Source organism: Lutjanus erythropterus, chromosome 11 (assembly GCF_056507025.1).
Source record: "Lutjanus erythropterus isolate fLutEry1 chromosome 11, fLutEry1.hap2, whole genome shotgun sequence".
Taxonomy (NCBI): domain Eukaryota; kingdom Metazoa; phylum Chordata; class Actinopteri; order Lutjaniformes; family Lutjanidae; genus Lutjanus; species Lutjanus erythropterus.
Genome location: NC_139327.1, coordinates 24,043,872 through 24,181,770, shown reverse-complemented (window position 1 = coordinate 24,181,770; position 137,899 = coordinate 24,043,872). Strand labels below are relative to the sequence as shown.

At 38.9% G+C, this 137,899-nt stretch overlaps 17 protein-coding genes across 20 annotated transcripts; 5 read left to right on the top strand and 12 right to left on the bottom strand.

Annotated features, from left to right (window-relative positions):
• Window positions 1–37,095: 37,095 nt before the first annotated feature.
• Window positions 37,096–40,969, bottom strand: LOC146319161 (uncharacterized). 2 transcript variants are annotated; one of them, XM_084729765.1, is made up of 7 exons: window positions 40,577–40,969; window positions 40,299–40,382; window positions 38,667–38,750; window positions 38,313–38,375; window positions 37,939–38,022; window positions 37,704–37,832; window positions 37,103–37,617 (listed from the first exon to the last, which is right to left on the bottom strand). In XM_084729765.1, exons 1-7 carry the CDS (start codon window positions 40,851–40,853, stop codon window positions 37,337–37,339), a joined length of 1,002 nt encoding a protein of 333 aa, XP_084585891.1. In that variant the 5' UTR covers window positions 40,854–40,969; the 3' UTR covers window positions 37,103–37,336. The 2 variants fall into 2 exon arrangements, with proteins under 2 accessions (XP_084585892.1, XP_084585891.1); XM_084729766.1 differs by lacking the exons at window positions 37,939–38,022; window positions 38,313–38,375 and having other exon boundaries at window positions 37,096–37,617.
• A 1,623-nt stretch (window positions 40,970–42,592) lies between these two features.
• Window positions 42,593–46,447, bottom strand: LOC146319160 (uncharacterized). The gene is made up of 6 exons (XM_084729768.1): window positions 46,245–46,447; window positions 45,455–45,538; window positions 44,805–44,888; window positions 43,275–43,358; window positions 43,016–43,144; window positions 42,593–42,917 (listed from the first exon to the last, which is right to left on the bottom strand). The coding sequence occupies exons 1-6, from the start codon at window positions 46,441–46,443 to the stop codon at window positions 42,637–42,639; spliced, it is 861 nt and encodes a 286-aa protein (XP_084585894.1). The 5' UTR covers window positions 46,444–46,447; the 3' UTR covers window positions 42,593–42,636.
• A 4,375-nt stretch (window positions 46,448–50,822) lies between these two features.
• On the bottom strand, window positions 50,823–61,597 carry nf2b (NF2, moesin-ezrin-radixin like (MERLIN) tumor suppressor b). The gene is made up of 17 exons (XM_084729764.1): window positions 61,245–61,597; window positions 60,806–60,921; window positions 58,825–58,950; window positions 58,140–58,262; window positions 57,907–57,990; window positions 57,429–57,497; window positions 56,334–56,416; window positions 56,127–56,202; window positions 55,891–56,028; window positions 55,449–55,523; window positions 55,234–55,347; window positions 54,963–55,085; window positions 54,353–54,570; window positions 53,718–53,820; window positions 52,655–52,794; window positions 52,405–52,573; window positions 50,823–51,339 (listed from the first exon to the last, which is right to left on the bottom strand). The coding sequence occupies exons 2-17, from the start codon at window positions 60,893–60,895 to the stop codon at window positions 51,292–51,294; spliced, it is 1,779 nt and encodes a 592-aa protein (XP_084585890.1). The 5' UTR covers window positions 60,896–60,921; window positions 61,245–61,597; the 3' UTR covers window positions 50,823–51,291.
• A 2,051-nt stretch (window positions 61,598–63,648) lies between these two features.
• Window positions 63,649–68,063, top strand: mettl27 (methyltransferase like 27). The gene is made up of 5 exons (XM_084729761.1): window positions 63,649–63,812; window positions 64,516–64,644; window positions 66,391–66,526; window positions 66,921–67,013; window positions 67,839–68,063. Exons 1-5 carry the CDS (start codon window positions 63,693–63,695, stop codon window positions 68,039–68,041), a joined length of 681 nt encoding a protein of 226 aa, XP_084585887.1. The 5' UTR covers window positions 63,649–63,692; the 3' UTR covers window positions 68,042–68,063.
• A 2,396-nt stretch (window positions 68,064–70,459) lies between these two features.
• LOC146319157 (uncharacterized) lies at window positions 70,460–74,127 on the top strand. Its single transcript, XM_084729763.1, has 5 exons — window positions 70,460–71,230; window positions 71,412–71,474; window positions 72,428–72,511; window positions 73,428–73,556; window positions 73,645–74,127. Exons 1-5 carry the CDS (start codon window positions 70,942–70,944, stop codon window positions 73,923–73,925), a joined length of 846 nt encoding a protein of 281 aa, XP_084585889.1. The 5' UTR covers window positions 70,460–70,941; the 3' UTR covers window positions 73,926–74,127.
• Window positions 74,128–77,051: 2,924 nt separating this feature from the next.
• On the bottom strand, window positions 77,052–78,566 carry LOC146319156 (claudin-4-like). The gene has a single exon (XM_084729760.1). It carries the CDS (start codon window positions 78,070–78,072, stop codon window positions 77,107–77,109), a length of 966 nt encoding a protein of 321 aa, XP_084585886.1. The 5' UTR covers window positions 78,073–78,566; the 3' UTR covers window positions 77,052–77,106.
• Window positions 78,567–80,009: 1,443 nt separating this feature from the next.
• Window positions 80,010–81,496, bottom strand: LOC146319155 (claudin-4-like). The gene has a single exon (XM_084729758.1). The coding sequence runs from the start codon at window positions 81,345–81,347 to the stop codon at window positions 80,733–80,735; it is 615 nt and encodes a 204-aa protein (XP_084585884.1). The 5' UTR covers window positions 81,348–81,496; the 3' UTR covers window positions 80,010–80,732.
• Window positions 81,497–84,464: 2,968 nt separating this feature from the next.
• Window positions 84,465–85,372, bottom strand: LOC146319154 (claudin-4-like). Its single transcript, XM_084729755.1, has one exon. The coding sequence runs from the start codon at window positions 85,255–85,257 to the stop codon at window positions 84,625–84,627; it is 633 nt and encodes a 210-aa protein (XP_084585881.1). The 5' UTR covers window positions 85,258–85,372; the 3' UTR covers window positions 84,465–84,624.
• A 2,437-nt stretch (window positions 85,373–87,809) lies between these two features.
• Window positions 87,810–90,665, bottom strand: LOC146319153 (claudin-4-like). Its single transcript, XM_084729746.1, has 3 exons — window positions 90,396–90,665; window positions 89,890–90,135; window positions 87,810–88,769 (listed from the first exon to the last, which is right to left on the bottom strand). The coding sequence occupies exons 1-3, from the start codon at window positions 90,591–90,593 to the stop codon at window positions 88,329–88,331; spliced, it is 885 nt and encodes a 294-aa protein (XP_084585872.1). The 5' UTR covers window positions 90,594–90,665; the 3' UTR covers window positions 87,810–88,328.
• Window positions 90,666–91,522: 857 nt separating this feature from the next.
• LOC146319152 (claudin-4-like) lies at window positions 91,523–95,168 on the bottom strand. Its single transcript, XM_084729747.1, has 3 exons — window positions 94,912–95,168; window positions 93,455–93,682; window positions 91,523–92,312 (listed from the first exon to the last, which is right to left on the bottom strand). Exons 1-3 carry the CDS (start codon window positions 95,044–95,046, stop codon window positions 91,863–91,865), a joined length of 813 nt encoding a protein of 270 aa, XP_084585873.1. The 5' UTR covers window positions 95,047–95,168; the 3' UTR covers window positions 91,523–91,862.
• A 1,179-nt stretch (window positions 95,169–96,347) lies between these two features.
• LOC146319151 (claudin-4-like) lies at window positions 96,348–97,400 on the bottom strand. Its single transcript, XM_084729759.1, has one exon. It carries the CDS (start codon window positions 97,174–97,176, stop codon window positions 96,619–96,621), a length of 558 nt encoding a protein of 185 aa, XP_084585885.1. The 5' UTR covers window positions 97,177–97,400; the 3' UTR covers window positions 96,348–96,618.
• Window positions 97,401–99,952: 2,552 nt separating this feature from the next.
• Window positions 99,953–100,749, bottom strand: LOC146319150 (claudin-like protein ZF-A89). Its single transcript, XM_084729756.1, has one exon. It carries the CDS (start codon window positions 100,712–100,714, stop codon window positions 100,082–100,084), a length of 633 nt encoding a protein of 210 aa, XP_084585882.1. The 5' UTR covers window positions 100,715–100,749; the 3' UTR covers window positions 99,953–100,081.
• A 2,395-nt stretch (window positions 100,750–103,144) lies between these two features.
• On the top strand, window positions 103,145–104,269 carry LOC146319149 (claudin-4-like). The gene has a single exon (XM_084729757.1). It carries the CDS (start codon window positions 103,206–103,208, stop codon window positions 103,836–103,838), a length of 633 nt encoding a protein of 210 aa, XP_084585883.1. The 5' UTR covers window positions 103,145–103,205; the 3' UTR covers window positions 103,839–104,269.
• A 2,049-nt stretch (window positions 104,270–106,318) lies between these two features.
• Window positions 106,319–108,934, bottom strand: LOC146319148 (claudin-4-like). 3 transcript variants are annotated; one of them, XM_084729750.1, is made up of 4 exons: window positions 108,885–108,934; window positions 108,676–108,786; window positions 108,320–108,588; window positions 106,319–107,985 (listed from the first exon to the last, which is right to left on the bottom strand). In XM_084729750.1, the coding sequence occupies exons 3-4, from the start codon at window positions 108,559–108,561 to the stop codon at window positions 107,592–107,594; spliced, it is 636 nt and encodes a 211-aa protein (XP_084585876.1). In that variant the 5' UTR covers window positions 108,562–108,588; window positions 108,676–108,786; window positions 108,885–108,934; the 3' UTR covers window positions 106,319–107,591. The 3 variants fall into 3 exon arrangements, with proteins under 3 accessions (XP_084585876.1, XP_084585875.1, XP_084585874.1); XM_084729749.1 differs by lacking the exon at window positions 108,885–108,934 and having other exon boundaries at window positions 108,689–108,798; XM_084729748.1 differs by lacking the exons at window positions 108,676–108,786; window positions 108,885–108,934 and having other exon boundaries at window positions 108,320–108,669.
• Window positions 108,935–111,060: 2,126 nt separating this feature from the next.
• LOC146319147 (claudin-4-like) lies at window positions 111,061–112,244 on the bottom strand. Its single transcript, XM_084729754.1, has one exon. The coding sequence runs from the start codon at window positions 112,055–112,057 to the stop codon at window positions 111,413–111,415; it is 645 nt and encodes a 214-aa protein (XP_084585880.1). The 5' UTR covers window positions 112,058–112,244; the 3' UTR covers window positions 111,061–111,412.
• Window positions 112,245–121,704: 9,460 nt separating this feature from the next.
• LOC146319146 (claudin-4-like) lies at window positions 121,705–123,153 on the top strand. Its single transcript, XM_084729752.1, has one exon. The coding sequence runs from the start codon at window positions 122,060–122,062 to the stop codon at window positions 122,729–122,731; it is 672 nt and encodes a 223-aa protein (XP_084585878.1). The 5' UTR covers window positions 121,705–122,059; the 3' UTR covers window positions 122,732–123,153.
• A 6,521-nt stretch (window positions 123,154–129,674) lies between these two features.
• LOC146319145 (claudin-3-like) lies at window positions 129,675–131,538 on the top strand. Its single transcript, XM_084729753.1, has one exon. The coding sequence runs from the start codon at window positions 129,832–129,834 to the stop codon at window positions 130,480–130,482; it is 651 nt and encodes a 216-aa protein (XP_084585879.1). The 5' UTR covers window positions 129,675–129,831; the 3' UTR covers window positions 130,483–131,538.
• The last annotated feature ends 6,361 nt before the right edge of the window (window positions 131,539–137,899 follow it).

Below are 137,899 nucleotides of genomic sequence, written 5' to 3'. Positions count from 1 at the left end.
TGGACCGCCTTGCGCTGAGAATGGCTGTGATTGGTGTGTGACTGATTGGTAGCAATGATTCAACTGACAGCTGTCAGCTGATTACAGCTGAGGCGCCTGATTTCCATGTCCTGCATGAAGTAAGGCAAAACTTAATTTAATCAATAGTAAATTAAATTTTGTTTTACCTTTTGCTAAGTTATTTTATTGGTAAAAACATTAAGGTTATATTTATATATGCTTTACAAAAACATTTATTAAGCAATTTTAATGTTATTTAAAGATTAGTTGCAACTTTACAATAACCATCCAGATAATGTTTGCATCTGCAGGGTTTTGCAGTCAAGTTAGCAATAATAAAAATGCAATGTTGGGTAGACTTTGTAAATAAAGGCACAAAAACCACTTGGGTTGGTTTAGATTGAGCTGTGGGTAAGTTCATGTACATAATATAACATATGTAAGTTACATATATAAATACATGGAGCCTTATTATCATCAGTTGAAACCTTATAATAGCTCTCCAAGTAATGTTTATAAACAAACTGATTTAATAACTTTACAAACTAATTATTAATCATTAACAAAGTGTTACAAATATCAAGACATTTTTATTGTGACATTTGATATATTACAACATACCCACCCAAAACAAAAATCAAGTCAGATTTATTCCATACTAAAGTAAAATAACAGTATTAACTAGTCTGCAGTAAAATCAATGCAGCAGCAGATCAGAAAGTGGAATGGGCCAGACTGAATATATAGACTGAAAGAGTCTCTGTTGAGGTCAGGCTACAGCAGCCGTCTGAACAAGAGCATTAGCATTTCAAAGTCCATGTCCAGATATGGCAATTTATTTCCCCCATACACTGAAAGGTGACGATAATGTGCTGTTTTAATAGTCCGTTTCAGAGTAGTGTATTTATCAAAATGAAAGGATTATCTTAAAGGGCAGCAAAGTTTGTGATTTCAGTTGAGTCTTGTGATGATAAAAGTCAAACTGAAGATAATGGGAAACGAGCTGTAAGTTTCTGACTTTATACTGCAGTATACAGCTGTAGGAGACACAGCCCTCTACTGTACGTACGTCTGTGGTGTAGTTCACTTCTCATATAAACGCTGTTGACGTTGTAAAGTTGCAACTCTGCGGAGGAGCGGTGCCTTGATCCTGTTTCTTGCTCTCTCGTGAAGTGGAAACCTGGCAGCCACAGGAACATGAGAAAGCAGATTAGGGTTTCAGATCACAACTCTGCTGTATAATACATTCAACAGCTCTCCAAATCCAACCTCATTTTCATTAGCATTTAGATATTGTCATCATCCATTCCACTCCACATCCCTGCCATGCCTATTCCAAGTCCTGCAGCAACGATGACCTTCCATGGGGAAAAAAAGCAGGATCCTGTCAGCCAGAGTTTTGCGCCGTAGGCATCATTGGAAATTACATTTAAATTCCTTGAGCAGGTTAATTCACATTCACCATATGTATAAAGGACTATAATAGTAAAACAATCAGCAGATAAGTGTGATACAGTGCATTTTATGTGCTTATGTATCTGCTTATGTGAATAAGTATGAACATGAGAAAAAGTGAGCAAGAGACAGAGATCAAGAGAAATCTGTGTTAAACAGGTGAATTCTAGTGGTAATGCTAGATTGCTAATGTGGACCAGAGATAAATATATAATTTATACAAAAGATTACGGCTTAAAGGTCATCCAGCGAAACATTAAACTTGGCCATCCTGAGCACTTATGAAAGCTCTTAAAATGTTCCTCACGCACAGAAATGAATACGTGTCCTGCAACATATACCATGGCCTCAACAGCTGGGGTTAAAACTTAAAGTTCCCTCTAGGAAGGTTATGTCTGCAACACAACATGAATAATGCAGCACTGAGTGGATTTAACATCCAGACCTTTGGAGCAAAGTGTGTGTGGAGACACATGCATGTGACAGAGAGAGAAAGAGAGGGACAGAAAGTGGCCAGCTGCTCACAGATGTGCCATAGAAACATTAAACAAGATAATGAATCACAAGACATTATTATTATCAAATTATTATTATTATTATTATTATTGATGCTTTGGTTTTATTGTTCACCTGACAGTCATGCCAAATAAAGCATACTGAATTAAATCAAATTGAATGGACATTTAGCTCCACTCAGTAAAAATGAGACTGACCTAATGTCTGTTGTGGAAAATCTCGGCTGAATAGAAAATTAAAATGTACTTTTTTGCCTCGTTTTGCCAGAGGCACTAGGGCCAAGGCCAGAGGCATCCTATCCTTGGGAGGGTAATTATGTGTAAAGCCACTACATATTCCAAAAATACACATAATGTGCTGTGGCTGCTAAAGTACCTAAAAAATCATGAGCTGTGATGAAAAATTCCATCTTTTTGGCACATCAAAGTGAGTGCTAGATAGTCAAAAGAATGTATAAGCAGTGGCACACGTTCTAAATAATACATTTCAGTAAATATTTGTACTTGCATGCAAAACTGAATACATTTTAAGGCTGATAATGTCAAAACATTTTCAGCTCAGCATTTAACAAAATTTCCCCATGAAGCTGATTGGCAAACTTAGCACTCTGGGCTTGAGCGTGCCAAGAAATATAAAGGAATGTCATGCGATAAAATGTCTTCAAAAGGCTGTATTTCAAATTTTATGATGATGTCCAATGGCCGCCAAGACAGCCCAAGACTCAAGTCACACTTATTCTATAAATAATTGAAATAACTGTTTTAAATCGTGCACAGTAAAAATAAAAAAGAACAAAAGAGCTCTGCAGGGGCACTAAGGTCAAGTCCAGAGGGATCCTGTCTAGCTTGGGCAGTTATGTGTAAAGGCAGCACGTTTTACAAAAACACACATAAATGTGTTCTACTACTTTCCCTGAAGTTGTGACTGGTGTGAAAAATTACACCTCCTTGGTACACCAAAGAGAGAGCAAGATAGTCAAAGGAAAAACAGTTTTAAATGTTTAATTTCAGTAAATATTTGTACTTGGAGGCAAAAGTGAATACATCTTTAATGTTTTCTAATGTTGAACTTTTTCAGTTCAGAATTCAACACACTCTGCAGCTGGATACTGGATATCCACACAAACAGACCTAAGACATTTTGGATTGGCCGTCTCACCTCCTCCAGTCTAGTGCTCAACAGCTCCCCAGGGCTGTGTGCTCAGCCCCCTCCTTTTTCCTGCTGTACACGCGTGACTGCAGCCCTGAACACGGAAAGAGGTCTATAGTGAAGTTCATAGATGATACCATATCAGGAGGAAATCACAGAGTGGTGTACAGCAAACAACCTACTGCTCAAAATCAGCAAAACCAAGGAAATGATGATTAAGTTTCAGAGAAAGGAGGCAAAGCCACACCCCTGCCTACATCAGAGGAGCTGAGGTGGAGCAGGTGAACAGTTGTAGGTTCCTGGGAATCAGCATCACCGAGAACCTGTCATGGACATTGGACATTGGACATTAATGAGGCAAAATTCCTGAGCCAAGTTCTTGTTAAAGGAATAGTTAGGATTACTTTAAGTGGGGTTCTTATTCATACTTATGCATAGTTAGTGTATTACCTAGAGGAAATGCTGTTAGACACACCAGCAGTTTAGAGAAGCAGCAGGAATACTTGTAGGAAGCTAAGCAATGTACTGCTGTGGACGAACCTGACATGCCAGATGGTTTGTTACATAGAACCATCTGTAAAGTGTTCGGAAAAGGGCAGGCACTGTCTCCAGACTAACCAGGCTCTGTTGGCAAAATCAGTCATTTTACCTCGCAGAACACAGGAGTTGTTGGTCTGCTGCTGCCTCCATCTGTTAGTTTATTTTTGTTATTATGTGACTTAAATGTTTTAAAAGGTTAGTTCAGATTCATCAAAGTCACACAATAACACAAACTAACTGACCCATAGAAGCAGCAGGAGAACATGTTCTAAAATTAAAGAATTAGTCTAGGGTTGTGTGTGTGTGTGTGAGAGAGAGATTTGGCTAATGTAAAACTGCAGTTACTTATCAGTAAAGGTTGTCTGATTGCAAGATAAAGCTGTGAAAATATTATAAATATAGCAGACACTTAGTAGGGGGGAGCACCTTTTTTTTTAAGTGGCTAAATACATTGTGTTGCCAGCCCCCATTCACAGCAGTACATTGCTTCCATGGTGATATTTCTTCCTGCTCGGGGCGTTCCCTCAGACAACCCCACTTTAAATAACCTGTACTATCCCTTCAAATGTAACAGAGGACCTATAGAAGGCCTCCTATCTGGAAACATCACAACCTGGCATTAGGGGTCCACAGCCCAGGACAGGAAGACATCATTGGTGCCCATCTACTGAGCATCTGTGATACTGGGGAGGTGAGGTGCCAGCGCAAAGGATACTGAAAGACAACAACCACCCAAGCTCCAGCCTGTTCACCCTGCTGCCATCTAACAAGAGATACAGAAGTATCTGCTGCCTTACAACCAGACTACAGAGCAGCGTCTTCCCGCAGGCTATGAGACTGTTTAATTCATCCTCAGCGCTCCATTATGCAAAATACATTTTTTCTTGTGACTTATTATTTATTTATACAACCTACTGTATATAATTGTAACACTCCTCTCTGTGAGAAGCAAAAGGGAACTACATCTTAATCTTGTTATTCAACCCTGTGTTTTGTACTGATAAATAAATCTACCTTGTGGCTTTTTCTGTTCTGTTATGCCTCAGATATGATCGTCCTGAGGAGGCTCATATTATTTGATCAACCTTGATAAAATATAACTTTATAAGGCTGCAGTTTCCAAAAGAAGCAACTGTTAAAACTCTGTCCAGCCAGTGAGATATTTTGGCACAACCATTACACCACCATCCACTATTTCTCCCCTGAGTTTTTTTTCCCCAGCTGCAAGTAGCTCCTCCATATCCTTTGCAGATTAAATTATGGGGAAATGGTCTCCATCAACACCACACTCAAAAATGGAGCAATTTCAGATTGCATGGTCACATTAGTATGTATAAGCATTTTTCCCACTAGGAATGTGCTCTATTTGCATAATGAAAACACTGTCTCTTGAGTTAGTATACAGTATGCAACTAGGGCACAGAGAGTGCATTTAAGGGAGTCAATGATGCTTTACCTGCTAACTGTGTGTAAGCTGTCAGCTAAATAACTAAAGTAAAGTGTGTTTGACAGCCTGTAATGACATTAGCCACGGTAACTTTAACATAGTTTTGTCGCCCCTGCTGTCCACAGACCATAAAATTAAGAATTACTGCCAGTGCCGGAGTGGTGACAGAGAAAGTGAGAAGCTGCTAGAACTGCTAACGAGTTAGCTGTGTACCGCGACTACCCCGATGACCTGTGTGCACCTGCCGGAGAGATGATGGATGTACCCTCAAAATGTAACAACGCTTCCATTTGGAGATTACTGGGTGAGTCATCATCTCCCTTAAATAGATGGATACACTCAGGAATACACGTGCACATAAACACCACACACACATGCACTGTACTCCAATATATCATCTTGCCGCTTGTCAGTCAGTCAGTGTTATCCATCGTGGACATGACTGAGCCACAGACCCACCCTTTGCAGATTTCATTTCCTCATTTAATTATCTAGTAATGTTTTGGTAAATTAAAAGCTCAATTTATCCCAGAGTTTCCCCTAGCATTCAATCGGAGCTGGAACAATTAAATTTTTAATGGCTTTCAGGGGAAGTTCTAGTGCGACATGATGGTCTAAATGCTATTTTAGAGGCTGTTTCTGCCTGAGAACTTCAAAAAAATGAGGCGATGGATACACTCTTAGAATTAAAGGTGCTATAAAGGGTTCTTTGGCACCCTTATTTCATTCAAAAGTTCCACTTGGAACCACTTCAGAGAGTTCTACCTAGAACCATCTGTGAAAGATTCAATCCTGAACTTCCTACAAGGGGTTCTATAGAGAATGCTTTTATGGTGTAATAGTTCCACCCAGAACCCTCTCTGGAAGTTGTATTCAGAACCTCGGCACCTTTTAAGGTTGTTAACAATAACCCACCAAGGGGGTTCTACTGAGAACCTTTTTATATTCCACAGGTTTTATCAAGTACACACCCAGGAGGTTCAACTGAGAAACTTTTTTATCTTCCAGGGGGTTTATCTAGAACACACTCAGGGGGTTCTTTTGAGAACCTTTTTATATCCTAAGGGTTTTATCCAGAACCTACCCAGGAGGTCTACCAAGAACCTTTTTATAGTCCAAGGGGTTTCAGGGGGTTCAACTGAGAACCTTTTTATTTTGTGGTACTAAAAACTCTTGTCGAACCCTTGATGAAAGAATTCTTCTCAACAATCCTTGAAGAACTCTTTATTCTAAAAGGGTTCTTTGGATGAAAAGGGTTCTTACAAACAACCCTTGACAAACCCCTTATTCAGAAAACAATTCTTCAGAAGCAAATGGTTCTGGGTAGAACCTCAGCCCTTCAGGAAGAACCATTTTTAAACCCTCATATCCAAGAGTGTAGAAATCTTGTCATTTTTGGCAAGAAAATGCTCAAATGCAGAGCACAAAATATCAGCTATAGGAGCATCCAATACAAAAATATCAGATTCTGCCTTCAAAAAAATCCCATATCAGCTGAACCCGAGCATGCACACGCACATACACACACTCCCACACACGCACAGCATGAATAAATCTCACACCTTGGTAGGTTTAAGCTGTTCTAGTCTGTTTTCTCTTCTGAGCCAAGCAGCTGCCAGTCCATCATCCCTCCAGACACCCTGAATTCAGCAGCAGCAGTTTTCTTCTTATCCTGTCTGGTTCCAAATGGTTTGAGTTTGAATCAGCCTCAATTTATACCCAAAAGGCACACATGCAGGATGTGGAGGAAGTCAACAAACTAATAAAAACATTTCACTGGACATATTTTGTGTGAACATCTCTGAATCTCTGTGTATCTGTGTATAACTGTATGAAAAGCGACAGTAAAAGGCGCACATCTAAACCTCATTTTATTTAGGCCTTGGAAAGGTAAATACAAACCACAGTAATAGTGACGAGAAGAAAAATGAGAAGAATAACTGAATCAATGAGATGAGATGAAGCCGAGAGTGCAGCACTGTATCCTGTCTGCGTCTGAGTAGCATTATGAGCACAAGTACGAGAGGGGTTCCTATAAAAACTCAGAAAAAAGCCTCATGCTGGAGTTACTCGTGTGCACCACTCAAACAAACAACACCACACACTCCCTCTAATAGGCACACACAAAAACACACAATAAAACCCCATCATCCTCCCACCCACACACACACACACACACACACTATACCACATGCTGGTATCAGACCCAAATGAGGTTTAATTAAAACACGATTACATTACTTTTAATTCATGATATGGTAATGTTGTTGGCATCGCTGCTGCTCTCTGAGAAAGTCTAAGGGATCAAATTAACAGGATTACAAGTTCATCCGAGCTCAAAACTTTAGGCATTACAAAGTAAACAAACAATTCAGAGAAGAGGTTTGATTCTGACACAAAACAAACGCTCCCCGTCGAAGCAAAAACCATCAAATGCTACTTGGAGCCACAAAAAACAAAGCCCTACAGTAAAATCCTGTATTTTCCTAACAATGCTGCATAAAAACATTTCACTGTGTTGAATTAGCAAATACACGTACAGAGCAATACCATAAATCACATCAAGAATATGAACAGACATATCAACAAATGTCCAAAGACACACATATTAGCATGGGTGGAAGTAAAAAATTCAACTACTCATATTGCTGTAATTTGTTTGGAACGTTGTATTTTTCTGAGAAGTCTGTAATTTCACTCTTACTTAAATAGGCTATGCATTACACCAGTGGTTCCCAAACCTTCAGTCTTCACCATCCTGGGAAAACCTGGGAAAATCACATGCAGGAAGAGAGAAATCTGACTGAGGTTCCACTGGGTACCAAGCTTGTTCAACTGTATTTGGAGCACAGAGCAAAAAAGGGGTGGGATTTATTTATGGTCAGTTATCTGTGTTATATAGTGTACTGTATAATATATGGTATATATGTTATACTGTAAATAATATCTAACTTTATGTTAAATAAAAAGTGAGATATTTGCTGCTACAATATTTTTCAACTTTTTTTTTTTTTTTTACAGAAATATGACTGGAGCTGCAGGTTCACAACATTTATAAAACAGCTCAGTGTCTGAGGAATCATATATCAGCAGATACATATCACAGATAATACTGCACAGACAAGATTTCACTTTATCTCAGGCATTTGGATCTGTCCTCTGCAGCATGGAGTAGGTCCTTTGGGCTGAATTTTAATGGGCACTACACTTTTGTCTTCATAGCCAGTGTCTATAGCAGCATGTCAAAACAGTCTGGAGATTATTGCAAGTGAAGACCATTCCCTGCAGCTAATAATTCCCTTGTCAATAATGCATGCAGTCATATAAATCACAATTCGTTTGTTTATCTGGCCTCTCCAAGGTCATTCCTCCTCTTCCTCTCCTTCGTCTTCTCATCTATTTCCTCCTCAGCTCTCATTTCTTCCCTACTACAGCGATCTGAACATTACCCCTCATCATCCTTTCAATCCGGCTCTTCTTACCATCTCCCAACTCTTACTCAGCCGTGTAAATAAGTGATGACCATCTTGGCATGATTGTAAGTTAGTTTGTTTTCTCTGAGACAAACTTGGGCTGCAGAAATCAAACATTTTCTGCTCCGCCGAAGGGCACATCTGTTCATGTGTGCACACTGCAGACCTGTAAATGCACGTACAGGCACGTGACCGTACACACACACACACACACACACACACACACACACACACACACACACACACACACACATACACGCATGCGACAGTGCAGCTACACCCCTGAATCCCTGCTGAGCCATCACAAGTCACGGCTCTCTAAATTAAATAACATCAAATTAGATTAAAGTAAATGAAACATCACTGAGGAGCAGAGGGACGAGAGGATGGAAGAAGGGTTGTGCAGGGATAGCGAGGAGGGAAGGGGAGCGGAGGAGAGGTGGGAAAGAGAGGCAGCAGAGTAGTTTATGTAGATCTAAGGTGAAAGAGAGGTTGTGAAAAGAAAGAGTTGAGGGAGAGGAGGAAAAAAGGGGAAGGTGAAGTTAAGGGGACAGAGGGAATGATGGTGGAGCAAAGACAGAGAGAGAGGGTACAGTAAACAAACACTTGATGAGGAGCCAGGAGGATCGTTTGTGTGTGTGTGTGTGCATCGGTGTCATCTATAGGGGGGCATTGGGTTTTATGCTCACCCAGAGTTAAAGATGAGGATGCAACACCCTCCCAAGTCTTAAGGCAAAGCAGGAAAACACAGCGGTAAAATTGCCTAGACTAATAAATTTCACTGGTGTTTGAAAGGACCACAAATAAAGTCACATATTGTTATTCATAATTAATTTACACGATGAGGCGTAGTGTGTGTTTTCTTGCTCTTATGTTTGCTTTAATTAATCAATTTAATTAATTTGATTAAATGAGGCGACGCAACACGTCTGCCACCAGCTTTATGTGGAAATCAGAGGTGGGAGTAAGTCACCAAATGTGCAAGTCTCAAGTTACAGAGAATCCGGCAAGTTGAGTCACATCATTACTCAGATCAAGCAAGTCAAGTCATATGAAATTCCAAAAATCCCCTAAAATTAGTTAAAAGACAGCGTTCATGAAAAGTTTTATTTGCAGCATTAACTAAAATTGCTGCACCCTGCTTACACCTTATAAATCTTACAGATATTTGATATTTTGTGTCAATCAAGAAGCACAAAATTTCTGTCACAGTTTGGGATGCATGATAGGGATTTTTTTTTCAGCTGATAACCCATAATTACCTCATTACTGATGCAAATAAGATAACTGATAGTTTTGCGTATGTATTTTAAAGGAAGTTTATATAACCTGTAGTTTCTGCATACCTGAGAGTAAGAAAGGCTAAGATGTGGTGAGCAAAAATGGGTGGTTTAATATTCCACAGATGGAACCATCAAAAACAAACATTAAACATTAATAAACATAACATAACACAACACAACATAAATTTTAAGTGGTACTTTTAATAATTGGCCTAATATTGAATGATAATCAATTAGCACCAGTATTTATTGCACATCCCCAACATTAGGTTTAGGCTATGAGGGCATATAAGGTGCTTACTGCTGTTTTCTTCTTTGTACTGTCACTGACAATATAATTATTTTTGGACTGACCCCAAGCTGTTTCATGCATTGGCCTCTGCTGCTCTGCCTAGAAGCAATAATATTTAAATAAAGTAAATACTTAACTAAAAAAGTCAAGTCCTTTCAAGTCATCTGTCTCGAGTCTAAGTCAAGTGGAATCTTTTATCAGTCTTAGTCAGGCAAGTCTCAAGTCCTCACATTTGTGACTTAAGTCAAGTGATGTGACTGTAGTCCCTCACCTCTGGTGGAAACACTTCAAAAGACTGAACAATGAAGGTGCAAAGTCTGTGCCCTGTGAATGAGGGATTAAATGTGTTGGACTGAGGCTCAACAAGAAGTCTGCTGCGACATTTGAAATCTCCGATAAATTCCAAGTGAACGCGTGCAAGGACACTGATATTTTATCCAAAACACTTCAGGGTAAAATACTGACAGAAATGGCAACATATTACAGATTTATATTCAACAGTTGGCTGTGGTGAAACTATCCCCTCACTGAAGAGAGACGGCCCAAAACCTACTGAACCATCAATCCCAAATCTCCACCAAGTGAGTGAGAGCTTTTTCAGAGCTTTGGTTTTTAACGTTGAGTGATCACTGACTTTATTAGGCTGACCAAGCTAACATTGCAGCGTACATGGTGCCAGCCTTCTGCTGGAGTCGCCTCTGGACATAAACAGATTATGGAAATCAGGCACAGCGCTACACCGGGGCTGGGGGAGGCTATAGCATCATCACAAATCTGCATAGCCCCAGTAAAGCCCCTTCAAGAATTTCAGTTTTTACTTTTAAATGAGGAAATATGTAAACGTTAATTGCCAGTCAGCTCATTTTACACTATGTGTGCACAGCTGACAGGGACAAAGAGAAAGTGCATTTAAGCCCCACCCACACCGGAGGGGAAACCAATCAGTGTCTCTCCATTGACTTGTATTGTGTGACGGTGCCTCTTTTCATTTTCTGTCTGCTAGCAAACAACACAAAAATGTCTAAAAGCTGCTATGTGCTGAGATGCATTACCAGTAAGTTAAAGAATCCAGAGCTAAGTTTTCAAAAGCTGTCGAACCCAAAAAAAAAAAAAAAGTGTTTATGAAGACAAAATGGGAAACAGACATGAGGTGTCAGCAGGATGAATGGAGAAACTGTGGGATCCTGATACTCAGTAACTTTGAGTCCAGATTACAGTCGCTAATTTTACCAGACAAATTCTGTAAATTTAAGATAACTCGACTGTGCAGGGCTAGGTTTTGATCTTTGTTAGTTTAAATGAAGATCTTGCCTGGTGATGTGATCAAATAGGTGTTCATACTAAAGTTTTTCATCTCTGGCCATTCAGTGGGATAATTTCTCACAGAAAATCAAGGTAAGGAGGAGGAACATTGAGACATACTGGAAATACTGAGTTTCTCAGTTTAACTTTTCCTCTCTGGCAGACCTCGTGTGCCAAAATAATCTGTTGACGTGTTGAAATGTAATATTTATCACTTATCACTTTGTGACTATGGATATGATTAACATTAGCTCCTTCGAATTGTGAATTTGACTTTGCAGGAGTTTTAAAAGCTGCAGTCTGTCTGCTGGACCTCTGTTTCCCTCACTGTTTTTCAGAACAACAAAAAGTGTAAAACAAACTCTGGATCAGAGAGTTTCTGAAACAATCAGGAGGTGACATGACATCATCATTATGATGTCAATCTCCCTGTCCCAGGAATGCAGGTACAGCATGTCGTTCCTTTACTGTAATGTGTACACTAGCTCTGTCTTCTGTCTGTTTTGGCTAAAATGGAGAGAAAGTCTGGTGCACTAAAGGAGCAGGAGAAGAGAAAGAATCTCTGCTTAAGCTTCTTCTCACTCTCAACAACTCAACCATTTATGTGTCCCTGGTGTCCTGCTGCTGTTGGAGCCACACAGGACGAGTGTGTGAAAACGTTAGCGGTAGCACGCAGCTAGCTAGGTGTGGTGTTATCATAGACTTATAATAGAACTAGACAAAGCTTTCCTGCTCAGTCTTGCTGCCAATTATTTCCAGTGGCCACTCGTGGCATTGCAGCAAAAAAAAGAAGAGCCCAAAAAGCATTTTGCCTCATAGGCCACCATTGAAAAAGAAGTGTCTAGAGAACTGATAACAGGACACCACGAATTGAAAACAAGATTAGTTATAACTCTTTTGATTATGAATTTTTGCTCCATGCAATTTTTATATTTGTAAAACTTTCCTTGAGCTGAGGAGGAACTCACGGGTGCGAGCAACAGGGTGAAACATTACTGCGCATATTCAGTAGGCCAAATAAACAGGAAGTAAACCTGGAAGCTAGAAAACTTTTTTTTACTTATGCACCAGGTGAGCAACTCTCACTGGACTGAATGGATGCCATCTTTGCATTCGCTGTCTAGTTCAGAATAATATATCATCGGGTGTTATAAGATAAAGTGACAAATGATAAAATGACAATGACACATTTTGGACATTTATACCACAGTGGATTCTAAATGATTTTTGCAAGACTGGATTCAAACTGACAGTTGCTGATGAAACAAATCATTGGTAAGTTGTTTCTGATTTATAAATTGTGATGATAAAGGCTTATATAAAAAAAATACAGGCTAAAGATAAAGGCTTATAGGCTGCAGATCACCGTGTCTGCTGGTTATTGTAGTAATAGCACATGCAGTTTGTCGTCTGTGTTGTTAAATATGTACTTTGTGTAGGCTAACTGTTATCTGGCTGTGAATGTCTATTTATTTAACTGTTTATTTACCTTTTGTCACTGGTTGCCTGCAAGTTTAATCTGCCTCACTGTTTATCCTTTATCTGACTGAGGTTTGAGCACATCATTGAGATGACTGTGGTTTTGAAATAGCCTATCAGCAGTTGTGTTGCTTTACTATCAGCAGGTTGAAGTTTAATGATGAATCCATGGTGCTGTAAATGCTGCTGAAATAACACACCTCATTTCTCTCCGCTCCCTTGATATTATTCATTTCATCTCTGACGTTGTGATAGCCATTTCATCTGAAATATTACAGACCGTTTATGCGTATGGAATGAAAGCACTTCTTCTTGTTATTAATTGTGGCTGTATGCGCACAGTTTGGTGCTGAAGTTTTTATCATTGCCTTGTGGTCAGTTGCATTCGGCTCAGCCTGTAATTGTTTTGTTGAACATCCTTTGTCCAGATTCAGTGAAAAACTACATTTATGTCATTTGTGCTGCGTGCCATATCTGCTTTTACTGAAAAGGGGAAAAAAAGAGAACTTCCCTATAAAGCAACTCTGCAGTCATGAAAATGGACTATTTCCTTAACACTCCACATATAGGTCAAGCCCCCCTTAACCCTAAAAGAAAAAAAATCTTTGTGCGTCCAGGATGAAAACACCAAACTTTAACAAATGTTTTTGTTTAGATGAAGAAATATCACTTCCATGGGTCTGTTCACTCAGACAGGGACATATAATCAGGTAATAAACTTGGCATTTCACCCTCCACGCTATAGCGAAGCTCAACCTGCATGTACAGTTTATATTATGTTCATTATAATGTTGATTAATGTTGAAATGGAATTCTTCTGCCTCAATTATTTTCGATACCAGCAGATAATACACTAAAGTAGTCAGGTGTGGAACCCATATTTCCCCTTCTTACATATAGTGTTAATCCCTATTCCTTACCACATCATAGAATTATGTAGGTCTGCATTTTTTACCCCCTCCAGTGTTTTACCTAAGTCAGCATCCATATGTGTAGGTATGTGTGTGTGTGTGTGTGTGTGTGTGTGTGTGTGTGTGTGTCCAGATCTGTACAACATAATATTTCCTTGTGTTAACCCAGTCTGAATTACAAATACTAAAGTGATGGAAACGCATGTTGTTTCATGTGTGGCCAGACTCGAGTGACAGTAATATTCAACTCAGCTGCCATGGGAATTGCCATGGCAACATATTAGCTTTCCAAATCATATGTTCATTGGAACGAACTTAGAGCTGAAACCAACGCTTTTATTTCCATGATGACATTATCAAACGTTTCACAGTAAATGTACCAGTCAGACGGCCGCTTAAACAGTGCAGCATAACAACAAAAGGCTGTTTTGTTCCATTCAAGTTCTGGTGAAGGGCCATAACAGCACTATGGAGTGTTGCTATTGCGAAGCAGAGAATATTTTGCAGCTACAATAGCGCCCTACACTTTTTTTTGTGAGTAATGCTCTGCCTCTTCGGCAGTGAAGTGCCCTATAAAGTCCCCGCTGCAGCAGGTGAATAGAAGCTCCGTGTTTCCTCAGGTATTAATATCACCCCTGGGAAGGAGCACTAAACTGGAGACGGAGGCAGACGACCGTGGAGGGGATCTTCATTCGGTGGTGGGCAGTAAATCAACTCCTGCTGGAGGCACAAGGAGGCAGAAATCAGAGAGTGATGGAGCTCTACCTGCCCCCACATCCCACCCCACCGCCACCCATTAGCTGTAACCTGTTCCATTCACCCCAATCGCTCGACCTTTCTTCCCCCTAAATTTACCCCCTCTTCCCTCCACTTCTCCAGCTCCCAGGCGTTTCTCTTTCGCATGCACGCCCCCTCATCTTTTTCCACTGCTCCCACCTTAGATTTAATTTAACTCCTTTACTTCACCTCTGCCTCCACCAACCCAATTTTCTCAGTTCATCAGCGACAGTTGCTTTTTCCCATCATCCACGTCTCCCTCGATTCCTCCTCCAACCCTCTCTTTTCACCTCCTGCTGGCTCAATCCCCAGAGAACGGAAAAGGAGGTCAGCTTTGTCACAACATAGGTTCACATTTCATTGCCACCGCGTTCGGGCTGCCAGGATGCAGGATTGATGGTTTGGGGGTTTTCTGCTGGCCCAGAGAGGGGCTGCACGGAGCAGATGTCATCTACCGGGACAAGAATACACAGACAGATAAAGATAACCAGGTGAAGTTAAAATGGAGAAAAATAAAACAGGCCATATGGAACATTCTGGTTATAATGATGTCAACCCCAAATGCAACACATTAGTTGTAAAAGAAGTTAGGTTCTTACTTCTTCCAATTTGTGTTTTTTAAAGATTATTTTTAGGGCTTTTTGCCTTTATTATGATAGGACAGCTGAAGATATGACAGGAAGGGGGGCAGAGAGAGAGAGAGAGAGAGAGGGGATGACACTGACAGCCTCAGTACATGGTGCACATGCTCTACCAACTGAGCTACAAGGGTGCCCCAATTTGTGTTTTTTAATTCATAAAATCTTGAAGCAACTATCACCATATGAAGACATTAGTTGAGGCTTTAGTATTCTTACACCATGTATCCATGCTTTCCTGCTTTCTCTTACCTCTGCGATGTTTTTACCCCTTTTTGCAGACATTTCTTATAACACAATATTAAGTGTTTATTGTTTCATATTCTGTTTTATGTTTACTGGCTTATACATATGGGGTAATGTATGCATGTAATGAAGCAGCTAGTGTGTGAAGTAGTTAGTGTGTGATTCATTAATATTGATGAGTAAGGCGAAGACTAGCAGCATCAAGTAGGTGTGAGCTCTCTCTCACTCTCTCTCTCTCTTTCTCTGTCTCTCTCACACACACACACACACAGACACACTTGCACAAAGTAAGAGGGGAATAATAGGGCCAAGCCACCGACAAAAAGCAGGGTATGATATTTGCCCTTGTTTGGACTAGAACAGCGGGCAAAGGTCTCCATCTGTTGCCAGTTTAATGCCCCATAATAAACTGGCCACTCTCTCTGTCAGTAATGTCTTCATAACACCACTTTTATTGGTGCCTATGCCACCAAATAAGACACTCCTGAATCACCAGTGTCTGATCTCTGCTACAATAATGTCTGACCAGGAAGTCTCATTATGATAGATGTTTGTTCTGTAGTGCTCATGGTGAAATCGAGTAAACATGTAAAATACTTTTGTGCGTGTCTGGGTTGACATTGAACCTTGCCACCTCCTGCATGTCACCATCTGTCAGCAGCTTGTGAGGAATAAACAGACACACATGTAGGCTACCATCTCCTCTGCAGGAAAACATGCACAGATGCTCATAAACACACCGGCTCTCCTGTTACATTCAATCAAATATACATGAAATGTCGCATTTTAAATATTTGCTCAGTCGGTTCAGCTGTTGTTAAAATCAAATTTTTTAGTGATACAGAACATTAATATTTTGTGTGCTACAAGTTCAGTTCTGAGGTGGACCCAAATTCAAACACCAGGCAAGGAACACAAAACAACAAAAGGTGGCAGGGAAGTCCAGATTTAAAAATAACTATGTTCCACAAAAAGTAATTCAAATCAGAGTGCCCCAAAACAAGACATAATAATCCAAAATGTAACCAGCAGCAAACAGGAACATTGGGAACAGACACAGATAACTTGACAACTGAAAGTTGGTGGGGACTAATGAGGGCTGGTGAAGTGAATCAGAAATCAAAGGGATGGGAAAACAGACAAGGACAGGAAATTAAGACAGCAAAAACTACAAAATAAAAGAGGGAATGACATAGACCCAAAACCATGACATTATGTGGATGTTAATAGTAAATGTAGTCAATGAAGTTTTATGTTGTTTTAAGGTTTATTTTGTAGGTTAGCCTGTTGAACTCAGTGTAAGCATGTTGCAAAGCTAATGGGGCAGGCATCTATTGTCATCCCACAGGCTGGGGCGATGTTGAACGTTAAGGGACAGTCTGTGTGAACGTGAAGCCTCATTTGAAGCCAAATAAATAATCAGAGTAGGTTGTGATGCTGATAACAGTTTTTGTTTGTGTTGTTATTGTGGTCCTTTATCGCTCAGCTAGTGTTAACTTTGTTGTTATACGGAACAGAAGCTCCATATTAAAGGTCCATATTAAATTGTTTTGTTACATTTTCCAAGAAAATAGCAGATGAATTTAATGCTGTTTGGAAATCATATGTAAATCTTATTGTTACGCCCATGAAAGAGGAGTGAGCTCACATAATCACCACATGCTTTATGTCCCAGAGCTGTAGCCGGTGACGGAGACTGACACATGAGCAGGGTGGGGTAGGCGTTCAGGGACAAGCTCACCTTGATGTGGGACAGCCAATCAGAGGCGAGTGTACGTGTGTCCATGTCATGTATAGCAGCTCTATAAAAAGTCCTCCACCCGCCCTGGAGCGTGGAGCAGGAAACACAACAGGCAACAGAGGAGATATAATCTCTGTGTCAAACCATCACACACTCAGACACACACACACACACACACACACACACATCAAAACACGGTGACACACACCTCAGCTGACATCCATCTGTTGTGGGCCTGAATAAAGAATTACCTGCAACTCAAACAGTTCATTTTTTCCCTTGTATTGAATCTTCTTGAAAGTCAAACAAAACACGGAGAAACTCTTTGCAGCAGCTCGCGCTGGTATGAGAAGATTGAATGTTCCGATCGATTTCCTGCGAATATCAGTGTGCGTGTGTGTGTGTGCCTTTGTTTGTGACTGTGTGCACGTGCATGCGAGTGTGCATTCACGTGTGTCTGTTCACACAGTATTGATTCTGCAGGAAGAGGATCAAAGACATGTGGGAAGAGAGATTTCTAGCGAACAATTAAAGGCTACTTTGTGTCACTCACTGGGTTTACATGGAGCTTCACCCCTCTTACCGAATGTTTCCTCTTCTTCTGTAATATTCATTCGCTCTTTTCATGTGAGGCAGACGTAGGAAGAACATGAAAGACTGCTTGGATGAATGAAATGATGAGGAGGAAGAGAGAGAGAAACATCAATCACTTGTTCTTTTCAGGGGATCGGACTTAAATGGAGCATGTGAGGGAGAAGAGACAGCAAGGTTTTTCTGCAATTACAATGTCGCTGGTGCTGTGAATGGAAATAATGAGGGTTGTGTCTAAACTAATTTTTTTCATTTCCTCTGTCTTTGTCTGCTTATTAGCTTCGTCATGAAAGGGAACGCGTGAGCCAGCGATGTAATGAGGAAAGAATTGGAAAATGATAAGAGTGAGGATACGATTGAGTTTGAGTGAATGGGGTGTTTGGACTTTGGAAAATATAAAACAAGGCTGGGACAAATCTGTCTGTATATGTTTTCTGGGGGCAGAGGTGGCAAAAGTGCACACACTCTTTACTCATGTCAAAGTACAGATACCTGTGTTAAAAAAAAGTAGGAATTCTGATTAAATTTCTTTGCTAAAGTAAAAGGGAAGAAGTACAGTTTCTGAAATGTATGAGTATAAAAATAAGGACATTTCTACCAAATGTTTCTGTGCAAAACTAACTGTACCTCACGTTTTCTCCACACTAAAGTCTCCCTCTCCACAATTCATCTTATTACATGTTTTAAATTGTTTTTGTATTGTGTAATTTTCACCTTGTTACAACTTTTTTGTTCTCTTATATCTTTTTAGGTCTATTTTGTCTTGTTACATCTTTTACATTGTTTTTGTCTTGTCACATCTTTTACGTCGCTGTCTTCTTGTTACTTCATTTTTGTAAAGCTGTTTTTAACATAGTTTTTGTCTTCTTACATTATTGCATTGTTTTCATCTTGTTACATTTTGTCCTTGTTACTTTACATCTCTTTTCCCTTGTTACATTTTTTACATCGTCTTCTTTTACATCCTTAATGTTGTTGTTTTACATCTTTTTTATGTTGTTACATCTTTTATGCCATTTTTGTATTGCATCATTTTTGTCTCGCTATGATGTTTTTGTTTTGTTACTTGTATTTTGTGTTCTTACATCTTTTACATTGTTTTCATCTTGTTACCTTAAGTTTTTTATTTACTTTTCGTAACCTTGTTACCTGTCTGTTGTGTGTAATAAGCACTGATGAACACATTAAAGAATCATTTTCTGTCATTTTCTGAGTCACTGTTCCATCCATTTTATTTGAAAACGGTCATGATGTTGGGAAGACGGTGCACAATGATGCAAAATAAAAATATTCAATAATTCCCCTTCAGTGCATTAGAACTAAAGCTACAAGCCTGTTTTGAAAATGTAAGTACAGATATTTGGGTTCAAATGTAGGAAGTAAAAGTAAAAAGGAATACTTAAATAAAGTACAAATATCTGAAAACTCTACTTAAGTACAGGAATAAAGTATTTGTACTTTGTTGCATCCCACCTCTGTGTGCCAGTTTGTATGTTTGCTATGCATGTGTGTGTAAGCGAGTGTATGCATAATGGGATGCAGGACCACATCAGTAAAAGGATGGCGAGATCAAGGACGTACTTAATATGGAGTGGTGCTCCCCATTAACATGACAGCTAACTGCAGAGTAACAAAATAAGAGCACCTGAACATCTCGTGTTTTAACTCACTTGTTAATTGCAACACTTTTGTGAGCGTTTTTGTTTTTAACAATCAGCTCTGTTTAGCCATTAAGAGACGACTGAGAATGTTTTTAGTGATTCCCAGCTCAGATTTGCATTTATCCAGATCCTTATTAATGCAATCCACTCCCCACTACAACCTCTGTGTTATACTGTGAAGCTTTACTGACTGGATTGCTTATTCTGTGTTTACAATATGTTTCAGTGTAACCACTTTTTCTGAATTAAAATAAGATGTTATCTTTTAAATGAAGCCACTGGACAGTGTGTAATTCCTCACTAGTTAACTAGTGAGACTCTTATCACACATGAAGTTTGGGCTGTTTCATGGAAAAACATCAAAATTCAACGCCATGCCGCAACCCCACCATTCAACAAAAACAGAATCTTTTAATAACTTTTCATCTGAAAGGTCTCTTGATTGTACACACCAATTTTGATGTTGATCTGATTAGTTCTGTGGGAGTTCATTAAAATACAACACGCGCAAATGGTATAGAACGGGAAAAAATAAAATTAAAAATGGCTGACTTCCTGTTGGGTTTAGACTATGACTTTTGTACTTTTTTGTGAAATGTACCAGCAGGGCTACTTTGTTGAAATTTTGTAGGGGGTGCCACGCTCATACACATTTTTCAAAACAACTGATGTGTGTGCCAAATTTCATGTGCTGTTGTACACCTTTCAGCCCTCATAAATTTCCTAAACCTAACCAAGTAATTGTGGTGCCAAAACCCCACCATACTGCAACAGAAAAATTGAAAATAACCTCTGTGGGAGGTGCTTCGGGAGTATGGAGTTCGGGGCCCTCTGCTAAGGGCCGTACGGTCTCTGTACTTGGTTCGCATTGCCGGCAGTCAGTCAGACCTGTTCCTGGTGCATGTTGGACTCAGGCAGGGCTGCCCTTTGTCACCGGTTCTGTTCATTATTTTTATGGACAGAATTTCTAGGCGCTGCCAGGGGCCAGAGGGAGTCCGGTTCGGGGACCACAGGATTTCATCTCTGCTTTTTGCAGATGATGTTGTCCTGTTGGCTCCTTCGAACCAGGACCTTCAGCTTGTACTGGGGTGGTTTGCAGCCGAGTGTAAAGCGGCTGGGATGAGAATCAGCACCTCCAAGTCCGAGGCCATGGTTCTCGACCGGAAAAGGTGGCTTGTTCCCTCCGGGTCAGAGAAGAGTCCCTGCCTCAAGTGGAGGAGTTTAAGTATCTTGGGGTCTTGTTTACGAGTGAGGGGAGGATGGAATGCGAGATTGACAGATGGATTGGTGCGGCGGCAGCAGTAATGTGATCGTTGCGCCGGTCTGTCGTGGGAAAGAAGGAGCTCAGCCGAAAGGCGAAGCTCTCGATTTTCCGGTCAATCTACGTTCCTACCCTCACCTATGGTCATGAACTTTGGGTCATGACCGAAAGAACAAGATCTCGGATACAAGCGGCTGAAATGAGTTTCCTCCGCAGGGTGGTGGGGCGCTCCCTTAGAGATAGGGTGAGGAGCTCTGTCACCTGGGAGGAGCTCGGAGTAGAGCCGCTGCTCCTCCACGTCGAGAGGAGTCAGCTGAGGTGGCTTGGGCATCTTTATCGGATGCCTCCTGGGCGCCTCCCTGGGGAGGTGTTCCGGGCATACCCCACTGGGAGGAGGCCCCGGGGAAGACCCAGGACACGCTGGAGTGACTATGTCGCTCGGCTGGCCTGGGAACGCCTTGGGGTCCCTCCGGAACACCTGGAGGAAGTGTCCAGGGAGAGGGAAGTGTGGGTGTCCCTGCTCAGACTGCTGCCCCCGCCACCCGGCCCCGGATAAGCAGAAGATAATGGATGGATGGAAGTCTTAAAAGTCACAAAATGACATTTAGCTTCACATGGAATGTAAACCCCAGTCTCCTGGACAAATAGTTCTGTGTGCACCCTGTTCATCCACTACAATATCCCTTCTAATGTTTTCCCAAATGCCAGTATCTGCACACCTGAGACCTGTGCTCACAGCAAGTACCAGGCATCCAGTACTAGCCAATCACAGTCCTGTAGTAGAAGCCAATCGCAGCACATTAATATGGGAGTTTGTTTGTTTTTTAAAAAAAAACTCTCAAACTGTTTCCTCCCAGTTTTAGCAACAAAAGCTGGGAGGTTGTCCCCAGTCTCTATCAAGTGAAGCATTTAGAAACTGACTTGTGAGTGCACTGCCGTCCCTACACAGTTCTACGCCCTTGGGTTACAGGTCATTAAGTTTCCGTAGTGGAAGAGAGCTATTAGTTACAGTCCTCCTGCTTCAGATGTGTGCAGTTAAAAGATGATGTGAGAGAGGTCATGATGAGGGATTGTTTGCAATGACGAGGCTGAAGAGCAACAGAGTCCCTGCACAGAGTCCCTAATTTCCTTAGAAGTCATGAGTCCTGCCAAAATGCACTTTAGCAAGACACCAAACACTCTTTTGAAATTGGATGGCAGCGCCGTCAATATGCCATAAAGAGAGAGGACAGAGGTACATCTGTAAAGGATAAGCTAACATGAGTAGACTGAGATCTTGTTATCAGACTCCAAGTGTTTAACATACAAATAAGCAACGACTGGAGGTTTAGACTGAAAGCAGCAAACAGCTCATCTCAAAATATCCTTTCTTACATGTGTAAACAAAAATCTAAAAACACAGTATCCTCACACGCACACACACACACACACACTGACACCGACACAGGCACAGAAACCAGAGGCGGTGTTCGCTAATTACTGACATGATGATTCTCAAGGGGGCAAGCAAAACAGAGAGGTGCCCCTCAGCATCCTGGGACCTGTAGTGCCCTCCAGCGCTGTTGGACCTGCGGTTCTCCCACTTAATCACCGCTGCTACCAGCCGGTCACATGATCAGGGAGGAAGTAGGCCATAGCGGTGTGTATGAGAGAGGGTTGTGTGTGTGTGTGTGTGTGTGTGTGTGTGTGTGTGAGAGAGAGAGAGAGACGGAGAGAAAGAGGAGGAAAGAATAAGATACTGTATTAGCATAGTTAGACTTCCAGCACATATTAACTCACACACACACACACACACACAAACACACACACACAGACACACACACGCATTTTAATATCTAAATATACATACACAAACAGGGAGAAGCTGCCAAATCTCAGATGATAAGATGAACAGCCTGAGGATTTAGGAGGTTGAGCCAAAACACACACACACACACACACACACACACACACACACACACACACACACACACACATACACACACACTGTTCCTTGCTCTCACTTTCTTAGTTGAATCCATTGAAATCAATACAAGATAAAAGCTGCAACCTGAATGTATTTTTTTCATCTATATTTTGCATATGCTTTTGAAAAGAGTGGCATGTTAGATAAGCTCTTTTGGAACCTTTGGCACAAATACACACAAACATTTTCTTGTTTTACAAAAAAAAAATCCTTTACACACGTCAGCCTCTGACAATAACCGAGACCAGAGCTGCAGCTTGTTGTTTTGTGTGTAGACATCTATCATTGTGCTGTGTGCAGTTTCCTCTGCTGAGTCATCTTCAAATTGTCTTTGTTCATGCCAAATCATGTTTTTAGATGAAACAACTTAGAGTTGGAGCTCATGGAGCCGCTCAGGTCAGCTCCTCCCGATGATTCCCTTAATGTAATTGTCACAGTGGAACTTAAAACTTGTAACCCTTTTTACAAGTTAAAGACAAAAAGTTCCAACAGACTTTGTAATTAAAGTGGTACATTGGCTGTGTTTCCGTGCAAATGTATAGCAAACTTTCACCAAGATTTGACAAAATTGTCAAAAGAAAATGTGAACTAATGCTTGTTAGCATCAACTACTTTTACATGATTATTAGGAGTTAGAAGGTCATCAGAATAAATAATAAATGACATCAGTCATCCTGTTGGAAAACTATTATATCAGCAACAAGATGATGTAACTGACCCTTCTTAAATCCCGCCCATTTTCATTCTGTGCTTCATGACAAATGAGCTGGCTTGGTACCTCATCTTTTTCTTATCTTTCCTGGTCTTAGATAAGCTATGTGCTTGGAACATTTACTTTGACAAGAAAGACAAATTTTGAAGATGGTTAAAAGATGTTACTGGGGACCAGTAAAAGTGGAATATAGTCCTATCTTACACTAGATAATATTAGCAAAACGCCACCTAGCCTACATCAATCATTAGCTACCTAGTTAGCTCGCTTTATATGCCAGTTTGTTAGCTACCTTTTTGCTGACATTTGCTAACTTGTGACTGTATGTGTCGCTTATCCAGGAAAAGGAGAAAGTTGACCGAGGTATCAAGTTTGCTCAACCGTTATTGGAGCACAGAGCAGCAGGGGGCGGGGCATAGGCAGGGTCAAACCTCAACTTATGAAAACAGTGTAGAAAACAGGATGGAAATATTACATTTCTGTTTGATTCATGTAATAATGTGGGGAAAACTACATCAGATCTGTGTGGAATGATAATGAACGTATTATAGGGCCGTGGGAGCCATGAGAAGACTGTTGGCATGGAAACAGCTGATCAGTCATGTGAGTTAAATGTCCACTACGTCAGAACTTATTTGGAAAAAGTATTTCCATCTCCCATTATGTGTATTAAATGCCAGTTATGTAAGGTCTGCCACTAGAGGTCTCTCTCAAATTAAAACAATTACAAAGAATGTAGTCTGATGACTTTGTGCAGTAGAGTGGGATCATGGGAGTAGTTGTTTTCTACACTGTTACAACCACCATCTGACATGACTCAGGCAGAAATCATGTTCACTGAGTGAGTTAATATATTTTTTTAAAGTCATGTTTGCCTACGTCCTTCCTCTCTCTCTGATGTATCCCATGTATACTGTGTTTTCCCAGCAGTGAGCAGGAAATGCACTGTTACTTTGAAAAAAAATTACAGATTCTCTGGGTTTGACTATCGTTGTAAACATCTGTGGTAATGTAAGAACACAACTCGACAAAATATGTAAGGTCTCCACCCACTCCTGAGGGAAATATTTGGCTCTCTAGCTGTTAAATGCTCCTGTGTTCACCAGATTGTCAATTTACTGAGTCTGCCTGCTGTTTGGTGCTCGGTAAGTACAGTGTACGGCGGGTTTTTAGGTTTTAAAACATCTGCCTGCTGTGGCTGAAAGCAGAGTGAGTGAATCAAAACAGGGAGGTTGCAGGCCGGACAGCGGAACAATGAGCTGAAACCCACAATAAAGCTGAGCGGAGCTGCAGATTCAGATGTTAATTCTCTGGAGGTTCATCACTATGAGTGACCCCATTTCACAATGTCCCATTGTTTTTACAGTCTTTCTTACATTGTTTGAAAAAAATATCGATCATAGATTCCTTAATATGAAACACCATTCAGAGAGGCCAGAACACACCGTCCACAATCAATACCATGAAAATCTCTTTTAATCAAAGCAGCTCAGTAGAGAAGTGTGTTAACTAGAACCCTAAAGCGTTCTTCCCCTTTTTGGATCCTGGTAGAACCTTCCTATAACAGTACCACTGTTAGAGTTCTACCTAAAACCAAACATAAAAGGGTTAAACCTAGAACCATCTGTGGAAGGTTCTAGAGGAGAACACTTAAGTAGTGCTATTGTTCCACCCAGAGCCCTCTCTGGGGGTTCTACCACAAACCGTATTATATGCCAATGTATTCATCTGGAACCCACTCAGGTTTTTACGTTCTAAGGGTTTTAACTAGAACTCACCCAGGGCGTTCTAACAAGAACCCTTTTATATTATGGTAAAGACTTCTTGATGAACCCTTTCTTCAAAAAAGTGTTGTGGGTAGAACATCAGGATATAAAGAAGAACTCTTTTGGAACCCTTATTTCTAAGAGTGAAAGGAACCTTGATAATCATATCTGAATGGTAATAAATAAAATGTTCCAGACCATTGCACCTGGGAAAAGAGAAAGAAGTAAAAGTCAAAATGTGTATTTTACTGCTGAAATTGTAAGGAGAGTGAAATAGACTGTAAATGTGGAAACAGAGTTAGTTGTGAAGTGATAATAAAGCACAATAGTAAAAAAAAAAAAACCTTATAGGATATTAGACAGGAGGAAAAAGACATTTACATCTTCAGTGAGATTTGCAAAAGTGATTGAGAGATAAAAACTTTTACTGAAAGCGAATTGAAGTCTGAGACTGTGAAGTCAAATAAAGTTTAAATTAGCTTTTATATCCAACTTACAGTAAAAACTATTTGCAGTTAAACAAGTTCATAAAGATCCTCATTCTTGTACAAAATTACAGTGCAGGCCGAACAAAACACATTCAAAATGGCATCAGTAAACACATGACGCTGTGTGCTGTGAGCGATGTCGCATTATTTCCTGGTTTGACGATATGCTGTCCTATTGATCCATCCTCAAATCAACAGTGTCACCTTATGTTGGTGAGCTGCATAACAGATAAAAGGAGGCCCCAACCTTCACATTCAGGGTCTGTCCACACAAATGAGAATCGATCCTCTAATATTTGTTGTATGCATAACACGCGCACGCACATTTAAAGAAGGGAGAGGACATCAAATATTCAACAAGCCGCTGGCTAATTACCAACATGCCCCGAGGAGCTGGATATCAAAGAATGACCGCAGTTCACAGATGCTTAAAGCTTTTAGATAAATTGACTATAGGGAGACCGGAAAAAGAGGACTACCCACAAACAAGCTCACACTCATACTTAAGATCAATATCTAATTTGACACAGCCGTCACCTTCACCAGATCTGCAGTGCAAAGCAAAATGCAGAGTGACCTCCGACTCCAATCAGTGAGCGGCGACAGGACCGTATGGCTCGACATGTATGACCAAGACCCTTCCCGTCCCAGACTTATGTAGGATGACCTGCTGTAAATATGGTTTGATGGCATGAATGTAGCTTTGGTGGCAGATTATGATGTATCATAAAGGTGAGACTGAAGACTAATGCTGAGGTCAGACTACACAGTGTCAGCCTGGCAACTGTGCATGTTGGGAGTGGAAATAAAAGTTGGGCGGGACAATTGTTTGTACTGTCCTCTGAAGTGTGTCATAAAGTTCGATTTAGGATTTATTGGTCATATGTAGGTTAAAACAGGGTAAAGTTGGTGGAAAAGTTAAAAGAACAGTTTTCCCCTTTTATGTCTGACTGGTACTTTTTAAATTACATCATAATGTTGCATCCTCTTCTTCTGCAATAGTTAAATCACATTACTGGAGAATTAGTGCCACCAACTTCTAATCTTGATGTGCTCAACTTCAATATTTGAATACATCAAGTGGCGACAACCCGCCCCCCCCACATCTGTGTTTCACGTGGTTCATTCGCACAGGATGAGCCAAAAGTTTATTTTACTCAAATTTCCTGACGTTATCCCCCAGATATGATGTCATCAGTGTGTCAGAAGAGGAGCATCTGTTCTTCAGCAGCAACGTTTAGTTGTTTTTCCAAATCTCTGTCACTATTATTGTAACTAATAGAACTAATATCATCACAGGACTTCTGTGTTTACTGAAATACGGCAGGTAAATTTCAGTGGAATTTTTACTTTGCAAATTACAGACATTAAGATCACAGATGACAATAATAATTGTTGACATAATTATTTCTGTGCTACATTTCAGTGAAGCTTTACCAACTGACTGCCACCCTCTGCACATTATATGCTACAAGGAAGGAAATGACAGAGCCCAGCTTCACCACCAAGACAATAAATTGTTCCAGGTTTACTTTCAATCCATATAACCATGATTACATGCATAAACATTCAATTTTATGCTCTCAGGTGGAACAGTAACATCAGAGTTAAACGCCGGCACCTTCCTAATCGCCTGATTGGAAGATCGGATTCCAGCATGACATCTGTGATGTGAGTCACGGCAGGGATTTCTGTCTCTCTGATGACCTAATCTGACACACTGACCGTCTCAGAAAATATTGTGTAGTCTAATCTTGGTATTAGTCATGCGTCAAAAGTAAATGTCAAAATGTTTTTACTCACCTTGTCTGTTCAAGACAAAATGGCACAAAGTCATGGATTTCACACATTTTTCTTTTTTTACTTTTCAAGAGATTTTACGTCATTTACAGTAATAACTTTGGGCACAAATCCCAGGTGAGATGCAAGATATGAATCCCCCAACTTCTGAAAAACATGAAATTGCCCCCACCCCAAATTGTTTAAATAAATAATGTCATTTAAAATATATGTTTAATAGAAGCCGACACCACTTTTAAAACAATTCTCACATAAACAAACCACTTTTGGAAGGTTTTCTTTATGTCCCCATTCTGCTCAGGGATCTGAACTGCATACATGACTTTCTTGTTGTGGGGTGAAAACAAGTGCTGTAAAAGTGTCGGGCCAGTCGATCCGTGTTCGTCTGCTGCAAAAAAATTGACTAAAACAGGTTGGTCAATGATGTGTGACACATGTACTGTTTACTGGAGAGTATTTAAATGCCAAGAATTCAGATTAATTGAGTGGGCCTATCTTCTAATAATGAACCTATGTGGAGATAAAACCAACCTGTCTTCTAGTTCTCTCCACTATAAGCACAGACGGCTGTCAAAATATCCCTCTAACAGAGAAAGAAAAATGTCAAAATCTTTTTCCTCTTTTTGTCCATTGAAGATGAAATGGCACAAATTCAGGAATGGCACACACGATTTTAGGCAATTTACACTTTTATCTGCTTCTGTGACTATGAATCTCACCCAGATTCTCCTCGTCAGAATAAAAGTCCCTGTATGTACCATTTACCATTGATTATTAAATCCCATTTACTTCAATCAAACTGAATCAACCAAAAACTCTTGGTTATATTTTAAAGCTGAAATGGTTATATAATGTTTTGGAATACATTTTTTCTGTTATTAAATAAAGGCCCACATGGAATACCTATATTGCAGAATAATTAGATTTTGTGAGGATGATTGGCTTGATTCAATTTGTGCACAGGATTGCCCAGGCGGCTCTGTGTGCTGCAGCTGACACTGGTGGTGTGTGAATCACTAAGTGACTGATCAAGAGGACGTTTTTACGATGCAGTGTCTCAGCGTATGCATGCATGTTTGAAGCATTTGAAGGAGAAACTTTGGCTTTAATGTTGTGTTGTGTTCTTGTGTGTGTGTGTGTGTGTGTGTGTGTGTGTGTGTGTGCAGTAGCCCAGCTCCGTTGGCTCTTTCCCTCCTCAGTGCTGCATGGATTTGCATCTCATTGACAAAGTTTATCAGCTAAAGGAGCCATTCTCTCTGTGAGTTGCACCAGAAAGACTCTGTAACAGGCTGTTTGAACCAAAATAAAAGCGTCTGTCTTTCGTCCGTTATTCTCACTGCGTCGAGACAAATGGAGAGGACAAACAATAAAAAGATGAAGTTCTCATATTGCTGCCTGGTTAGTTCCCACCGAGGCTGCATAGCGATCATAGTATAACAAAAGAAATTCCCATATATAGGTTTGTCTTGACAAAGACAGAAGCATACGGATGTAACACACAAACACACACACATGCACACACACATCACACACATATAAATTGCATTGAAACAAGCCCTGTAGATATAAAACAGTCAGTCTGCATCTGTCATTTGTTCCGTGCAGTCAACTGTTGACAGATTTTGACAGATTAAAGGAATCCGATCGGCCTAGATGACTGATGTGAGGCATTGACCTTGCCAGGTACAGACAAGTGCACACACTCACTCCCACACACACACACACACACACACACACACATGCACATACAGCATGAGCATATGCAAACACTCTCAGATGCAAGCACATAAATGCTGTGGGTGACAGGAGGTTGTGTCATCCTCCTAAATGTATAAAATATGGAAATTTGTCCTCCCCAGAATTTGTAATGGCCAATCATCAAATAAATGAATCAAATAAAATGCTTCCAAAGGCTAAAGGAATGCTAATGGAGAACATGGATGTTCACTAAACTCTTAGTGCCTCATCTTGGTGTTCATTTCACAGAGTAACAGTGAACACAACTGCTGTAAGCGGGGCTCCCCGAAACATTCGGCTGTTCTGTTGTTCTGTACGTTCCACATGCTATGCAAGGAGCTCAGGAGTGGGGGGAAAATTATTCCTAAATGAATCGCAATTGATGCAGAAATGTCAACAGTTAGAAATTTAAAACCCAATTTTCTGCACCCCTTGCATGGATGGCCACAGCAGGAATAAATAGCACTGTAATTATGCAAATGATTGGACAATATGCACAAATATGCACATATAAACACACACTTTGACAAGGGGTCAAAAGGATAATTCTTTTTAGAGCTCTCCCCAAATTTCTCAAATGAGGCTTTCAAGGGAGCCCTGTATATTTGCATGGTTCTTATCACTCCAGGAGCTGCGTTCTGTGTTTTACTGAACATCCAAAGCTGATAATACTCAAAAATACTTAGTGTTTGATTGATTTTTTATGAACTAAACCCCACCGACACCACCACCCTTTAACTGGGGGATATTGAAGAATGAGAAACTGAAAAAAGTTTTAGAAACTTAAAGATTTGGTTTTGTATTGGGAATAGAAAATCTTTACAACACTGCTCTTCAACAGGGGTCTAAGACCCCTAGGTAGTCCTCAGTGTTACTGCAGGAGCCCTCTTAAATTATTGTTTGATAAGTTTTTGTTGTTGTTGTTTTATTTTTTAAATAAAAATATGTGTGAAAGAACACTTTAACATTAATCCAGCATAGGTAGAAGTGCTTTGCCAAATAATGTATTTCTATTTAGTTGCAGTCCCTACTTCCCACCTATTGTTGCCCCCCGATGCCTGACTGAAATGTTCAGGCACACTCATTCCTTTGCATGTGTGTGTGTGTGTGTGTGTGTGTGTGTGTGTGTGTGTGTGTGTGTGACTCTGTTTGCTGTGGCTTTGTGGAAATCTGTGCATTGTCTGTGAAATTCTGCTTGATGCTGATAGGACTGCATGGGTTCACAGGTCCAGAGGGGCAGCCGTCTTCAGTTCAATGGCTGTTACAAGTCAACACCAAAAAAAAAAAACAGCTAAAGATACAGTAACATCACACTGAACACAAACCAACTGAAGTGAAACGCACAGAGAAGCTAGCTTATGTATTTGCGTTGTGAGCACAGCTCGTGTCTACACTCATAACTTCCTTGACTGTCTCTATGTGGTGCACAGTGAATACACAAACCAACATGTGCCATCATCACAGTGCAAACCACGTAACTATACTCCCTTTTCTCCTCATCCTTCAATTCCTGAGGTCAGAGCTGGGAATGACATCACAACAGAATTAGCGATGTTCTACTAAACAAGTTGGAAAGTCAAAAAAAAAAGGAAAGAAAATAAACAAGTTGGGGTTTGCGCTAGCCAGGCTAGCCATTGTTAGCAATAACTATTGATAACAATGCATTTTGCAGTATTTTGCACATACAAACACCAATGCAACATGTCCACAGATGGAACTTGGACTGTACTGTGAGTACAACTGATTTAATGAGACACAAATAAAGGCAGAAGTGCGAATAAACAGCATGTACCACAGCTTTCACTTACTGTTGATGCACTGAGGCAACCATCTTGAATTCTGAGGTTGGGATTGGTGAGGTTTGTCTGATTTTTAAAATCAGAACTCCAACTTCAGGGGGTGTTGCTGTTGAAATTTTCGAATGGGAACCAGGAATTCCAACCAGGCCAGATCTGAGACACTGCTGACTCATCAGGTACAACCTGGTTCACTCCGCTGCTGCTTTACAGTTAGAAAAAAGACATATCATCCATAAAAAAACGTCTGATGTAGTTCAGACAGTGCAACTCTATGCTGCCATTCCTCACTGTCTACAATCATCTACCAAAAACATCCTCCCAAATTGGCGGTCAGCTGCAAAATTTCCCATCTCTCCCTCTGCCCTGTACAATTGACCTGCATCGGCATTGCTGCCTGTTCTTTCAGATCCACCACCTCCCCAGCATCCACCTGCAGGCTGGAGTGCTGAGGTCAAAGCCTAGACGCCAGACTTTAACTAAGCTCTGCTGCTGACCTGTTGTATTAAATATTTTATTTTTGAGTTGTCTGACTGAACCTCTGTTTTTCTGAGCTGCAACCTTCCACAGTGTGAATCAGTTTATTGTCATTCTGAATTAGAAAATTGTTTGAGGGCCACCTGGCACACCACTGGGGGCCAAGTTGAGCATCACTGTCATACACTCTTGTCAGAGATATCACTGGTCTAAGCTGAGAGCTCCAGTTTCAGTGGTGCCAATTAGCCCTGCCCCCTGTACCTCGCCCCCTTTCATAACACATGAACTGTTTTAGACACTAACTGGAATTATTATTGCACAGATTTTTCATTGGTGACAGCTTGCCTTGCCCCCTGCACTTTAGTATAACTCATCAACCATCTGTCATAGAGTCTGGATTCTCAAACTGTGATACGATGACTACCGGTGGTACTCCAGCTCCCTCCAGTGGTACTTGGAGGAATCTCAAAAAAAAAAAAAAAAAAAAAATTAAAAACAAATACGCAAATTACTGCAAAATTTCAAATGAGATTACTAAAACTTTGAGATGTCTGGGGGAAAAAAAATAAAATACGTTTTGCCTTTTCTGTAATATTTTTGTTTCAATATCAACCTGCTACTCAGTCAAATTCATGCAAGTGGCAAGTAGAATATAAAAAGGTTCTCAGTAGAAATCGCTGGGTGGGTTCTTGTTAGCATCCATAGATGGTGGAAAGGTTCTGGATAAAACCTTCAGTGAGTTCTTTGCAAAAGAATTGCATCACAGAGGGGTCCTTTCATAGGTGGTTCTGGGTAAATACTTTCAAAGATGGTTCTAGGTTGAACCCTTTATGCTGGGTTCTAGGAAGAACTCTCTGAAATGATTAGTAGAACCTCGTATAAAAGGTTATAAGAGAAACCAAAAAGGGTTCTCCCATGGGGACAAACCAAAGAACCCTTTATGGTTCTAGTTAGCGTCTCTATTTGTAAGAGTGTAGATTAACTGTGACACGTTTGAATGAAATATTAGTGACATAACCTTAACTCAGCTCCAGCCAATTACCATAATCTGAATGAGGATGAATGAGGATAAGCCTGCCCAGTCCTTGTCCTATTGTTCTTTAAACCACAGCCCAGTGGCAGTAAGAGTAGGAGTAAGAGCAGGGATTACATTCAGCTGTTCTGCCTCTGTTTCTTTCTCAGCCATTCATTCATTCCTCGCCAAGTTCACCGGGGTGATACCAAGCAGGGAAGCAGCTCACTTTCATCTGCAGTGTAGCAGAGTAACCATGAAAGGATCAATATCTCTGAAGAGGCAATACAGTGTGTAGATCCCCTGGTACCTGTGTATAACTTGGCTTCTTCCCAAGATACAATTGTGGAGAAAAATGCCCTAATTCTGTTTATATTGAATGTATGGTGTAGTGTGAAAGAAGAGATATTAAAACCCCTTGGTTGTGATTTTGCTGGATGACAACCTGTGTCACCCGACTTTACCTCCTCCGCATGTCTCACACTCGTGGAAAGAATGGGGTTTGCATTCTTGCTTTTGCTGAGACGAGGCCTCCGGCATCCAATTATTTCACTCCTTTAAATGCCTTCACAGCAAAACCCCTTCAAAGGCCTATTCTCTTCTTCCCTCTGTGTGTAGGACGTGATTTTACTCCTTTATGTCTTTGTAGCCCTTCCTGTCCAGTCAGCGGTGCCTAGAATGTGATTCACAGTCTCTAAATGTACCCCTGCCCCTTCTCTCCTCTTACTCTAATCTGTGTGCCAAATGCCATAGGACAGATCACAGCTGAAACAGATGGGAGGAACAGTCTTAGGGTTTCCATAGATAAAGAGGTAGCAAACCCATCTCCAGGCAAAATGAACCCTCTGAATGATACTCATTCTCCTAAATCTGATATTCCTGTGGCTGCTGGACATCACGCTGTGATGAGTCCCTGTGAGGGAAACCCTCTCCCTCATCCACTTATCTCCCTCACTCTTCTTTAGTTCTTAGAAAATCCTTTTTTGTGTGTAATCATAATCTCATCCGAGCAGATCCATCATTGCCATTGAGACAGTTTATGCAGCGAAGGGCCCTTAAAGTGATTCTGTAACGGGGAAAGTTTCTTTTTTATTACTGTGGAGCACCCAGTCTGCCTCATTTCAGCTATTTTTCTCTGCAAATTAAAAACAAACAAAAGTGGGAAGCCGCTAAGGCAAAAATGGAGAATCTGTCATTTAGGTGCAGTGTTTCCAAACAGTAGTGGTTTTCCTGTTGACCCATTTCTATTTTATTTTTCTGTAAGGTGTTGGACAGTCCACGCACTACTAAGGCTGAGGGCTTCATTCATACTAACCTTTCTGTCCTACACTGTTTTGTTTATTTCTTATATATCACAGCTCCATCTCTTCATACTATCAGCACCCCACTGCTTTACCGTTCATTCTGTCCTGAGCATATTTACCTATATAACGAATGCATTTTTCCGCATTTGGTTAGATGCTAAATTGCATTTTATTATCTTTACCCTTTTTTTGTGCACATTCATCACTGCATGTTGCATCAGTATCACCAGTCTAATGATGTCAGATGTAATAATATAACAGTTACTTTGTGTATTGTCATCGCTTTGAAAATAAAATTTTGTTGTTGTTAGGGATTGACTTTAAACAGTTACAGTATGTAAGACCTTCACTCAGTGATAACAAAGAGAATCCAGAACGTCAATGCTTCTTTGATTTATTTGAATGTTGTTTTCATGTGACGACACAAGAGGGAAGTCAGATTCAGATCCACATTATCTGAAAAACAAAAGAATCAGTGCGGCCAATAACAACAAGGTTTGTGCCAAATCAATCACACAGCAGCCTAAACAACAACATCCTTACAGCGGGAAGAGGAGGGCGCCACTGAAGGTGCTGTGGTTATTTGGATCATCAATAAGAGAAAGGCCTGATGGGAGAACCAGGTGAATTTTATCTCCTACTGCCAGCTCCAAGATAACAGAGTTAGTGATGTACACAAAACCCAATTCTTTGTGGAACTTCACATTGAACATAATCCTTTGGTTGTTCTTGTACACATATGCACCCATATCACCTTCTAGTTCACTACTCAAAGTGAACTGGAGATAGTAGACCCCTTTGACTGGTGCTGTGAAGAAACCTACAGAGAAGAAAAAAAAAAAACCAGTAAGTGATATATGGAAATTAACATGACCACACTTGCTCCTGTGACCTGCAGTATTTTACCTGTAGATGAACTGTAAGCATTGCCAATGTTGGTGAAGACTTTGCTGTATTTCAGTATCCTGTCTCCGTTGTATGGTCCAATATGTCTTGCATTGGTTAGACCTGCGTAAAAGGCCACCTTTGGTTTCTCTGTTCACACAAAAAAGTTAATGTAGAAAGGGGTTAACTTCAACCTGGGCTGAATATGTGATGTATGTGTGTTGTGGATGAGTAGATACAATCATCACCTGCATTTTCTCTCTCCAGCTGATCAATCCTGGACTTACTGATGACAAGTTCGCTCTCACTCCTGTTCAGTCTGATCTGCAGGTCTGGAGTTAATGCACAGACATTACAGAGAAGAACATCAAAATATCAAACAGTTAACATGCACAACAGCTTTCATACAGTATGTTGACATCTTAGCTGTTAAACTAATGTTCAAAATGCATTAGAAATCATTGTAAATATCAATGACAGGATTTAACAATATAATGACAAAATTTGTTGGTGCCTTTCAAAACAGGTAACATGCCGGATACAAAAAACGATTCACAGAAGTAATTTCTTGGGTGACATTTGTGTGGTTAAGGTTCGGTTACATCTGGGTAAGTAAATGATTTGCTAAATTTTAGGGGAAGGTTGTGGTTCTTAGCCACAATCATCACCTGCATCTGCGCTCTCCAGCTGGTCAATCCTGGACTTACTGACGACAAGTTCATTCTCATTGATGATCAGTCTGGCCGTCAGGTCTGGAGTTAATGCAGTGACAGAATTAAAGAGAAGAATCAAAATATCTATATATGAATGGTTAAATGAACAGTTTAATTACCTCACTGGGATCTGTTATTACATGAAATGTAACTACATTATCCTATCCATACAATATTGACTTTATTTGGAGCTCACAATAAGACACACTTCACTTCATGGAAAACAATGCAGTCAACAGGAAAAGTAGACAGTCTGTACCAGTATTCTCTGTCTGCAGCATCTTCACAAACACTTCGAGTTTCACCACCTTGTCTCTCAGTGCCCTCAGCTCATCCCAGATGTCAGGGGTGGTTTGCTTTGCGGTCTGTTTGGTCGATTCTTCTCCGAGGCCTCCATCCTCCCCCTGAGTCCCCGACCCACACAGAGCCAGCAGCAGCACCAGCAGACCAAGATCAACCCTCATTGTCCACGTCCACGTCTTCACAAAGGTACAGTGGGAGAGCTGACCTGTCTTATATAGTCTCCAAACTTCAGCTGGCTGAGTTAATGGGAAAAACAACATGTGTTTGAGTTTGATAGTTTGATTCAAGGCCTCAGACGATTCAATACGATCTCTGTGCTGGTGAGAAAATACAAGCTGCTGCAGGCTGCTGGAACACTTTGACTGTGAGACCCTCTCATGCAGTCTCAACTGTCCACACACTGTGTTTATTAATACACACACACACACGGACACACACTCAGAGAAACACACTTAATGTTAAGGTGTTTTAGTTTGACTGAGAGTTTAAAAATTAAATTCAGTGAAGTGAATCAAAGTTTATTCTTCACTCTGTCTCACTTCTTATGTCTTTCTCTCTGATATTTTATAAATTCCTATATAAACTGTCCTCTTTTAGAACATTATGATTGATTTTACTTGTTATATTTTATTTTATTTTATATTTTTTATCTTACGTCCTCTGGTGGCAAACAAAATATTTAAACTCAGTTTGGACAAAAACAAGCATCCTTTAGATTACTGTTATGTTCAGGGGTCAGAAAATCATACATTCAGTATTTGAGTGACTCACACTGTTAAGGTTTTGTTTGGATTGCTGATTATACAACATTTTATAGGATACATTTTGTGCTTTCTGTGGTGAGTTTTTTCTTCAGTTAAATCACAGTTCATGTTCATGTGTATCAGCAGTTCACTGAAAAAAGTTTAAGACAACACTATCTGAATCACTTTGAGGTCTGTGCAAACACTTTGATGCATTACTAAACTTTTATCACCAGAGGACAGTATTTCTCTGCAGTATGAAAAGTAAAGTACCTTTAAAAGAAGCAGTGTGTATCTGGAGCCACATTTCAGATATTCCAAGACATTCCAAAGAATATTTATCAGAACATTTTCCAAAGAGACATTTCCCCTTTAAACTTCTCACATGGGTTCATTTAAATAACTGTGAGGCCCGAAAAAGTAAGATTATCCAATAATTCACGAAAAACGTAACAACTAGAGAAAAGTTCCAAACTGATTAGAAATTTGTTTAGCAGAACTTTTTTATTTTCTTCTTTTCTCTGTCATCAATCATCTCGTGACCCCTAAGATTTATCTTCTGACCCTTTTAAAGGGCCCATACCCTAGGTTGGAAAAAATGGATTAAACCCTCCACTTTTGGTTATTTAAAGTAGTTTAAAGAGTTGACTTTAAACAGTTACAGTATGTAAGGCCTTCACTCAGTGATAACAAAGAGAGTCTTTAATTTATTTGAATGTTGTTTTCATGTGACGACACAAGAGAGAAGTCAGATTCAGATTCACATTATTTGAAACATGCAGTAAATGTACAGAAATTGATCTTGGAGGCAGCGGTGCTGACAGGGTTTGTGACAAATCAATCACACAGCAGCCTAAAACACAACAACATCCTTACAGTGGGAAGAGGAGGGCGCCACTGAAGGTGCTGTGGTCATCGTGATTGTCAAAGAGAGAAATGCCTGATGGGAGAACCAGGTGAATTTCATCTCCCGCTGTCAGCTCCAAGACGGCAGAGCTAGTGATGTAGTCAAGTCCAAGGGGTTTGTTCCACTTCACATTAAAAATAAGCCTTTGGTTGTTCTTGTACACATATACACCCATATGACCTGCTTTTTCACAACCCAAAGTGAACTGGAGATAGTAGACCCCTTTGACTGGTGCTGTGAAGAAACCTACAGAGTAGAAAATGAACATCAGTAACAACTGATGTATGTAATTTACACAACCACATATGATCATGTGACCTGCAGTATTTTACCTGTAGATGGATTGTAAGCATTGCCAGTGTTGGTGAAGACTTTGCTGTATCTCAGTATGATGTCTGTGTTGTATGGTCCAACATGTCCTGCATCAGTCAGAGCCGCGTAAAAGGCCACTTTTGGTTTCTCTGGTCACATAAAAAAGTTATTTTAAAAAAGGTTTATTTACTTAACCTTGACCTGCACTAGATATGCGATGTATGTGTGCTGTGGATGAGTAGATACAATCATCACCTGCATTTTCTCTCTCCAGCTGATCAATCCTGGACTTACTGACGACAAGTTCACTCTCACTGCTGCTCAGTCTGGTCTGCAGGTCTGGAGTTTATGCAGTGACAGAAAGTTATAGAAAATAATAACAAAATATCAAACCGTTAACATGCACAAGAAATTATGCAGATTAGAGCTTGATAAATCCTACTGCCACCACGAGACTGACATTTGTGGTTTTGATTGAAATGTCCCAACAGATATTGGATTGATTGTCTTGAAATTTGATCCACACAGTCATGTCAAAAATTTGGACAATTACCTAAATATATTCTTAACAGCACAAAAAACAGCAAGCCGTTAAACTTATTAAACCATCATGTTTGTCAGTGAAATACCTGCATTCTCTTTTTCTATGTCATGTGTTTTGCTCTCGGTGGCAGTCAGTCTAGTTTTGTGGCCTGAAAAAAAGAAAAGATTTAATTTTTGCTTGTGAATGGTTACACTAATTTTCGAAACAGTATACATTTTATTTCATAAAATGTGGCTAAATTACCCTAACTGTACAATGTACAAGGTAAATTTATTTATTATTATACAACACAGAGTTGTAGTATTAAGATTAAGTTGTCCTTCTCATTTTGCTAATCACACAAAACAATGTTAAAAAAAATATACAGTAGATTGTTTTTGATTGATTTTTAAAGATTCATTCACAATAAGAGCATCAGTGCTCTGACACACTTCATCACCTGCATTTTCTCTCTCCAGCTGGTCAATCCTGGACTTACTGATGAGAAGTTCACTCTCACTGCTGCTCAGTCTGGTCTGCAGGTCTGGAGTTAATGCAAAGACATTACAGAGAAGAACATCAAAATATCAACGCAATAAGATGCACAACAAATGATAGCATCTTGACCTACATCTTATCTGTTTGTCCAGTGCTCAAAAATGTATTAAAACTACTGTCCATGTTCATGACGAGATTGAACCGTATTTAATTCTGCATTAATGTCTAATGCTTGAATAACAAAATGGGTCAAGCGTCATACTGCTGCGTTCCAGGTTGTCGAATAAACATCGAAAATCTGGCAAATCATTATCATTAATGATTGATCAGCAACTGAAAACACATCTGACAGTGAAAGTCTGGATGGACATCAGGCCATATTTCAAAGTAAAACAACATATTTGATAACTCATTAGCGACTGTACAACATCTGAGCTTCACCTGAGTGTGGCGTTGGAGGAAAATGGCCGCCTTGTGAATGTGGTGAATTAGCTCAAGTTGGCTAAACAGCTCAGCCAATCAGCTGGGGGAAATTCTTTGTGGTCAATGGTCTGTATTGACACTGTGAACATTAACCTGGCTATTCTTGAAACTGTGTGCGAACATGGGTGTTGTAATAATGTGATGTTTTTGTTTTATCCAAACAAAAAAATAGATAATAAATAGAAAATAGAAATAATATAGAAATCCAAGATTTATTTCATTATGTAGAAAATGATGTACTTTTGTTTGCAGTCTTGAGATAAAGGAAAGCTTTGTAGGTCTTGTTAGTGTATTGTTGGGTGTATGGTGATATTCTGGCTTGTTACGTCTTACTAAAGTACCGTTAAGTATATGGTATTTAATTAGTCACATGACTTCACCTAATTCAGACTTCAGTAACACTTTTGATGACTTAAGACTTGCTTGACAAACACTGAGAAAAGATTTGACATTGACTTGGGATTCATGATTTTAGACTTGACTTAGACTTGAGACAGATGACTCAGTAGACTCAATGATCATGTTGTCAATGACGCCAAGGAGAAATAGTGTGAAATTCTCTTTATGCTAGTCAGAAAAACAGAAAAAAAACCACAAAAACACAAAAAACTAATTACAGAAAATGTGTGAATAAATAATAAATACATATAATAAATCATTAAAATAAAACTATTTTTCATGTGGAATAATGAGGATGAATTAAAGAGTTTCACAGCCTGAAGATTCATCTACAATGGAGGTAAAATTTGTTTTTGAAGACTTAAAGAATAAAGTATGGAAGCTTTATATTATATTTGAATGGTGCAACTTTGTTGTGTCATGATTGGTCTGACTAGTTACCTTTTAAATCCATATTTTAAACACAAGAATGTGAGAAACTGTAAGTTACTGTAATGTTAGTAATTAAAGCAGATATGAGAAATAGTACAGTAATGCTATTCCAACGTGCGCATATACATGTCCATACAAGCGCATATGCGTACCTGCTTGGGCATGAATGTACTTCATACCACCACTGCATAAATCAGCACGCCACTTGGGCCACCCCAGTCAAAAAAGTCTGGACACGCCCCTGAAACGTATTAAACCATCATGTTTGTCAGTGAAATACCTGCATTCTCTTTTTCTAGGTCACTTGTTTTCTTCTCAGTTGCAGTCAGTCTTCTGTCCAAAGATGTCAGTTCTGCGGCTTGTTCTGAAAAACAGAGGTTTGATTTGAGTTTGTGAACAGTTAAATTATTTTCTTAAACAGTTGGATTCTATTTTATGTTGCATTTAATAAAGCTGGATTGTCGTATGTATCCATACCATATTCATTTTTAAAGATTCAGTCAAGCTCTTAAATCAACACATTATCAACAGTCAACAGGAAAAGTAAACAGTCTGTACCAGAGTTCTCTCTCTGCAGCATCTCCATGTGCATCTTGGTGACGATCAGCTCAGCCTTCAGTTCATCCACCTGGCTCTCGCTCTCCTTCACTCTGACCGCCATGTTCTTCAGCTCGACCTTGAGCTCCACCACCATGTCTCTCAGTGCCCTCACCTCAGCCCAGATGTCAGGGGTGGTCTGTTTGGTCGATTCTTCTCCGAGGCCTCCATCCTCCCCCTGAGCCCCCGATCCACACAGAGCCAGCAGCAACAACAGCAGACCAAGATTAACCTTCATTGTCCACGTCCACGTCTTCACAAAGGTACAGTGGGAGAGTTTACCTGTCTTATATAGTCTCCAAACTTCAGCTGGCTGAGTTAATGGGAAAAACAACAAGTGTTTTTGTTTGATAGTTTGATTCAAGGCCTCAGATGATTCAATACGATCTCTGTGCTGGTGAGAAAATACAAGCTGCTGCAGGCTGCTGGAACACTTTGACTGTGAGACCCTCTCATGCAGTCTCAACTGTCCACACACTGTGTTTATTAATACACACACACACACACACAGACACACACTCAGAGAAACACACTTAATGTTAAGGTGTTTTAGTTTGACTGAGAGTTATCTGATTAAATTCAGTGAAGTGAATCAAAGTTTATTTCTTCACTCTGTCTCACTTCTCATCACATTCTTTCTGATATTTTATAAATTAATATAGAAACTGTCCTGTGCTAGAACATTGTGACTGTGTTTTACTTTTTATATTTTATTTTATGCTATATTTTTTATCTTACAAATTCTCACTGAAGCCCAGAAGTTAATATCTGTTCTCTTAAGCCCAAAGAACAAAATACTTAAACTCAGTATGGACAAAAACAAACATCCCTCAGATTGCTAATATGGTCAGGGGTCAGAAAATCATACATTGAGTATTTGAGTAACTCAAATTTTGTTTGGATTGCTTATTATACAACGTTTTGTAGGACTTTGATTCTGTTGTTTTTAACTTTAGATTAGACTTAATTTTGACATAAAACAAACATGAAAAAGCACTTTTTATAGACTCTATAGACCAACACTTGGTTAGATTTCTTGTGGCTGTGATTTATTTGACATAAACTCCTGTTAAGTGTTGAACACACTGTGCAGTTGCATCATCCAGTCACCACGATTGTCTTCCACTATGTTTATTTCGATTTGGATCAGAATGCAGGAAAAATATCATCTTTAGTGGACTGTGTTGGTTTTATGGAGGTGTTGCTCTTTTAATGTTTTATTTTAATGTATTTCTATGTTCTTGTTAAGCACCTTGAATTGAACTGTGTCTGAATGGTGCTATATAAATAAACTTGCCTTGCCTTGCTCTGCTGTTGTTTCCTGGGTGTTTTATTTAACACCATTGAATATTTTCAGTGTTAATTGCAATGTTAACTAACTGTTGATTGGAGTAAAAGTAAAAATAATTAAGGAATAATTAAGATGGAAATAAATAGCTCTTAAAGACCGTATCTTCTCACTGAAAAGTCAAACTACACCATGGTTTGTGCAAACACTTTGATGTAGAGCTAAACTTTGTGCCCTTTAATTTAACTAAATATTTTCACAATTCATGTCTAGGTGTACCAACAGTTCATTGAAGGCAACCCTCTGAGATCTGTGCAAACATTTTGATGCAATACCAAACTTTTACCACCAGGGCAGTACTTCCCTGATGCATGAAAAGTATCTGCTGCAGCAGATCATCCAGACTCTTGTACTTTACACTCCACTACACTTATAAACCAGTTATTCCCATCTCTTTTGACTTGTGACCTCTTACAAAGAAGCAGTGTCTATTTGGGACCCTTTGCCACATTTCAGATGCCAACGAACATTTATCAGAACTTTCTACCAAAGAGAAACTTCTCATGTTTCATGGTTTCGTTTAAATGAACTGTTCACTCGGAGAAGACAAACAAAATCCAAAAATCTTTGATTTATTTGAATGTTGTTTTCATGTGATGGTACAAGAGGGAAGAGGGAAGGATTCAGAATCACATGATTTGATACATGCAGTTCAGAGGCCTGAACAGCATCCTTACAGCGTGAAGAGGAGGGCACCAGTGAAGGTGCTGTGGTTATTTCCGTCATCATAGAGAGAAATGCCTGCTGGGAGAGCCAGGTGAATTGTATCTCCTGCTATCAGCTCCAAGATAAGAGAGTTAGTGATGTACTGAAAACCCTCAGCTTTCTGCCAGTCTGCATTAAACATAATCCTTTGATTGTTCTTGAACACAAATAGACCCATACTACCCGCTTGGTGACTACACACAGTAAACTGGAGATAGTAGACCCCTCTGACTGGTGCCGTGAAGAAACCTGCAGAGTGGAAAATGAAAAAAGTAACAATTGATTGGTACATGACTACACTTTGAATTACTGATTATTTCCAGATCATGTGACCTGCAGTATATTACCTGTGGTTGGACTGTAAGCATTGCCAATGTTGGTGAAGACCTTAATGTATTTCAGTATGATGTCTGTGTTGTATGGTCCAACATTTCCTACGTTAGTCACAGCTGTGTAAAAGGCCACCTTTAGTCTTGCTGTTGACACAAATAAGCAAATAAATAATGATAATAAATACATTTAAATATAAGAGAGATAGATATAGATAGATAAATAGATATATACAGATATAGAAATAGATATGTGTGTCCACGCTACAATCATCACCTGCATTTTCTCTCTCCAGCTGGTCAATCCTGGACTTAATGATGAGAAGTTGACTCTCACTGCTGCTCAGTCTGGTCTGCAGGTCTGGAGTTTATGCAGTGACAGAGAATTACAGACCAGAACATAAAAAAATATCACACTGTTAATAAACGCAACACATGTATTACAGTATCTTGTAGAGGTGCACAGAGACATCGCTGTTTGCATTTCCATTTCCTCAGCCAACAAAACTACCTTTATCTGTATTTGTATTTGGATAAAGGGCCAGAAGTGGGCGTGGTTTATATCAGAAGTCATGTTAAATTGAGCAAATGTTTTTTTCTTACCTAATATTCATTGGCAATGCAATTATTGTGCCTTCAAAGCATCAAGTTGATTTAATATTGGCATAGAATTAATTACGAAACAGACCTTTACTGTACTTTTACTCCCTCTCTCTCTCTTCTATTTTGTTTTTATCTAAACTAAATTCTATGAACTGAACCCAACCACCATCACACATTTAACTGGGGGACTGAAAAAGGCAAAAGACTGTTTTAAATTGGAAATAAGAACTCTTTACAGTAAAGATATATAAAAAAATACCCTTCAGTTGAAGCGAATAATCTGAAATTTTAATGCTGCTGTGTTCATGCTTCTTGATGTTAATCTTACTGCAGCTGTCACTAATGTTATACATATACATTTATATTTATATTTTCTATTAAATTTTGCACAGACGTTATGATCTCCAAAAGATTAATCCTACTGATGTTGGTGATCCCCTGATTTTTCCTCTGGAGCCTCCAAGAGGCTGACATTTGTGGTTGTGAGTGAAACGTCTCAACAGCTACTGGACACAGGGCCTTGAAATTCACACATTCATGCCCCACTCATAAATTTTCCTCTAGCGCCATCATCAGGTCAGAATTTTGTCAAACACTTTGGTCATAAGTAGGGCTGTGTACCAGTAATCAATATCTTTAAGGTAAGGGACCAAAACAACCCAGGACTCAGTAGTATCAAAACTTTTTCAGCCAAATGATACCCTTTTTATACCCTGATCTAGAAAAAATGCTATTGGTATGTTTTCTCTCGCAGCCAATCACTGCAAGTGCTCCTCTATTTAATGCAGAGTGTGATTGGTAAACCAAAGTTAAACACAGTGTAGTTGACAAAAATGACAGATCAGCATGCTGACATGCCTTGATGACTTTCAAAAGTATGGCCGTACTACACACCTGTGGTGTCTGATAAGAATAAATGCATAAAATGTAGAAGGATTATTTCAGGAACGAATCCACTGACATGAAGGAAGCAGAAAAAAGGTATCGAATAAGGTTGTCTGTTTGTATCAGTATCACTTTTAGGGCACTGCTATCGTAATATTTAAATGATACCCAGCCCTGTTTATAGGTTTGTTAGTTTTCAGTAAATCCATTCAATTACTTTCAAAGATATACTTAAATAAACTTTAACATACGTTAAAATAATAGCATAGAAAATAACAAACCATAAAACTTCTAACCATCATGTTTGTCAGTGAAATACCTGCATTCTGTTTTTCTAGGTCACTTGTTTTCTTCTCAGTTGCAGTCAGTCTAGTTTCCAAAGAGGTCAGTTTTGTGGCTTGGACTGAAAAAAACAGAAGAGGTTTGATTTTAGTTTGTGAACAGTTAAATGAATTTCTAAAACACTTTAAGTAACGCAACAAGCTCTGATTTCATCAGATGTAGTTGGAACAGCACATCGATACACTTCATCACCTGTGTTTTCGCTCTCCAGCTGGTCGATACTGGATTTAATGACGAGGATTTCTTTCTCACTGCTGCTCAGTCTGGTCTGCAGGTCTGGAGTTAATGCAGTGACAGAGAGTTAAAGAGAAGAACATCAAAATATTAAACTGTTAACATGCACAACAACTTTCGTACAGTAATGTGAGCCTCATTTTATCTGTTGAACCAATGCTAAAAAATGTAGTTTAAATTACTGTAAATGTTCAGGACAAGATTAAAAATATAATGACAAAATAGGGAATTTTGGGCCTCTCAAAACAACCAATATGCTTGTTCCAAAAATGATTTTTTTTTTTTTTTTTTCATGTGATACCTGTGTGGTTAAAATTTGTTTATGTTTGGGAAGCTGAAACGATTTACTTAATTTTAGTGAAAAGTTGTGGCTCTTAAAACTTCAATCATCACCTGCATTTTGTCTCTCCAGCTGGTCAATCCTTGACTTACTGACGACAAGTTCCCTCTCACTGATGCTCAGTCTGGTCTGCAGGTCTGGAGTTGATGGAGTGACAAAGAATTATAGAGAAGAAGTTTTTTGAATTTCCCTATAAAAGTTATTTACAAAGCATCTTAGCCCTTAAAAGAGCTCCTAAGGTGAAAAACTGTTAGGAGTAGGGAGGTGGAGGTGACTCCAGCAGTGTTTTGTGGACTAAAAACTAAACCGGGACTTCAGTTGGCATGAGAGTGAGTAGATAATGACTGAATTTAAAGTTTTGGGTGAACTATCCATTTAATATCATTTGAGTTTCTGTCCCATCCTGCTCAGAGCTGTTCTGAGAGTTTTCCTAAGGACTTCTTGATAGTTCTGTGAGAGCATTCTCATGATGTTTGTGAAAACAGGCCCGAACCTTTATTCATTCTGACTTCTGCAGATGCAAACTGGCAAACCATCATATTTGTCGGTGAAATACCTGCGTTCTCTTTTTCTAGGTCATGCGTCTTCCCCTCGTTCACAGTCAGTCTACTTTCCAAAGATACCACTTCAGTGGCAAGGACTGAAAAACAGGAGTTTTGTTTGTGAATGGTTCAATAAACAGTATAAACAGCAGGCTGAGCTCTTGTTATTTCACTAAATAATCTTGTCCATAAGATACTGAATATTAAAGATTTATTCTGGAGCTCACAATAGTGCTTCAGTGCACTGACACACAAAGAAAAACATAACTATCAGCCAACAGGAAAAGTAATCCGTCTGTACCAGTATTTTCTTCCTGCAGCAGGTCCACGAACACCTCGAGCCTCACCACCATGTCTCTCAGCGCCCTAACCTCAGCCCAGATGTCTGTCCTCTGAAACTCGTTGATCTCACCCACCTCACCGACGCCTCCATCCTCCCCCTGAGCCCCCGACCCACACAGAGCCAGCAGCAGCAACAGCAGACCAAGATCAACCTTCATTGTCCACGTCTTCACAAAGGTACAGTGGGAGAGTTGACCTGTCTTATATAGTCTCCAAACTTCAGCTGGCTGAGTTAATGAGAAAAACAACAAGTGTTTTTGTTTGATAGTTTGATTCAAGGCCTCAGATGATTCAATACGATCTCTGTGCTGGTGAGAAAATACAAGCTGCTGCAGGCTGCTGGAACAATTTGACTGTGAGACCCTTTAATGGAATTTTCTGATCTATCTTTGACATTTTCACTTAATTCTCCAAATAATCCAAAACAAAAAACATAAAAAAAAAAAAACCTCCCTCCTCCCACGTCCCCCCTCAGGCCTGATCCTAACACCCTTCTTTAATAAACCTTAATTCATCCATGACACACAAAGGTTCAGGAAAGTCAAAATGACGTGACAATTTTATGGACACTTGACTTGAAACAGACATACTTTTCATGTTAAGTCAACAAGCTTTGATTTTTGTTAAATTTTACAAACATTTAAAAAGCTGATACAGCCTAACTAGTTCAAGATAAATTAATAAGACATAGATTGTGTATTAAGCATATACTATTTTGATAGCTGAAAAAAAATCAAGTTCTTCAAAACTCAACATGACAAAACATATTAACAAGAGTTTCAATGTTATGTTAGACACAACAATCTTTTGCTTTCTCAACATAAAAGTGCAGCAATTTCCTGTTTTTGTTTTTACCAACTTATTATTTTCTTGTATACACACTTCAGTGAAAATGAGTCAACATAAACAACATAAATGGCAAACTTCCCAGCATCCGTTGTTCAGTGTGTACTTTGGCATTGTCTTGCTGAATGGGGCTGTCACAGATGACAGTTACCCACGATGCCATGGGCACCAACACACCTGCTTATCATCACAGATGCTGACCTTTGAAGTTGGAGCTGGTAACAATCTGGATGAGCCTTTTCCTCTTTAACCCAGAGGTCACGACGTCCATGATTTCTGAAAACAATCTGAAACGTGGACTTGTCAGGCCACAGCATACTTTTCATTTTTGCGTCGGTCCATCTCAGATGAACTCAGGCGCAGAGACGTTGGCAGTGTTTCTTGGCTTTTTCTTTGCAGTCATTTGCATTTGTAGCTGCAGCAACAAATTGTTTCCTGACAGTGGATTTCCAAAGTGTTCCCGAGTCCATGCAATGTCTTTTATACAATTACATTGGTTTTTAATGCAGTGCAACCTGAGGGTTCAAAGGTCACAGGCATTTGATGCCGGTTTTTAGTCTTGCTCCTTATGTGCAGAGATTTCTTCGGATTCTCTGACTCATTTAATGAAATCATGAATTGGAGATGGTGAAATCCCTAAATTCCTGCAGTTCTGTGTTGTGAAATGTTCTTAAACTGTTGGACTATTCCCACTCAGTTTTTCACAGAGTGTTGAACCTCACCCCATACAGATTTGTGAATGACTGAACCTCTCGAGGATGCTCCTTTAATATGACTGAAACAGATGTTTTTTGTGCTTTCTGAATCACATGATATTTTGCACAAGTCATCCTTGTCAGCCACATCAGACATCAAGATTGTCTGGTGTTTTAATTTATTCCAAAGCAGGTAACAAATTCCTAAGAATGTTCTATGATTAAAATGACATAATTAAAAGATTGCATGGCTTCGATGGGCAGTTCACTCTGTAGTTAAGATGACTGCATTTTACTGACTGATCTACAGACAACTCCCACAAACATCAGACAAAACAGAGACACTGTTGTATGATCACTGTTGTAATTGAAATGATATACACAAAATAACTTGAGGATACAAATCACTGACAGACTCAGCTGTGCATGTGAATTTTTGTCACTCCAAAGTAAACCTAATCCTATAAGATACAACATTATTTCAGATGTGAAATTATTTTCTTACACCGGACTTCACAGGAAAATCCCAGTATAAAAAAATAAAACAAACATTAAATGACAATTAAGTCCCCCTCAATGATAGACCTCAAGAAAATGTGCACGCTGGTGTTATTTAAGGATTTATAGCACAAATAAATAAGATTAAAGATGCAAACTGAAGCACTTAAGCAATGTGTTGATGAAAAAAAAAAGAACATTTCTACTTTGACATTTGACAAAATACCATTTACACAGGACTAAGGTTAGCATTACTCATTTACAACCTAATCCAGAGGGCAATAGTGAACAAATCGTTTGTCACTGTTCAGTCCATAGTGAAGTCAGTCCGGTCCAAATACACAAACATGCAGAATCTCTGGCTGCACATTTGGTGTCCAGCTTCTCCCTTTTTGAGGATGTACTGAGGAGTGCGGAAGAATTAAAGTTCCCTCAGGTTACCATATTATATTAATATGAATTACTGTTGCACTTGTGCAAGGTAAATGACGATAGGCTGTTCAAAAAATTAGGCATTAATGGATACCATACTGTAGATCTCTGGGGGGAAAAAACAATGAGATTCTACCTGCAGTGATTGTCTCCAACACTAACCCTGAGAAGAACATGAGCTGAGGGGAAAAAAATAAAATGGGAAAAGCCATCAATCTGCTATTCTGTAAGTCAGTCAGGGTTTGATGTTGCTCCAAAACATACAGTAACCCTAATGCTAAGACACATGAGCACAATGATACCAAATAAAACCTTAGTAACTCAAATCTTAATAGTACAAAATAAAGTTCAAGGCACATCAACAGTCTAGAGTAAAAAAAAAAAAAAAAAAACTTGAAATGACAGAGCTCAAGCTTGTAACTGTATATTACATTTTCTATTAACTACCACGATGAGGCACTAGAAACAACAAAGGCACCTGTGTGCTGTTATCAGTAAAGGCAGTTCATGAACCAAGTAACAGCAAGAAAATACAAATCAAGGAGCAAAACAAAGATCAAACACTGCATTTAACATTTTTATGGAGTGTCACATGTGGACACTGTCCCTGCACACGTCTGCTCGTCAAATTTAGACTTATCTGACTATGAGTCGCAATTAATACTTTAATAAAATACTTTTATGATTACATGTTCTTTTTCACATTGCATTGAGCAACAGTTATCTTGAGTGTATTTTTAGTGTACAAGGCTACATTCAACAATACCTTGTTAAAGGCACAGTTCACCTCAAAATTAAAAGTACATATTTTTCCTCTTAAGAGGTATTTATGTATCTAGATTGTTGTAGTATGAGTTGCCAAGTTTTAGAGATATCAGCTGTAGAGATTAGGGTTGGGTACCAAACTCTGTACACCGAATTAGGTCAGTACGACGAGTACTGATTCACGCTAAATCAATCAGTACCAAACTCTGACACCTGGCATAAAGAGAGAGGCAATATCAGAGCGACCAGGAAAACACATCAAACTAAACACAAACTACAGTAAATCTCAAAGCTACAGAGTGCACTGTTTTCATAGCCTGAAAGACAAGCCCCCCCTCTAGTATGTAAGAACAGCGAGTGACATTTATTAGTATGTCTGAAACCTCAGTATGAAACCACTATTTATGGACTGCAGACTTTTAACAGGAAAATAATACAGTAACACAGTGGTGGTAACAACAACAGCATGACAAGAAGGAAATCACATGTACTGCCCTGCTGACAGACTGACAGGCTGCAGGTTGTGGAGATGCCTTTTGGACGGGACACGCTTAATAAATAAAATATTCAAAATAACTTATTTTTTACAATAGAAATTATGTTTTAGTTATTAGAGAGAGAGTAAAGTACCAAAACTAGTACTGTTGGGTATCAGTATCTGTGCTGTATTGTGTAATGTGAAAGGAACCCAACCCTCTGCCTTCTCCTTAATAGAATAGCACTCATCTGTGGTGCTCAAAAACACCCCAAAAAATACAACTGAAAATCTCTACAGTAAAATCTCTTTCCAGGTTACTGCACCAACCACCATGCTGGCTAGCGGACTAGTGCCAACTCAACTGAGGAGGACGCCATTATTATTGACATCACACACCATCAATCAAGAGATGCCTACATGACTACAAGGATTATCTAGAGTAACTGCGTCATGACTTCTAGAAAAAGCCATTACTGGTGAGTTTTTCAAATGTATTTTCTGAAGCACCACAAGCCGAGTACTATCTAGTTCCATTATATTTAAGAGAGAGCAGACATCTCCATAGCTGATACCTCAAAACCTCACACCAGGAAAATCTAGATGGATGAATAGCAATATGGGCCAGAGGAAAAATATGTATTTTGGTCTGAACTGTCTTTTTAAAAGTATGAAGGAATTTGGGCTTCTCTGATGTATGATTTTCATAATTTTGACACAACCTTTGCCTACTGAAATCTTGAAGGTTATTTATAACTTTTAATAATTTCCTCCAGCCTGAAAGTGATAATTTACCTCAATACATCCGATGCAGGGACTTTACCTAAAGCCAGTTTGTGACAAACTTAACTTAATCCCCAAATGTTGTTAAGGCATTAATGCGTAACTTCGTCATTAAGGCATGATTCTATATCTGACCATCTTACAGCTAAGTATCCCTTAAAGCCACAAAAAAAGAAACATCAGCAAATCAAAACTCATCCATACATCCATCTTCAGCACCATACCTGAAATCAGTGTTACACACGTTCATGTGTTCATTATATAGAAAAGACATGTGGAAGGTGCTGTAGTGTAGCAGGTGGTACAGCCTAGATATGACAGACTGTGCAGGCAGTCAGACTAGTGGCTGTTTGTTGAGGATGGATTAAGTCTTTCCAAAGCACACAGTTCTGGTGTATGTATGTGTGTGTGTGTCTGTTAGTTTCAGCCAGGTAAAAAATTAACCAAACATTACGAGAAAGCACAGAGACACAACAGCCGGTGCCTTCCCTCCTCATCTGGCACGAGTAGGATCACACTTCTTCAAAGTAGGCCATCTGAGACATGTACGCAGAGTTTCGCTGCAAAACAGGACAGATACGAGCAGTTTGAGAGAGGAGCACACATGGCTGAAATCAGCGCAGAGGAACATGCATTCGTGGTGTAATTAGAAACTCAAATACAAGTATTTACACTGTTATGTAACGATCCCTACTGGTGCAATTACTATCTTCCATAATTAATGCTGTTCATATGCTTTTCACCCTACAATAAAATATTTAAAAAGGAACCCTTTAAATTGTTGGCTGTCTTGGCAAACTTTTCTCTGTATTTCAGGGTTTCTGCAGGTTTCAGTCAGTGAAATTTAAGACTTTTTATGACCTTTTTAATGACCATTCTGATTTAAATTTATGACCTGCATTGATTAGTGAAAAAAAACAAATGATTAGCAAAAATTATGTCATTAAAAATTTACTTGAAACATTTCTTTGTATTCATCACACATTTCAATCCAGCGTTTTATTTGGACCTGCCGGAGGTAGTGCTGTCGATGTAGTAGGCCTACAAAACCGTGTGACTGCCTGCCTCCATTGTGATGGAATATTCCACATTTTAGTTGAATATCTTAATGTCTAAAAATCTACTAATAGTGTAAAATGATTAAAGAAATATATATATATAATGGATTTAGACATTTTCTTTTCTTTATATCCATGTGGGCAGAATGTTTGGCACTACAGCTCATAGTCAGTTGGCTGTTTTTTTTTTTTTTCTTTAAAGATTATTTTTTGGGTTTTTTGCCTTGATTGTTATAGAACAGCTGAAGATATGACAGGAAAGGGGGAGAGAGAGGGGGGGGGTGACACGCAGCCAATGGACTACAGGCGGGAATCGAATCAGCAGCCGCTGCAGAGGACTGACAGCCCCAATACATGGTGCATATTCCCCACCAACTGAGCCACAAGGGCGCCCCCAGTGGGCTGTTTTTGAACCACTTGTATTATTACCCACAATAATAGAAGGATTTACTTGTTTATTAACTCTTATTGACATTCTGACAAATAACACGTAACCTATCAGCAATAAAACAAATATTAGTAATGATAATACTACTAAGAGCACAAACGTGAAGTGATGATACGCACATTGCTGTGAGGTATGTAGACGGGCTCCGGGACATATCCCCTTGCCTCACTGCGGAGGTTGTAGAGGCCAGCCTGCTGCTGCTGCTCCTCCAGCTTCAGGGACTCGATCTCAGTCTTCAGCTCCTTCAGCTGGTCCTGCAGGTGTTTGCTCTTCTCCATGTACTCCAGCCTGTATCAGTGCATGACACAATATGAACCAGCAGATCTAAGCTGTCCTTTTAACATATTGCTGTGGGAGATTTAAACTAACCTCTCTCTCTCGATCTCCATAGACAGCCTTTTCATGTCAGAGTCCTTGAAGTCCAGGCGCATAGATGCCGATTCGTAGCCAAGGTCGGGTGCTTCAGAAGGAGCAGGGGGAGCAGGTGGAGTAGAGTAGGCTGCTATGAGCTGGAAGACAGACAAATCAATGTCAAGGACATGGTTACACTCATGAAGGCAGAGCACGTTACATGTCACACTGCTACCTTGAAAAAAACTGAAAGCAATGAGAAGCTTAAATTAACGTACATTATAAACAAGTCTTTTTATTGTAATCTCACAAAATGAAAACAAACCATTCCTATCCAACTAAATCCACCCTAAAAATAAAACAGACAGCACACAACAATGATCCTGTCTAAAAATGACTGCTGAAATGCACTGAACATCAGCGGAATCTAAAACTACAATTCCAAAAAACTTGGGACGTTGTGTAAAACGTAAATAAAAACAGATTACAATGCTTTGCAAAATCTTTTTGACCTGTATTCAAATAAATACAGTACAAAGACAAGTTAGGACAGGAGCATGATTACCACTGTGATACATCCTCTTTCCTTCTAACAACACTGCATTTGGGAATTTAGGACACTACACATGCCGTTGTAACACAATCTGGATGGTCCTTTTCCTCTTTGCACTCCATAACTTTCCCAGTCTTCTGATGCCGCTGTCCCATCTTTTTTGAAACATGTTGCAAGCATCAAATTCAGAATGTGTGAATATTTACAAAAAACAATAAAGTTTATCAGTGTGAACATTAGAGATCTTGTCTTTGTCATTTATTCAACTGAACACAAGTCGAAAATCATTTGCAAATCATTGCATTCTGTTTTTATTTGTGTTTTACACAGCATAGGGGTTGTAATATAATTACCTTTGAAGCACAGCAGGTTATCAGTGGCCTTAGTTAAGAAAATTTAATAGCCTTAATTTATATTCACAGATATTCAATCATTATGTTCTAAACAAAAAGAAGCTGCATTCATTCACAAAAACAAATAAAAAGTATCACAGTGAGGACAAAAGCAGCAGTATCATCATCACTGTACCGGGTATGTTGTTTTGGTGATCTCCAGCAGCTTCTGTTTGGCTCTCCGCTCAGCGTCCTTTGCCTCAGTCAGGTCCTGTTTGAGGTGATCTGCCTCCTTCAACCTGGAACCAGAGTTACCAACATTTCCAAATCCAAAATTCACTTTTTTTTGGTAAGACCAACGGCAATGCCATTGTCAAGTCTTGATTTGTAAAGATCAACAGATTATTTGTTTCATTATTATTTTCCAATTCTTCTTTAAAAGATTTAGTCTACAAAGCATCAGGTGGAATAAAATGGAAATAAGCTACACTGTGTCGTCTCTGAAGCATTTTTCTTTTCATTGGATACATGAGAGGCCCCAAGTAGAAAGAGGGTAGAGAGAAAAGAGAGTGTGAGGTTCATTTCTTTGTTTTGACATAAGCGACTAGACTACTTTTTACTAAAATATCCTCCATTTATATTGATTTCTTTTGGGTGGACAAGTATGAGAAACTTGGGTTATGCAATAATACTACTATAGATATAATTATACTGTTTTATGGGGAAATCACATTTAATGAACAATAAGATATAAGTAACGCATATAGAAAAGCTAGAAGTGAATAATAATTGAGTAAAACAAATACAGTACTAGTCCAGGTAATTCCAGACCTTCTCTCAGACTGCTCCACCAGTTTGACAGCCAGCTGCTCTGCCTCCCTCATCTTCTGCTCCATCAGTCTCTTCTCCTCCTTGGTCTTCATGGCGGTGACCTCTAACCTCTGCCTCTCCTGCTCAGCTTCTGCAGCCTTGTGGGCCAACAGCTTGGCCTCCTCCTCAGCAATCTGGGCCTTCTCTGCCAGGAGGTCCGCTGTCTCCTCAGAGCGCAGCTGGAGAAAATGCATCGTAACATTTACAAAAATATATACAAACTAGTATGAGACAAACTGTGGATGAGTTCAGGGCTTGGCATGATGGAATCTGGTTCTATAACATAGAGGACATAATTATATTACCATCATATTGTTTATGCCACCGTTAGTGTCACACAATGAACAACAGGAGTCTTAAAGGGACAGTCTGGATTATTTGAAGTTGAGTTGACCAGCATCTACTGTAGGTAACACACTGACTGTTGCACCTCATACAACCCCACTTCGAATAATTAAAACTATCCCTTAAAGGTAGTTGCTGACACAGGAGCTCACTCAAAAGTCACTCAAAAGTCTGGAAGACTCATCAATTATCTCACGTCACGTTATCTCACGGATGAGGCTCTCACCAGTGCCTCGTTGGCCAGTCGTGCCTCGTCCTGCAACTGGAAAAGTCTTCGTTCCATCTCTTCTTTTGCTCGCTCTGCTTCCTCCCTCATCTGTTTTTCCCGCGCCAGGATTTGACGTTCCATCTAGATGACAGCCAAGAAACCCAATTAAAGGTAGAACAATCAGTCATGGTCAAATAATTACGACTGTAGTATCAGCATGTACAGATATACATGTATATCCCATCTAATCTGTTAATCCCATTGCTTCAGTTGATCTGAGAGCGCTGACCTTCTTGCGGGCCTTCTCCTCTTTAGCTTGAGCCTTCATCTGCTGCACTTCAATAGAGTCCACCTTCCTCCTCCTCATAAACAGATCATGGTTACCAATGCACAGCTGCAGGATCTAGACACAAAAGCGATAAAAAACCAGTGACATCTTCATTCATGTAAGTCTCATAACTTTGTCACAGTTGAACATTTACATGAACAAAGAGAAAAACCAACCAGCTTGTTGACCCGCAGTTGAGATGAGTAGAACTTGAAAACATCTTTCTTCTTGTCCAGGGGTTTGATTGTGAACTGCAGAATTAGGAAAGTTACAGAGTTCAGTTCTTCTGCAGTACCAACACAATTTTTTTGTGACAAACACCACAGCCAATGGATTAGAATGAAAATTTTATACTGAAAGATTGTAGGATTTATAAGCAGCTGTATGTGTCAGCATGAAAATACTAGAAGTGTCTCAACTCAGGAAGCAGGACAGTAATGAGGCCCACAAAATAAAAATGACACTCTTGTCTTTTACAAAGCAATTTATGGATAAAAATATTCAAGCATATTTAAGCCTATTTCCTCTCTTCCTCTAAAGTGAAAGGAATTTGACAAAAAAATCAGAATGTTGTGACCTAAGAAAGACAGCAAAGCACAGCCCACTACTTGCATTTACCTCCTTTTCACTGTAAGAGATGTTGCGGATGCCGCTCCAAGGAAACGACTTGTTGGGGTTGAGTTTGCTGTTGGGACTGTAGATGTGAAGGCCCTGAGCATCTACTCCAAGTAGCAGGTCTGTGTCCCTCTTATTTTGCTGTCAATGTCATGTATAAAACAGATGTATAAACCAAAAACACCATGAAAAACTTATTTGAACTGACAGAACATCAAGGCACAGTGATTTATACTCACAGTGATGGCAAAGTAGCTGACACCGTACATCTCAAGGTCCTGAGCAATTTTTAGGTACTCCATCTCAGCCTCGTCCCTGTATGGAATATCAAAACCAGGCTTTATTAATCATGCTTACACTACAGAAACTAGCACTAGACATTTAGTAAAGGTGTTATTTTTCTCTTCATATGCTGGATTTCAGCATTCCTCCTGGGTCAGTCTTACCTGGCAATGCCTCTGTGCTCTGCGTACCAAGCTGTGATCTTCTCTTCCCACATGTCAACTGTCATTTGATATTGCATCAAAACCTGGAGCGCAGACACAGGGTCACAGGACAGACATTACACACACACACACACACACACACACACACACACACACACACACACACACACACACACACACACACGCGCACACACACACAAAAGCACATAGAAATTACCTATCAGCTGCTAGCAATTACAACAAGAGAACAGCATATTATAATGTCAGGGCTCAGTGGTTAACTAATGTTAGCTAGCTTTCGCTGATGAATAATTTCAGTCTATCCTTTCTAAAATCCTAAGAACCAGCTATAACATGGGGTAGGTGGCTAGCTTTAGCAAGAATTCATGAGTTTTATCAATAGAAATGATATAGTGGTTTTATTCATTATGTAAAGACATAACAAGTCGTACTTTTTATTAAATTAGAAAAAAAAACTAGAGATAATATGTTCTTTATTAGACCCTTATAAAACATTATTAGAGGGTAATTTGGGACACATTACAACAGAACTGCACTGTAAACTTAAGTGTATTATCTCCCACTGTTAAACCTGTATTAGACTTTATTACAGGATGATTGGAGACATATTTCTACAGAAATGTACAGTAAACTGAGGTGAAATCACAAACCTGCTACTTGAGACAATTGGCAAGACTGGAGTAGGCAAGACTGACGTTTACTTCTTGGATCAAATCACATTATTTGCCTACAATACTACAATAAGTCTCTGCAGTCACCCATTGACAAAATATTCATCTGCCTCTACAATTTTTGGCTTTTACTTAGTTCACTTAGTTTTACTTAGTTTGTTTTTAAATGGCAGAGTAGCAGATACATTATTTTACTTTACAGTACAGTTCTGTTGTAATGTGTCCATAATTACCCTCTAACATATTCTTATACAGTCGAATAAAGGACTTAATGCCATCTAATAGAGAACAAGAAAAACAACATGGTTCTAGTTTTTGTGTAATTGAATACACAGGTTGTTTTGTCTTAGTAGTGCACTGTACAATAAACTGTGACCATCACGACCACCTTGTGTATACTTACTCTTTTTGGCAAAAGCTCATCTTGTGCCAGGAAGCCCGGCTTGTGGAAGTTTGGGTCGTAGTCCCCATACTGTGATTGAGATTAAGAGGAGAAAGTGGGAAACAAGCAAGAAATGTTGCTGTTAATATTGCTGATCTGCTAAAAGTCTAACTGAAAAAAAAACACAGATTGTTTTTTTTTTCACCATCATATAGACCTGCTCTCCCAGCTGCCCTTTTGAGGACAAAAATTAATACCCCAAAAGCACAAAGGTTTATTTTATTTGGTTAGTCTGATGAATGTGTCCTGTCTGTGTGTTTTTTTAAATGTATGTGTTCCTCAGAATTACTGACACTGTTTAGTATCTGTGAGAGGTTTTCTGTGTAAAGGACAAGTTAAATGGACGACATGTTTTGAGATACAGGTAGGACAAGAATACTTCAAGTGCAGCAAACGACAGCCAGAGACCACTAACCTTGTATGTATATATATTTCTTACCTTGGCTTGGACAGCATATGATGCCAACAGAACAGATGCTTCTGGGGAACAGAATATTTCTTCATCTAATATCTGTTTCTTCACCTGCAAGAGTTTGAAGACATGAATGGACAAGTATTGGGTCAAGTAAAGGTTTTTCATTCAGTTTTATAAAACAAGGACATGAATTCTACAAAAAAAAAAAAAGATCGTGTCAAAGGTTATTTAACAAGAAATATCAACCAATAGATTACCTGTAAGAAGAAGAGGTGCTGAGTTATTTCTTGGACGAGCTCTTCTTCTACTTTTTCTGGGAAGAATTTAGCCAGGAAATGAAATGTTATGGGAGAGTCTTTAGGAACCTCCTGGTCCAAGACCTTGGTGAAAAAATAATCAGTAGAAGAAAAGGGCACAATGATATGTTTGTTAGACCAGATTCTCACTAAAACCAGGATGTCATGTCATGATCAGTGTCTACTTAAGCAGTTAAGGTAACAAATTACTTAAGACTTAAGTTAATTATTAATTAATTACTGAAGTAATCTATCAAAGAAATGAGGCAAACATTAGCTTCTTCCAGCCTCTCAGAGGTAAGGATTTTTTGTTTTATATCAAACTGAATATCTTTGGGTTTTGGAGTGTTTGTGGGATAAAATAAGAGATTTAAAGAAGTCGCTTTGGATTTCGTGATAAGCTTTTTTTTTTTTTTTTGCTATTCTGACACGTTACAGACTAAATGATTCATTATTTAATTGAACAATAATGCAATAATTGCACATTTATGAAAACTTATTGTTACTTGCAGCCCTATTATCCACCTTACCTTTCAAATCATATGCACTGTGCAAAATGTTTTAATCACATGGTGTATGACGTAAGTCTTGTGTTTTTAATCCTCATTAACCAGTTTGACCTTCACAGATTCACTCTTTGACTCACCCGCTTCTCTGGTTTCAGCCAGGCGTAGGTGTCCTTCACTGTGTACCTGAGTCCAAAGAACCAGGTCTCCCTCAAACCAACTGTGCGACACACCAGGTCAAACAGGTCTTTACCTTTCCACTTGACCTGAGAAACAGTGAGTGATAAAGGCACCAGTGAGTTAAAGTTACAGTGACAGTATGGTTTAAAAAAATGATTATTTTAACAGATAATGTGATTATGATATGATTCCCAATTACTGGGAATGATAATTTTTCCATCTCAATTTTCATTTTAGTAAAGAAAGAAACTGATTAAAATCATGATGATGTGACATGAGCTTCTGAAGCTTATTGCACTTAGTCACGTTGCAATTTTGATAATTTTTTTGATTGACTGTGCAGCCCTAGCTAAGATGCTGAAAGAAAACGTGATGGTTTGCAGCTTTTGTTAAAGAACAACAAAATAAAAAACAACAACAACAAATAAAAAACAATTTGCTCACGCTCTCTTAGTATAGAAGAGAACAGCACTTTAAACCTTATGGTAAAATCCTGATGTGACTGATTTAGGCTACATTCACACTGCAGGCAAAAGATCTGAATTTTTAGCTGGGACCAGTCACTCATCTGTCAGTTGCCCAAAATTTTCACCTGAATAGGCTGAAGTTTGGTATAGAAGTCAAGTGTGAGTCTGCGTATGTGTGAAGGTGTTAGTACTCAGGCCAACCGTTTAAAAGGGTGCAGGTTAATGGGAGTGACCTATCACAATAAAGTGCATAGCTTTTAAAGACAAAAAAGAAACTAATGAACTAATTGTCATAGACTCTGTCTCTCTTGTCATAGAAGGTTATTTATTTACTAAAACCTTATTTTCAAACTATGTATTTTAAGTGTTTCAATTAAGAATCATATGACAAAACCAGTCAAAATATCAAACAGGATAACTTTCACGAATCTTCAAAATATTATCAAATTAGAACTTTTAAAATCAGTGATACATAATACTAAGTATAAAAGTGAGACAGTCAACATTTTTTAGAGCTCAGAAAATAAAACGACAAAGCAATTAATTTTTCTCATTATAATGTGTTTTTAAAATTCTGGATTTAATTTTTTTTTGTACACAGGACATCTATTGCATGTCTGTCCATTCTGGAAGGAGGATCCCTCTTCTGAGGCCTTTTGAGGGTGTATAAGACAAGGGGTGTCACTCACTGTACAAACTGCAAAGCCCCCAGAGGCAAGTTGTGATTTGTGATATTTTGCTATACAAATAAAATTTGACTTGACTTCTTTAGACACTTGTCCAACCACTTTACCCACATTTTAACATTGCAAAATGATTTAATCATCTTATTATTGTTTTCTCAACTCCATAAAATAAAATTAGTGTTACCCACCTGACTGAAACTGTTACTTGGTGTGACACCCACATGAATTGTCATTTTAACACAAACCTAATTGATGTTCATAAATAATTCACGTTTATATTATGCAGAGGGAATCACATTGAAAATTGTTTTTTTTTAGCTGTACAAAAATAATGTCAAACGTGTCAAAATTGATAACAAGACGAGATGAGTCAATGTCTAACCATCTTATGTCTGCAACACAATATACTGACGAACACCCTGACTAATGCTTTTCAAGAAAGTTGCATGACATCTTCAATTTGTTATTTGTCTCAGATGGCAACGATGAACTTCAGTCAAATTCCTTGTATGTGTACACATACTTGCCTAATAAAGTCGATTGTGGTTCTGAATGGTTACAATGGTTGTACACAAAGAAACATGCTCAACTCTTTTGTCCTTCTGTCTTACTGTATTGAATGGGTGCTGGAACTTCAAAACAGATAAACAAGGCATGAGAAAAGTCTTAACAACATGACGAGTGATCCAGAAAATAATCGTCAGTTGCAGCCCTATCATATACTTACCTGGATATGGAAATACACTCACCCACACAGAGGCTTAAAGGCTGATTAAATAAATCCATACCTCACAGCTGAACTCCATTTCAGCATCCATGGTGATGACTTTGACTTTGAAAGTCTTTGGCTGTTTCTTCTTTAATCCCAGGATAGACATTTTGACGGTGTTGCTGTCAAACAAACCTGTGAGAGAAAAAACACAATTTAATAATTATTTCAAGAGTCGAACCGATTTCAGGACAAAACTTGACATTTTACAAGACATAAGACTGATGCACATAGGAACCAAAAATGCAGATTTTACTTTAATTTGCAATTCTAAACTTTTAGAGAACTGAGACACGGTTCAGGCAGTTAACCTAACTGTTATTGGATGTGGGAACTGGCGATCATGCGCTAAAAATTTAATGTTTCAAGCAGTTTTACGGAAAAAAAACATATCAGTTAACTGGCAATTCTTTGTTGAATAAAACATGCAGCTGTAATGTATAGATGAGGCCCATTACCAGCGGGTAAAGTTGTAGACTTCTGCCGTCCAACAAGGCTCAGAAGAGGCTGGGCTTTTTTTGTTGGGAAGACCAATGCTAAGCTAACTGATATTACTAGACAGCGTTAGCTTTCCAGCTATGCCACGAAAACGGACCAAAACAAGTTGTAGAAACAACGGAATTTTTTTGAGCTCTCCATAATGAAATGTGTCGAACAAAATAACTTTGTAACTATATGAGTTGTTTCAAATATCACTTGGAAATAACTTTGCTAATGTTATCGGTGGCTACGTGATTTAGCTGGTTAGCTTGCTGTTGAATATCAGCAGGACTTTCCAGAAGATTTTTTGTTTTGACTCCTAGCCACTCTACAGGTGGGAACACGAATAGCAGCTTGGGATAACGATACTGCGCATGTGCTTAAATTCGGGTCCTGTCTAGAAGAGAACCCTTGATTTGCGAAACTCTCGCGACATTTGTCCGAGAGTGTGCCGAAGGTGTGCAAACTAATTGTGTTTAAAATGTGGCAACGCTGTGGTTGAAATTTGGGTAGGGTTAGCCACAGAAAACACTTGGTAAGGGTCAGTGAAACGTCATGATTCGAGTTAAAATAATATTCTCTCGCGAGATTTTTCTTGGATCTAGGGTACCATTCTAGACACTACCACGAACTTGGAAGGACGAATGATCAACGGTTACCGGACATACTTTTCCCAGGCGTTTTGTGACAGAGCTACGGTTTAGTCTGGCTACTGGGTATAAAAAGTGCACGAATGTGACAAAATGAACAAACGCGTGGGGGGAGGGGGGGGTCTTTTTTTTTCTTCACAAAAGGGGCGTAAATGTGCTATGCTATGTGCTATGTTCCCTCCCCTGACAATCTTTACTGAGGGAATACCGGACCAGGGACTGTGCTATTACTTCCTGGTTCGTTTGATTTGGCCAACTACTAACCTCAGTGTCTGCAGCAAGTCCTTAGTGAACTTGTAAAGGAGAAGCATCGAACAACCGAGGCTACTATAGGTAAATATATCACCACTTTGCATGCTTATCTCTTGTGTAATTAATGCACACAGAGGTGTAATGGTGGTTAACCCAAATAAACTCAGTTTATCCACCTTTTTGAAATGAGGCTGAGAGTTTAGTCATCTATGTTCAGGTCACCTATCAATGAATGCATTTATCCACGGTTTATCCACCTCTGTATTTACCACTGCACCACTGGTTGTACAGTAGCAGCAGCAGCAGCAGTCTGTATGTTTTATAGTTACAGGAGAACTTAGACAAGCACAAACTCCCACAAAGTGCAATTTAAAGTTTCAAGTAAATTATTGTTATTTACTAATGCTAGCATTAATCAGAGAAAACCAAACCTAACAGTTGCTTTCACTGTAGTAGTTGCACCATGTGTTAAATGGTTATGTCTTCCATATTTGATTGTTTAGTAAAAGATTTGAAATAAAACTCATGAAACATACTTGATTGTCCCTGAGTTGTTGTGTTGCTGTTGCGTTCTGCACTATGCTTGTTGTGTATGTTCTGGTGTTTATATGGATCTTGGTGTGAATGTCATACTGCTGCTATGTCGCCTGTGTTCTCTCAAATGCCCAGGACAAATTTCTCATAAATGAAATATTATCTAAATCGCAATATGTCCAAGTGCTATACCATAATCACGAAAGCTGTCATTTTTTAATAAAGGAAAAATGTGTGACAAGACAGCATTATGATGAAGTATTGTAGTGCTACAGAGATGCCCTGGCCAACTAATGTTGTTCTTCAGATGTAAGAAAACGTGTCTTTGGTACAGATCCCAACAAATACCACTCATTAGGATTCTAATAGATTTTTTTTTAGCTAAATGAAAACTGTAATTATCATTCCTGCTAATCATGAACTATATTAAAATTGCAATATCTGTCAAAATAATTGCAGTCTGATTTTTTTTTTTACCATATTGTGCAGCCCTAAAGGCTCACCTCACCTAATCTTATGTAAAACCATGAAACAAGGTTACTCAGGTCAGCTGTAATTTAGAGATTTCACCATCTACAGTCCAACACTGAATGCCTGTGAGCCTTGATCCCTCAGGCGGCGCTGCATCAAAAACCTACATGATTGTAGGCTATAGAATTTATAGTGTACAATCATGTCGTATATAAACAATATGCAGAAATGCTGCCGACTTTTATGGGCCAAAGCTTATCCGACATGGACTAATGCAAAGTGGAAAAGTGTGCTGTGGCCTGATGAGTCCACATTTTAGATCTTAGATTTAATAGTCTTTGGAAATCATGGACGTTGTGACCTGCAGGTTCAGTTTTACACGGCGTACTAACTTTTTTGGAATTGGGGTCATGAGCACGCTGAGCTTCAGTTTTAATTCACTAATAAATGTTCTGATATACGTTATTATAATAATTTATCGTCTCTGGTTCTTTCTCCCATTGAACAGGTTTTTATACAATGTCAGCTGTCACTAAGACATTTGAAAATGTCAAAGCAAAAATCTTATCAGCTCACAAGAGCTGCACACCGAGAGAAAAGCTCAACTTCTACGACTCCTGGGCAGAGAACTATGATCAGGTGAGAAAACTGAAGTACAATGAGACAGATATCAGCAGAATATTCACATTTTTTTTTAAATCCAGTTAGATTTTAGGAAAGGTACTTTAAGTGATATTATTGTACAGAAATTAAAGCTACTACAAGGAGATTTTTACTGGTTATGTAACAGTCTCAGTTTATTACTGATGCCTCTATATGACTCTATATTTGAAAAACAATATTTAAAAAATATAGTCCAAAATATATTAACATTATGTGGCTCTGTATTGTGTATTTTATAAAATAAAAAATAGTTTCTATTTTCTTTATATGGAGCCAAATGTAGTTTTACAGTGCCAAGTTCAATTCTACAGCATATATCTGATAGTGTGAAGAGTTTAAGTTAAGTTTTTAGACATAATTATTACATGGCCTTGTTGAACACTGGTTGATCAATAATGACTAATGAATTTTTTAATCAACAATTTAAAAATCTAATCAAATTATTGATTTTTTTTTAGTAAGTGCCCATGTAATAGGCTAAATAAATCCCTTCAGAGTGATCCAGCATGACCCCGTCAGAGTTTTTTTTTTGTTTTGTTTTTTTTTGTTTGTTTTGTCATAATGACACGTTTGCTATACATTATCCCTTTCTGCATAAATATATTCAGATACATTTCCATATTTACCTTCTTTATTTGTGTTAATAGCCACTGTTTTCTCCTGAAACTTGTTGGATTAGGATGTGGCTGTTCTGGAGTACCGTGCACCAAGTCTAGCAGCAAACTGCATCTCCTCCCATTTCAGCAGCGACCGTGAAGCAGCCGTCGTGTTGGATGTGGCCTGTGGTACAGGACTGGCAGCCAAACAGGTAAACTCAAGATAGAGATCAAAGTCCTGCCAAATCAAATATTTGACAAAAGCCTTTTTTGAGACTGTTTTCCTCTTTTTCTTCTCAGAGCAACAAAACTGAAAATATTTTCTATAAAATATGACCTCTGATGTTAATTTAATTGCCAAAAAGGTTTGACTTTCTCTGCACTTTTACTTCCTTTTCCTATTCCCTTTCTTGTTCCTGCAATTTAGGATAGCACAGACCATATCACCAACTTAAAATCCCCATGTTCAATTGATTTGACCAGTATAAATGGGGCAATTCACCCCAAAATCAAAAAATACATGTCTTACCTCTGCAGTTTTGGTGTGAGTTGCAGGGTTTTGAGATATCGGCCGTAGAGATGTCTGCCTTTTCTTGAATATAACTGAACTATAGGTGGCACATTTAAAAAACTCATCATTCCAGAAATCATGACCTGTTGCTCAAGATAATCCACAGACCTTGTGTGAGCAGTGTCATTTAAGAACTACTTAATTTCTATGGCAGAAAGAAAATAGTCCCTACATCAACCAACTCACAGCAGAACAATCTAGATCACATGTCAGACTCAAGACACCTCATTTAATGTGGCCTGCAAGAGCTTGCAAAGAATAGAATTTCTGCAATACAATTCTATGCTGTGTTTCAAAAGTATGGTGTCCATAAACTACATGTCCCATGTCCTTGTTATTTGCACGCCAAAGGCAGCTAGATGTCAGTACATGTTATATAGCATCCCAATATTATATAGCCATTTATATAGCCACAGCAAATATACATTTTGGATTTGAAACCTTGCTTGTAGGCTACCCAAACTGAAACAACCTGTTATTTTGATTTATGTACTTTCCCCCCAGCCTTTTCTTTCAGAGCTACTTATTAATTATTAAGTGATAATGCAGAGGCAATTATGTAATAGGATAACAAGTAGATAAGGGCGGCAACTAACAATTTGTTTCATTATCAATTAATCTGTCCAGTATTTTCTGGATTAATCGATTAGTTGTTTGGTCTATAAAATGTCAGAAAATGGTGAAAAATATTTATTAGTTTTTCCCAAAGCTCAGAGTGATGTAATCAAATGTCTTTGTCAAATGTTTTGTCCACAACCCAAAGATATTCATTTTACTGTCATAGCTGAGTAAAAAAAATAATAAATCAGAAAATATATTCATTAACATTTTTGTCAACCATATATTAATAATAGTTACATCTAAACCTTGAATAAATGTGAACATTTGCCAGTTGTTAACAGAATATAATGCTTATTATAGCATTAAATAAGTGTTAGTTAATACTTATTATGGTTATAACAAATATAAGGCGCATCACTAAAATCTATTACTATTGCATGAATCAATGCCATAGTTAACTTGTGTATTAAGTATTAAGTTATGTTATTTAATGGACCCTAATTATAAAGTGTGCCAGAGTATTTGGACTTTTTCTGTTAAAAAATGACCAAAATCGATTAATCAATTTTCAAAACGGTTGACTATTACTTTAATAGTCAGTTATTAATCGATTAACTGATCAATCATTGCAACTCTAAAGTGAATATATTTATATAATTTTACATTTTCAACAGACCCTCTGAGGGGGTCTCGGGATGAAATTGAGTTTGACAACCATGAACTAGATGGATGAATAGCACTAAAGGCCAAAGGAAAATATGTTGTTTTTTTTTTTACTTTGGGCTGAATTGTCCCTGTAACAACTGAATGTGTCTCTGTTTTTCAGATGAAGAGACATGGATTTGGACATTTTGTGGGTATTGATGGAAGCGAGTCTATGTTGGAGGTGGCCAGAAAGAGTGGGTTGTACCAGGACCTGAAGCAGTTCATGCTGGGAGAGGAGCCGCTGCCTGCCCAGTGGGGTAATTAAATGGTTCATAGTTTCACTGATCATTGATGATTGGGTCACTGATCAATTGATTCAGTGGTCCTCCTGCAGAATGGTTTATTCAGTATTTGTTTTCAGAGGGTTTGGTGTTTCTCTTTGCTATGGTTATTTTATTATCTGTTTTAGCTGGATTTAAATCACTGTTATAAGTTTTGGTTCTTTTATCCCTCATGCTCTGTGGTCAACTTTATAAACTTATAATGAAAAACTCATGATCTTATGGCTATTAAATATTATTTATCTTATGTATTTTTATCAGTGGGAGCAGTAGTTGTATGCATCTCTATCTGAAATGTTATTATCTCATTTTTTTTTTATTAAACATGTCCTCTTCACTCCTCCACCTCGCCCCTCGTCACGTCCTGCAGGTTTGTTTGATGTGACCATGATCATTGGAGCGCTGAGTGCTAGTCACATCTCGTTTAATGTGGTTCGAGAGTTGTGCAAGTCCACCAAACCAGGTTAGAATATGTTTTTTTGTTTTGTTTGATGCTGTCTCAACTTCAGTTCTAATCTCATGGTAGAGTTGTATCAGGTGCTTATCCATAGTCATAGTATTAGCTACAGTAGATTACGCTCAGCACACTCCCAGTTAAGAGAAGCAGAGAGGAGTGCCAGGCCCACCTAAAAACACCAATATCACGTGTACGCTACATTCAGAATATTCTCACTGCTGTACTTGTCTGTCAGACAGCCTTTACCACCAGAAAACTGTTGTTATATAAGCCAGATGCTCTCTCCAAACCAAACAAACTCCACTGGCAAAATCAGTCATTTTACCTCGCAGAGCGCAGAAGTTGCTGATCTGCTGCTGCCTCAATCTTTTGGTTTGTTTTTGTCATTGTGTGACTTCTCTGTGTTAAAAGAACAATTTGGATTCACAAAAATCACACAATAACACAAACAAACTAATGGATGGAGGCAGTGGTAAACTAGCAACTCTTGTGTTCTGTGACATTAAATTACCAATTTCACATATGGAGTTTGGTTGATTTGGGGAGGGAGACATTTGGCTTATATAAGAGCAGTCCCCCGTCAGAAAAGGTTGTCTGATGGCAAGATAAAGTGGTGAAAATATTGTAAATATAGCATACACTAAAACTTTATTTTTTGTGGCCTTTTTTTTAAGTGGCTAAATACATTTTGTTGCTGAAACTGTCACAGCCAATTGGCATCAACTGCAGGTAGCACACTGACTATTGGTAAGTACCTCTAACAACCCCACTTCAAATAATCCGAATTATCCCTTTAACTACACCACTGCACCATTGCCTGTTTTACACCAGGTGGCTATGTCTGCATGACAACCAGAGCTAACAGTGACAACGTGGAATTCAAAGCTTCTCTGGAGCGTGAGCAGAAGCAGATGGAGGAAGAGGGGCTGTGGACCTGTGTGGAGGTCATTCAGGTGGACGACTGGGAGAGAGCCATGTCAGAGCAGGAGGATGGATATATATCTGGTGCCGTGTACCTCTACAGGAAACTGTAGCACAGTGCATGAAGGTGTGACATCTTGACACCTCACGATCCAATTCTGATTCAGAGGGCTGCGATGTGATTTTAAAACGATTTTTGATGCATTCAAAGTTTTGATTTCTATACATGATTTATTGGTGACTGCTTGCTACGTTTAAAATGTAGCATTTTTGTAATGATCTGTAAAAACTTAGACAAATCTTGTCCCTTTTACCTCAAACTTAATAGCCCTAACCCTAAAATGCTTTCATACATGATTGATGATGATACATGTGATTTTAAATTGTTGTATTTCTAATGTTGTTTTGTGAGCGGACCCCAGGAAGACTAGCGACCACCTTGTGGAAGCTAATGGGGATCCGAATAAAGAATAAAGAATACAGCTTTTCAGCAGGAGATGCCAATTGGATTGTATTCCTCTCCAGTTGTTCCCACTCAGCCATCTTCAACAAAAAGAACTTGGTTTTAAATTTCCGATACCTGATTTTTCTGCACTGATTCATAATCTTTCAAGAAAGAATTGGGATGCATCAGTTTTTTCCCTCTCCCCTATTAGTGACATCACACCAGCAAAGCTACAAAGCAACACTTTTAAAGAGACAACAAAGTATTCAAATAACTCACATTAAACTTCAAAATGAAAGTCAGAATTAGACATGTTAGTGATCAATCATTAATTGATTAATTGCTGTTAAGAATTTAACTGATTAAAATGTATTAATCTTCAATTACTTGATTGCCTAGAAATGGCAGTAATTGCGTTTCACTTGACATTGTTTTGTCTGGCACAGCCACTTGGTGAATACGGAAGAAAATGAAAGAAAAAAAAATGAAAATATAGAAAAAGAAATCAGAAAGAAATGTGTCTAGTATCATATTAATTAGGAGTGTTTGTTGATTGATTGTGTTTCATTAATTGGTTAAGGAAAATGCAAATGTAAGGCTTGAAATGTTCATGACTAAATGGGTCAGTTTCATGTTTGAAAATATCTAGGTTACATGTGTCATATATCGCTGTTTGTGCATGTAAAAGGCCTGCAAAGTCACAAAGACCAAAGTCCACATTAAAGGGAGAAATCACTGCTCCTGAACTGCCTGAAATACCTCATACGTAGTTTTTTTTTAACTTTATTCAGCACAAAAAAGTACATAATACATCAGAAACATAACATACATACAAAGTAAATAACACAATACAGAGTGCATGTAACAACAACAACAGATATGAACACATATTGGATGAAAATTCAATACATTAATATCATGTTTGCCTGTGTAATATTCTGAAAACATGTTGCTTTTCTCCAGTATATGAAGGACAAAGAGACATGGATTTGGACATTTTGTGGGAACTGATGGAGGCGAGGTTATATTGGAGTTGGCCATGTAGAGGGTTGTACCCAACGATAATCATGTGGTGAAAATCTGATATTGTGGCAGCCTGAATGCATAGGCATGTCGCAGTCCTTGTCCTTGTTGTCTTCCTCATTAACTGCTCCAGATTTCTACAGATGTACTGTATTTTGTCGATGTGCATTCAAGTCTTCTTAATAGAAAATGATAAAATAAACATGAGAAGCATCTAATCTATGGTGTAACTTATTTCTGTGACTCATTTGTGGGAAAGACTGCATGAGTCAGTGAATGAGGCTGTATTTATCTTTTTATGTCTTGTTACGTCTTTTAGGTTGTATTCTTCTTGTTACCTTTTGTGTTGGTATGTTTTTTTGGTCTTATTACATCTTTTACATTATTTTCTTCTTGTTACATCTTTGAAGATTTTTCCTGCTCGTTGCTGTTTTTACAACTTGATACTTTTTCTCATCTTTTTACGCCTTTTGTCTTGTTACATCTTTTATGTAGTTTTTGTCTTGTCTTTTGTCTTATCTCTTTTGTTTGTTTGCTTATTAGATCCCCATTAGCTACTGTATTGTAACAGCAGCTACGCTTCCTGTGGTCCATATTAATATTTTAATAAAGCTGAAAATATAGAAAAATACATCAATACACATTCAACTTTATGCAGTATCACTTGATAAACCTTTTACATAATTTTTATCTTGTTACATTTATTTATTTATTTTATGTCATTTTTGTTTGATCACATCTTTATCAGCATTTTGGTCATTTTTGTCCTGTTTACGTTGTTTTCATAGGTTTATGTCATTCATTTTTGTCTTGTTAAGTCTTATGTCACTTTTACATTTTTTTCATCTTGTTTTATCTTGTTACGTCTTGTTAGATTGTTTGCGTCTTGTTACGTGTTTTTGTCTTGTTACAACTTGATATGTTTTTTTCACCTTATTACATCTTTTACAAGGTTTTTGTCTTGCTAAGTCTGTCATGCATGATATACACTGATGGATCTGAGAAGTAGCCTTTATTGTTTATTTATTATTATTTATAATAATTTATATTTATTATTTATTATTATTGTTTATTTCTCTGGGCTTCAGTGATTTAACAAATAATTTATAAGATTAAAAAAATCATAATATAAGAAAGAAAACACAATCACAATGTTCTAACACAGGACAGTTTTTGTACCAATGATAAAACTTTTACTCATGTTTAATCAGATAACTCTCAGTCACACTAAAAGGCCTCAGCATTAGGAAAAGTGTGTTTCTCTGAGTGTGTGTCTGTGTGTGTGTGTGTGTATTAATAAACACAGTGTGTGGACAGTTGAGACTGCATGAGAGGGTCTCACAGTCAAAGTGTTCCAGCAGCCTGCAGCAGCTTGTATTTTCTCACCAGCACAGAGATCGTATTGAATCATCTGAGGCCTTGAATCAAACTATCAAACAAAAACACTTGTTGTTTTTCCCATTAACTCAGCCAGCTGAAGTTTGGAGACTATATAAGACAGGTAAACTCTCCCACTGTACCTTTGTGAAGACGTGGACGTGGACAATGAAGGTTAATCTTGGTCTGCTGTTGTTGCTGCTGGCTCTGTGTGGGTCGGGGGCTCAGGGGGAGGATGGAGGCCTCGGAGAAGAATCGACCAAACAGACCGCAAAGCAAACCACCCCTGACATCTGGGTTGAGGTGAGGGCACTGAGAGACATAGTAATGGAGCAGAAGGTGGAGCTGAGGAACATGGAGGTCAGAGTGAAGGAGAGCGAGAGCCAGGTGGATGAACTCAGGGCTGAGCTGATCGCCACCAAGGCGCACGTGGAGCGGCTGCAGAGAGAGAACTCTGGTACAGACTGTTGACTGTTAAACATATTTTCATTGAAGTATTTCAATGTTTTGATGCACATATTGTGACCTCCAGAATAAATCTTTAAACTTCAATAATGGAAGAATAATCTAGGTGCATTTAATGAAACATAAACATAATCATTTAAACTGCTAAATTAATTTTACTGTTGTTTTTTCAGTCCAAGAAACTAAACTGAATGGCACCGAAAGCAAAACAAGTGACCTAGAAAAAGCTAATGCAGGTATTTCACTGACACATATAATTGTTTATGTTATTTTATTATCTATCCCATTATTTTATTTTGTGTTGAAGGTTCGGCCGTTCTCCTGTTGAGAATGTTTTCCTTTAAGAATTTGACTGAATCTCTGAAATGAATATAGTATGGGTAGGATAATCCAGCTACATTTAATGAAAAACATAACAGTTCTCATTGTGTAATTTTAACTGTCTCAGAAATGTATTTAATCATCCCTGAACGAAAATGAAGTGTCTTTTTTTTCAGTTCTAACCGCAGAACTGACATATGTGAAAACAAGACTGACTGCAACTGAGAAGAAAACAAGTGACCTAGAAAGAGAGAATGCAGGTATCTCACTGACAAACATGATGGTTTACTAAGTTTCATGGGTTGCTTTCGGTTATATGTATTAACCTGTGGTAAAGGAACATGAAACTGCTCACAACAAAAGAGAAAGCAGACTCGACAGCCCATGACACCAGCACTCGGCAAACACCAAAACAAGTAGATGAATAAAGAGCACTGCACGCCAGGGCAAAATAAGTATTATTGATTTTGGGTGGACTGTCCCTTAATCATATAGATGTCAGATGAGAAAAACAGTCAAATTGGTTGTTCTAGTCAGCATTGACATGTGGGAGTTAAATATCAATCTTGTCATGGATATTTACATTAGTTGTAGTACATTATTGAGTATTGATGAGAGAAAAAAGCACATGGGAAAAGTTAGCCTTCAGGGCTTTCCTTCAAAAATTACTTACTCACAAAAATCTTGCTATTTCAGTCCAAATCATGATTTCTTTTCCCCTAAATCTCACTAAGAAGCACTTTCTGCCAGACAGCCTCCAAAGTCTAACTTCTCCCAGCAGTGACACAGTACTGTATACATTTCGTTGTGCACAGTTTGAGATTTTGATGTTCTTCTCTCTAATTCGCTGTCACTGCATTAACTCCAGCCCTGCAGGCCAGACTGAGCAGCAGTGAGAATGAAATGCTCGTCGCTAAGTCCCAGATCGACCACCTGGACATAGAAAATGCAGGTGATGCTTGACCTACAATTGTGTGAAAAGTCAGAGCAGTAAATCTCTTAAAGGAAAAGTGTCTTGTAAAATGTATGTATGTATGTAAATTTCCATTTTGTATTTTCAGACAGTTTTGGAATATTTTCCCTCCCAAAAAACACAATAATACAGTATATATCTTAATAAGAAGACTTGTATTGACCTTTCAAGATTTTGTTTACATACAGATTCATTTTTGAGATTTATTGTAGTTTGGATGCAGTTTTTTGAGGATAAAATATTGAAAAATATATTTAAATTAAAATAGATAAAATTGTGCTAAAAAAAATGTGGTTTTAGATATACATATATACATTAATCTTACTGCTGTTTCAAATATAATTTAGGAACTCAATAGATAATAAAAAGATCTTAGGGAACATCTAGGATTTGCACACGTATGTGCTTTTTAACTTTGTTATTTGATTGTGGGACAGAAGTTTGCTCCAGTTTGGTATGACGGACCATTAACGACATGTTTCTTAAACCATCAAAGAGGTGTCAGATGAGAAATTACTTTCATAATCATATTTGTCATCTTGGTTATGTTTGGATGGCAAAGACTAATGACTTCTTCTGTCATTATATGGTTTAATCCTTTCACGAACATTTAAAGTAGTTTCTGAATATGAATTCAACAGTTGAGATACCGTATAAAAGTTGTTGTGCATGTTATAAGTTTCTTATTTTATGTTTTTCTCTGTAATTCCCAGGCCTGGGAGCCAGACTGACCAGGAATGAGAGGGAAGTTGTTCTCATTAAGCCCAGGATTGACCAGCTGGAGAGAGTAAATGCAGGTGATGATTGCATCTATTCATGCACAACACACACACACGTAAATTACTTATTAAGTCCTGGTTAAATTTAATATAAATGTACCTTTATGTGTCAACAGAAGAACCAAAGGTGGCCTTTTACGCGGCTCTGACTGATGTAGGAAGTGTTGGACCATACGAGACAGACGTCACACTGAAATACAGCAAAGTCTTCACCAACACTGGCAATGCTTACAATTCAACTTCAGGTAATATTCTGCCTTTCACGTGAGTGTGTCATGTGTGGTCGTGTAAATCAGTTGTTTATTTTTTCCTTGTTCTGTTCTTTCTCTGTAGGCGTCTTCACAGCACCAGCCAATGGGGCCTACTATTTCCAGTTCACTGCGTGCGGCTACCAAACGGGTGTTATGGGTGTATATCTGTACAAGAACAACCAAAGGATGTTGTATAATGGGGAGTTTAAGAAAGATGTGGATCTTGAATATATGACTAACTCTGTTGTCTTGGAGCTGAGAGCAGGAGATGAAATTCACCTGGTTCTCCCATCAGACTTTTCTCTCTATGATGATGGAAGTAACCAAAGCACCTTCAGTGGCGCCCTCCTCTTCCCGCTGTAAGGATGCTGTTGTTTAGGCCGCTGTGTGATTGATTTGTCACAAACGCTACTGTGATTCTTTAGAAAATGCTGATCCATGTCAGCACCGCCGCCTCCGAGACAAATTTCTGTACATTTACTGCATGTTTCAAATAATGTGAATCTGAATCTGACTTTGCTTCTGTGTCGTCACATGAAAACAACATTTAAATAAAATCAAAGCTTCATTGAAGTTTTTGGATTCTGTTTGTTTCACTGAGTCTTGATCCAAATTTGGATCAAAATATGTTGTTGAGGTTTTATTGATGTCGCTACACGTGTCATTCCAGTGAATAATTTCCGGTGCGAAATAGGCCAAATTTACAAAACATCTCTGTAAGTTTTGTCTTAAATTTGTTCTTGAGAGAGGTCCTGAGAAAACATCAGACTCTTAAAGGTGTTTTTACTCCATAGAATTGTTCACATCTCTGTTCATATAATGATGAATCCCACCTGTTAGTGCCAATTGTTCCTAATTAGCATAAGTAAACATCCCACTAATGCCCATATAATGGCATGAAACTGAGGGTCGTATGCACACACAGAAATCACACACAGCAAAAAGTTGAGAGACTCATAAAACATGCTGACACACCTCACCAGCAGTGTATAAAAGCTAAAAGCTGGTGATCATTTTAGTGAACAAGTCTTCTTCTCCTCAACATGTCCATGAGTTTAATAAGTCTTACTGAAGTATTTAGTTTCTTTGTAAATCTAAACATTTGGTTTAGCAGTACAGACCAAATATTGCGTCATTTAAACCCCAGAAAGGGTCGCTACAATGATTTATTATATTTCCAGATTAACTACTGATGCAACCATTCTCTGAAGCGTGCACGCAGGTATCAGGTCCTTCTTGAGATTAACTGTAAATTATACATAATCACGCTGTGAAGTCAAATTGCTAATTTATTATTATTATTTTTCTGACAAGGTTTAAAAAGTGGCTGTTGTGTAATAAGTATCAAGCCTGATAAATCTTCAGTTTAACTGAGTTAATTTGGGTTCTCTCTGTTGCTTATTAAAACATGAGGTCCAGAGGCAGAGTTTGCTTCTGGATGTTGGCTGGGACCTGACAGGGTCTGGTGTGATTGTGCGCATCACCGACCACAAGATGGCAGTGTTTCAAACAAGATGGTGAGATGAGATGACCGTCAGTCCTGATCGATGTGTGACTGGCCCAAAGTACAGCCAAATCTTGTTCAACACACATAACTATCGTCCAGACTTATATTAATTAGCACCCTACAGCCAAACAAAATGTAACACACAGTGTTCCTTTGTACAAACAACACCAAACATGCCAGGCAGATTTTAGGGAAAATGTGTATAAGATGGTTCACAAGACATCAAGAATATTTCCATTTTATGCAATAGTGCAGCCATAAGAATATGGAGTCTTGTTTCTGAATATTTCAGCCAATACACAAAACATATGGTGGTGGAAAAAGATGATTTTAACATCCTTAATGCTACTTGAGTAGAAACAATAGGGCAAAATTAATGTTAGAGCAGAACTTAAAGTGCACCTTGTGATGTTGTGAATAGTTTCTTTACAGTGATATTACCTGCTATTTAATGAAAAGCCTCGGTTGAGTAATAATTAAAGTGAAATTAAACAAACATGTTTATATTTTTGGCTTACTTCATTGCCGATTTATTTTTGTTTTACTGACTAAATCTCATAGTTTCTTCCTTGCTTATATATTCATGTACTTTACAGGTTTGAGTTATGTATGTAAGTATAACACAAAGTCTTCTTTGAAGTGAAACTAGTGTATTTTGAATTTTGAACTGTGGCAGCATTAGATTGTGACTAGATAGTGATGCTGCTGCATATTTGAATAAGCAAAACTAAAAGGACACATACACAGGACTCACTGAAACTAAGTTTGAATCCTCTACAAACACATTGTACTCACACGCTGCCGCTGTAACTACACTCTCTGTCAAACCAGTTTGTCCTGTGGATTTTAATAGCCAGGCAGAGGACTGAAAGTCCAGGGGGACGGCTCTTTTCACCTCGCAGCATACATTTAGAGTGAAAAAAGGGTATGACTGTTTTTTTGATCAAAAACATTTATTTATTGGAAAGTAAACATACAAACATATTCAATATTATCTGTTCAAATACAATAGGCATAAAATCACATTTCACAGTTGTGACTGTTACAGAAACCCTTGTTGACAGTTTTGCAGCCCATGTAACACAAAAGACTTGCAACAAAGTTTTTTCACATCCATAGAGCTCATCAAATAAGCACAAACTCGAAGTACAAGCTGCAGTGCTATTAATTTAAAATGACGATGGAAAACCAGTTCAAATATGCGGCTGCCTCAGGCTCCTTCATTGCTTCAGTTTGCTGTGTGTCCAACAGAAACAAACAAGCTGAGGTAAAATTCGTGGACGGATTCACTCTTATTCAGTGCGTATAAACAGTGAGACAGAAACTGATAGCAGTTAATATTAACATGTCAACATGAATGCCAATCATCACTTAACAATGTTTATTTACAGCTACTACAAGGACTGTTATTTTGTTGATTTTGGAGGCTCCTTTGGACAAAATGGCAGTGTTTCCACCATAATTACCACAAAACATAACGTCAAAAATAAAATGATCTAAACAGACATCTCCTCCTGCTTCATTTTAACTGGCTAACATACAACTTACTGTAATCTTGCCCGAAGAAATGTAAACACAAGCTTGTTTCATCTGATCTCACAGAGAAACTGACCTGGTCGCAGACAGTCAGAATAATTATATAGAAATAGCTGATCTACTTGCAGATGGTCTTATTTGTTTATGTAGATCATATAGGCATCAGTAATAAATTGAGACTGTTTCATAACCTAAAAATCCTTGTAGTAGCTTTAAATAAGTTATTTTTTGAAAAAGAAAACAACAATATCTTACTTCAGTTCCAGCTGGATATTGTGTGTTTGATTTTATGTTTTAGTGCACATAATATATTAAAGCTGTTTTTCTCCTGCACATTGGTGTAGGAGTGTAGATCCAGATCTGTCCTTTAATCAAAACAACAGAGCTGTCGAGGAGTATAAGGACAACTACAAGCAAATACAATGTCAACATCATTAACTACTCAAAATGAGTAAACTACTACTTCTACAGTAAATAACATGTCGCATATGTGTGTCCATATTACAGGTATGTTCTTGCTGGATTTGAGGATGCATCCTCATTTTCACTCTCGACTGGTAAAGTTTCCTCCATTTCTGCTCGTTTCAGCTGAGACTTTGTCGACGGTGCCTCGCTGTGTTCAGATTTTGTCGACTCTGGTCTTTTCATCTGAGACTTTGTTGATGGCGCCCATGATCTCTCTGACTCCTGCCTGGAGCCCTGCTCAGGCCCATCCTCCCAAGGAGGCCTTGTGTACAGCTGAGACTTTGTTGAAGCCCCCTCGTAGCTTTGAGACCTGGGAAATACTGCCCCGACGGGCTTTGCCGATGGCACTCTGCTGTGACCTGTCTGCATGGACCCGTTGGAGGAGCGGACCACCAGGTAGCGCACAGAGGGGCTTTTGTCTGCTTCGTGGGCTTTGAGGGGGCATGTTGAGCTGATGAACAAACCCCCTCCCAGAATAAGCAGGATGGACGCTCCCCAGCCGATGTAGAGACAGGCTCCAATCTCCCTCCGCTGAGCATCAATGGAGGCGCTGTAAAACCTCCTCACGACAGCTCCAGCGGCCCATGATGTGGGGATCAAACACAGCAGCCCTGTGGCAATCAACACTGCTCCTGCTGCTACAGCCACTTTCGCCTTTACCCCGCCTCCTTCTTCATCCAAAAAGCGGGTGCACTTGCCCCCAACAAAGGCCAGAATGAGGCCTGCGCTGCCTGTGGTGATGGCGAGGACAGTGAGAGCCCGAGCGGCCTGCAGGTCTGCACTGAGAGCGAGGAGAGACTCGTAAGGTTTACACTGGATCTGCCCGGTGCTCTGGACCACGCAGGTCATCCAGATGCCCTCCCAGATGGTCTGCGAGGTGACGATGGTGCTGCCCACGAAGGCCGTGACCCGCCACATGGGCAGGATGCAGCTGATGATGACCCCTGCCCAACCCAGGAGGCACAAAGCGCTGGCGAGCATCTGTATCCCCATTGAAGCCATGATGGACAGGTGGATGGAAGATCTCTGACACTGCAGCAGAAATCCTCACAGTCCTTTGAGAAGTGCACTTTTGCTTTAACTCCTGGTCTCGCTGGTCAATCTTGTCGTCTCTTGTATCTTTCTGTGAACTTTTCTTTGTCAGTCTTCCTCAACATCTGATGTTGCCATTTTTGTACATTTCTTCACTTATGTTTCCTTGTCATAGTTGCAATATTGTGAAGTTTCTATCCCAGAAAAATAGAGCTCTGTCTGACTAGTTCAGTTGTCCGTGTGGCCTCCGGCAGCTTAAACTAAACTCCAGGTGTGTCTCCCTTCAGCCTCAATTCATTTGTTTACAGCCTGCTTTCCTTCTGTCTCCCCCTCCTCCTCCTTTGTATCCCTAACTGCTGTCCTCTCCTTCCCCCACTCTGTCTGTTATCCCTCTACCTGAGAGTGTTCGTTCTCTTCTGTCACCTGAGCAGCTGCCTGTGTGCTACTGGACAGGTGGAGATGCACCACACCTTCCCTATTGGGACAAGAAAGGGGAGGAGGTTGACAGAAAAACATGCACAGAGAGGGAGAAAGAGGGAGGTAGCTGCGAAACTGTGACATCATCTGTTCCCTTCCTCACTATCTTCATCTGACGAGATGATTTTGGAAAAATTATCAGATAAAGCCGAAAGAATGAAAGGACTCTGGGCACTCTCCGCGTGCATGCAGAACGTGTTGGTTTAACAATAGGAGAATGATGTGAAACATAATCTCACGGGAGAAAACCAGTTTCATTCTAGCAGTGGCGACTGCACAGAAAAACCTGTTTGAAACACGCAAAACCTCTCCCCACACACACACACACTCACACACGCACACACACACACAAATACACACTGCTTAACATTTTAATCAGGCTCAAAATAATCTTTAATCTTGCTGTCCTTGTACAGTTCAGAGGGATACTTTTTGTGTCTATTCCTTTCCTCCCCTACAGCCTTATGACAAAAGACATATTGCTCTATCTTGCACAGACATTTACAAATATCTGGAAACCCACTGCTTCCAGGAAAAAAAATTTCCCCATGGTAAGTCAAACACTAAAAAAAGACAAAAGAAAAACAATCAAACTACAATTTAAAGGTAGTTTGTTCATTATATTTCTGAGTTTTGAATTAGACTCAAACTCTTAAGTTTTGAAATAAACTTAACTAAATTTTGCCGACCTATATGTTGAGATAATTTACCTTTCTGCTTTAGATTAACTTGAATCTTTGAGACCCAGAAAATGTATTTCAAAAATTGTTCCAAACAAGCTGTGAACCTAATTTGTCATTATTTGAGTGCTTGAAAATTAAATGGTTTGAAGTGAAAATATTATATTATTAACCATCATTAACTTTCTTTTAATTAGAAGAAAGAAATAAGAAAAGTGGGCTAATTTATCTCAACAACAAAAAAAATCTTTTGGAATTTCCCAACCTTGTCTTTTTTTTAGTGTAATTAGAAGACTTTTATCTCATAATATGACATTTTATTTTAAGATTGTGTCTTTTAACTCTTAATTTAAATGTTTTATCTTATAATTCTGAATTTCTCTCTCATAAATCTGACTTTTTATCTCATAATAATGAGAATAAGAAAAAACTTAATTCATATTGCACCTTTCATACATAGAAAAACAATGTAGTTGAAAAGATAAACTTAATTGAAAGCAAGAGAATACAAATATGGTAGTCAGTTTCTTAAAAGAATCAACAGAAGTTGCTTGTCTAATAATGATTTTTTTTTACCTCATAATTTTGACTTTAATCTCATACTTTGTCTTTTTTTTTATCTCATGATTACTTTTTATCTCCTAATCATTGCTTACCATGAGGATATTTTTTCTTTTACTGGTCCATACAAAGTATTATGAGATAAAAAGATACATATTCAAGCTCAAAACATAAACACACAATCACACAGTTATTACTCAGTCTCTTTGTTTATTAAGCAGAGTGTCTTTGGCAGGAATGACACACATGGTCACACAACCTGTTTGAAAGGATTCTGTCATCTACACTGGAAAAACCAGATCCTCTGTTCATCGGGTTTTTTGGCATTTGTCACCACTCATAACTGTTCATCCCTTTGAAAAAAAAAATAAAAACCTGCCATGACGTGCTTACAAATGACCTATACTGTAATGACATATGACAATACAAAAAGAGAAAAAAATATACAAAAAGAAAAACTTATATGAATCACATAATCATCCATATTGTTTGAACAAGAAAGAATAGCCAAAATATCAGGCTTAGACAGAAAATAATAACTACACAGGTAGATTTCACGTATAATTTGTTTCATATAATTCTGAATGTCACACATAGAGAACATGCTAAGTGAGTATGTGGGACTAATAAACAACATAAACAAAAACAAGGAAAACAGTGTAAAAGTTTCCATAATGCTCTAAAAATACAAAAACATTGTATGTTCACATTTAGAAAATCAAAAAAAAGCACATTTACAACATATATGATTCTTCTGGATGTTTTATGTTAAAATGACACATTCATACTGCAACATACTGTGTTACATCACATTATAGAATTTGACTCATTTTCATGGGACAAATTAAAGGTGAAACTTTCAAAAACTCTTCATTTAATCTCAAACAGCGTCCCAGTTCTGAAGATTTAAACTTAGGCCTTGCTGCTGTCGGTAGACTGAGCCTTGGAGTACTTCACATCATAGTTGGTCTCTTCTCTAGGGGGACAGGAGCTGCAGAGGAGGCCTCCGCCCAGGAACAGCAGCCCTGCAGTCCCCCAGCCGATGTAGAGTGAAGCCCCCAGCTCCCTCTGAATGCTGGTCAGATTGGGGTTGTAGATGATGGTGTTTGTGGTCCAGCGAACGGGGATGAGCACCAAGAGGCCTGCGATGATGAAGACAATTCCAGCAGCGATGGCCACTTTGCACTTTTGCCTCTCGTCCTTCACAAAGTTAGTGCACTTGCCCCCGACTACACCAAGAAGGATCCCAAAGACCCCGGCAATGATGGCGAGGACAACGAGCGCTCTGGCAGCCTGCAGGTCTTGAGGCAGGGCCAGGAGAGAATCGTAGACTTTGCACTGCCTCTGACCCGTACTCTGGATCACACAGCCCATCCACAAACCCTCCCAGATCACCTGAGCAGTGATGATGTTTGCACCAACGAAGGGTGTGACTATCCAGGTGGGGAGAGCGCAGATGATGATGCTCCCCAGAAAGCCGATCACAGCCAGGGCCAAACCCAGAATCTGTCTTCCACCGGACACCATGCTGAGGCTCTGTTGATCTCTTCACGGATGCAAGTCACTGAGTCGCTGAGAGCTGCTGTGAATTACCACTGAGAGAGACAAAAGAGGTAGTGGTTTTGATTTCCCACTCAAAGGAGAAGTCGACAGTGTCTTTGTCACTTACAGGTTTTGTTGTTAGCTTTCTGTTACTATCTCTTATGTTAACGGGTCAGTTTTGACCCGTGTCTTGAATCAGCCATAAAATATAATTATCATCCAATTTGTTTCTTACCTCTCGGTTACCTTGTTAGGCTTCCTTATCCATGAAAAGATTGGTTTTAATATTTTTGTTGTGGCCCCCTGGACCTTTCTTTTGACAGCATACCCCTCGTTTTCAATATAAAAAAACTGTCAAATGAACCTCAAGAGAATTATATAAATAAATAAAAGGTTGTTATGTTACCTGACTGTTACTGAGGGGTATTGGAACACATCTCTTAAATGTTCAATTTTAATGTTATTGACTATAGTAACATCTATGGTGTTATGGGTCAATTTTGACCCATATATATTTACTCCAAGAAAAAGGCAAAAAACAAGTCTTTTTCTTTTCAAAAATAGAACTTAATACAAATACAAAATAAAAAGCAGAACTAGTGTCCATCCATCCATTTTCTGCAACCGCTTATTCCCAAAGGGTCGCAGGGGGCTGGAGCCTATCCCAGCTGACACTGGGCGAGAGGCGGGGTTCACCCTGGACAAGTCGCCAGTTCATCGCAGGGCTGACACATAGAGACAGACAACCCCTCACACTCACATTCATGCCTACGGGCAATTTAGAGTCACCAATGAACCTAGAATGCATGTCTTTGGACTGTGGGAGGAAGCCAGAGAACCTGGAGAGAACCCACTCAGACACGGGGAGAACATGCAAACTCCGCACAGAAAGGCCCTGCCCAAGCCACTCATTCGAACTCAGGACCGTCTTGCTGTGAGGCAGCAGTGCTGACCACTGCACCACCGTGCCGCCCCGCAGAGCTAGTAATAAAACAAAATGTAGATTTGCAAGGTCAAACAAACAACAACCAATCAAGCAAATCAAACCAACAGAAATCGAGTACTAGTTCCATAAAAACTCTATGTGCAAGAACATGCATGTGTATTTGTGTATTTTTAGATGCATGTGTGGCAAGAAGTGACACTAGTGTGTTCTTTGGAGAGCTATTTTTTGCATTAGAGGCACAATGTTTGTATTAGGTCCATAAAAAGTCTCTCTGTGCAAGAACATGCATGTGTACGTGTGTGTGTTTAGATGCATGTGTGGCAAAAAATGACACTTTTAGTGTGTTCTTTGCAGAGATATTTTTTGCAGGTGAAGCACAATGTGTTTGTCTTTCTGTCCTTACAGTAAATCTTCTTCTCATTGTTGCATGCTGTAAACTGGAGATGTGTACTCTGCAAGTCACCAACCCTGAACTGAATTGGCCTTACGTCAAACTCGTCCATCTTTGTTTGGTTAAACAGGCAAAGAGAGAAGCCCCTAACTGAAGCTCAAGTGGTTGGAGGAAGTGTGGTTACTTCAGTTTCAGTGTCAGTTTCTATTTTATTTTAAGACAGCATAAAATAAGATAAGAGAAGTCTTTATTAGGAAATAAGTACAGCCAGAAGAACTAAAATGGCAAGTAACTTCAGATGAAATGTAAATGTTCTTCAAACCTGTGAGACCATCCAAATGGTGCTGATTTGTTGGGCAAAGTTTATGAGCTTTGAGATGCCAGTTGATACCAGGAACATTCAGACTGTAATGATACGTACTGCAGGTATTTGAGAGCACACATGACAATTTTTTATTACGACTGTAATAATATTCACTCTGCGAACATCACACATCTGATTTGGCTTCATCCCCCATGAATAAATCCTTCCACTTTTCCTCCCTGATCTGTTTGACAGATGATGATGCTCCCCAGAAAACCGATCATGGCCAGGGCCAAACCCAGAATCTGTCTTCCACCGGACACCATGCTGAGGCTCTGTTGATCTCTTCACAGACACAAGTTGCTGAGTCACTGAGAGCTGCTGTGAATTACCACTGAGAGAGAAAAAAGAGGTAGTGGTTTTTATTGCCCACTCAGAGGAGAAGTCAACAGTGTCTTCGTCACTTACAGGTTTTGTTGTTAAATGAGATGTCAGAGGAGGAGTTTTCCTGCATAGGTGAAACTGGTTTGTGAAGAAATCTCATCTGACCAGATTGCTTCACAACACTGAGAACGGCAGAGTTTCAGAGATGCACACTGAGCCCCCTGTAAGGAAAAAAAATCACAGAAATACAGCATAAAAACAAACAACAAACTAACAAACTGATTCTTAAAAGAATCAACAGAAGTTGTTTGTCTAATAATGATTTTTTTTTACCTCATAATTTTGACTTTAATCTCATACTTTTGTCTTTTTTTTTTATCTCATGGTTACTTTTTATCTCCTAATCATTGCTTACCATGAGGATATTTTTTCTTTTACTGGTCCATACAAAGTATTATGAGATAAAAAGATACATATTCAAGCTCAAAACATAAACACACAATCACAGTTATTACTCAGTCTCTTTGTTTATTAAGCAGAGTGTCTTTGGCAGGAACGACACACATGGTCACACAACCTGTTTGAAAGGATTCTGTCATCTACACTGGAAAAACCAGATCCTCTGTTCATCGGGTTTTTTGGCATTTGTCACCACTCATAACTGTTCATCCCTTTGAAAAAAAAATAAAAACTTGCCATGACGTGCTTACAAATTACCTATACTGTAATGACATACGACAATACAAAAAGAGAAAAAAATATACAAAAAGAAAAACTTATATGAATCACATAATAATAATATTGTTTGAACAAGAAAGAATAGCCAAAATATCAGGCTTAGACAGAAAACAGTAACTACATAGGTAGATCTCACGTATAATTTGTTTCATATATTGGTGTTTTTAACACACATTCTGAATGTCACACATAGAGAACATGCTAAGTGAGTATGTGGGACTAATAAACAACATAAACAAAAACAAGGAAAACAGTGTAAAAGTTTCCATAATGCTCTAAAAATACAAAAATTGATGTTCACATTTAGAAAATCAAAAAAAAGCACATTTACAACATATATGATTCTTCAGGATGTTTTATGTTAAAATGACACATTCATACTGCAACATACTGTGTTACATCACATTATAGAATTTGACTCATTTTCATGGGACAAATTAAAGGTGAAACTTTCAAAAACTCTTCATTTAATCTCAAACAGCGTCCCAGTTGTGAAGATTTAAACGTAGGCCTTGCTGCTGTCGGTAGACTGAGCCTTGGAGTACTTCACATCATAGTTGGTCTCCTCTCTAGGGGGACAGGAGCTGCAGAGGAGGCCTCCGCCCAGGAACAGCAGCCCTGCAGTCCCCCAGCCGATGTAGAGTGAAGCCCCCAGCTCCCTCCGCTGAGCGTTGGACAGAATGGGGTTGTAGAAATCCCGGATGATGGTGTTGGCGGTCCAGCAGACGGGGATGAGCACCAAGAGGCCTGCGACGATGAAGACAATTCCAGCAGCGATGGCCACTTTGCATTTTTGCCTCTCGTCCTCCACAAAGTTAGTGCACTTGCCCCCGACCACACCGAGAAGGATCCCAAAGACGCCGACGATTATGGCGATGACGACGAGCGCTCTGGCAGCCTGCAGGTCTTGAGGCAGGGCCAGGAGAGAATCGTAGACTTTGCACTGCATCTGACCCGTACTCTGGGTCACACAGTTCATCCACAAACCCTCCCAGATCACCTGAGAGGTGACGATGTTTGCACCAATGAAGGCTGTGACTTTCCAGGTGGGGAGAGCGCAGATGATGATGCTCCCCAGAAAGCCGATCATGGCCAGGGCCAAACCCAGAATCTGTCTTCCACCGGACACCATGCTGAGGCTCTGTTGATCTCTTCACGTATGCAAGTCACTGAGTCGCTTAGAGCTGCTGTGATTTCCCACTGAGAGAGACAAAAGAGGTAGAGGTTTTTATTGCCCACTCAGAGGAGAAGTCGACAGTGTCCTCGTCACTTACAGGTTTTGTTGTTAAATGAGATGTCAGAGGAGGAGTTTTCCTGCATAGGTGAAACTGGTTTGTGAAGAAATCTCATCTGACCAGATTGCTTCACAACACTGAGAACGGCAGAGTTTCAGAGATGCACACTGAGCCCCCTGTAAGGAAAAAAAATCACAGAAATACAGCATAAAAACAAACTATGGTTCTCGTAATTGCACATGCATGTATGATCTGTACATTTAAAAAACTATTTGAAAATATCCATCAGTAATGAAGACAGCATGTTTGGACAATACTAGTTATGCAAAAAGGGACTTACCCAGTGATCAAATAATCAAATAATGTCACTGTACTGTGGTTACCTCAGTTTCAGTGTCAATTTCTATTTTATTTTAAGACAGCATAAAATAAGATAAGGTAAGTCTTTATTTGGAAATAAGTACAGCCAGAAGAACTAAAATGCCAGTACTGCAATTATGTAAAGGACACTACATGGGCTCAGGAACACTTGTCAGTGTTTCTGCATCTACAAATGCAAGTCATATAGTATAGTATAGTATATGAGAAAATATAGCAAACTACATGATAAAACAGTCGAACAGAAAGCTGATGGAGAGGGAGAATAGAATGAGTTTTAAGTAACTTCAGGTGAAATGTGTGACACCATCAAAATGGTGCTGATCTGATGGGCAAAGTTTATGGGCTTTGAGATGCCAGTCGATACCAGGAACATTAAGACTGTGATGATATGTACTGCAGGTATTTGAAAGCGCACGTGACAAAATCCCTGCAGGGAATTTTCCCTCTTGCTCTTCTCACAGCTGAGGGAGGTCAGCACACAGCACCACCTGTGTGAAGTGGTCAGTATTCAGTATGTTGCTGAGTGACAGCAGATATTCACTGAACCGGCAAAACACAAATCAGAAACATTATAGCACTTTGCTAATGTCGTAGCACGAAGGAAAGCTGTAGCTGACTTTCATTCAGCCATTGTATGAAAGTTTCCATAAATAACTAATGAACTAATTAATAATAATTAACACACAGTCCTAAATGTGTATTTTGTCATCATAACATGTATCACAACAATATCTGTGGAGGAAGAAAATGAATGGATCATATTTTACCAAAAAAAAAAAATTAGATTCATCTTCAAAGTGTGTGCATGTCCATAAAGGAAATTCGGAAACCCACTGAAAGAAACAGAGCAACTCATGAATCACTTAGGACAAATGCATTGGTTTTAGTGGCATCTAGCAGACAGGATCAGGATGAAGACCTCTGCAAGAACATGCACAAGGAACAGGAAACAGGAAATCTGATGCCAACCACCATGAAAGCAGAGACGGTTCTTTGTTAAAACTCAACAGAAGTAGAAGAAGAAGATACATGGATCATATGTATGGAGAAAATATTTTCTGGCCTTCCTGCTGATCCTGATGGAAAGATAACTTTACTTGTTAGTAGGGGGTAGCAGTTAATGAACTTTCTTAGAAGCAAGGCATGTTCATTTGTAAAGCACATTTCAACAACAAGGCAATTAAAAGTTCTTTATGTAAAACAGAACCACAGATCTACATCATAAGATATAGATCTCAGAGGCCAAATGAAGCAATGATGTCTTGTAATTGGTCAGGGGCAGCAATGCACAAAACAGTCTGCAGGAAAAGAAGAAGAAGAAGAAGAGGAAGAAGAAGAAGCAGGCTCTGAGCGGTGCCCTCTAGTGGATGTGTTGCTTAACATCCCTGCCATCGTAAAGGATGCATGGAAGTATGTGAGCAGTGATGGTTATATTGCTTAAAATGGGAGCATAAATGAGCCATAATGGGGCTACTAACGTTCTCTGCACGGCTAACTTACATAACTAGCAAATGCCAATTAGTGGTTATAGTTAGTAACAGTTAGCGGTTTGCTACTTTAACAACAGTTAATCAAAACCAGAGGTTCTCTGCAGCTGCTGCTGGTTTGACTCCCGCTTGCAGCCCTTTGCTGCGTGTCACCCCCCCTCTCTTCACCCCATTTCCTGTCTGCTCTTCAGCTGTCCTATCATAATAAAGGGAAAAAAATGAGCACGGAGGTTTGTGTACAGACTAACCTATGGTCACTGAGAAATTTGCAAAAATGTGAAAGTCCTTCTCTAGAATCAGTGTTTAGCTTGTCTGTCCAGGGCCACTGTATAAACATGACAGTGTGTGTAACAGTGCAACACCTCTGTAAAAGAGAACATGCTCTGTATAAACAGCTCATTCTAAGGTAAAGAAAACACTGATTCTTATTTTCAGGTGATTACACACTAATAAAAACATACTTAAGAATATTATGTTCCATTTCTGCCATATTCTGCTGATAAATGCTCGAAAATCAGACACACTGAAACTTGAACATTCAGATTCCCTCTTTAATTTCCCCACAAGTAAAAAAAACAATTTCGACACTGCCAGTATAATATAGTTTGTGTATCATCTTGTTCTAGACAGTGCTTTGCTGAAGTTTGTAGTATTTTAGATATCTTGTGCATCATTTTATGCAAGTCTCCAAACAAGCCTGACATATTTGATATATTTGGAAACTTGGGATCTCCAGTAGAATTAAAAACACAGTTTTGTGTTCTTGAAAAACAACTGGCTGCACAACATGAGTTTGTAATGACTATTAAACACATATATCAAGAGTTCTGATAACCATGACATAAAACCTTACTGTACTCTCCAAATTAAACAGAAACAATCAATGACCAGAGAAAGTGACTGCTGTGATCAGTCCCTCTTAGAACAATGATCCATGCTGATCCACCCATCCAGATTTAGGGCATACTGTAATAATATTCACTCTGCGAACATCACACATCTGATTTGGCTTCATCCCCCATGAATAAATCCTTCCACTTGTCCTCCCTGATCTGTCTGACAAATTACTGCCCAGAGCCTCCTGGTTGTGTCCCCTGAGGCTAATAATACATCCCAATCCCACTCTGAGCTTTATTCAGGGAGTTATAGTCATGCACTTGTGCTTCGTGGTTGACCATCCTCCTTGGTGAATAACGATCAAACATCATGGAGTTGTTTGACCTCATGGCATCAGACTTCAGAGTGGCCACGCGGGACGACACGTTGCTGAACTGAGTGTTGGTGCTGTACGGCATGTAAGAGTAGAAGGACGGTTGCGGTCTCTCCTTCTCCCCGCAGACAAAGCAGATCAGAGCGCCGCCGAGCAGGAGCAGCAGGGAGGAGGCCCAACCTATGTAGATGGAGGAGCCCACCTCTCTCTTCATGGCTGCAGTCACAAAGGGGTCATTGTAGACTGAGATGGTTACTGCTGCTGACCAGCTGACTGACACCAGGCACAGGATGCCAGCTAAGACACACAGAGCTCCACCCAACAGAGACGCCTGGAAAAACAAAGGATATCAGTGGTTTAAACTCATGTTCATTACTTTTTTGATGGTAGAAAAATAACGTTGTGGTGAAAGACATTTTTAAAAATGGTGTTAAAGCGTCTTTTTTGATACTGATACAATACTAGGAAATGTTCTGTTTCTGCTTTGGATTTTGTGGGATTTCCACCATCAATAGATTTTTGTTTTTATCCTTAACACTGAACTAGTGGAGGTTGGTTTTCAAAATCCACAGGGTGGATCTCCTTTTACTGTTTCCTATACTTAGATGCTATTGGTGCATTCAAATGGGGTTGTGTTTACTGTATTTGTGAAATGGGCCTATTTGAATGCCTCCCTCATGTCATGTTCACAAAACCGTGAACTGGAGGTTTTCTGTTGGCTTTGAGTTCACAACGTCATGTTCACGACTTATTATCGCGAAGTCATTATTACAAGTTCATAAGTGCCATTTTAACTTAGCATACATGTTAGGCTCAACCATGTTGAAAGGAAAGTCAAATTTTGAAGAGGGTTAAAAAAGATATTAGGGGACCTATAAAAGGGACATAGTCACATCTTAAATAAGTTAATGTTAGCAAAATGCTAGCTAACCAGCTAAGTATGTAAATATATGTAAATTAGCTAGCTTTTTGCTAATATTAGCTATCAGATGTAAGTAGCTAGATAACAATTGAGGTAGATTAGCTAGTTAGTTAGCCAGTGATTTATTTTTTAAATTAGCTAACTTAAGATGTGCCTATATGCCATTTTTACATTTCCACCAGCAACATCTTTTAACCATCTCCAAAACCTGTTTTTTCTTTCTTTCTTTTTTTAACAAAGACGAACGATGAACACGTAGTTGTAGTACAAGAAACATAAAAGGAGAAAGCTGATCGAGAGTACCAAACTTGCTCAATTGTTATTAGAGCATAGAGCAAAAAGGTGTGGAACAGGTAAATTCTTATTAATCAAATTACCACTAACTAACTAACTAACTAACAGGATTAAAAGCCTACAGCTTGCTGTGAAGATAATAAAATTTGGGAATTATAAATAAATTACTTGCTACAGTGTATATTATTAAAACCCAAATCACCCAGTCTACACAGAGTAAAAACATCTCCGGTACCTTCTTTTTGGAGGAAGAGTTATCGATTGGCGGCTCTAAAGGGTCCGGTGGAGTGCCAATACAGTTGGCCACGCCTCCTCCAAGGAGAGCAACAATGAATCCCAGGAGGCCGGTGAGGATGGAGAGCAATGTGAGGGCACGTCCAGCCTGGATGTCGGGGGTCATAGTGATGGATGTTGTGTGTCTCTTGCACTGCATCTGACCTGTGGCCTGAAGGATGCAGTGTAACCACAGACCATCCCAGACCTAATACAGAGGGGACAGAGGGAACCTTCAGTGAGATTTAAAGCAGCCTATATGATAATTTATGATCCATGTTGATGCAGAAGTTGACATTTAATGTAAAATGCATGGTATATTATTTTTCAGTCAGTCAAAGTGAGGATGACTTAATTCATCGTCATACTATTTCATGTAGTCTATAAGGAGTATTTGTTTTTAAATGGATGAACAAATTCAACCTTTAATATGTGAAATGAATTGTTACATGATGTATGAGGACTTACCGACTGTGCAGTGACAATATTTGCTCCCACAAACGATGTCTCGCGCCACATTGGCAGTCCACATGCCAAACACACCCCTAAAACCCCCATCATAACCAGTGCCAGGCCCCCAATCTGCCTGCCCTGCCCCCCCATTAAAAAATGTGCAGTTATGCAGCAATAAACTACAACTAGAGCCACAAAACAAAGCCAATTCATCAAAAAATACCCCCCGTGACTCCAGAAAAAGTTATGATCTTCGATGTTTCTTGGCAGGTTTCGCTTGTCTTGTCTCTGCTGACATGGGGAGTAACATCCTGTTGTCGCTCATGTTTTGCTGTTATGTTAAAGAGTCATATGACACAAAGATCAACAGAGATGTGCAAACGTGTCTGGGGGTTGACAGCTTGTGAGGTGTCTGTAAATATACAGAGACTATCCAAACACCTCTGAGCTAGAACCAAATCAAGTTTTTCAGGCTATTATAGACGATGAAATGTCTGATATAGAGCCCTGACGAGCACCTCTCCTCCTTTTCTTCTCAGTTTCTGATATGTTTCAGATGTTTTGATCAACATATGTGTGGAAAAAAAGCAGTTTCAGTACAAAAACACAAATATACAAGGTGTATTTATTGACTTGACAGTGTTTCTTCCACTTGACATGGCAGAGCCTGCACAACAACTGAACAACCAGGCTTGGAGAGCAACAGAAAACATGTTAAAGAGTTACATAAACAGTAAATGTATTCCATTACAGTTACAGATTAAAATGACGTAATCAGTTATCAATCTGGCAAAAATAAATAACAATATACTACCATGTGCAGTGTGCATACATTGCAACACTTCACAAGTCTCACAAAACCATTCTGGTCTCATTGAAACTAGCCAATCTTACATTTGCCAGTTCATTATCATGACCTGTAGTGAAAAAAATGCTTTGCTGGGTGGCAGCTTCAGATGATCTTGTCTTTAAATCAGAAAAGAGGAACAACACCACAGTACAGTGCAAGTTATACCCTCAGCTGTGAAAATACTGTCATCATCCGAGAACCTGTTAATATTAAGGCTGCTGCTACCTCTGAAGAGTGTTTTGGGACTGTCAGTGGTGATGTTAGTAATCTGGGTGGTGTTTAGTTGAAGTCCATAAATACCACTATTAACTGACATACATGCATAACGAAGGAATAGCTGGACAGACTATTAATATCCCTTACAATGAACATAAAACATTATATTAGGCAAAACAATAAGACCATATTTGGCATTGAGGTAATCCAAAAGTGATGGGAAGTAATCAAGTTACATTACTTTAATACTGTGATACTTGGATGAGGTCACTGACTAAACTTTTTAACAAGTAATTAGTAACCCAAGTCAGCTTCTTTGACAGCTCCTGTGTGATAAAGAGTGATAATAACATTATATTTGGTTGATTTATTTGTCTTATTCTGTATCAATTTCAGGAATGTTGTCTCTGGATTTCCTAAAGTAAGGTAAACTGTCTGGAGTTGTTTGACCTCATGGCGTCGGAGCTCAGAGTGGCCAGGTGGGATGAAACATCGCTGAGCTGAGTGCTGGTGCTGTACGGTGTGTAGGAGTAGTAGGAGTAGTATGAGTAAGTAGGCTGGGATCCCTCCTTCTCCTTCTCCTTCTCCTTCTCCTTCTCCTTCTCCTTCTCCTTCTCCTTCTCCTTCTCCTTCTTCTCCTTCTCCTTCTCCTTCTGCTGACAGACGGAGCAGTTCAGAGCACTGCCGAGCAGGAGCAGCAGGGAGGAGGCCCAGCCTATGTAGATGGAGGAGCCCACCTCTCTCTTGAGGGCCACAGGCACCATGGGGTTATTGAACATTGAGATGGTTGCTGCTGCTGACCAGCTGACTGACACCAGGGACAGGATCCCAGACAGGGCACACAGAGCTCCACCCAGCAGAGACGCCTGGGAAAAAAAGCAATATCAATGATTTTTAAGTTGTTTTCATGACCATTTGTTTTGTTTAAGGTTTTCCGTGCCTCGTACCAAGGCTACTACATACCAAGGCCAACCAAGTACAAATTATAGTTTTATGCTTTTTAAAAAATTATATTTAAAAGGAAAATCAAGTTTGTAACAGGTCAAAGTAGTTAAAGTCATTGGATTAAATGCTGTTAAAACACAAAATATTCCTTGGCTCTGTGTTTAAATATGTTTGTAACTTTATAATAAACTATCATTAATAAACAGTAAATTAATAATTATTTAAAGTTTAGTTAATAGTTATTTTACTGGTAACAAATAAACCTAATTATTTGTTAATGTATACCAAATGATTCGTAAACCCTTAACCATTTGTAATGCTTTGTTGAGCATTAATAATGAGTTTATAAATGGTCTATAAACAGTTTTTGGATGACTATTAAAAAGTTGCAATTGATAGTGTGCAGTGATGTGGTGCAATGCATTACATTATTTTATACATGCACTTACATTACATACCTTAATTTATGTAATTATTTTAACCCAAAGCATGATCTATTCCTAAAACTGCCCAATAAGTTTTTTTGTGTGTGTGTGTGTGTGCGTGTGTGTGTGTGTGTGCGCGCGCGCGTGTGTGTGTGTGTCAGCTAACTAAACTTTTTTTTTTTTTTACTTTTTTTTTTTTTTTTTTTAAGTAAAAAAAGTAATAAGTTATTTAAAAATAAGTTTTAAGGCCTGGTGCCCCAGACCATAAAGAGTTCTGTGTGACAATTAGTTTGAGGTAATTTAATGAATTTTATACAAACTTGTTTGTACCACTAAAGCACAATCTAAAGTGAGATGATAAAGGTGGCCTTGAGGTGGCGTCCACATTTAATTTTGAGTCTCTGTCTTGCAGAGGGAACAATATTACTTTATTTTATTCTACAATGTGCATATTCCTAACAGATATTATAAAAAGGATCAAAAGCCCACAGCTCATTTAAATTGTTTCAAACAACTGTTGTGAGAACAATAAAATTTTATGATTAAAAACTGAAATAATTTCCAATGTATGTTATTATAGCATTTCTCGTCAGAGCCCAAAACACCCAGTCTACATGATATAAATGCAACTTTAGCACCTTCTTTTTTGAGGAAGAGTTGGTCGGAGGCTCTGAGGACTCAGGTGGACTGCCACTACAGTTGGCCACAGTGACAATGAATCCCAGGAGGCCGGTGAGGACGGACAGCAATGTGAGGGCACGTCCAGCCTGGATGTCGGGGGTCATAGTGATGCATGATGTGTGTCTCTTGCACTGTGTCTGACCTGTGGCCTGAAGGATGCAGTGTAACCACAGGCCATCCCTCACCTAACAAAGACACAGAGTGAGAGTTTAAAAAGCTGGTCAGATTACGTTTTGATGTAGGTGAAGATCAAAAAACATATTGTTGACTACTGTTCTTATTTTTTCCGAAGTAAGGTCCCATGATGCTAGCCAGTTGTTGCGAAGATTAGCTCAGTTAAGATGTGACTATACGTTTTTCTTTTGACAAGCCTTGCAGGTAGCAGGAAACAAGAAAGGAGAAAATTTACTGAGGTTCTGCTCATCCCAACTCATCACATCTTGACGATTTGCATCTGATACTGAAGCATCAGGCACTCTTTAGCAGCTGCTTCTGATGCAGCTGGAAAACCTTTTTAACATTTGATTAATGCTGGGAATTTGTCACATTTTGGTTAGGTTTAGACACAAAAAAAAATACTTGGTTAGGTTTAAGAACAAAAATGATGCTTGGTTAGGTTTAGGATAAGACCATTTTTGGAGTTACAAAAACTATGTTACACTACAAACATCATATAACATCACTGACGCAACTTATAAAATGACTTATTAAATGAAAGTCACATGACAAAAGTCATATGTCACTGAGCCAATTCACGACACAAAAGTCGTGTGTCACTCATAAGTCATGTGTCACTGAAGAGATTTACACCATGACGGACAAAAGTCATGTGATGCACATATCAGTATGCAACATTTTGCTTTCACACTGGACACACACCCCAGTCTCCTACATCAAAGTCCTGAGTTTGTTCCTCCCTCCGTCAATACCCCGGGGCGTCTTATACAGCTGTGGATGAGTTTACATTGAAGTCTTTAGAAAAGCCCCAAACCTTCAGCCATGATCAGGCACCATCTGTATCTATATGAATCACCAAGGGGTTGCAACAAATCGTCGGTATGTGACAGGCTGGAAGTGAGACTGAGCTTTTCAGCTGGGTACCAAGCATGTCATCAGCTGCTTCTCACCACAAAAAAAAATAATTTGGGGTTAAGGACAACTTGTTGATGCAGAAGTTAAAATTCGATTAAAAATTTAAATTCTTTGGTAAGAAAAAGTGAGGAAACATAGTTTCAGTTTATTCAAACAAATTTACATGGTTGAGTGTACATACTCTTCATATACTCTTCATATTGACCCTCCATGCTTTGGTGATGAGCTGATAAGGAATATTTGTTGTCAAATGGATGATTAAATTTAATATGTCAATTTAATATGTAATATGTAAAAATAATTGTTATGTATATAGACTTACCGATTGTGCATTGACTATATTTGGTCCTTCAAAAGATGCCTCTCGCCACATTGGCAGTCCACATGCCAAACACACTCCCAGAACCCCCATTAGAACCAGTGCAAGCCCCCCAGTCTGCCTGCCCTGCCTCCCCATTTAATAAAATATGCAGTTATGCAGCAATAAACTAGAACCAAAAAAAAAGGCAAATTCACCAGAAAATACCCCTCTGTGACTCTGGAAAAACTTAGAATAATAAAAAAAAAGGCTAAAATTTCTTGCCAGGTTTTTTGGAGGAGAAAATAAGCATATCTCTGGTCTCGTCTCTGTTGAAATAGTGCAAGACCCTCGCGTCAGCTGTTATATTTTACTGTTATGTTAATGAGTCAGATGACTCGAAGATCAACAGGGAAGCGCCAAAACGTGGTCCACAGAGGGGCAGTTTGTGTGGGGTCTGTAAATATGACGAAAGAATTCAAACACCTCTGAGCAATAACAAACTCAAGGTTTTCAGGCTTTTTTTTTTTTCATAGAATTGGCTGATGTGGAGCAAAATATGTTCTCAAAGTAGCATTTTTCTTTTCTCTCAGTTTTTGATTTGTTTGAGTTATTTTGGCCAACATATATCTCTGAATGGAATCCTTTTTTATGCAAGCATTTTTTTTTTAAATTTGCGATACAGTTGTTTTAAAATACATATAGTGTGAGAGACAAAAATTGTAGAACTTCTGTACAAAGATACAAATATAAAAGATGAATTTATTGGCTGGTGAATATACAATGATACAAACATTCATAGTTTCCTCATGCACAACAACTGAACAAATAAACTTCAATTATCCAATACTCAGAAAAAAAAGTTGAAAAAGTTTGCCAGTGAACTGAGGCATTTTTAGTTGTTTCCAGTACAATTTAAATTCTTTCCCAACTCTTGCGTGATAAAGAGGAATAACAGGGATGTAACAATATATTGAATATCATGATATTACAATAATTATTTTATTTCATTATTTATGTTTTATTTAGGACTGCTACTGACTGCTGCATCGTTTTTGTTTTGCAAGTGCGCATCCAAAATTCAAACATTGATTTGCCAGAGACAATTCTTGGCAATTATTTGGCATGGCTACTTTTATTTTATTCTGGTTAAAAGGAAAAGCAGATGCACTTTAAATTAAAAACAAAGGACAAGCTGTGTATGAAATTACTGAAATGAGTAAAACTGTCTTGTTGTAAACAAACAGAAATTTACTCAACATACTGGCCATTAAAATTACTTTTCAAATCATACACAATGTGACAGTAGTCTTTAAAGGTCTTGAAAAATCATTATTCCCGCTGCATTCAGAATTTGTGCCATAAACACTTCCAAAGCTTCACATGAACTCGGATATCTTCATTAAACATTTTGTTTTTCAACATCCTGCATTTTCACATTATATAATCATTAGCTCAACCAGACTTCATTTTTTTAATCTTCACTTTAAAAACAACCAAAATCACTTCATGCCACGGTCATGCAATTTACATTACATGTCGTTATGCTATATATTTTAAAATCTTACACAGATTTGGAACTAATTTGCTGTAAAATGTCAGTATAGTGCAATTAACTAAGCTTGAAAAAGATCTAAGAGAAAGTCCATCACAGTTAACACATTTCTGTACATTTTTGTCCACAGTTTCATGGATGGCATCATTTACTCTCTTCCTGTCTCCTCTTCATCCTCAGCATCTATAGGTGCTGCATAGAACTCCTCCTCCAATGATGAGCAGAGCTCCAGATGCCCAGCCCACATATATGGAAGCCCCGAGCTCCCCTCTCCTCCCCTCGGCACCCAGCGGGTTATAGAAACCGGTGATGATGCTGTGAGCCGACCAGCTGACGGGGATGATGCACAGGAGCCCCGCTAGAATAAACACCACACCTCCAGAAATGCCAATGTTAGCTTTGGTCAACCGGTCATCACGGAAGAAGTTGGTGCACTGGGCCCCGACCACAGTGAGCCCGATGGCCACCACACTGACGGCGATGGAGACACAGACCAGAGCCCTGGATGCCTGCAGTTCTTGTGGTAAAGCCAGAATGGAGTCATAGGCCTTACACTGCGAGTGCCCCGTGCTCTGGATTACACAGTTCATCCATAAGCCTTCCCAGAAGACCTGAGCTGTGACGATGTTTGACCCAACAAAGGCCCTCATCTTCCACATGGGCAATGCGCAGATGAGGATGGTGCCAAGAAAGCCGATGATTGCCAAACACACTCCGACGAGCTGGGTCCGCATGTTGCCAAAAAACAAATCCAAACAGCTTTTATAAGTTTACAGCAAAGTCAAAGACAGCAACAAAGTCCGCCTTCAGTTGAGCTGAAGCTCATTTTTACCACAAGTTTTCACTCGGCTGTCAACGCTGCTGGTTGTGTTTTGCTGAATGGTTTTGCTCTGCAGGTGTGTGAAGGAAGAGAAACAGGGAGGGGACTCTGCTAGTTTGTGGATCAGGTTTCCTGCTTGTCCTGATTCCTGCACACTGTGAATAAGTAGGAGGAGAAAGCTGTCAACACAAGTGCTCATGCATGAAAAACTGCTTTGTGACCCAAAACAAAAGGCTTTGGTCACAAATTTTAATTTGACATATCTTCAGGTCAGACGTTATAGAAGAATGCTTTTATATATTTATTATATGCCTCCACCAACCAGTCAAGTTGTAGTTTATATCCATGTACGTCTAGTCTCTGTAGTGTAATGTCCGTGTAGTGGCGATTTGAAGGAATTTAATAAAATATATTAAGTGTATTCATTGGCAAAATGGAAGTAATCAATATACTAAAATGTATGATTCCAGCGAGAAACATGCTGTCTTCACTTTGAGACTATCTTTACAGAGGAGTACAGAGGACTGATAGGGAGCTGAGCATAGTAAAGGTGACCTTTGACCTTTTGAATATGAAATGTCATCACTTAATCGTTTTATCCTGTTAGCCAAAAGCATTTTTTTGTGAGGTCAGCGACCTTGATGTTTGACCTCAAAAGTCTCAGTTCCTCCTTGAAACCAAGTGGATATTTGTGCCAAATCTGATGAAATTTCCTGTTACTGTTCTTCAGGTATCACTTTCACAAGAATGAGACGGACAGCCCAAAAACTGAATGCTTCCCGCCACATCTGTTGCCAGTGCAGAGGCATAATAAAAACATCCTACCGGTGCAGATCTTGAGATAAAAAATACTTGCATGGGAAGAGAGGTGCGGCACCATAGTGCAGTGTCATTATGCAAAACCATTCACTGTGTTTACCTTCATTAAATCACCTGGAAATTACACCAGGTTGCTACAGTACAACGATTCAGACCTGTGTACACATCAGACTGGTTTTTATAACTCCCTAATCTGCTTTTGTAAGGTGAGACACATTAGAATAATTGCTAAAATAGCATTGTTTTGATGTAATCACCACCAAATCTATTTCTTTATTTCTTCTTTCTACCACTATTTTAACTACCATCCAGACATTTCATGAGGTAAAGCTTTCCGTTTGCTGAGCTTATTTTTATCTTTAACTGATTGGCACAGCTGTTTCAGAGCCATGATACCAGTAATGTGACTGGGCCGAGGGTATTTAATAATCACCACACCCGCTAATCTATATTATGTATATATATATATATATATATATATATATACATTCTGCAGCATAAACCAAAGTAGAACACGCACACAGAGGTGCACAGTTTGTACGACCTGAATACTGATAAAATTTCTAAATAAATGATGTAATTTAAAATATATGCTCAGTAGAAGCAGACTCCACTTTAGTTCATGTCCCCCTCCCCTCATTTAACTAGCTCAGTGGTATGCACTGAATAAATCTGGTAAACAGCAAAGAGTAACATGAGAAGTGGGGTTACAAATGACTTGTTTCTATTGTTCTAGGCAGAGCTGGCCATTTGCATATTCATTAATCATTGAATACTAAATGAAGGCAAGGTGTAGAGCCATATGCAAGCCATTTTAACAAGGCATTTGAATTTCATTGCAAAAAACTAAACAAACTGGACAAACTGCAAATGTCCGAGCATGACTGAGAGTCGCACCCTTCTTCTTCAGGGCAGGAGGCTACATGCCCAATGATGGCGTATTACTGCCCCTCTGTTAGACTCCAGTACTGCACATTGACACTCTTGTAGTGGAGACTGAGAAATTACTTGTACAATGTCATTTTCAGAACGTAAAAGATTTGGGGATTTTGAGAAAACATTCTGGGCTTGAGACTCAGTAGCCACCCCCTAAATCTGCCTGTGTCTAGGCCTGTAGTAAAGGGTCACTAAAACACAAACTACAGTCACTCTGTGCAGATTAAGTCGAGGAATGAATTTTGTGACAAACCCGGACAAACAGGAGTTTCACTCCTCTATTCCAATAAACACGAGGACTGAAGTTCATTTTTAATCAAATCCCACATACATTCCCCTGCACTCACTAGTGGAGTAGATGTGCATCAATTCACAACTGAAAATGAACCCAAACAAATCCACTGTTCACTTCTGATGAGGTAATATTAGCTGAAAACGGCATCGCCCAAACAAAACTGTGCATCTGTGACCTCTTCTAAAAGATTTAGACCTTCAAAAGGAAAATTAAACAGAAGAAAGAATAGAGAGACAGACCAATTGCTGGCTTTTGTTTTTCGATGGGATTTGTTTCAAAACTGATTGATGTCAGAACTGAAAAGGACACACCGGCTTCCTTAAAAACCACATGTAGACATTGTGGGACAAGACATGTGCCAGTCAATACTTCAGAGTAAAACAGAAAGTTTCATAAACTCTGCCCAAGCTTTGAAAAAGACTTATGCAAGTAGCATTTTCACCCACTACATTACAATTAAGAAACCAACTCTGAATTTAGGTTCAACATCCTAAATGAGCTTCAAAATTGTGTTTAAAGTGATAAAAACTTAACTATAAACTAAGAATATACCAACTTTAAGAATTCAAGCTTTAAGACCAAGCCACCATCTTAAAAACCTTTGTCTTCCCTGAAAAACACACAAGAAAACCTAGAGAAAGTATAAAATTTTAATTTATTAAAATAAATCAGTAAAACACCTCATAAAGTTAAGACAATGAAACATGACTTGGAATAGTTCAGTCCAGTTTCCTGGAGTGATGCAGACCTTCAGACTGCTTGCAGGTCTTCAGACGTAGGCTCCTCCACTGGCTGTTGAGCGTGGTGCGGAGTATTTCACAGAGTATCGGCTGTCCTTGCGCTGTGCACACTGGCAGCAGAGAAGTGCTCCTCCGATGAACAGGAGGGCTGCTGATCCCCAGCCGATGAACAGAGACGCGCCGAGCTCCCTCCTCTGTGCGTCATTCACGATGGGGTTGTAGAAGTTCCTGATGACCTCGTTGGCTGACCAGGACACTGGGATAAGGCACAGGACACCACCGACGATGAAGAACACCCCCGCAACAATGGCCACCTTGCTCTTTGCCAGTTCATCTTCAATGCAGTTGGTGCACTTTCCCCCTGCGACGGCGAGCATGATCCCCATGAAGACGACCAGGATGGAGATGACGATAAGGGCGCGAGCGGCCTGGAGGTCACGGGGCAGAGCCAGCATGGAGTCATAGACCTTACACTGCATCTGTCCGGTGCTCTGCTTCACACAAGTCATCCACAGGCCCTCCCAGAAGATCTGCGCCGTCACAATGTTGTTCCCGATGAAAGCAGAAACTTTCCACATGGGCAATGCACAGATGATGATGTCTCCCAGAAAGCCAATGGTTGCCAGGAAGATGCCAAACACCTGGAGACCTGCAGAAGCCATGTTTGTGTCTCCTTCAGCAAAGGTTGTGTGAAGTAATGAAATACTGAGCTCTGTTCCTCACCTGCAGATTTTGTACCCACATGCCAGGCTGTGGTCTCTCCTGATTGGATGTTCAAATTTGCTCACATTGAAAACACCTGTGGTGGGTAATTAGCCCAAGGATTTTGAGGAGATGTTCACATACCAAATGTTTTGCTCCAAATAAAAATGATCCTTTCATCAATTTATATCTTTATCTCTATATATATATATTTTTTTACATTGATTTTCTTGTTTTTGTTGCTTCATACATTTTAAATTTTAACTGTCTTTATTTATCATTAAGGTTCTTATCTATTATTATGATTTTATTGTGTTTTTTTTTTTTTTTTATTGTTTTTCACTTCTTATTCTTACTTATTCTTACTTCTTATACTTCTTCCATGTAAGGGTTTCATTGTTTTTTTTTTGTTTGTTTGTTTTTTTACTTGGCTACATAGTAAATGTTGTCTCAGTGTATTTTAGAGCTAAAATAAAAGTTGAATGAATCAGTCATTTATTTTGAAATATCTCTACCCATTCACCATCATTTATTATTTATTATTTATTTTTTATTCTTCATTCTGTTGTTTAGTTTTCTTTTCAAGTCACCACAGTCTTCAGATACATTTTCCTCCTTTTCTGAATCTGTGTTCTTCTAAATTTTATATTATTGTTTTTTTTTTCTTGATTTGTGAAAATTGAAAGGTGAAAATAAACTACATATAAAACAGGTGCAGGTACATACATATTCGACATATATTTGACTTTTGTAGGTGCATGTGAATTGGTTCATTTGTGAGTCTCACTTTTATCTGACCCACGGGGAGCAATAAGAAATGGAATGATGTATTTTCACATTTGACCTTTCACTTTGTAGGTACAACATTTTGCAGTTTGTATCAACACTTAAAACATTGTCCTGTTTTCCAGTTTGAATCATCTCTAAAGTCCATGAACATGAGATCTGACTGACTGCTTACCACTTTATTTCATGTTCTGCTGCCAGTGCAACAATCAAATTAAGTGATTTCACCTGTGCTGATTAGTCAGTGAGACTCAGCTGGGTGTGTCTGCATCTTGTCACTGTTCCTCAGAGTTGTTGTACATGTGCTGAACATCTACAATAAAATGAGCAAAAAGATGTATGAAAATAGAAACAAGCGTAAAAATGTAAAGAATATTCCTATCAATATTCTACTGAGAGTAAATATTAGCTGATATTAGAACATCCTTACAGAAATAGATTGTAGAGATGTCAACATTTTACTAAATAAACAGGTTTTTTTTCCTTTGTAAAAACGTGCCGACAGGTAAAAGTTTTTCACTTATTCAGTAAAATATAAATCTAAATGACTTTAATGGTCCTCTGTTGTCCTTTGTGTTTAGTGCTAACTAGGAATTTTAAGCGTGATGATTTTTTTTTAACTCATGTGTTAACTATTTTTTTCAAACTATCAGTTGCAGCATGTTGTTGTTAAATATCTCAGATGGTAGTTTATTGGTTATTGTGGCAGTAATTATACTTAAGATCAGCATCATGACATTTTTTATGTGTTTCCTCCTAAACACAGATATGTGGATATATATTGTAATCAAATCAACTTCTAATTTTTCATGGCTGAGCTTCTCTGCCTTTAACACACCTCCTGCTCTATCATCCTCATTGTTTTGTATATTGTGTATGCTGAAGGGAAAATGGTTGAAACACACCTTTTGAGCTACCGAGAGGTAGTAATATGATTAAAAGCTTGACCAAACTGATTTTTGCTGTATGCTGAATAACCTCTGTGATTTAGAATTCTTGAAAAACATTTTTTAATGACTTTTATTTATAGCCACAAACATGATGTGTTCAGGACATTACGTTCCCATGAGCACAATATCTCAAGAACATCTTGAGGGAATTTCCTCAAACTTGGCACGAATGACCACTTGGACTCAGAAATAAACAGATTAACATATAAATGTTGGCAGAACTTTGCAAATCTCTGCTTGCATCTGGCAGTCCTGCAGTTAGTTGCTTCACCATCTGTTCCCTGGTGGGGATCTGTAACCTACTCAGTACATTCTTCTAGTTAATAATAATAGTTTTTATAAAAACATTTGACATGGTTTTAGTTTAACATTACAAACAAAGCTAATGTTTTAAGATTTATTCTCTCAGGAAGTTTCAATGTTTCAGTTTTTCACAACTTCATACCATCAGACATTTACTGTAGCAAGCTTTTCACTGAGCCACACTATGTGAGCTCCTTTTCTTTCTCAGTGCTCTGTTGGGGCACCAGAGGGCCTCTTTGTGGGAGAGAGACACCTCTGAACTCAAAGGCTGCATGATGGATGTTTATATCTGAGCAGTGAAGTCAAAGCCCACCCAGAGGAGGAGGCTACGCAGGGGCATCTGCAGGTCATATAAAACTTCCCCACAGCACTGAGACAGAGCACGAAAGAGAAGGAGCACCAGCAGACAGCGATGGCATCTCTAGGGCTGCAAATTCTGGGTGTCGGGCTGGCAGTGCTTGGGTGGATAGGAAACATATTGATCTGCATGCTGCCCCTTTGGAAGGTGTCTGCTTTCATCGGGAACAACATCGTGGTGGCTCAGACCATCTGGGAAGGACTGTGGATGAGCTGCGTGGTACAGAGCACAGGCCAAATGCAGTGCAAGGTCTACGACTCCCTGCTGGCCCTGCCTCCGGACCTCCAGGCAGCTCGGGCCATGGTGGTCATCGCCATCCTGTTCTCCCTGTTTGGCCTGCTTCTCTCCGTGGTCGGAGGGAAATGCACCACCTGCATTGGGGACAAGGTAGCAAAAGCCAGAGTGGCCATCTCCGCAGGGGTTTTCTTCGTCCTGAGCGGGGCTCTGTGTCTGGTGACTGTGTCTCTGCCTGCTAACACCATCATCAAGGACTTCTACAACCCCATGGTGCCAGATGTCCAGAGGAGGGAGCTTGGTGCGTGTTTGTACGTGGGCTGGGGAGCATCAGGACTTCTGCTGATTGGTGGCGCTCTTCTCTGCTGTCAGTGCCCGTCAGGTAGAGACCGCTATAGTGGAGCAAAGTACTCTGCACCTAAATCCACAACACCTGGGAAGGAATTTGTCTGAGTTGCTGCAGCAGCCTTTGCAAATCACCTGACTTCACATAGTGCTCAAACCAGTTTCTTATCAAGATGTGATTTGCATTGTGACTAACCCTTTTTGACTAACACACTGTGGCCTTGTTTCTGAACATGCAAGAGACTATAAGGTATGTGCCATGTTAGGATTACAGTTTAATTATTTTTTTTGTGTGCACATTGTTTTGGGTTATATTGTCAGTATTAATTCAGACTCTTCTGATGTTTTGCAACATAAGCACTTCAGAAAGACTTGTGTATTTGTCATGTGAGATTTTTCATTTTGTTTTTTCATTCAGACAATAAACAACATGTTTTGTCAACAATGTTTTTTTTTTTTAATTTGCCTGGTCTGGTGGGACATAAGAAAGTACATTTACTTCAAAGGAAAATTCACCACCTTTTATATCACTGTATTCCTCAGTGTGCACAATATTGACCAAGAAAATGGTGTCCTGCTGCTGCAAGATGGTGAACTGGTGTGAGTTGCAGAGGTTTGGAGATATGTCTGGCACTTGTTTGTGGGGCTCAAAGTGCCAAAAAAAATACTTTTAAACAGCTTGACACTGGTGTGTCTTTCTATAAACCTTGACCCACTTACTCAAGATAATCTACAGACCTTGTTGAGAGCAGGAGCTACGTTCTTTCTACCGTAGAATCTACCAGAACTACTTTCTTTCTACTAAAAAGACAATAGTTCTCACATAAAACTGCTCACAACAGTTATCTTGAGTAACCAAGTCATTATTTCTGGAAAAAGATACTGGTATTGAATTTGTCAAAACTCTTTAATGCTTGCATTGACAACATTTGCCATCAACACTGGCAGGACATCCACATAAAAAGTGTTGAATTTTCCCTTTGAGTACTGTGTTGATGTAAAGTTTTCAGATACTACCCTTAACACTGAAAAAAACAGTTGATCATTAGTTGAGATAGTTTACTTTTCTCCTTTAGATAAACTTGAATCTTGTGAGTTTTAGAAACCCCCAAAAATTGTATTTCAAAAATTGCTCTCAGAGCTGTGAACCTGATATGTCATTATGTGGATGCTTGAAAATTACACATTTCTCAGGGCATCTAAAACTCAAAGATTCACGTTTGTTTAGAAAAGAAAAATAAATGATCACAACAAAACATTATTATTCAGAGGGAACTTTTTACTTAATACTTGTTTGACATCTAGTTACTAGCTACTGTAATGGTCCAGTGTGCAAGATTTAGGGGGTCTATTGGCAGAATATGGCAGAAATGGAATATAATATTCATAAATATGTTTCATTAGTGTATAATGACCTGAAAATAAAAATCATTGTGTTTTCATTGCCTGACAAAGAACCCTTTATATCTACAGAGGGAATGGATCCTTCCATGGAGACTGTCGTGTTGCTCTGGCTTGTTTCTACAGAAGATTTTACACATAAAACATACTGTATGATTATCTTATAAAAATGTTGCATTGTTTTAGATTAAACGACCTAACAGCAAGGATTGAGGGCGTCGTATACTCTCCTGATTGTAAAGCCCTTTGAGACAAATTTGTGATTTGTGACATTGAAAAATAATGAAAGTTGATTTGACTATATAAAGTAGTTACATTTAGCTTGACCATGATGAGCTAAAACATTAAAATGTTGTTTAGACATTCACACATCAGTATTAATAATATAACATTATATATAACATTGTCATTTAGCGGCATCTTGCATGACTTCTTTATTTGATACTTTACATACATTTTTTTGATAATACTTCTGTACTTTTAACTACAAGTAACTACTTTTATATTGTGGTACTGTAGCTTTTATGTAAGTTAAAGGTCTGAATTGTTCTTCCACCAATGGCCTGATCTCATCTGAGTGACCCAAATAGAAACAGACACAAAGTGAAAAATTACAGCGGCGTATTGTTTTTCTTGTCACACTGGTTTCAACTGAAAATGCCTGTAAACAAAAAGAAAACCATTAAAGAGGTTTAGGATATATCAACCTGACAAGACTTGGCAGATGTGCTCTTACTAGGCAAAGTGTAAATATCCATTCTTTGGAGATATAACACAGTTCCTTAGCAACATGAATCCAGGCATACACAGAGCGCTGTTGTACTCAAGACAGAAACTGTAATTTACCATCTCAACACAAGGGCACAGGATTACAGCATGGCAAACATCTCAACCAGATACAGTAAATTCCCAGGAGTCTACTCCCCTGAATTCCTGAATGCCTTATCACCACGAGTGGTTATTGAGAAGTTCAGTTTCAGTTTTATTACAGTGTCTGCAGGTGGAGAATGAACATGAGAAAGGAAGGATGGAAAAAAGAAGCTTTATTTCTGACATTTGAAAGACAATGATCATTATATCATACAGACGAATGTAAAAAAAACTGATTTCAAGTACACACTGTCAAATATGAAAAGGAGCTTTAAAAAAATCTCCTGTTTTGTTTTCACAGCTTCTCTATACAATAATTGATATGATTAATAAAGACTGTCTGTATTCAGATGTACTGCATATGGAAGAGTAACAGGGCCAGACATGAAGGAAGGAGGAAGATTGTTTTATTTTGCATGTTGGGAATAAAGCTGAAATGTCAAAAATAAAGTTAAATTGCTGAGAATAACGTACAAATGAAATACCATTTCAACTTTATTCTTGACATTTCAACTTTATTCCTGAAATGGAAAATATACAAACGTTCCTCCTCTCTATTTTCTCCTTCGATGCGGCCCTCACACTTCGTCATAATTGCATCACTGGCATGTAATTTCACAGTACTGTCAAACAATGGGTGTCCAGGGAGGGACTCAAACTCCACCATCCCACATGATAAACCCTGTGTTGAACCCTCTCATCCTATACTGCCTCTTATCAGCAGAGAATTTGTTGCTCTTTATAGCTAAAATAAGAGCGTCAGGTGTGAATAGTCAAATCAAATAGTGTACCTATTCATATCCGACTGCAAAAAGATACTCCAGAGAAATATTTCCATGAGAAAACTGATAACTGACCATTCTCCAGACCCACCCTGACAAATCTATCATTAGCTAAATAGTTACATCTGACTGCATCTTGCTAGCTAGTTACCTCGCTAATCTACAACAATCAGTAGCTAACCAGTTTCTTCTAATAGCTAATGTTAGCAAGATGTTAGCTAAGTGGCTAGCTAATCAACATCAGTCATGAGCCAGCTAGTTACATCTGATAACTAATATTGGCCAAATGCTACCTAAGTAGCTAGCTATACACATCAATATAACTAATTAGCTAGCATTTTGCTAACATTAGCAAACTTAAGCTGAATATATATATATGTCGTTTTACAGGTCCCACAGCTACATCTTTTATCCATCTTTAAAATTTGCTTTTCTTTTCAACATAGATGGGCCTGTCACACAATATATCTAAGTACAGGAAAGGAGAAAGCTGACCGCGGTTGGAATGCAGAGCAAAAATGGGCAGGACTTCAGAAAGGTTAACTGACAGCATTTGTCACCCTTTGATAGGGACACAAACAAATCACCAGACAGAATACTTTATTGTGCTGTCGTTGGTTAGTTTTAATGCTCCAAATTTTGTGTTGCGATAATAAAAGAAGGGTTTTTACTTCGTAACCAAACAAATACACAGATTTCGTCTCCTCTGCAACATCATCTTTCAGCATCTTAATAAACAGATTCATTTGTGCAACTGTTTAGTGAAAACATCTGGAGATATTTTTTTATGCAAATCCAGCCCAAACACTTACACATAGTCCACATTTGAAGCTGCAGTTCTTGAAGGTGCGAACTTGGCAGGTACGTAGGGTCTGCCATCTTTCGGGGGGCAGTTGTTGCAGAGCAGGCCTCCTCCCAGCAGCAGCAGCCCGGCAGAGCCCCAGCCGATGTAAAGTGCAGCGCCGAGCTCCCTCCTCTGAGCCGCGACCAGCAGGGGGTTATAAAAGTCCCTGATCACAGCGTGAGCTGACCACGACACCGGAATCATGATCAGCAAGGCGGCTATGATGAAGATCACTCCAGACGCGATGCAGGCTTTGGCTTTGGCCACTTCGTCCTCCATGCAGTTGGTGCACTTCCCTCCGACCACGGCCATGAGGACGCCAAACACCCCAACGATCACAGAGATGACCACCATGGCCCTGCAGCGGAGGGGCACAGAGAGATGTGTATCTGTATCTCTTCAACCAACGTTATCTGTCTCATTACCTTTATTCAAATAAGAGACCAGAATAACCTAATATTCATTGGTAATGCAATTGTTGTGCCTGCAAATCACAATTTTTTTAATTTTGGCATAATTCTGAAAGTTATGTAACTATGAAAAATTTTGTTTTCATTGATGGAATTGCCAATACATTTTGTCATTGTTTTTATTTAGCTATCGTCTTGTTTTCTTCAGTGAAAAAACATCCTTAATGAAAACTATGATGAGAATTATTAGTCAACGAAATTAACACTGAGGTCTTTCCCTACCTGGCAGCCTGCAGGTCTTGAGGTAGAGCCAGCATGGAGTCATACACCTTACACTGCATCTGGCCTGTACTCTGGACCACGCAGTTCATCCACAAGCCCTCCCAGATCACCTGGGCAGTGACGATGTTCGCCCCGACGAAAGCGGTGACTCTCCACATGGGCATGGCGCAGGTGATGATGGTGCCCAGCCAGCCGATGAAGGCCAGCAGCACACCCATGATCTGAAGGCCCTGAGAAGCCATGGTCACACCTCTGCAGCCACTCAACGTCTGCCAGAAGAAAGAAAAGGTCACGCTGACAGAAATGTAAATGTCTTGAAGATTATTAAACTCTGAATGCATAAAACCGCAACATACTTTTCTCTCACACCTGGTCAAGAAAGTGTCTGCAGTGCTCTGATGCTGCAAGATCCTGCTGTGAGAACAAACCTGCCTCCCATTGTGGTTCAGACTTTCAGGGTGGAGTTTCTGTGCTCCAGGACAAAAGAGGGAAAGCTGAGACCAAATATCCACAACCCTTATTCTCTGTTTCTGTCCATTGTTCCCACACATACAAGCTTTGTTACCTCAAGCAAGGCCTCAAGACTGGGAACAATGGCTCCAGATCCCACCTGTGCTCTCTCACACACACACAGAGAGAGAGAGAGAGAGAAAGAGACAAACACACAACACACACAGGTCAAGCCTTAAACAAACACAAACTTCAGAGTTTGGGTCAATAAGTGCAGCTAAAGACAGACCAGGAAGAGGATTTTTCTGAAGGAAAAACATTTCCTTGATCTAATCTTCATTGAAGGAGCAGAGAATCTCTAAATAGCTTTTTGCATTCATTTTCTTTTTGTGAAAACTGACCACTGTGACTATTCAGGCATACAGTACTGTATTAACTCCAGGTTTGCATGTTAAGTTAAGCAGAGGTAGGAGGTACAAATACTTCATTACCATCCTTAAAGCTACTACAAAGAGTATTTTAGCTGGTTATCAAACTGCCCAATTTTAATGATGCCTCAATATGACTTACACAAGTCAACAAGACCACCCGTGAGGCTGAGGCTACTTCTGTCCAGTTATTTTTAATGGCTGCCACCGGGTCAGATTCTCCTTGAAATCAGATGAAACAAGCCTGTGTTCACATTTTCCCAGAAAAGCCAGTTAAAATGAAGAAGGGGGAGATTTTCACTCAGATCATTTGCTTACTACAGTGGAAACCTTATCGTAGCTTTAAGTACACTGTAAAAAAGTTTTTTTTAAATAGACAGGTTGAGAAAATTCTGTTCCAAGGAAACTACCTTCACCAAGTTTTTTAGTTTTTAATCAAATTCTTAAGTTTTGAAATGAACTAAACAAAGTTTTGCCAACCTATATGATCTTTTGTTGAGATAATTTACTTTTCTTCTTTAGAAAAAAACATATCTTTGAGTTTTAGGAACCCACAAATTTTTTTTGTTTTGTTTTTACAGTATTTGTGTGTCTGTACTTTACTTGAGTATTTATTTTTCTGACCACCTTTTACATTTGCTTTGTACATTTTAACACAAATTTCCATACTTTCTATCCCTTACAGTTTCAAAAAACAGACTTGTAACTTTAGTTTTAATCCATTTGAGGGTACTTATTGTTATCTTGTGTTAATGGATGCCCCCAACTTAAATGGATGGGACAGTAACACAGAAAAGCTGTGCATATCAAACATGACAGATGTAACAAGATGAAAACAAGAGATGGAGACTCTACCGTGGATGAAAAGTGAGGTTCAGTTAGCTTTGCACAGAAACAGCCAGTAAAAATGTCCTTCAAATATTTTTTTTACTTTTACTTTTAATTTTTACTTTTTACTCAAAATTTAAAGGCAGCCTACTCAACTAGATTATTGTGTTTTGCGTTCAACTCACACTCTTAAGTTTTGAAAAAGTTTTATCAATTAAAATGTTTTGTTGAGGTGGTTTACTTCTTTACTACTTCTTTAGATAAACTTGAATATTTGACTTTTAAAAAAACAAAAAATCTGTATTTCAAAAATTGAGTAAACTCATCAAAGTGACAGTGAATAAGGGTTTATAATGTAATATTTTCAACTGCAGCCATTTAATTTTCAAGCCCTACCCAAATTGTGGCAAATCAGGTTCACAGCTCACATGACCAATTGTTGAGTTTCTAATGCAAAGATTTTAAAAGTTTATCGAAAGAAGAAAAGTAAATTATCTTAACTAAAGATTATACATTTGCAAAACTTTGTTAACTTTATTTAAAAACTCAACAGTTTGAGTTTGACTCAAAACTAAAAAGTCTAGTAAAGACAGTTGCTTTGAAATGATGAGTTTTTGAAGAATGTGTGCACTTTTGCCACCTGTGAGACTTCAATCACAGGAAAAGATCAAAGCAAAAATATGAATATTTTCTGCAGTCTTAATATATTATCTCTTAACAAATGAAAAATTTGTCCTGTGAGTTCATATAAAGTACAAATACCTTTATGTAGGCTGACAGTTTGAAGAAAGACTAGTTTCCAGCTGTCGCACCTCGTTTTTCTGCCACACCTAAACCTGATTTACAGGAAAGTCAGACAATAGATGCCTCTCAAGTGCCGTTGGTTATTCCTTTTTAAAACACACTCCTTGTTTTGATTGTAATGCAGTGGTGAATAGACCTGTACGCATCAATGAATTGTTTTTTGACCACTAAATGAATATGAATGAATGTGTGAAAGCATGTGAAATTAAAAAGTACGGAGCACAAGTCATATCAGATTTGTAAACAAAATATTTATTTACAATAATTGGCACATGAATATCATACACATGGTTCATAACAACAACCCACGTACAAAATATAACATTTTCAAAATAAAAGATTATACAAGATACGACTGAGAAAAGACTTGCAAATGACTAATATTCATTTTAACTGCCATACAAACACACTGTGTTAACATACAAAACTGATTTTCCTCTTTGGGTGTGGTTCCTTTCTTGCTCCTTATTTCCTTAAAACTCAGGAGTACTTGTTACTCAAGTAACCTCCTGAAATATCAACACTCACAGCCCAGTAGCACCAGTTCATCTGTCCCAGTAAACACTGCTTTGTGGAAGCTGTTTCAGACGTAGTCTTTGCCGGACACTGGTGCCGAGGCCTCAGAGCTGGCAGCTTTGTACCTCGCAGTGTAGGAGCTTTCATCTTTCTTGGGGCAGTCACAGCAGAGCATCCCTCCTCCGATCAGCATCAAAGCAGCTGCACCCCAACCGATGTAGAGAGCGGCGCCGAGCTCTTTCTTCTGGGCGTTGACCATCAGAGGGTTGTAGAAGTTTTGGATGACGGTGTGGGCAGTCCAGCAGACGGGGATGAGGCAGAGGATGCCAGCTATGATGAACATGACGCCAGCTGTGATGCCCACCTTGATCTTGGACGACTCGTCTCCCACACAGTTGGTGCACTTCCCACCGGCCACAGAGAGCAAGATGGCCAGGACGCCCACCACAATGGCGATGATGGTCAGGGCCCGGGCAGCCTGGAGGTCCTGGCTGAGGGCCAGCATGGACTCGTAGACCTTACACTGCATCTGGCCCGTGCTCTGGACCACGCAGTTCATCCAAATACCTTCCCAGATGGTTTGCGCGGTCACAATGTTGCTGCCAATGAAAGCGCTGACTTTCCACATGGGAAGTGCGCATGTAATGATGGCGCCAATCCATCCTATGATGCCTAGAGCGGCACCCAGAATTTGGAACCCAGCAGACACCATCGTGGACAGTGGATTTGTTCTTCAAATGAAACTTCTGTCTTCCTCTTTGAAAAGTCTCTCTGTGTGCTGTAATTCCTCCCTTTGCAGCGACGTAGAACTGTGGCTTGTTTGTCTCCCTCTGTGATGGAGGCAGGTCCTCTACTTGACAGGTGAGTTTGCTGAATGGGGGAGGATTGAGAGGAGAGCAGGTACATATTGTTTCCACTCAGAGGGAGGAGGAGTCGTGGAGGAAAACAGCTCAGCGTCATCAGTCCTCAACTCAAACTATAACCTGTTTACCGTCCTCCAATGGTGCACTGAACAAAAGAAACATGTGGAACTGCTGTGCTTGTCGCACCACAAGCATGATAAAACACTTGATTTCAACACAATATAAGCATCATATTACAGAAAAGTTGATAGAAGATTTTCTTTTGTTCATCTCCCCTCTTCATTCCCCTCCCCCACAGTTTCACCTGAAGCAGCAGGGGGGTGGAGTAACATCCTGACTGAGAGATGACTCATTCTGTTCTGAATGACAATACTTCTGACAAAACCGCCAGACTGACCAAATATGGCCTTGTGCTCCGTGATTTTAATGTATTACACCTTCACAAACTATGGATGATAAGTCAGATGATGATGATGAGTCAAAATTTCCACCATGTCCTCACTCAGCTGTATACTAACTCAAAGACGTTCAGAGATGAGACCCAACAAAATCACTTTTGTTGATTGTTTTTAATTAAAGTTACTACAGGACACTTTCATATCGTGTTCATTTTGGAGGCCCCTGTGGAAAAAGTGGTAGTGTTTCCACCGTGATAAACACAAAATTTAATTTACAAAATGAAATTATCTTAATAAAGATTTGCTGCTGCTTTTTAAGTGTCTAACACACTACTAACTGTAACTTTGGCTTGGAAAATGTAAACACAGGCTCCTTATCTGATTTTACAGCGAACCTGACCCTGTGGGAGACTTTAAGAATAATAATACAGAAATAGCTGGTCTCGTTTGCTTATGCAGGTCATATAGAGGCCTAAATTGAGACTGGTTCATATCCAGTTTAAAACTCCTTGTTGTAGCTTTAACCAAGACCATACATGTTCATTCTCTTAAACAAGCTTTGAGTGTCTAAACATGACCATGAAAATTAGGCTGGCTCCAAAAACCACGCAATCCCCAAACAGCACCACATTAAAATCTCCAACTTTACAACAGAAATAAACATGTTTAGCCTGGTACAAAAACAGTTTGGAGCCTTTCATATTTAACATTTTAGACACCTACACCTTAAATTTTGATGAAAATTGAAGTAATTCTGATGATTTTTAAATATTATTGTAAATTGTGAAAGTATTATTTGTTCTGTGGTGGGGGTCTCTGTCTCAGATTAACTGGGGGCCACTGGACAGTTGGTTCAGGTAGCACACTCAGACCTGAGCAACTGGTCTTTCCCTCGTTCTTTTAACTCCAGCTACTCTTCCACATGTTCAGTTTGCATGAGACTGTATTCATGAAAAACAGCGCCTTTCTCCTTGAAGACGAGATAAGAAGCAGTCACTTTAAACGCCAAAATAAATCATCATTTATCCACCACTCTTGAAAACGTCTATCCCTTAGGTCAACCTTTCATGTTTCAGTGTCAGTCACAGTAAATCAGAGTGCTGTCAATCACAGCCCAGGTGTTTATATTGACAGGTGTGACTGTAAACATGACATAAAGAGACTCTGTTTACTCTCTGGTTTCATACCCTTGGTTGAAAATTGAATAATCACCGTAAAAGACTTGGGGGGAAACTCTCATTTTTAGTTTTTTTTTTCATTTTTAGTTGTTCTAAGGCAGTATGTGGAAACTGTGTGTAAAACAAACAACATATTTCAGATAACAACAAAATATGTTTACTTGATCTTGTGATTTATTACTTTACAATTTTCAACTTAACATCCCTCAAAATCAGGGTATTTCTGCATGTCAACAATGTCTCAGTCTTGTTTTAAGTTTATTCTGTGCAAGAAGCAGAATGATTTCTGTGCTTCAGCGTCTGTGTTCAGTTTTATAGCAGCTCTTTTGCAATCCTACTGTTGTTGACTGGTATTTACACAGAGGGTGAAGAAGCTCACTCCCACTTTGTCACATACTTGCAATTAAAACATTTTAATAAGGAGAAGCATGTGACCTCGCTGTGGTATGACGCAGCTCGATCCTCCCACAAGAAATCAGACGGGGCAACGTGATTTCATGAAGGTGCGCTCTCTGAGGTTAGGCAATTACTGAATCCATGAAATGGCACACGTGGTGACATGTGCCCTTAGTTATATTCCTACTTTAAGAAAAAAGAATGACATCTTCCAAAAGGAAAAAACAGGATTTATTGGGAACAAAACAATTAAGTGAAAAATGAAGCGACAATCATGTGAAATAAAGGCTGCGGTCGTCTTTGAAAGAAGCTCTGTTCAGTTCAGTCTGTGTGGTTCTGAATCAAACTGAAGGCCGATTGTAAGGGTGAACATACAAAGTTTTTTTTGTTCAGAGATCACAGGAAAAGAGCTTGTGTTTGATATTTATGTCAACTTGATGTGGGCAGAGAGGGTTCAGTGTGAGTGCGAGTGTGATGATTTACAACATATTTGACAGGTCTGGATTTTGTTCCCTCCAAATGTTGTAACCCTGACATGAGAGAAAAAATGTTGAACTCTGTGAAGTTTGGCTCTTCTGTCTGCTGTTCTCCGCTCTGCCCAAAGGGAGGCAGCAGCTTCTGCTTTCTGTCATTTCACTCTCTCTCTGTGTGTGTGTGTGTGTGTGTGTGTGTATTTTTGTGTGAGTGTGTGTTTGTGTCATAGTCTGCCCTAAATTTCTAGGATTTCCCGGAGAGGTTCAACTCTGACTCACGCAGAGCCTAGAGTGATATAAAAATTGTGTCTTTTTTTAAATACTGTCTGTTCAGTTTCATGCAGTTTGGTATGAATTTGTACATTTAATTTAAACGCCTACGATGCAGCAATAAGACACACATCTTGGGATTTGTTTTCTGTACTCTAGAGCTGTCTATGCACACAGAGAAGAATGTCTGTGTGGTTGTGAAAGTGTGGCATCACCAGTGTTCAAAGAGCTTTTAACTGCAGTTTTGAATGTGTCCATAAATCTCTCAGCAGCCGTTAAATCCAAGGCTCCCTGACTGTTTCAAAGGACATTACTTAGTAACTCAGAGCCCGGTTACAGAGCAGCATCGCCACCGACCAGTGACCTAATAATCACTGCCAGTGGAAAACCCCCGTCTTTCTTTGAAACGGGCAGTTTGAAATGAAGGCTGGTGACTGGCTGAGGGATAATACAAAAACAAATACTGGTATGTGAGTGATTTTGACAAAAATAAAAATATTAATTGTGTAGTGTGATTCCACCTCCACATTAGACAATTTGTCTGCATCATTAAAATATGATGTGTAACATGTTTATGAGGTCCTCTCAGGCCAACAGTTTCTATTACTGCTACTAACTCCTCTTGACAAACAGTTTAAGAGCTTGCTATCTCTTTAATATGATGGAAGAGGTGTTTCAGTTTCTATGGTAGTTATACACGTTTGATTGTTTTCAACTATGACCGGTGTTCAATCTTACTCTGGCAAACAAATATATTTCAGCATGACAAACATGCACAGGCGTCCAAATTCTGTCCAAAATGTAAGTATGGAATATTCAATAAGTTTGAGGGAGAAGAAGTGTTGAAATAATGAGTAAAATTTTGTATCACTGTGTCAAGAATTTTGAGTTACCTAAGCATGTTTCAACTGAAGTTATTTTGAATAATTTATAAGTTAAAGGTCCAGTGCGTAAGATTTATGGGGATGTATTGTAAGAATATGGCATAAATGGTAAGTAATAATATGATTTTATTAGAGTATATTGACATGAAAATAAGAATCATTGTGTTTTCATTACCTGATATATACAGGGGGCATCAGTATTATACCATCGTATTTCTACATATGTGTTTTTTTTTATATAACTTGATGTGAATTTTAAAAAACAAACTTGGGAAAGATCCATGTAGCCTGAGTTTGGTAACATAAAAACATCTGATGTCACATCAGGATGGCAGCACATGCTATGAACAGCAAGCAGAGTTATCGGTTCACCAATTTCCTCTTTATGTAGTGTGTTCTGTTGTGAAACGTGCTGTAAATACTTTGTAGATGACATTCCCATTTCTATGGAGTTGATTTGTGCTTGATAGAAGAGTCTGTTCGCGTGTAGCAATCACCTGCTCCTCCTGTCTCTTTTTAAATGTGCCGGTCAGCTGCTGCACATGTTTGTGGAGTTCAGAGATGTTACCATGTGACTTTTCGCTGCATTAACTTGACCTGGGAATTGCCGCTGACACCACCTGTGTAAGTGCTGACATCATCAGGAAACTTTTCACTGTAATAAAGTTTTCCAGACACTTTTGTTGAGATTTTTAATATCCATGACCATTTGTATGTGTGTTCCTGCCACCATCACCATAGCAAAAGACAATATAAGTACAGCAAAAGTCACTGAGAAATGACTGATGAATTATTAACATGGCCAGAATTTAAATGTAAAATGTTCAAAAGATGTTATCAACAGAATATGAAGAAGTAACAATAATGTTATGTCACTGATGATTATGTATTATGTTGTAGAGATATCAGCTGAAGTCAGCATGCAAACCAGGGTGCCCCAGTGTGACTCTGCTTGAAATAAACTTTTAATCCACCACATTAGATGCAAGATATTCTGGCCTCTTGCTGCCTCACCTCCCTCTCGCTCCTCCCCACCTGCCGTACTAATCACTCCTGGAGACAGAGTCCTGGTCGAAGCTGCTGTAAATCACCTCAGTACTGTGTTACCTGTTGGGTCCCAGAACTCCAGTCATAATAGCTGCATGGCTAACTGAGCAAACAGCAGCTGGTAGGCCAGACACAGCCGAGGAGTTGCAGCAGAGAGTACAGTGAGGAGCAGATAGCAGTAATAATGCTGCCCCCTATTTTTTTTGGAATTACCTTTAACAAGCGGTCAATCTTAACATGTCACTCGTTTTATTGAGGTAACAGACAAACGCCTTGGTTGATAAATCATACATCTTTAAATTCTGGTCTAGTTAGTGGTGGTTTTTCTCCCATTTTACCCAAATGCTATAGATTATAAACTTATTCTCAGCTGGACATGATTAAATCATGACATGACTTTCAGAATCAGTTTGTTATGTTCTTCAAAAGGTTTTAACAGTCACAGTCCTCCACCAGTGTGTTTGACTGAGGGAAATACATGTAGCATGTCAGATCCAAATCACATTTAAATCATCCTCCCGAAGCTTAACCTGTTTATATCTAAAACACTGAAAGAAAAAATGTAAACTTACCAGTTGCTTAAGATTTTTACAGCTCTTCCAGTGCTTCCAGTAATTCCACTCTGGAAGGATATTTTTATTACTGTCTTCCCTCCTGTTTTTAGGTTACTGTGATGTTGGCAGTAGTTGCAGACCCATGCATGGATGTTATCTGAACTTCCCTTGGCACGTAACCAAATAGATAAACCTGTTATTCAAAGACTCTGCTGAAATACCATGTCCACACGCCCAGTTGGGTTTGATGATAGATCATTTGTGTGTTTTTCTCTGCAGCTGGAGGAGGAAGAGCTCACACTCTTACAAATACACCAACGCACACAAGGAAATAACAACGGAAATGTATAATCCTTCTGCTAACTGAAACTCACTTATCAGCTCTTGTGAGAGATACACCCGTTCAGTGAAACTCCACCGATTGCATAAATCTACTTCCATGGAAAAATATCTGTGGAGTTACGGTATTTATAAGAGACGAGTTTCAGTAACATGGAAGTAGGCTTCATGTTCAGCAATGAATCCAGGCTCCCCATGCTCTAAAGAGGGTAAAGGGGTATTTTACAACAAATTATTATCCAGACAGACTGAATTACTGCCTGCATATCCAATTTGTTCAGCAGTTCAAGTTGTTTTGAAGTTGGTCTAATGACAGATTAACTGTGGCAAAAGTTAAACAAAAGACAGAGTGTCCTTCTTAATCCAGTGGAGGTAGGAATATGAATGTGTGTCAATGCAGACCATGACATTCATCTTAACTTAACAGGAGTGGAGAACTTAACACCACTGTATTTTATTCATTCATCATTTACCCGATATAATTAATGGATGATAAAGGTCAGGAATCCAACTGTATGTGACATTTGATTTTTAAATATATTCAGCAGCTCTTACCTGATATGGACAAAATGCAGATGCCAACTACTGAAGGTGAAAATATGGATCCAATAGATAAGACACAGTTTATGGACCTCTGATTATAAATTCAGAGTCTGGTCCAGCAGTAATGATTTTGCAGGCGTCACACTGGCTGTAAATTTAAATTAAACGTCTTCCTCAACAGCGTTATATATGTCAACATGTGTAAATGTTTCAGCCTAAGATGCTGTCAAAATACATTAAGACAAATGCAGCTGATAATCAAAATTCACTTTTAAACTACAATAAGTCCAGTTTTAAAATCCTAAAGTTGTTTGTCAGCTGTACCACAATCATCCTCGCTCGTATATTCACATCATCTCCGTCTGATAAATAATGATAGGAATGTTTTATCAGTGCATTCAAACTGACAAATGATTGTTTATTGATCAGTGTCTTATTAATGTGTCTAAGGCGTGCAGATTTATCTTTATTTAAACAGTGATTACTACAGTAATGTGCGCTAAATGCTTCAGTGCAGGGAAAGTAGCTGACAGATGCCTTCATGTCCACAGAGTCAGAGAGTTATAAAGAAGGACGATGTATGGATTTTATTCTGAGCTGAAGAGGAATCCTCAGATCACTGTCTCTGTTCTTACATCAATGATCGATCATAAAAGCGCTCATCAGAGACAGTGCTGGGGCAACAAACTAATATCTGACCAGGATATCATGTTTAGAAAAATTTGAACTGCAGAATAATGCATCAAAGTGACTTTATGAAAACACAAGTGTGTCAGACAGCTGCTTCAGGTTCTGCAGGAGGGGAGAAGACAGAGAGAAGCTGCGAGTTTGTTTGTCAGTTACCACAGTAACAAACCCAGAGGTCAACTTATCTCAGGCTCAGCAAACTCAGAATTTTCATTAAACCTACTTTCTGAAACAGGGTCCTGGTGATAATGGGTGCGTTGCCACCAGCTGACTGGACCAACTTTAAATGTGTCTTTACAAACAGCAACAGACAAAGCTGGAAAAAATAGTGGAGTATATAGCAGCTAAAGAGCCAGATAATTCCCTCAGGAGATGGTGGAAACTAAAAGAGGTAAAAGCAGAGTGTTTATTGGACTTGTCAGATAGTGATTAAACAAAACTCCAAATGAATGCTACCTTTGCTGTGTCCAAATAAAAAAAAAAGCTTGCTCTAAAAAATGTTATAAGACAATAATACTGTATATCAGGGCTGTATCTTTGTCACTTCATAACACAGCTTGCAGGAGAACAGGCTGCAGTACTTCTATGAAGCAGCAGCTCATATCAAATATTTCTTGTTTAAGCATGTAAACAAAGAATTTGATAGTATTGACTGTCAGATATGATTTGAATTGTTGGTCGATTGTTTGTTTCCTTCCTTAATACCAAGATAATCTCAATGAATTACCTTTTATCAGGCTTTATCTTATCGTGGTTACTGGGTTAGCCATTCTTTAGCGGACATGTTAGACTATTATTGAAGTGTGATAATGTGGACACGTATACAAGATAAAAATGTGTCAGAGTCTGATAGTGGAACTGTACAAATCTGTGTAGACATACGGCACATGAACCCACACTGACAGACTCATTCATGTTTGAGCGAGAAACCGGAATCTGTGTCACCATTATCTAATTTCTAGTCATCTAAGACTTCAGAGGAACCGTTAGTTAGCTCGTGTGAGACACCTCGCTCAGTATACGTCTTAGAAAAATGTTATGTTCACCCTGCTCTGTTAGATAATAGTCCAACATGCAGACTGGGAACCAAACACATTTCTGCATGATCTGTCTTATATTTTGGTTAGCATTTTTGTTGTTTGCTGGTGTTATGCTTTGATTCCAGTAGATGCTGGCTGATCAAAGAAAGTCTAATGTTAAAATGTTTAAAAGGGGAGTCTGGTGACAGTCAGGACAATCTTATATTAATCATTACATTGTTAGTGATGTTAATAGACAGTGTAGCTGCTACGCTATGAATGATCAATCCTGTTCCTCGATGAATGTGGGTTAATTGTTGAAAACACTGTCATGTGACGTTAACTACTGGACAGAGTGTGGTCTGTTGTTGCTGCCAAGTTCAGGCATCAAAGTTACACAGAGAATTTGCTGTGAGCTCCTAAATCAGCTCTGTTGTCACTATGATGTTTGTAACTGTAGTCGGGAGAATTTCAGAAATAAATGGACTGTCTGTTATGTAATATTAAATAATTAATTGCTTGCTGCTACGTTGCTTAAAGTTGTAAGTTAACTGATTAAATGTAATTTTGTTAACGCCATTTATTTCAGACCCCTGATCTTTTTTTTTTTTTTTTTTTTTTTTTTAAAGGTTATTTTTTGGGCATTTTTGCCTTTATTGACAGTGACAGCTGAAGGTATGACAGGAAAGGGGGGTGAAGAGACAGGGGATGACACGCAGCAAATGAGCCACAGGCAGGATCCGAACCGGCAGCCGCTGCAGAGGACTAACAGCCTCAATACATGGTGCACACACCCTACCGACTGAGCTATAGGGGCGCCCCTCAGACCCCTGATCTTGAACATAAATCAGATGTGGACCTTTGAGTAAGGGAACATTTGGGAACCCCTGTTCAATATTTTTAGAACAACTAATCCAACTGTTACTGGAAGTATTGTCTGTGAATCTGACGCCTGATATGGATTACTCCTCAGTGCCAGAAACCTCCTTTGTTGTCCAAATTCAATTACAAACATAATCAAAAGACACACCATTGCACTGGGTGACATATTACTTCATGACATTGAACATGGCGGGCACAGACATGAACCGTTTAATCAGTTCTTCAAAGCTGAAAAGAGTATTGTTGTTTGACAGAAGCCATAGATACACAACTGTTAAATATATTCTTAGCATTACTAGTTTTTCATTAACTCAAATTTTATTTTATGATCACTTACAGACTGTGTAACCCAGTGAAGATGGTACAAGTTTCCTCTATAAAAACTGTCGTCATGTTGTAGTCGAGGCCATAAAAACATGGAACAACAAAACAAAACTGAAAATAACAGAAAATATAGACAGGCAGATAGAAAAAGCCTACAACAATTTACCAGGTGCTGAAGTTCCCCTTTTCTCTGCCACTGTGTCCCTAAAACATAATGCCACCCTCTGCAAACACACACACACCTGTTAGAATATATGTTTGGACACCCGTTACAGTCTCATGTGGTCACCTATCAACCACATAACAAGCTCTGACTTGGCCACTCATTACCTCCTGACAGCAATAAAGCAAACACACCCATAGCTACCATGGGCAAAAGGTTAAACCATAAAAATACTCCTCATTTGAAAAAGCACACAAACCAGCACCAACACACCCAGGTGGTAAATGAGGCCAATGCCCAGGACTCACCTGATTGGCTTGGTGTAGTGAGTGATGTCATCTCTTAGGAGGGCCTGACCACTTCATAATAAAACGATAGACTGTTAAGGTTCATCGACTCCTTCTTACGACAGGCAGAAACCAGGAAAGCAGCGCCTGAGCGGGCACTCACACGCAGCAGAGAGTCTGTGGAGGAGGTACACCGAGACAGATCAACACTTCTGGATTCAGCAAGAAGAAGAGGAGGAGGAGGAGGCACACCTGTTGGGCAGAAGGATCACAAAGAGTAGAAAACATTAAGAAGGCCTTCATATATTTGCTGGAAAATTAAAACGGAAAAGGGAAGCAAAGAGAAAATTCAGTAGAGGAGCGAAGAGGAAAAATTTGTGAACTTTTGATCCACAGAGGGGTTCACGATGGTGTCTTTTGGACTTGAACTGACTGGTGTCACTCTGTCAGTGCTTGGCTGGGTGCTGAGTGTGCTCAGCTGCGCTTTGCCCATGTGGAGGGTCTCCGCCTTCATTGGCGCCAACATTGTGACAGCTCAGGTATACTGGGAAGGCCTGTGGATGAACTGTGTGTTCCAGAGCACGGGCCAGATGCAGTGTAAGGTCTACGACTCCATGCTGGCTCTACCTCAGGACCTGCAGGCCGCCAGGGCGCTCACCGTCGTCGGCATCATTGTAGGGTTAATTGCTCTCCTCATCGCTACGGTGGGAGCAAAGTGCACCAACTGCATTGACGACGACGGGGTTAAAGCCAGGGTGATGGCCTCCTCGGGAGGGGCGTTCATCGCAGCAGCTCTGGCCCAGCTGGTGCCCGTTTCCTGGTCAGCGCATACCATCATCGTGGAGTTCTACAGTCCGATCATCCTCGCTGGGCAGAAGATGGAGATCGGAGCGGCGCTGTATGTGGGCTGGGCCGCCGCGGCCCTGCTGCTCATTGGGGGTAGCATCCTCTGCTGCAGCTGCCCTCCACAGGAAGAGAAACAATTGAGGTACAGCGTGCATCCCCAGAGTCGTATAGCGTACTCCGCAGCACCAAGGTCAACTGCTCAAAGCTCGTACAACAGGAGGGACTACGTGTGAGCAAAGTCCGGAGACATCAGGAAGAATACTACAGTGGAAACCTCTTATGGTGATCACGTCTTTCCAGGTCAAATTGATCAATACAAGTGGACAGCTCTTCTAACCAAATTTTGTAATTTTTCTCTTTATTTCTCAGGCAGATTACCATTAAATTAACATTTGTTTATTAATTAAGTAAGGGATAATGTACAGTGAGTGGGTCATTATTACAAAATATACCCTGACAGGATAATGTAGGATCCCGACATGAGTGGTATTGAATCATTATTTTGAAATAATGACCCACCTACTGTACATTATCTTGCTCATTACATGGCCACTTACTAAAAGAAATTCAAAAATGACACAAAATATTAATTCAATAATGATTATTGTGATTTAAAAAATTATTTTATTGCTCCTCTAGATATAATTAGAATTGTCTGTAATTGACCAATGAGAATTGAGTATTTAAAAAAGCAATGTAATAAATCAACATAAAGAAATGAAACAAACAAGTTTGCTGTTAGCTGAATTTTATTGACTGTTTCAAGATATAGTGCTATTTCAAATTCCTGTACAAATTAAATTATTGTACTGTGTATAATTCAAAAACACTGTAATACTGTAGCTATAGTACTGTAAATAATATATAGCTACAGTGGTTTTCTTTGGCTCATTTGGGACATAAAATGCATAAAACTACTGCCATTTTAAAGCTATTTTACATATGGTTAAATGTATGGAAAGACCCAAAATGAACAAATGAACAAATGAATTATTTAAAAAACATTTAGGAATGATTGTGCCCCAAGCTTTTCGACCCCCATAAGTGGTTTATCACTGTAACTGTGATCATTTTAAGACGTTTCCACTGTATCACTATTTGAACATGTATCCTGCATGCTTCTTTGTATATTTTCAGGAAACATGTACAGAAACGTCGCTAAACAATAATAACTTGGTTTAATTGGGACCAGTTGTTCGCTAGAAAATGGTAAGAGAGCCGAACCAAGTGTGTGGGGGTTTTGTGGGTATTTAGGACTATATATGCTTGTAAATATGTTTTTTTTTCTTCTTCTTCTTTTTGAAAAGTAGATGTGGATGCTCTGTACAAAAGTTTGATGGTCCTGTTTACAATTGCCATTGGTCTTAAAGCAAGCAGGGGATAAGATCAAATTTAAGAAGATAAAGCCAAATATGGTGAGCAAAGTTAAAACATTTGGTCTGTTCTGTCAGTTCAGTCAGGAGATTTTATCCCATATATATTTATTATTTGTGCTTATAACATTTACATTGTGAATGCTCACTGTGCTGATGAGTGACACTGTTGTGGGTGTGCCGAGTTTTAAATGGCTTTTTTTTCTCGAGAATATTAATTTTACTTGCTAATAGTATTTTCTTGCTATGATTACAAAATAGAGACAGAGGCTGTCACATTGTACAGCCACGCAAAATGGAGCTCACACTGGGCTCCAAATCAAGGTCAACATGGCGGAGTGGACTGGAAAAACAATGACGGGAAGATGTAGTTTATATAATATATAGATCACATTCACTGCACATTATGTGGCTGTACATTTTCTACAGAGGTTGATGCTTTTATATAAATATGTCTCTATGTTAATTTTTTTGTTGTTGTAATATTGTATGTGTTTACCAAAAATGAGAGAAATTGGACTTTTATTAAAGTGTATGTGATTTCATGAATGTTAACGGTTTGCTTTTAAATCTACTGAAATGATTGAAATAGCAAATAATAATACACCATAAATTAATAAATATTTTCACTGTGAAACATTAAGTGGGCCTAATTCATCCTAGTTACTTAAAATTTCTTTAAGTTGAATTAAAAATTTCTTATCCTGGAAACTTCTAGAAATTCAGATGTATTTTCTAGAAGTTTTCAGAACACTTATAAAAATGAGTTCTTCTAACTTGAAGTCTTGAGTTGAATGAATGTACTGCACAGATTTGAATCAACTCATTGAATAAGGTTTCTTCCCAGCATGCATTGTCTGACAGTTAAAACTCTTCTGAGACCCTTGTTTTTTGTAGCTTGAAGAAAATATATATGAGTCATGGTTGCCTGTTTTCACAATAATGAAAACTGTGAACCACAATGAAAGTTAGTGTTGAATTCTTTCAATCTGTTTCACATATTTTCTTCATGTCAGTGCAGGAACAAAGTGACTCCAACAGAAACAGCAGCAGCTGGAAGTTCTTCGTGTGAAATGATGAATTGATCAATCAATCTGAGCCAGTGTAAAAGGAAATTAAATAATGCTTGTCAGCGTGACTGAAGAGTTGTTGGTTCAACTTAATATCTTAAGCTTATTGAACATGTTTTTGCAGGTACAACTGAATTAAATTCAAGATTATTTCATTATTATTACAAAAATATTACAAAATTACCTCAACCTGTCTTGTTAAATTCAGTCAACTTTAAATCTCAAGGCAGCCTGAGCACTAACTTTTTTTTTTAAGGTAAAACAAATAGCTTGTCTTTCACAGTGACAGGACCAGTGTGTGGGATTTAGTGACATCTGGTGGTAAGGTTGTAGACTGCAACCAGCTGAGTACCATTCTGTCACATGATCCCCTTCCAAGTGTGAAGGAGAACCTGCGGTGGCCACGAAACACAAAAGGCTTCATCCAGAGGCAGTGTCTGGGTTGCCTATTCAGGGAAACTGTATATTCCACTTCTGACATATTCTGCCAATAAATCCCCATAAGTCAAATAATAAATAAATAGAAAAGACTCATAAGATACGTACAGATTGTGGTTTTGATTCTATATAAATGATAATAAACAGTATGTTTAAGACAATGTGAGAACAATTTCATCTGTTTGTTATTTATTTGTTGCAGCATTTAAAGAAAATGTAGTTGCTGCATTAAAAAGTTAGTGACATCTTGCTCACATATGTCAGAGCTGCATGTGACGGATGATTTTGTTTTGGATTCTGGTGCACAGAAATCAAATAGGAAGAGAAGTGTCTTCTGTTTTTGTCTGACCAAGTGCCTAAACCACAGATACCAACTTTTTCCTGTTTTGAATAGTCAAATTGTCCCTCTGTGTTCCAGCAGGTGTGCTCAGACACAGAAGAGCAGCCAAGACCTTTAGTTCACATGACCTATTTCAGCCCCTCTGGAAAGCCCTGAACAAAAGTCTGTCAAAATCCAAGAAATAATTCTTAATTTAAAATGATTTTAAATAAATTTATTTCAAAAGATCTGTCAAAGAAAAACCCATGTTGTCTGACCCATGTTGTGCATGAGAAGGGGTCTGGATAGCTTGTGCATCAAAGTGTTTAAGTAGCTACAAGAATCTTTGATATCGTGTTAATTTTTGCGGCCCCCTGTGGACAAAAGCAGTAGTGTTTCCACTATTATAACCACAAAATATAACATCAAAAATGAAATTATCTCAAGAAAAATCTAATTACTCATTGTAACTTTGATGTAAACACAGTCTTATGCCATAAAGTGGCAGGCATTAAAATAACTATATAGAAATAACAGATCTACTGAATAATGGTCTCATTTAAACATCAGTGAATACATTTCTAATTGGGTAAATTCTTAATGGCAATTAATTGATTAATGATTTATCATTAACATCCTTACTCAAAATGTTTGCTGATTGGCTACAAAAATGCAGATGAAAGGTTTGAATATTAATTCAAATTGTACTCCGTACTCAACTATGACTTCGAAAGTAAATAGATTACATGACGAAATGAAGACTTAAGTACAAGTAGAAATACAGACTTGAAAATCTACTCATAAAAGTACAAGTACCACCAAAAACTGCTTAATTACAGTTATTTGAGTATTTGTAATTAGTTACTTTCACCCCTACATTTACTTATGTAGGTCATATAGAGTCATTAGACTTAAATTGAGGCTGTTTCATAACCAGTTAAAAACTCCTTGTAGCATGTTTAAGTAAAAGTGGCAACACTACAGAAATAGTCTGTTATAAGCAAGTCCTGCAATTACAGCAAAAATGCAAAAGTATTCGCTTCAAAATATAATATATCAAAATATGAGTGAAAAGGAAAAGTACTCATTATGCTCAATGGCCCAGGTTGCAGCTTGTAAGTGTGAGCTGATTTTAATCACTTTATTTTCTGCTGGGTAGCTTGTGAGGTAAAGTCTCATCTTATTTAAACCATTAAAACATCATCATTCATAAGTAAGTTATCAAATTGAGTGAGACAATATTTCTTTCTAAAGTGTAGTGAAGTATAAGGCAGCTGTAAATGGATATAATCAACTAAAATACCCCTAAACTCTGCTTTAAGTACAGTAGTAAATATACTTAGTTACTTTCCACCACTGCTGACATCATAATTGAAACACACGACAAGAACGTCATGATTTCTCTTTCTACACTTGTTTTGGTAACACAGGCAGCTGGTCAGCACAGGTGTGTGTGATACAGGTAGCATACAGGTCATGGCTGTTATCTCACCTGTGATGCATCAACTGATGTTGTTACATAAACACAAGAAACTGTCTGATAAAGATGCTCACAGCGTTACGACAAACGGAGCCTCCGCCCTCTGGTTTGTGTTCGTGTGTTGTTGTTATTTTTACATCTTAGTGAGAGCTGTTTTGGGCTCCACACGCATGATGTGAGGACATTTTTAAAGGTGTTTGTGTGTGTAACAAAAGCACCGGATCGGTCTTTCATTGATCGGTGATGAGAAGTGCCCTGAAATACAGTATATCAACATTTTAAGCCTTTGAGATTTAGTTTTAAGGGTGAGTTTCCAAAATCTTTCAAAAAGAAAAAAGCCATTTGAACATACATGGAGAGTAAAGTTAAAGACTAAAAAATTGATTAAATTAATATTGAATGATTATTTAATTTAACTGAGCTTTAATTTTTCAAGAAATATTCCAATTTCCCTACAATTAGTACCAAATTACAAAGATTATTCCAGGAAATTTTGCTGCTAATTATTAAAAAAATATGCACATATCATATAAAGAATGTCAATATGAGTTTATTGTCTTTACTCAGGTTTAACCCATTCACAAAAACTTATTCCCCTTAAAGTCTAAGTGTTTGCATTCATTTTACTTTTAAGAACAAATGTGCTATTTTATTTTAAGATTACTTCTGGACCAAAAGGGGACTTGTTGACATGTCTTGGGCTGAAGAGGTTTATATATATTGTTAAAAGATAGCACAAAGAGTTTGTTTATATTTGAATTCATTTATGCCCTTGGAAAATGAAACATATTACCGACTGAAAAGAAAATGTTATTATGCATTTTCATATTATTATATTCTTTAATTTTTACATTTATTTACATTTTTTTATTATTATTTCCCTATTATTTCATTCTGGTGTTTTATTTGAAATGTCTGTGTGGATGTGTGATTGTGGACAGACAATATACATTTGCATACTCTTGCATTTCTTTTGGTATTATGATTTAAATCTAAATAAAAAATATTGTTGAACATTATTTCTGAACAACAAAATCTTGATTTTCTGAGTATAGAAATATAGAATATGGATTTTTAATTTGTCCTCTACAAGGTTCAAATAATACAGTAAGCAACAGAAAGATATATACATAAATATTTCTTCTGTTATACGGTATAATCCACGACGTGTATTTCTGTGAATTGTTTGGTCAGAGTAAGTGTTTAACCGATACTGAGAAGATCACGCTGTCTGTGTGCTCAAGGTGTCTGAGAATCGCCCTATTATGTTTTCTCTCTGCTCATATTTACTCTGGGTGCAGTTATTCCGGTTTCCATCTGAGCTTTGGGATTGTTTTCCTAACACCGAATCACACAACTGGAACCAGGAAGTAACAGAAGACCAACAGTATCAGAAGGACAGCACTTATAGCCTGTGTGTGTCTTTGCACCGGTGTGTGTGTGTTTGTGTTTCTATGCTTACTCTCAACAAGTTCTCTAAGTAGCCAGAAGCAAAAGCTGCTTCTCTGTTCTCCATCACTGCCTGTATGCAAGTCAGCATTTATGTTTCAGGAGCTACATACTTCTTGTTTCGTTACTCACTTCTCCTTAACTCTCTGTAATCTGTAATCTGTACAAATACATATTTATTTAATCTATTAATCGTTCTAATCAGATAGCTAAAAAAAAAAAAAAAAGCAAACAAAAGTGTGGATGTGGTTTGCTAGCCAGCTAAAAAGTGAAACAAAAATTCTGATGGCTGAATTTTCAGCTGGAGTGATAAAATTCAGATGGATTGAGTCTGTCCCTTAACTTTGCTCAATCCTTCTAAAAAAGGGCAGTCATTTTAAAAGCTGAACCTTCCCAAGTGTAATTTTAAAGTTTTGGTGCCGCATAATTAAATTACATCTCGGTTTAGAGTCCAACAAACAAAACCCTTTGCAATGGCAGTGAAAAGAGAGGTTTAAATTTGTTCTTTCTTCTTTAATATATTTCCAAAGCTAAGTGCAACAAGCACCAACAAAGTTAAACCATGATTTAATCTCGTTTAATCTTTAATCTTTTGGTGCAACCCAGACAAAGAAAAAAAAAGAAAAGAAAAGAGAATAAATGTTTTTTCTTGACTGATCTCATTTAATGACCTTCTTTATTTAATTTTTTACTACAGCATAGATTTAATCTTCACAGTTGAAACACCTACATCAGGTAGAATGTAAATACAGGTGAAGTGCTCCTGTGTGAAGTGAAGTGTTTTTTATGGTAGTCAAGAGGCAGCCATCTTACCAGTGACCAACCCCCACCAACCACACACACACACACATACAAAAGCAGAGAGAGACACACCCTCCCTCCATCACATCCCTCCTCACCCGGCCTGCCTCCAGCTCCCCTCCTCCACTGTATGTGCACTGGTGGTGTTTTTTTGGTTTTTTTTTCATGAAGACGGCCTCCTGCTGGCTGACATCATCACCATGGGACTCCTCCTTGCTCCCCAGAGGTATAAAGGATCTCTTGTTTCCGTGGCAGCATCTCATAGAGCTACATCACACCCTCCTACAGGTGCTCACACTCTTCAGAGGACACCTGAACACCACAGGAGGAGACTCTTCACTGGGTTTTAGTTTGTTGGGACTCACTTTTTAAGTTTTATTGTGTCATCAGACAAAAAGGCAACATGTCGATGGGCATGGAGATCGTGGGCATCGCCCTTGGCGTCATTGGATTTATCATTGCAATTGTGACATGTGCCCTGCCTATGTGGAAGGTAACGGCCTTCATCGGTGCCAACATCATCACAGCTCAGACCATCTGGGAGGGTCTGTGGATGAACTGTGTCACCCAGAGCACGGGCCAGATGCAGTGCAAGGTCTATGACTCGCTGCTCGCATTGCCTCAAGAGCTTCAGGCCTCCAGAGCGATGATGATCATCGCCATCATACTCGGCGTGCTGGGGGTCATGATCTCCATCGTCGGCGCCAAGTGCACCAACTGCATCGAAGATGAGCCATCCAAGGCCAAAGTGATGATCATCGCTGGGATCTTCTTCGTCCTCGGAGGGCTTTTGGTGCTCATCCCCGTCTCCTGGACCGCCAGCGTTGTCATTCGGGATTTCTACAACCCCATCCTGACCAACGCGCAGAGGAGGGAGCTTGGAGCGTCGCTCTACATCGGCTGGGGAGCGGCCGCCCTGCTCCTCATTGGTGGCGCCATGCTGTGCAGCAGCTGCCCGCCAAAAGAGAAGAAGTACAAGCCACCACGAATGGCGTATTCCGCCCCACGCAGCACCAGCGGAGGTGGAGGCTATGACAGGAAGGACTACGTTTGATTATATAAAAGTTTTGTTGAAAATGTTTGTTGCACATTAGTGTTTTTGTGTTGTTTTTTGCTGTCTGAAACCACAGGGTGAAGCCCATGAAAAGACTCCGAGATGAAGATAAATATTGATCATTCTGCTTTGCTTAAGATACTCATTTACATTTAATTTTAGTGCCTTTTGCTCCGCTACAATCCAGCAGGTGTGTCTTTTTAAGAGGCTCTCATTTTCAGCGTGTTTTCCATTTCTTTTGAAATGTCTGTGTAAATGTTGTATTTATACTAAATCTTTTGTGGCATTATGTGAGCGTGAAAACACCTGCTTGTGTCTCTATCATTAGCTGTTGGTCGGCTAGTGTCGGGTTTCACTGAGACTCAGTTAAAACGTTGTCTGTCATTTCACTGACAATGACAAGGAAGAGTCTGCTCTCATTTTACATGGATTTGGTTGTCTGATTGTTGTGTGTGTGTGTGTGTGTGTGTGTGTGTGCGTGTGTGCGTCCATGCTTGCGTGTGTGTGTGTGTGTGTGTGTGCTTTGCATGTAATATTTGCTTAGGAGAGTTTCTGCTGAGACTGAAACTAAAGATGGATACAGCCCCGGGTAACAACTCTATCTTCGTCCTCAAAGTTTCACTGTTTGAGGACATAGAAGAGACTGTTTCAGTCGGCACACAACCTTTTATGTGTGAGTTTATTTTATATTTCTGCTCTAAAAATGTTTTTGTAATGTATTTAAAAACCATATACTCCATTGTGTTTCAAAATTGATTTGTATTGTGTCTTAGTTTCAAACATTTTTGTATCTTTTATATGAGAAACAACAGCCTTTTATGCTCCTCTGTATGTCAAACAAAGAGCCAAAGGACCTCTTTAATGTGTGTGTGCATGTGTGTGACACCCAGAGAAAACATGACTGGATGGTAGGATGTTAGTTTTGTGTGTATAAATGAAATATTCCACGATGTCTCTTTAAAATAAAGAATTTGTCTTCAAAGTTTAACACATTTTGTCACTGTGGTGTTGTTAAAAGAGCTGATTCATGAAATAAAATGTTTGTAACATGTTGTATATCAGTGCTTGAATTGCAAATATGTCGAAAATTTCAATAGAAGTTATATTATAAGAATGGTGGTTGTTTTTTCCCCCTCTATTCTTCTTCAGGAAAGATCGTTTCACCAGGAGCAGCATCACAAAGCATGTGCTACCAAAACAAACAAGGGTCAGTCCAAATCAAATTGTTTAAAAAGCTGAAATTCGGGTTGGGCTCCTTTGGGAGTCGAGTGTCTTTGTTGAACCAGAAGTGCAGCCGAGTTAAACTCATCGGTTTAGCCAGAGATAAATAATCCTTAGGTGTGGTGGGCTCAGTTGGCTGCCACATACCTGTCAAAGAAAAAAAAAAACAAAAAACTTTTGCCTGTTGGTTATAGTACAGAGAAAGGACAGACAGAACAGATACACACATAATGTCATTACAGCTGCTCTAGAGGCTTTTCAGGAGGAAGTAAAACAAAAAGAGAAAAAAAGAAGACTGAAAAAAAAAACAAAAAACAAAAACAGTAGACACAAAAACTAGGCAACAATTAGTCCAGCTGACAATATAATAATAATAATAATAATAATAATAATAATAATAATAATAATAATAATAATAATAATAATGGCCAGCAAAACAGCTGTTTGGGTGTTATTTAGGGACAGGTGTATATGGTGGTTTGGGACACCTGTATATGTGTTTGCATCCATGTGTGCATGCATGTGCATGAATGCAACTGTGCAAACTACAACATGTGGGTAGAGAGGTCAAACAGAGGGGTAACAGGGTTAAGGGATAACGTTATTAAAATCAGGACATAAATCAAGTAGGGAACAAGAGTTAGTGAGAGTCACTGTTATCTGTATCCTGAAAATCAAGGTAAGTCTGCCCATTTCAGTTTTTATCTATCATCTATCTCTATTCCTTACATTGACTGTTTCATATACATTATATTGACACCTGAGCTGTGACATAATCCACCAATAATCACAGTGGTTTGACAAAACACTACATACAGAATATCTGACAAAACTGACAATGTATTATTTAACTCTTGGGTGTAAGATGTTTGTTAACAGATTGCTGAGACGGAGCAGGATGTGATGCTGCCAGCATGATGCAAATTACAGGCAAAAGGTTAAAAAGAGCAGCTTGTTGAACTGCTGATAGTTTAATGCATTTTAACTGCATTATTTTTGCATGGTAGGTTAAAATGAAAGTAATAATAAATAAATACTGTGAATAAACAATATTTAGAATTAAAGCATCATTTTGTTGTGTCTCCTACGGTACCACATACACCTGTCAGAGAACAAATGAGACTGAGCAAATCAATATTATCCTTGTTAATGCAGAGTCAGGAAATGTCAAAGTCACATGAGGGTTTTGAACCACTGAGTCACAACATTTTTACAGCCTTATCTGTTGCCTTATCGACCCTTATCTGGGTCAGTGAGTGGAATTTGACCAATTCAACGGAAAAAAATGTCTGCAATGCACTAACTGTGGATTGATCAACTACTATTAGTTCAGTTGAGGAGTAAATTATTATATTTTCATACGAGCATAGAAGACTAAAATGTCTCAGTGTGTCAGAGCGAGAAAGAAAAAGTAAAAAATTGTCACCTTCGCCATACAAAACAATGGAGACTGTTTTTCTGTGGCTTAAAGGAAAAAATATTCTGAAAACTCTAGTACTTAAAAAAACAGAAGCTGGTCTTTGTATGCTTTTAGTAATATTGTCTCTGAGTTGTGTAATTCAAAACGGGTATGGAGCCACTGCAGGGAATGATTTCTTTATAGGGAAATTAAAGTTTATTGAGTTTTAAGAGTTTGTTTTTCATTAAACTCCAACATGGATCATTTTTTTTATTAGTTTCTTCTCTGTTTCTTCTCTGTCAATGATTGATAAAATATGTGGGGTGGGGGGGGACATGTGTTACGTCTCTGTTCCTTCCTCCATCCACGTTCCCATTTCCTCAAACCACTGCCCGTCTCTTCCTGTCCACCAGATGCCCCTGGACTTTCCTTCCTTTCACCATCACCTGACTGCCCCACCCATCTGCTCACCTGTTCCCACTCGTCTCATCAGCCCCACAGTTACCTAACTTTCTCTGCCCACCTGTTCACCTTTTCTTATCAGTCCTCCAAATATTTAACCAGCCCTTTTTCGTTCACGTCTTGTCATTTCGTTCCGGTTGCTTTTTGCTTGTGCTTTTTGTATTCAAGTTTCCATTACCTTTATGTTTTGTTTTTGTCACTGCAGAGGATGGTTTGGGTTAAAATAAATACATTACCCACATCGTGTGACACAAGCGTTGAGTTTCAGTATTACGTGGGATACAACCTCCAGCTTCCTGGGGACAGTCCTACGTTTGTTTAAAGTGTCCATCCACCCCATCTTCTCCATACACAGACTTTGACACTCTTTATGCTGCGTCACCTGACACGGTGGTTTGCACTGAAGCTACTTCAAAGCCTGATGTGCCACATACAGACACTCAAAGTACAGGTAAATACGAGATCCAAAACAAAATATATGTATTTGATGACTTGGAATGAGAACAGGCTGGCTTATAACCTAAAATCATTTCATAGTCACTTTTAAAATCATTGCTCTGTAGCACTAATAGTGATCATAAACTCCACAGGGTGCCTTTAGGGCTCCCTCTCACTTTAAAACAAAAACAAAAGATGGAGTTTGATGATAGGGTGAAGTAGTGTGGCGTCATGCAGTTGTCTTAAACATCCAACATAGCTGATGTAAATCTATCTGACATGACTCAGGCAGAAATCATGTTAATGGACGAGGTAATATTAAAGTTTTATTCACGATTAAGACACACGTTCAGCGACTTCCCTCGTCACTCTCTGATCATTTTCCCAGAAGCTATAGCGACTCGCAGCGCTGTTACTGGAGTATTTCCATTTGCGCAGCAGATGTGGATTTAAAGTAAGCAAAGTGGGAACTAGAATGACATGACAGGGCAAAAACATAAAGGTCAAAACGGTGTTGAGAAGTCAGTACAGAGAATAAAGGCCACTGTTGTTTTGGACGATGCAAATGTCACTGACCGCACAGTTGGATGTCAACTTCTCTTTCCGGCACGAACACGTGAAGTTGACAGGTAGCAGATTTCTCACAAACAAGATGATGAGCAGGGAGCAAAGTCCGACAGGTGCCTGATAGAGACCCCTGAAGGAATTAGCTGAGGTTATCACTGATTTTTCAACCTCACAGCCTGATGGGCTGTTAAGTTGTGTAAAGCAGATAAACTATCTGTTGCATACACTTCAGCAGGCGTGTGTCAATAAGTATGTTGTTGTTACACACAATATTATCTCTATTTTATCTATTTTGAGCAGGCTGGACTATTGCAGTTCTCTGTTTATTATGGGTCCTCCAAAGAAAACAAACCATAGATTACAACTTATCTAGAATTCAGCTGCATGCATCTGACCACGCAAGTCCAGTCCTCTAAAACCCTCTACCTGTTGTTTTCAGAATACAGTTTAAAATTTGCCAAGCACCCGCAGGTCTGACTCCACCACACATTTTAGACAAAGTTGCCAGTTTACAATCCCAGCAGATCTCTCCACTCACAAGGAGGGAATGTCCTCCATGTTTTTAGACTTTCAAAGTCTGGTAAGATTAGCATTTATGAAACAGTTTGCCTGCCATTCTTAGCCTTGCTGTTTTCTTTTAAAAGCAAACTGAAGATCATTTGACCATTTTATGAAATGAATACACTGTGTTTGTACAGTGTGTTTCTTTGTATGTATGTATGTATGTTTCTGTCTATTATCACTGTATGCTGAAAGACGTCTTGTGGTTGCTGGATCCAGGTTTTTGATAAACCTCGAGAAACCTGTATTAAACTTACATATAACCTATACCGTTGTTCTTCAAACTTTTAACACCGTGTATCATGTGAGAAAATGTTAAGCTCGCCAGATACCACCATTATGACTGATGTTAAATATGCTGTAGGCCTAACCTCAGCTTCCTAATAAAAAAATATTTGTTGACTGTTGTCAGACACAGCCACACTGTACAAAGGAGTAACCTGTAACAGTTACTGAGATAAAATGTGTAACTAAATTACTTATTAAGTAACTAATAAATATGTTGGTGATTACAAATTTGTATGACCTACATCTTGTTGTGCTATATAATAAAGTTTCAATTGAATTGAAAATTTTGTAAATCTGGTTTTAATATAAATTATCTTCTTTCTTAACATGAGGATAAATGTCACTCTGGTTGAAAGAATCAGACCCTCAGTAATTTCATGAAAACACTCCAGATTACAGTTTGCCGCCTCCTGTGGACTCAGTAAATGTCAATATATCCCAGCACCAGAGCCAAACAATAATAATGTCATAAAAATGGTGGTGTCCTGTGATTGTTTTGCCGATGGTATGAACAAGCCTCACAGGAAACTTTTCAAGTTGTCCAGTCAGTGGAAGCAATAGTGTGTGTTACATATACTAAGAAAACTGAGTCTTTGTGGTCATGCAGTACATGCTCATATACCAGGATGCGTTGCAAGTGAGCTTGTGACGCCCACTCTCACCTTAGTGTGTATCACCACCCTAGCCTGTAGCTATTACTCTGTTGGCCAAAACACAGTGTTTGGTGACACAAATACTCATTGAGATGCTCCCTGGCTGCCCAGAGGTGGAGAGTAGAAATGTAAGCTGAAATAGCCTGAAGTTCTTTCTTTCACAAACCGATGACATCACTGTGACAGACTTTGCAGCAGGAGAACTCAGCTTTGCTGGTCATTATAGAACACACTGAGCAATTTATTGCTTCGGTTGACTACATTTACCATCAACACTGACTATATATCCACATCAAAAGTGCTGAATTTTCCCCTTAAGCAGTGTGGTCCTAGATGCTCAGAAATAAATGTAGCCTGCAAACATTATGAACTGATTTCTGACCGTTTTCTGACTTCTGACACTTTTTTCCTTAAGAGGAGAACATTCCTGTCCGCTTCCCGAATGTCCTGATAATTCTGCAGCTCTTATCAGGGAGCCTTGCGCTGCCTTTTATGACTTAATGAGTCGTCAAACTATTTAAATCTGTAAATAGAGATAATTTTGTGCAGTTGCGAAAGACAAAAATAGCAACTAATTGGATGGAAATATTTTGGTATCATCATATCAACAATTCCTGTCCGAGAAAGAGCTTTCCAGGAAAGTTGCAGGAGTATCTGACTTCTATTGACATATTTGAATAAATCTATATTTTAAAGACTAGATTGAGGAAATATGTCTACAACAAGGCCCAATATACAACAAAAAAGTGAAAAATTTGCAATTTGTTGAAACATTTAGACCGAAACTTTTGTTCTATATTGTATATATATCTATCTATGTTTTAGATTTCTCTCCATGAATTATTATTAGGACCTTTTGAAATTTTTCCATAAGTCTCTATAAATGAAAATACAGACACTGAAACTGGAACAGTGAACCAGTGAAAGCAGAAGTGTTAGTGAAGCAGAAGCTGAATAAGCAGAAGGTGTTTTGTTTTGTAAATCAGCAGAGATTTGATTCATGTGATCGATACTATGACAGGACATCCTCCGTGAAATTTCAAAGACAGTTGCGGGTTGACACGCTTAAATGCTCCTGTTGGTGTACATTCATTTAATCCACAGGTTGTTACACATGGTCAGTGAAGGCAACAAAGCATGACTTAATACACTACAAGGTACTGGCTACGAACAGCACATTGGAGAATAATAAACCTGACGTGCTCGTTTTCATGTTACAGCCAGCGGTGGCGGAAGTACTCAGATGTTTTACTTGTAAGTAAGAGTAGCAATATGACTGTGAAATACTGTGTTCCAAGTAAAAGTCACGCATTCAAAATACTACTTAAGTAAAAGTACAAAAGTACTGGCATCACATTAGACTCTAAGTACCCAAAGTAAAAATAGTCATCATGCAGAATGGCCCATTTCAGAATAATATACTGTATATTATGGGAATATAAGTATTTATACATATGTACATCACTTTGCTGGTAAAGGTGAAGCTGATTTAACTGCTTTATGTATATTTTTACTTAATATACTGCTGGGTAGCTTGTGAATTTCTAACCTGGAATCAGTAATGTCACATCATGACAGATTATAAGACACCATAATTTATTTTTTGATTGTATTCTGTATTATCAACCTCAATCTGCAAAGTAAAAGGTGATGTTGAGTAAGGTGTACAATATTTGCCTGTGAACTACAATGGAGTAGAAGTATAAAGTAGAAAATGAAAATACTTTAGAAAAATGCAAGTACCTCAATATCGGTTTTAAGTACAGTACTTGAGTAAATGTATCCAGTTACTTTCACATCTGTAGGTAAATAACATTTTGGTTCATGT

Coding starts and splice junctions, on each gene's coding strand:
- LOC146319161 (XM_084729765.1), bottom strand. CDS start 40,853: ATGAAGGTTAATCTTGGTCTGCTGTTGTTGCTGCTGGCTCTGTGTGGA. Junction 40,383..40,576: donor GCTGCAGAGAGAGAACTCTG/GTACAGACTGTT, acceptor TCTGTTTTTCAG/AACAAGCCGCAGAACTGACA. Junction 38,023..38,312: donor CATAGAAAAAGAGAATGCAG/GTATTTCACTGA, acceptor CATAAACTCCAG/ACCTGCAGACCAGACTGAGC.
- LOC146319160 (XM_084729768.1), bottom strand. CDS start 46,443: ATGAAGGTTGATCTTGGTCTGCTGTTGCTGCTGCTGGCTCTGTGTGGG. Junction 43,359..44,804: donor CCTAGAAAAACAGAATGCAG/GTATTTCACTGA, acceptor CATAAACTCCAG/ACCTGCAGACCAGACTGAGC. Junction 42,918..43,015: donor TGCTTACAGTCCAACCACAG/GTAATATACTGC, acceptor TCCACTCTGCAG/GTTTCTTCACGGCACCAGTC.
- nf2b (XM_084729764.1), bottom strand. CDS start 60,895: ATGTCTATCCTGGGATTAAAGAAGAAACAGCCAAAGACTTTCAAAGTC. Junction 58,951..60,805: donor AAATGGAGTTCAGCTGTGAG/GTATGGATTTAT, acceptor ACTGTTTCTCAG/GTCAAGTGGAAAGGTAAAGA. Junction 55,524..55,890: donor TCTCTTACAGTGAAAAGGAG/GTAAATGCAAGT, acceptor CTAATTCTGCAG/TTCACAATCAAACCCCTGGA.
- mettl27 (XM_084729761.1), top strand. CDS start 63,693: ATGTCAGCTGTCACTAAGACATTTGAAAATGTCAAAGCAAAAATCTTA. Junction 63,813..64,515: donor GGGCAGAGAACTATGATCAG/GTGAGAAAACTG, acceptor TTGTTGGATTAG/GATGTGGCTGTTCTGGAGTA. Junction 66,527..66,920: donor GCCGCTGCCTGCCCAGTGGG/GTAATTAAATGG, acceptor CACGTCCTGCAG/GTTTGTTTGATGTGACCATG.
- LOC146319157 (XM_084729763.1), top strand. CDS start 70,942: ATGAAGGTTAATCTTGGTCTGCTGTTGTTGCTGCTGGCTCTGTGTGGG. Junction 71,475..72,427: donor CCTAGAAAAAGCTAATGCAG/GTATTTCACTGA, acceptor CATTAACTCCAG/CCCTGCAGGCCAGACTGAGC. Junction 73,557..73,644: donor TGCTTACAATTCAACTTCAG/GTAATATTCTGC, acceptor CTTTCTCTGTAG/GCGTCTTCACAGCACCAGCC.
- LOC146319156 (XM_084729760.1), bottom strand. CDS start 78,072: ATGGCTTCAATGGGGATACAGATGCTCGCCAGCGCTTTGTGCCTCCTG.
- LOC146319155 (XM_084729758.1), bottom strand. CDS start 81,347: ATGGTGTCCGGTGGAAGACAGATTCTGGGTTTGGCCCTGGCTGTGATC.
- LOC146319154 (XM_084729755.1), bottom strand. CDS start 85,257: ATGGTGTCCGGTGGAAGACAGATTCTGGGTTTGGCCCTGGCCATGATC.
- LOC146319153 (XM_084729746.1), bottom strand. CDS start 90,593: ATGAATTGGCTTTGTTTTGTGGCTCTAGTTGTAGTTTATTGCTGCATA. Junction 90,136..90,395: donor ATATTGTCACTGCACAGTCG/GTAAGTCCTCAT, acceptor CCTCTGTATTAG/GTCTGGGATGGTCTGTGGTT. Junction 88,770..89,889: donor ACTCTTCCTCCAAAAAGAAG/GTACCGGAGATG, acceptor TTGTTTTTCCAG/GCGTCTCTGTTGGGTGGAGC.
- LOC146319152 (XM_084729747.1), bottom strand. CDS start 95,046: ATGGGGAGGCAGGGCAGGCAGACTGGGGGGCTTGCACTGGTTCTAATG. Junction 93,683..94,911: donor ATATAGTCAATGCACAATCG/GTAAGTCTATAT, acceptor TGTCTTTGTTAG/GTGAGGGATGGCCTGTGGTT. Junction 92,313..93,454: donor ACTCTTCCTCAAAAAAGAAG/GTGCTAAAGTTG, acceptor TTTTTTTCCCAG/GCGTCTCTGCTGGGTGGAGC.
- LOC146319151 (XM_084729759.1), bottom strand. CDS start 97,176: ATGCGGACCCAGCTCGTCGGAGTGTGTTTGGCAATCATCGGCTTTCTT.
- LOC146319150 (XM_084729756.1), bottom strand. CDS start 100,714: ATGGCTTCTGCAGGTCTCCAGGTGTTTGGCATCTTCCTGGCAACCATT.
- LOC146319149 (XM_084729757.1), top strand. CDS start 103,206: ATGGCATCTCTAGGGCTGCAAATTCTGGGTGTCGGGCTGGCAGTGCTT.
- LOC146319148 (XM_084729748.1), bottom strand. CDS start 108,660: ATGCATTCAGAGTTTAATAATCTTCAAGACATTTACATTTCTGTCAGC. Junction 107,986..108,319: donor CAAGACCTGCAGGCTGCCAG/GTAGGGAAAGAC, acceptor CCTCCGCTGCAG/GGCCATGGTGGTCATCTCTG.
- LOC146319147 (XM_084729754.1), bottom strand. CDS start 112,057: ATGGTGTCTGCTGGGTTCCAAATTCTGGGTGCCGCTCTAGGCATCATA.
- LOC146319146 (XM_084729752.1), top strand. CDS start 122,060: ATGGTGTCTTTTGGACTTGAACTGACTGGTGTCACTCTGTCAGTGCTT.
- LOC146319145 (XM_084729753.1), top strand. CDS start 129,832: ATGTCGATGGGCATGGAGATCGTGGGCATCGCCCTTGGCGTCATTGGA.